At 44.4% G+C, this 144,179-nt stretch overlaps 2 protein-coding genes across 17 annotated transcripts in view; one reads left to right on the top strand and one right to left on the bottom strand.

The window, feature by feature from the left end:
* LOC140895926 (UDP-glucuronosyltransferase 1A6-like) overlaps nucleotides 1–68,915 on the bottom strand; it is an 85,430-nt gene extending 16,515 nt beyond the window's left edge. The window contains exon 1 of one of the 4 annotated variants that reach the window (XM_073306869.1): nucleotides 68,012–68,915. In XM_073306869.1, the coding sequence (XP_073162970.1) occupies nucleotides 68,012–68,872 (861 nt within the window). In that variant the 5' untranslated portion in view covers nucleotides 68,873–68,915. Of the gene's footprint in view, nucleotides 1–5,207; nucleotides 6,116–15,120; nucleotides 16,177–48,015; nucleotides 48,988–68,011 lie in introns of those variants that run through there. The other 3 variants (XM_073306865.1, XM_073306867.1, XM_073306866.1) reach the window with 3 other exon arrangements.
* Nucleotides 68,916–76,929: 8,014 nt separating this feature from the next.
* USP40 (ubiquitin specific peptidase 40) lies at nucleotides 76,930–135,930 on the top strand. 13 transcript variants are annotated; one of them, XR_012154394.1, is made up of 32 exons: nucleotides 76,930–77,030; nucleotides 79,998–80,216; nucleotides 81,290–81,357; nucleotides 81,915–82,028; nucleotides 82,707–82,871; nucleotides 83,623–83,769; nucleotides 89,040–89,183; nucleotides 90,438–90,566; nucleotides 91,617–91,721; nucleotides 92,049–92,156; nucleotides 97,480–97,801; nucleotides 98,322–98,403; nucleotides 100,233–100,404; nucleotides 101,284–101,368; nucleotides 103,868–103,938; nucleotides 105,278–105,597; nucleotides 108,583–108,709; nucleotides 109,979–110,036; nucleotides 110,818–110,871; nucleotides 112,196–112,284; nucleotides 112,855–112,941; nucleotides 114,228–114,264; nucleotides 117,811–117,875; nucleotides 118,485–118,559; nucleotides 119,382–119,508; nucleotides 123,661–123,755; nucleotides 124,977–125,095; nucleotides 125,545–125,610; nucleotides 125,880–126,090; nucleotides 128,332–128,427; nucleotides 128,579–128,758; nucleotides 128,870–128,913. XR_012154394.1 is itself a non-coding variant. In XM_073306857.1 (32 exons), exons 2-32 carry the CDS (start codon nucleotides 80,018–80,020, stop codon nucleotides 134,694–134,696), a joined length of 3,552 nt encoding a protein of 1,183 aa, XP_073162958.1. In that variant the 5' UTR covers nucleotides 76,930–77,030; nucleotides 79,998–80,017; the 3' UTR covers nucleotides 134,697–135,930. The 13 variants fall into 13 exon arrangements, 11 of the variants coding, with proteins under 11 accessions (XP_073162958.1, XP_073162960.1, XP_073162962.1 ...); XM_073306857.1 differs by lacking the exon at nucleotides 128,579–128,758 and adding an exon at nucleotides 134,588–135,930 and having other exon boundaries at nucleotides 89,040–89,052; nucleotides 90,496–90,566; nucleotides 128,870–128,964; XM_073306854.1 differs by lacking the exon at nucleotides 128,579–128,758 and adding an exon at nucleotides 134,588–135,930 and having other exon boundaries at nucleotides 76,931–77,030; nucleotides 89,040–89,175; nucleotides 90,496–90,566; nucleotides 128,870–128,964.
* Nucleotides 135,931–144,179: the final 8,249 nt, after the last annotated feature.

Raw genomic sequence — 144,179 nt, 5'->3', positions numbered from 1 at the left:
TCCCTTAGGTTCTCAGTCAGCAAGGCCTGGGCTAAAGAAGCCTTCTCCCAGAAGGAGCCAAGCAGGACTGCATCTCTTGTGGTTCCAGGAGAGAGATGCTGAAGGACCAGAAAGGCCCTGTAACTTTATGGAGGAGCAGAAAGCAGTTGTGTTTTCAATCAGAAATCACTAAGGCCCAGACCCCCAAAGGGAAATAAGCACCTAAAGACCTTTGAGGATCTGGGTCTAGGACTCTGGTTGTCTCTCTTTGAACTCTAAGCCCTATTGACATTCAAGTTAAGTTTTTATTTAGAGAGACAATGTGGGTGAGGTAACATCTATTATTAAACCAACGTCTGCGGGTGAGAGAGACAAGCTTTCAAGCTACGCAGAGCGCTCCAATATCCTGGTACCAAACACGGCTCCAACACTGCAAACATACTTAGAAAGATTCATATAGTTAATATATAACGTTATAAACTAGGGAAAATCAAGAACGGTAAGCAATGGTTAACTGATAACAGAAGTGTCCGTGGAGTGTAAGTGATATATTAACAAACCACCTCCCGTCATGTCAGTGAGGTACAATGATTCAGCACAACTAGCCCAATCTTTACACCCCCGAGGCTGCTGAAGTTCGTAGCAGGGGTACAGTGGGTCAGGGTTGTTTGAAGAAGCTCACACAGCAATTGACTGCATTACACCTTGCTCAAGCCCAAACTACTTCAGTGTATGGAGGAAGCCATTTCCCTCGTTTCTACATAGAAATTTCATTTACTCTCTGTAATACGATTCCAGGAATGTCTCCCTGAAGCCTCAGCTGTCTGCTGACTCAGTGGTTGAGAGCTCTTTTTCGGTTGAGAATATCACCAGGTGGAATCATCACGGGGTTCTGTGGTGTTACCATCAAATTTTTAGTTCTCAGCCATTTTGGGCTATTTTTACACACAGGACTTTGGAAGTGACACAAGTGCGCCGGCAGGGGCTTTCAGCTACTTGTAGTTGCAATCTGACATCCCCTGTATGGCACTTCCAGATACCCTTCTAAGCGCAACATTGACATGCATTCTCCACTGTCCTCTACCCAGGGAACAGGTGGGATGGGGGCCCCCCATAGCAGCATGGCTCATGAGAAAACCATGCTGCCAGGATGAAGCGCTACAGAGCAGCATGAAGGGGACTCATCTATTTAACATCTCAACACAGGAAATATTTGTAATTAGTCTCAGTCTAATAGATAGAGCCTGGTGGTTTTTGCCAAAGCGAATAATACTAAATACAACAACAAACAACTTATACTACGAAATAAAACTAAAAACTCCCCCTGCAATGGGGACTCCTGCAGCTCTTTTGCCACAGGGGGTGGGCCTACTCCCTGCTCCAGGAGCTGAGACCTGTCACGCAGGGTTGCCAAGCCATGTACTCATCATGACAGAAGGGTGACCGGGCCGAGTGGCACTGTGACCCCAGGCATCAGGCTGGCGTGCCCAGGGCAGGGAATGAGTCCCCATGGGACAGATGCCACCACTGTGGGGTGAAGGTAGGACGGGCTCACTCTCATACCTCCACCCAGAGGCTTTCCACTCCCACCCGCCCTGTACGTCCCACCTGGGCCCAACCACCCCAACAGGGCCTGCCACGATAACACAAAATAAAATGAAATGCCCAAAAAGCACAATGACAAATGATAAATAAAAATAATTTCCTGGCTCTCTGATACTAGCTGCATGGATTTCATTTTGAAAAATGGCTTGTGATTTGGGTGCCTTAATTTTGAAGCAGCTACCTTGAGCTCTCTTACAAAGGCCTGGTTGTCAGAGGGTGGCTGATCAGCACTTTCTGAAAATCAGGCCTCTTTGAGGTGTCACAAATTGGGCATCCAAAAATGGAGGTCCCCAAAGTAAGTTGCTTTTCAAAAATGCAGGCCATGTGTTTTTCTCTAAACCGCATAAAACGTACATTAATAGATGTAATGCAGAAAACATACCTGAGTAATTTGTAATGATTCCAGCAACATTATGATCTAAAAAGAAATTACCTGAGATATTTTTTTCTTCTGACCACAATTGATGCCTCCAGTGAAGACCATGTTGGGCATCACTGGCCTGGGATACTCAAACACAAAATCCTATCTCATCAGCCAAACAGAGGACTGACTTAAAAGCTCTAGGACAGTCAAATTTCTTTGAAGAAACTCAGATGCTAGACTGTCAAACTGAGAATATGCAAACTTGCAAATCAAGAACTCCAGTGACGCAAATAATAAGTTTATCACACTCTGGGTAAGTGACATGGTCTGTGTAGGAAGTAAAAAAAATTGGGGATATAGGAAGGAGGGTCTGGACACTGAGTAGCCTTATCCCAACTACAGGGCATTCCACGCAAAAAGTTGACAGAAGGGATGGAAAGATATTCAGCAACTATTGATCCACAAGGTAACACAGGATCTGTAAAGACGGCATCAAACTGAACCTCTTCAACGTAGTTCACCAATTCTTTGCTCAGCAAAAAGTGCTTAGAGATGGCAAACATCATAGTACTAAAGTTGGTGAGCGTTTCGTGTGCTGTGAAAACTCTCTTCAGAATAGGTCCATCAAAAATATGATAACCGAAGGACTGGAAGTAGACATCCAAATCTTCCTGTGTGGGGGGCACTGGGTGTGTTTTCACTGTGTAATATGCTGACGTTCTCATGAGTAACTTCTGGCCCAAGAGCTACTATTTCATGTCCCTTCAGGCTGAGTTTCTCTAGCACCTGACTCATGCTGAGCCTGTGACTTCTGTCCACAGGCATCACCAATAGCTTTCTACCTTCAGCGAGACTGCAGAAAGCCAGACAAAGAAGTAACCTAGAAACAACTGAACACCATGACTGGGAGGAAGGAGCCATGTTCTTAGTAGTAGGGAGGGAAAAAGCTTCCACCACAAGGTGCTGAACACTGACTTATACAAGAGAACAATGGTCACCAAAGCTTACTCCTTACAAAGTAAATGTTTACCTAGGTTCAGACAAAGATCAGATTAACTAGGAGTTTGTCATCATACAAATTAAGCAATGCCAACGCTATGCAAAGGTAGGACTACTATGTTATTTTGATGGAATGCTAGCGCAGGACTTGCTCTTTGGTTCCTAAGAATTAAATTTAAAATAAGTGTTCGCACGAAGTAGAAAAAGAGGATTGGAACATTACTGGTGGCAGGGTGGGGAGGGAAGAGGGGAAGATTTATAGAACAGAGAACATAGAAGTTGCAGAGGATTCTTCTTGTAGTTTCTTTCCTTGACACTCAGACACCTGTGAGTAGGATCCTCTTCATTCCAGCAGCAAGTAAGGGCTTTATGCTTATGAAACTTATACTAGCAAACAGCAGATGTGAAAGAGGGAGCTGCCAGAGTCCATGGACAACATGCTAACGGAAATCCCAGCACCTTTCCCCAGCATGAGGGTGCCGCCCCAGGCAGGGGCGGCGAGTTATATTCCCTTGTGGTGCTCGGGCTCCAGCAATATTCAGGGCTGGGGGCCCTGCTCCACCAATGTTTGGAGCTGTGTCTCTCCCCCAGCCCTGCCTGGAGCGGCCTCCGCCCCGGAGCGTCCGCCCCCCCCCCCAGCCCCCGCCTGCCCCCCCGACCCTCGGAGCACCCCTGCCTGAGGGAAAGCGGCGCACAAGAGCAACCCGCCAGCAGGCTGAGGCAGGTGCTGCGGCTACTGCCCCCCCGGAGGGGGAGGGGGAGAGCGAGGGGGCACACACGTGGGCACACGCTGCCCTCCCCTCCCCTCTACCGGCACCAGGCGCCGAGGGGGCTTCCGGCAGGAGACCTCTGGAGCGGACCCCCTTGACTCACCTGAGCAGCTGCTGGGGCTTCGGTGAGCGTTTGGCCCTGTAATCCACCCCCCCACAGCCACCACTCCTGCAATCACTGGGCAAGGGGCAGCCCCAGCCCCAGTGAAGCTATGGCAGGGGAGCAGGGGAGGAAGGAAGCCACATGTGATGGCAGTCCCCTCCCCTCCAGCACCCACCATCCCCTCCCAGAGCCCACACCCCCTCTCCAGCCCCCAAACTCCCTCCCAGAGCCTGCACCCCTCACCCCCTCCTGCACCCCCAGCCCCTGCCCAGAGCCTGCACCCAGCTCTCTGCACTCCCTCCCGGAGCCTGCACCCCTCCACCCATCCTGCACCCCAGCCCGGAGCCTGCACCCAGCACCCAAACTCCGTGCCACAGCCTGCACCCCCACCCCCTTCCCACACACCCCTGCCTGCACCCAAACTCTGTCCCAGAGCCTGCATCCTTCACCCCCTCCTGCACCCCCAAACTCCATCCCACAGCCTGCACCCCAACCCCTTCCTGCACCCCCCTTCTGCACCCAAACTCCCTCCTACACCCCCACCCCTTACCCCAGCCCAGAGCCTATAACCGAACTCCGTTCCACAGTTCCAGAGCCTACATCCCCTCCCTCCGCAGCCCCTCCCATCCCCAAAAGCCCTCCCAGAGCCTGCACCCAGCACCCAAACTCCATCCCAGAGCCTGCACCCCAGACTCCATCCCAGAGCCCAACCTCTCAACCGTCCTACACCGCAATTCTCTGCCCCAACCCAGGGCCTGCACCCCAGACCTCCTCCCCCAACCCAAACTCCCTCACAGAGCCTTAGGCAGGTGGTGGGCGGAGTTCGGGGGGAGGGGGGCCCGTTGAGCGTTCTGGGAACCACCAAAATTTCTACAACCCTGCCGCCCCTGAAGGGGACCAGTCTCTGTCATCTTTTGTGTCTACCTCTAGCTAGTAGATTTAGTCTTTTTTTGCCAGTAACTGGTGTCCTCCTGGACGTTTTCAAAGTGAAGTTATTGGACCAGATCCTCTCCAGGTGTAAACTGACTTCAGCAGAGCTAGACTGATTTATGGCAGCTCAGGATCTCGCCCTTGTCTGTGATGCCAGTTAATATTAAGGAGTCTTAGCTGAAATGAGAACCAGCAGCACTTAGTGCTTAAAAGGAAAGGTGGTTTGAATTGCTCTATAATCGCTTAATTAAAAGTACATTTAAGAAGAAAGAAAAACAGCTGCTGAAAAGCTACAGAAGTGTATAATGAAGTGAAAGCAAAATCATTTTCTTCTCAACAAGATGCTTAATCCTTGCCAAACTGAAAACATTGGTATAATAATCCTATCTAGGATACAAAATTTCTAGTGAATTCAGGATCCTATTATGAGTATAACAAAAATAAAAGCTTTACTAACCTGAGATAATTCCTTCTGAACACAGTTGATGCCTCCGATTATAACAATGTTAGGCATCAGTGGTCTGGGATAGTCCATCACAAAGTCAAATCTCATCAGCCAAACAGATCCATGACTTAAAAGCTCAGTCACTGTTATCTCTCTCTGAAGAAATTCAGAGGCCAGTTTTGCATATGGCCCATAAACAAAATCACAAAGGACAATCTCCAATAAGCTAAATAGCATATTCTTCACACGCTGTGGAAATGTCATGTGGTCTGTATTGGTTGTCAATAGCCTTGGGACATAAGAAGGTGGGTTTGGACACTGAATAGCCTTATAGTCTAAACCACATGGAATTCCACGCAAGAAAAACACAGAGGGGATAGAAAGATACTCAGCTACGATCTGCCCACAGGGCATTATGGCATCTGTAAAGACAACATCAAATTTGCTCTCTTCTAGATATTGGATCAACTCTTTGTTGTACACTAAGTGTGTACAAGTGGATAAAATCAGATCGGAGGCGTTCTTCAGCCTTTCACGTAGTCGAACAAATCTTTCCAGAAGAGGTCGTTCCTCAAAAACCTCTTGAGTAAAAGCCAGAAAATGTCCCTCCAGCTCTGCCTTTGTGAAAGGTACCGGATACGTTTTCATGACATAATTCTCGGATGTTTTTATGTATAGATTTATTTCAGGGGCAACAATGACTATCTCATGCCCTTTGTGTCTCAGCTCATCCAGCACGGCACGCATGCTGAGCCAGTGACTTCCATCCATCGGCACCACAAGCAGCCTCCCACCATCAGCAAAGCTCAACAAGGCCAGGAAAACAAGCAGCGCTTCACTGATCTGGGGGCTAGAGTGAAACCCAGGAGCCATCTCTGCCCCCATGCAGTGGGTACTATAGAGACTAGCAAATTGCCAGTCAGATCCCGACAACTCTATCTTCTGACCTTTATCCCTACGTGCTACTCAAGTCAATGTTTAATTGCATAATGTATGTACATAAGATGAAAAACAAAGGTCTGAAACCTGAGCTGCACTTTGGCAGTAACGGCATCATGATAAACCTGATTAGCTGAGGCCTTTTTCAAGGTAAGTTACTCTCTGACTCTAATCACTGAGTCAAATCACTCTATCATTAACCACGGAGTCAAATCACGACCTTGGAATGCATAACCTCTACACAGTTGCACAAACCATCTCTGCACTGGCCAGATAAATGGGTGCATAGTTAGGTAGATAAGGGGGGTGGCGCAGAAGAGAGGGATGAAGGAACCAGCTGTTCCTTTGGATAGGATTTTCAAAAGCAGTCAGCATGGGCTGACAATGGTAAAACTCCCCCCAGGCTTCACTGGAGATGGATTTAGGCCAGTGCTGAGTGGCTGGGAAAATCTCCCCCTTTATAGTCAAGAGCTGTGGCACTCATTCACAGGAGTTCCTCAGGCCTGCAAGCAGCTCCCCCTAGAACTTAGCCTTCTCTCTCCCCAAGGAGGGGCCTCCCGAAGGCCTCAGTAACAACCTGCCCCGCTGCTCCTGAGAGGTGGAGAGAAAAGGTGGGAAAGGAGTGAGTTCCCCTCTGTCCATGGGAGCAGTTGCAGGGTATGGGTGTCTGATACTTTGCACTTGGCCTCTGATCCCCAGAGGGAGGGGTTCTTAATGGACCTGGTTGCTGCACCGCGGCTTAGGGCTCTGTTTCAGAGCTCTCAATTAGGGACACTGCTTTGGACTGTGTGGGCTGTTCCATCCCCCTGGCTAGAGGCTCAAACTCAGCCTAGACTTTGTACAAATGTGTACAAACATGGGGCTGGGAATGAAAATGATCTCTTCCTTATGGCAAGGAAGCGAACTAAACACTGAACACGGCCTGGTCACCTCTTCTGACACACAAGATGAATGCAGCTGTTTAAAACAAGAATTTGCACTTACTCTTATGCAACCAAGCAGGGAGACCTCTGTGGTTATTCGCCACTGCCAGCACTACAATGCAGATCTCTAGCGTTCCTTCCCAAAGCTGCAGAATCAGACGCAAAGCTGTTGTAGTGACGAGTAATAAGACTCTCAGAATCTGAGTGTAAGGCATTTTTCATTTCCATTTTTCTTGACTGAGGTTAGTTCCTTAGATAGTCAGGTCAAATACTGGAGATTATTGAAATCTATTGTTTTAAAAATAACAGATGCAGTAAGTGTGTTTTTGCGATACAAGGAGACTTAGAGCTGCGTGAAACCAGCATGTCGATGACACCATAATGCACGCCACCCCACTATTTCCCCAAGCAGCCTCACATATTGAACTGCAAGGCTGATGGAAAGGACCACTGCAGTGTCACCTAGGAGAGGGCCTCTGGGACAGATGAACCCAACGCTACACTCTGGTCCTCTCATAGGAAGAAGAATGATGCCACTCAACTGGAATTCCATACACCACAACCTTGTCAACGGTATCTCATGGTCAAAAGTATCAAAGGCAGATGGCAGATCCGAAAGAATTGGCATAAATACTGGGGCTTTGTCCATCTCCGAGAGGAAATGATTGGTCAATGAAGCCTGTGCAATACATGCGCCTATTCCAGTCTAAAACCAGAATGAAAGGAGCTCCGAAAAGCTGAGCACTCCAGACAATACTTGAGCTGCTGCAAAATGACTTTCTCAGTACTATCCCCTCCGCTCCACCCCCACCTAAAAAAAAGTGTGTATAAGTGGGTAAAACCAGAGTGGAGAAAAGAAAAACTCAGACTGGATGGCAAGATAGTCAGCTATTACCTGTCCACAGCATACACAGGGGAACCATCAAGAGAGCATAAAATTTACTCCTGCAAAGGTATTTGATCCTGTCTGTTGTGCACTAATATGTACAAGTGGATGAAAGCAGAGCAGACGAGTTCTCCAGTCTTTCATATGTTCTCACAAAGCTTTCTAAAAAAGGTTGTTTGTCAAAAACCCGAGTCAGGGAGTGATATTGTCCAACCAGCTCTTCCTTTATGAAAGGTGCTAGAAACATTGTCATGGCAACGTTCTCTGCTGCTTTTATGTGCGTATCTATGCCAGGTGCAACAATGACTACGGCATGCTCTTTCTGCCCGCGTGCATGTTGAGTCAGCACAACCCTGCAAGGCGGCCAGGAAATGAAGCAGCACGTCAGTAGCTGTGCAACAAGATTGAAATGTTTCAGAGTAACAGCTGTGTTAGTCTGTATCTGCAAAAAGAAAAGGAGGACTTGTGGCACCTTAGAGACTAACCAATTTATTTGAGCATAAGCTTTCGTGAGCTCATGCTCAAATAAATTGGTTAGTCTCTAAGATTGAAATGTTTCTCCATAAATATCCCCCATGTACAACAAAGTCAAGTGTTATGCCTAACCCCATGGCCTTCGGTACAACTCCTGCCTGCTCACTGTATATCTTGTTACAATTTCCAGTCAATGTGTAAGTTTATAACATGCCCACATTTAACAATAAACCAAAGTTAGAGGGACATGTGATCAGGTAGCTGGCCCCTGTGGCCAGGCACCTAGCCTACCTGTGACAGGCTCTGCTAAGGAGAATGAGCCAACCAAGATCCACCTGTGAGTTATTTACCTATGTGACTGGATGGCCATTCATAAGTTAAGGAACACCTGGGTCAATAAAGGCTATGAGGGCTCCATCAGAAAGCCCCAGAACAGAGGAAGCTCCTGGTGGGGAGAGACATCTCAGGGGAGCTCGTGAGGAAGCTACTCGCAGTGGTGTCTCCCTGAAAAGCACAGGCCCACAGAGAGAAGGAAGAGGCCCAGAGAAAGTGTGTGCCCAGGCAAGGGACCAGCACAGCCCAGGAAACAAACCAGGAGTGGGACTTTGTGAGGAGCTACTAGAGGCTCAGCAAAGAGACACACACCCTCAGGGAAAGAGTGGCATCTGGCCAAAGGCCCAGCAGAGGCCTAAGTTCCAGGCCATCACCTTCAGCCCCCAACTAAAACCTCTCCAATGCATCATCAAGGATCTACAACCTATCCTGAAGGACGACTCATCACTCTCACAGATCTTGGGAGACAGGCCAGTCCTTGCCTACAGACAGCCCCCCAACCTGAAACAAATACTCACCAGCAACCACACAACAGAACCACTAACCCAGGAACCTCTCCTTGCAACAAAGCCCGTTGCCAACTGTGTCCACATATCTATTCAGGGGACACCATCATAGGACCTAATAACATCAGCCACACTATCAGAGGCTCGTTCACCTGCACATCTACCAATGTGATATGAGCCAGCAATGCCCCTCTGCTATGTACATTGGTCAAACTGGACAGTCTCTACGTAAAAGAATAAATGGACACAAATCGGACGTCAAGAATTAGAACATTCAAAAACCAGTTGGAGAACACTTCAATCTCTTTGGTCACTCAATTACAGACCTAAAAGTTGCAATTCTTCAACAAAAAAACTTCAAAAACAGACTCCAACGAGAGACTGCTGAATTGGAATTAATTTGCAAACTGGATACAATTAACTTAGGCTTGAATAGAGACTGGACGTGGATGGATCATTACACAAAGTAAAACTATTTCCTCATGTTTATTCCCCCCCTCTAACCCCCACTGTTCCTCAGACGTTCTTGTCAACTGCTGGAAATGGCCCACCTTGATTATCACTACAAAAGTTCCCCCGTCCTCCCCGCCCACTCTCCTGCTGGTAATAGCTCACCTTACCTGATCATTCTCATTACAGTGTGTATGGTAACACCCATTATTTCATGTTCTCTGTGTATATAAACCTCCCCACTGTATTTTCTACTGAATGCATCCAATGAAGTGAGCTGTAGCTCACGAAAGCTTATGCTCAAATAAATGTGTTAGTCTCTAAGGTGCCACAAGTCCTCCTGTTCTTTTTGCAGATACAGACTAACACGGCTGCTACTCTGAAACCTGATTTATACCAGTGGCCGAATCTCTCATTCCCACTTAGTGACGTAGGTTTTCAAGTGGCCCATTCACGGGATCATCAAAAACTTGCTCCTTAACCAAGGTGGTAATTTTAAAAGGGTGAAGCGGAATTGTACTCAGTACATTTGGGACAGGTGACAGTCTAATAGGATGTTCTCCTGTACAGGTTTCACTATGCTCATTGGATTCAAAATAAAACTAGGGTTTGCAAAAGCCTTGAGCTTGTGAACTGTGCTGGATCTTGAAATTCCATTAGCTTGCTGAAATAAGATACTTAAACATATAGCATGTCTGGTGCAATTTATGAACCCATGCTCCCATACAAACAGTAATTCAAACATTGGGCAAAATCTTGTTTCCATTCAATCGAAAAGCTCCGATTGAGTTCAAGGTAGACCAGGATTTGACCATTATTTTCAAAGGTAGCTTTTATAATGTGTGCTATTTTGGTGATAACAGGACACAATTGTTCCCACTCAACATGTCAGTTGCAGTGAAGTTGGAGTCATCAGCAGGGCCAGATTAACCCATCACTGGGACAAAGGCAAACATACACTCTTGGGCCCCTACTTTCTAATATGAATAACAACAAACAGCTAATAAATGAAAAGAAGAGGAAAAGTACATCTTGATGATGATCCCTCCCATTCAGGTCACTGCAGTAATTCCTGTCTCAGCCTGGTCACTTTCTGCTGTTAGAGAAGAAAGTGGTTTCTTTTACTCACAGCCCTTCTCTCTCTTTGGCTCTGCTGGGAATGGCAGTGAGTCGCACTTGTGTGTGAGAACTATCTTTGCTCCCCCATTCACTGGTGTGCATTTGCATGCAGATTGAAAGTACTTCACTCACTTGACTGATTTCAGAGTAACAGCCGTGTTAGTCTGTATCTGCAAAAAGAAAAGGAGGACTTGTGGCACCTTAGAGACTAACAAATTTATTTGAGCAAAAGCTTTCGTGAGCTACAGCTCACTTCGTTGGATGCATTCAGTGGAAAATACCTATATAAATCTCCCCACTGTATTTTCCATTGGATGCATCCGATGAAGTGAGCTGTAGCTCACAAAAGCTTATGCTCAAGTAAATTGGTTAGTCACTAAGGTGCCTCTAGAACTCCTTTTCTTTTCATTTGACTGAGTGGCTTTGCAACCTAGTGCATGGTGGGGGTTGCAACATCACTGACATTTGGCCCAGCTGCCCTTCTGTCATGTAAAAAAACAAAAATCAAAAACATTTCCCCCACACACACAGCCATGAAACTGAGCCCCAGGCATATGCCTAGTTTGCCTTTGCATTAATCCAGCCCTGGTCACCACATGGCCCAGTATTCACTCTTCAAAGAATTTGTGTATTATTTCTAGTTTTGTTATGTAGATTCATTTTGGAGAAGCTGTTGCAAACAGCAAGAAACTTTGCACTCTGCCTTTATGTCTCTAAGTAGAGCCTGTTCTTGAGGTAAGAGTTGTTCCCTGGGAACCAGGCATTAGTGTTTTGGTGGAGATTACTAAAAGAGGGATTTGTTTGCTGGATGTTTATGAAAACTTCGGTTCCAGGACTGGTGAATATACTATGAATGAACCAATTATACTAAGAAAATGCCCAGACTCAACATCACTGATTTCTCATCCGATGAGAAATCAACATGCAAGACCTCAACATCTGATACCACTTAGCAGAGGGTGACAATATAAAATATAGTGTGCTTGCCTTGGTAAAGTCGTAGAAGAGGTTTCCTCTCTATTTTTTTTGGTATGAAGTCATCTAGAGTAATAATGCTGTTGACAATGCTGCTGCTCTACTGCCTACTGGTTTCACAGTTTTGAAATAATCTTTGTTGTATGTTGAAACTAGTTATAAAATGTGCCATTCGCAGGGAGAGGAGGGGACAGTTGTATAAAATGTATTTTTCTTTACACTGTGAAGTTTCTGGATTTGACAAAAACTGATAAACAATGGGCAGATAGCTCTATATATGAGGGACTCCTATGTAGCTATAATTGTTGGACAAACGCTTAAGACCGGACTCTGTGATTTCCGCACAGCATTGGGGTCTGGTGAAGTTCTGGGAGGGATTGAATTTCAAGCAGCATAACCCCAACTGGAGCTCCCAGGCACTAGGGAAAGTATAGACTGCTCCTGAATTCTAAAAAACTACATACTAGAGGTGATGAAGCAAATCCATTTGTTGTTTGAAATCTGCTCACAGCAAGGAGATTAGTTACATGCTCAACAACGCCAGGAGAGGGGTATCAAAAAGCCACACTGATCTGGGGTCCTGCTTCCAACTGCTTTTTATTTGGCAGAAAAATTGCTGGAATAATGTTAGCTGTAGCTGGATTTGTAACAAAAGCTATTAAGTGACCTCTCTTAGGGCTACCTCATCTGGGGTATTGGGTTGAGCGTCTGGGTGTCTGTGAGTACTCTGCTGATTCTGTGATACTCTTAGTGCACAGCCATTAAATTTACTTCAAAACTAAGTCCCCTGAGCAGAGATTTTTAGCCACAATGCTCATCTCACCATGACTCTAAGTAATGCCTTAAGACTAAATAAATAACATTTTTCCCTTTTATCTTTGGTACTTTCAAAGAGCCTATCCACATGGTGTATGAGGCTGTATTTGCAGTTGTGGGATAAGCCAACCTTGCTAGTCTAGTACTTCAAAACCCCCAAAGGTAGCAGGAGGAAAGTGGGGAGAGCTGTCAAAAGGAGCAAAAGGTAATGGTGGGACACTGGGCCAGTTGGCACATGGGGATGCTAGGCGTAAGGAGGGCGGGTCATGGATTGTGCTGGCAACCCCAACCCAAGGGATACTTGGCAGTTTCTGTTGCATTTGCTTTGAAAGTGGGGTGCATGAGCCCGGACCCACTGAAATTGAAGATGTGTGTATGAACTCTTACGACCCAAAACTTGTAGGTTTTGCAAAGCTTTATGGGCAGTCCCAGGAGAAAACAGATGGAAGAGGGAGCAGACCTAATTTGTTAATTATGTCCCTTATCTTTTAAAATTACATGAACCATCATGACTCTTTCAGCCAAGTCTACTTTAGATATACAGTTCTATATCGCAGAGAGTCTTGTGGCACCTTATAGACTAACAGACGTGTTGGAGCATGAGCTTTCATGGGTGAATACCCACTTCGTCGGATGCATGTTGTATGTGGTACAGAGCACATAATAAAGTGATTGCCAACAGCATTTCCCTTGCACCTTCAGTATGTCCTACCAACAAATCACTAACCTGAGACCATGGCTTCTTCTGTCCACAATTGATCCCTCCAATAAAGACCATATTGGGCATCACAGGCATGGGATACTCAAACACAAAATCAACTCTCTTCAGCCAAATGGATCCATGAATGCCAGCACTGGCCCCAGGTGGCTCAGCCCCGGGAGGTGGCGGGCCGAGCAAGACGAGCTGGAGCTGGAGCTGCGCTGGGGAGCGGGGCAGGCAGACCCCTGTGGGACGTGACCCCCGAGAGCCCCCCAGCCCGCAGAGGAGCAAGTGGGCAGAGGAGACTGGAGGGGCAGGGACACCTGGGGTGGCCAGACAGCCGACAGGAGCACGGGGGAGGGGCTGGAGAGGAGAGGAGCCAGCCTGCGGTGGCCCCTGGGCTGGCAGTGCAAGTGAAGGGCAGCGCCCGGCTGGCTGACAGGCCCCTGTTGAGTGTGGGCCCGGCGCCAGGGTGGCTCTGGCGCCATTGTAAACCCGGTACTGGCTGTAGTGTGTCCAGTGAAGACGCTCCACGCTGACGGGGGAAGAGTTCTCCTGTCTGTGTAATAAACCCACCTCCGTGAGAGGCAGTAGCTATGTCGGGGGGAGAAGCTCTTAGGTTGGTGTAACTTACGTCGCGTGGGGGGGGGCTTTTTCACACCCCAGAGCAACATAAGTTCTGCCGAGATAACCTGGAGTGTAGACAAGCCCTATACGATGACGCCATACAGAGTAATACCGCTGATGTCGTTGCTGCTCAAGTGCCTACAGATACAGTAACTCCTCGCTTAACGTTGTACTTCTGTGCCTGAAAAACGCGACTTTAAGCGAAACGATGTTAAGCGAATCCAATTTCCCCAAAAGAGTGAATGTAAATGGGGGGGTTAGGTTCTAGGGATTTTTTTTTTTTTGCCAGACAAAAGGCATTATATACATTTTAAACAATTTTTAAAAATCAATTTAACACAGGTATTAAACAGGCTGGCAGCCCCCCATCAGCTCCCCTACACTCCCCCCTCCCCACTGCCTGCCGCCGGACTCCATGGATCAGCACCTTCTCCCTGCCCCCAGCAATCCGCTGCCTTGCGGTGTTCAGGAGGGAGGGGGGAGGCTGCACGCCACGTCCTCGCTCCTCCCCCCCCCGCCTCCTGAGCACCGCAAGACAGCGGATTGCCACAGGCGGGGAGCAGGGGGAAGGTGCTGATCCGCAGGGTCCACCGGCGGGCGGGAGGCACTGGGGGGAGGGATGTCGGGGGGCTGCCAGCTGAGGGCAAAGCAGGCGGCCAAACGACATTATAGTGGAGCATTGCACAACTTTAAATGAGCATGTTCTGTAATGGAGCAGGGACGTAAGATCAAAACAACATTAAGCAAGAGGACGTTAAGTGGGGAGTTACTGTATTTTTTTTCCAGCTGCATTGGAATAATCAATGAGGCCCCAGGGCCTTCACAGCCTGCTCCATAGTTCTCATAACAATGTTAAATCACCTACATTTCACTCGCTGTCTATGCATCGCTTCACAGAAGCATCTATTTTAAGAACAGAAGGAACGATTAGATCTTAGTCTGACCTGCTGTATAACCCAGGCCATAGAATTTCACCCCTTTACTCAGCCCAGTAACTTGTAGTTGACTACAGCATATCATAAAATATGTCTACTATATATACACACTATGGCGTGTATCTAAGATGGTACATACTGTACACTATGTGGAAAAGTTAATGTTGGTGCCTTATCTTGTCTATGCTTTCTTCCTGAGCATATACGTGTTCTTATATAATATGTGAATCTCAGCCACGTACCTGAGGTAGGTTGTTCCCCTCCTCACAGTTTATGCCTCCGATGAAGACCATGTTGGGCATCACTGGTCTGGGATACTCAAACACAAAGTCGTATCTCAGGAGCCAAATGGAGCCATTTTGGTAAAGTGTTGGTATGTGCACATCTCTCTGGAGAAACTTTGAAGCAATGTCTTGGTATTTGGTGTACAAATCCTTAAACAGTGATGTCTCTAAAGAGCTAACAAAGAGGTTCAGCACTCGCTGGGTAAATGTCATGTGGTCTGTGTAGCTGGTATAGCATCTTGGGACGTAGGAAACAGGGTTTGGAGATTTACAGATTGCATGCTCTAAACTGCATGGAAATCCACGAAAGAAGTACACGGAAGGGATGGACAGATACTCTGCCAGGATCACCCCACATGGCAAAGCTGGGTCTGTGAAGAGCACATCAAATTTACTCTCTTCCAAGTACCGTATGATTTCTCTGTTCTGCAGGAGGCTGTCACAGTTATAGAATAACAAGTCCAGTACAAACATGGCACTGCTGTATGCTTCTGTGATCATAGTAGGGAAGGAGACTTCATCAAAGGGCTGGTTAGCAAAGAAACGAAGACGACGGCCTAGCTCTTCCTGGGCGTAAGGCACAGCGTACGTTTTCCTTGCGTAATGCTCTGATTCTTTCAAGCACAAATTAACTTCTGGAGCAAGCACTACTATTTCATGCCCTTTCTCACTGAGCTTCTTCACCACTGCACGCATGCTGAGCCAGTGACTTCCATCCTGAGGGATCACCAGCAGCCGCTCACCTTCCACAAACCCCGAAGATGCTAAGAAAAGAAAAAACCCTGCAGCAAACTGGTAAAGTCTGGCAATGACTGGAGCCATCTGCAAGCTGGAAGCAGATGCTTTGACTCTGCAGGTGTTAGTTCAGCTATAACAAATGGTTTCTAACACCACCCAGACTTTAGCGCTGCTTGCAACCTTTTTGAACTTACTGTCTCATTTATTTTTAAACTCTGTGGAGCTGGCAAAAGAAAACACTTCTAACGGACAAATTCTACTGATGGATTTGCCGGCATCATTTTCAGTCAAGAAGAATGTCTTTGATTTACTCATTAACTTAAAGTCCATTTCTCTACACTTAATTGCATAGGCCCCTTCTCACCCCTGGTGCCAGCCCGTGAGAGTCAGCACATTTCATCACCCAGAGGTGTCTTTGTGGTTGTCAATCATTCATAGACTAGATCAGCAAAAGTAGTGATCTGGGTTTGTGCCAGTGCGATGCAAAAAAACCCCCTAATGACCCCACGTTTGCAGCAGTTGCTGTCTTCAAACAGTAGAGATTTTGGATTGCTAGGTTCTTCTGTCCTTCATAAAGAATTGCCCGTTTTGTAACAGGAATTGAATAGGCCATCAGCATACTATATTGTGTCACTAAACTCTTTTTCTGATTGTCTGTTAGTGGGTGGCCAGGGCAAATACTAATATAGCCACAAGGCTGCACACACAACACAATTGCATTCAGCTTGGACTTTGCCTCCAGGCTAGTCCAGTCTTCATGCCCTTTCATTCCTTGGCATCTCTGCTGAGAGTGACAGAGTACCAGTTCTATTCATAGGGTGACCAGATAGGAAGGGTGAAAAATCGGGAAGGGGGTCGGGGGTAACTGGCACATCTGGTCACCCTATCTATTCAGGATGTGGACACGGTAAGAATTGTGTGAGCCACACAGGACATTTAATAGCCACAGGAAAGTGAAAACTTCCTGCTCAGGCTGTGATCTCATCTGCTCACACAAGCTGATCAGATTGTCCCATGTCAACATTAGGAAAGGGAAGCTCCAAAGGACGTCCAGGTTACTGAAGATGTTGGTAATTCAGTATGTGCCCCTGTGACGGAGTACACAGACCCCACGCTGATGGAGAGGGGATTAACGAGATTCTGTGGCCTTTGGACTACAACCGAGAGCAGAGGGCAGGCCTGTCTTCCCCTACTGGCGGGGATGTGAAGACCCCAGAGCCGAGGGCTGGTAGGCCCACAAAGCCTGAAGTTGGGCTGAAGCTGTGATGTGATTCTGCCACTCTAGTGCCATGCTGGACTCAAATTCCCGTGGATGGGGAAGGACTAAAAGTGGCCTGGCCGAAGGGCAAAGTCACAGGAAAAGGCAGAGCAGGGCAGGGCCAGGGCTGCTGTCGGGAAGGGGTGCCAGAGGAGGAGGAGAGCAGCGACAGCATGCCCTGCCACAGGGGGGTGCACCTGTGCTGAGGAGACTCTTCCACAGCCACTTATCCTCGTGAGCCTGCACCAGTGTCCTACCATGGGACCACTGTGCTTCTGTTAGTGCCATGGTTTTGCTGTGATGGATAGCCACGGTCCTGGCCAGCCCCAGCCACTAAAGTCTGTGTTTTTGCAAACCTATTCAAATCCCAGGGGAGCTTATTATGTTCTGCTCACTTTGTGGTAGCAATTAGTCTAACAATAGTCCTGTTTCATTTTCTGCCCCAAACTGTTTTGTTATGTTCTTGTATGCTGTTAAATCGCTTCCATGCTCCATCACAGAGGTGGCTGCCCTGAACTGGTGGCAAAGTGAATCTTGCCCATATATTGCTATGGAGTTTGCAAAGCACTTAAAGATCCTTTTGTATGAAAGGCCTTATTATGTAAACTACTGTATTATTCATGTCTGGAATTTCCATCACTGTCACACATGAACTGGTGACATGAGGCGGTAAAATGAGGTAATTTACAGGAACTCCTCACTTAAAGTCATCCCGTTTAACCTTGTTTCATTGTTATGTTGCTGATCAATTAGGGAACATGCTCATTTAAAGTTTTGCAATGCTCCCTTCTAGCCGTTTGGCAGCCACCTGCTTTGTCCACTGCTTGCAGGAAGAGCAGCCCGTTGGAGCTGGCTGGTGGGGGCTTGGAACCAGGGTGGGCTGGCAGCCCCCTATCAGCTCCCCGCTCCCCTAAGTTCCCTGTGCAGCAGCGGCTCAGCAGGCTACCAATTGCCGGCAGTTCAGCTGTCCCTCCCCCGACTGCCATGTGCTGCTCCTGCTCTCTGCCTTGGAGCTGCTCCCCAAGAATCCTGCTTGCTGTGGGGGGGGAGGGGAAGAAGAGGGGGCTAATGTCAGGGTGTCCCCCTCCCCCCTGCACCCCGCTTACCCCATCTTCCATAGAGCAGGGGGGAGCCGCTGCCAGCGGCAGCTGAGGTCAGGTCTCAACTTGCTGATCTAATTAATAAGGCAGTGTACTTCTGACCCCACTCTTCATACTTAAAGGGGAAATCATAGAATCATAGAATATCAGGGTTGGAAGGGACCTCAGGAGGTCATCTAGTCCAACCCCCTGATCAAAGCAGGACCAGTCCCCAACTAAATCATCCCAGCCAGGGCTTTGTCAAGCCTGACCTTAAAAACTTCTAAGGAAGGAGATTCCACCACCTCCCTAGGTAACGCATTCCAGTGTTTCACCACCCTCCTAGTGAAAAAGTTGTTCCTAATATCCAACCTAAACCTCCCGCACTGCAACTTGAGACCATGACTCCTTGTTTTGTCATCTGTTACCACTGAGAACAGTCTAGATCCATCCTCTTTGGAACCCCCTTTCAGGTAGTTGAAAGCAGCTATCAAATCCCCCTTCATTCTTCTCTTCTGCAGACTAAACAATCCCAGTTCCCTCAGCCTCTCCTCATAAGTCCTGTGTTCCAGTCCCCTAATCATTTTTGTTGCCCTCCGCTGGACTCTCTCCAATTTTTCCACATCCTTCTTGTAGTGTGGGGCCCAAAACTGGACACAGTACTCCAGATGAGGCCTCACCAATCTCGAATAGAGGGGAACGATCACGTCCCCTAATCTGCTGGCAGTGCCCCTCCCTATACATACCAAAATGCCATTGGTCTTCTTGGCAACAAGGGCACACTGTTGACTCATATCCAGCTTCTCATCCACTGAAACCCCTCGGTCCTTTTCTGCAGAACTGCTGCCGAGCCATTCGGTCCCTAGTCTGCAGCGGTGCATGGGATTCTTTCGTCCGAAGTGCAGGACTCTGCACTTGTCCTTGTTGAACCTCATCAGATTTCTTTTGGCCCAATCCTCTCATTTGTCTAGGCCCTCTGTATCCTATCCCTACCCTGAATGGGCCTCTTACTGAATGAGGGAGGCAACCCAGTGACACGGGATGTGGAAAAAGCTAATGTGCTCAATGCTTTTTTTGCCTCTGTCTTCACGAACAAGGTCAGCTCCCAGACTACTGCACTGGGCAGCACAGCATGGAGAGGAGGTGACCAGCCCTCTGTGGAGCAAGAAGTGGTTCGGGACTATTTAGAAAAGCTGGAGGAGCCAAGTCATAGAATCATAGAATATCAGGGTTGGAAGGGACCCCTGAAGGTCATCTAGTCCAACCCCCTGCTCGAAGCAGGACCAATTCCCAGTTAAATCATCCCAGCCAGGGCTTTGTCAAGCCTGACCTTAAAAACCTCTAAGGAAGGAGATTCTACCACCTCCCTAGGTAGAATCTCCATGGGGATAGAAAGTCCATGGGGCCGGATGCGCTGCATCCGAGAGTGCTAAAGGAGTTGGCGGATGTGATTGCAGAGCCATTGGCCATTATCTTTGAAAACTCATGGTGATCAGGGGAAGTCCCTGACGACTGGAAAAAAGCTAATGTAGTGCCCATCTTTAAAAAAGGGAAGGAGGAGGATCCTGGGAACTCCAGACCAGTCAGCCTCACCTCAGTCCCTGGAAAAATCATGGAGCAGGTCCTCAAGGAATCAATTCTGAAGCACTTAGAGGAGAGGAAAGTGATCAGGAACAGTCAGCATGGATTCACCAAGGGAAAGTCATGCCTGACTAATCTAATTGCCTTCTATGACGATATAACTGGCTCTGTGGATGAAGGGAAAGTAGTGGACATGTTGTTCCTTGACTTTAGCAAAGCTTTTGACTCGGTCTCCCACAGTATTCTTGCGAGCAAGTTGAAGTATGGGCTGGATGAATGGACTATAAGGTGGAAAGAAAGTTGGCTAGATTGTCAGGCTCAACAGGAGTGATCAATGGCTCCATGTCTAGTTGGCAGCCGATATCAAATGGAGTGCCCCAAAGGTCGGTCCTGGGGCTGGTTTTGTTCAATATCTTCATAAATGTTCTGGAGGCTGGTGTGGATTGCACCCTCAGCAAGTTCGCAGATGACACTAAACTGGGAGGAGAGATAGATACGCTGGAGGGTAGGGATAGGATACAGAGGGCCCTAGACAAATTAGAGGATTGGGCGAAAAGAAATCTGATGAGGTTCAACAAGGACAAGTGCAGAGTCCTGCACTTAGGATGGAAGAATCCCATGCACCGCTACAGACTAGGGACCGAATGGCTAGGCAGCAGTTCTGCAGAAAAGGACCGAGGGGTTTCAGTGGATGAGAAGCTGGATATGAGTCAACAATGTGCCCTTGTTGCCAAGAAGGCCAATGGCATTTTGGGATGTATAAGTAGGAGCATTGCCTGCAGATCGAGGGACATGATCGTTCCCCTCTATTCGAGATTGGTGAGGCCTCATCTGGAGTACTGTGTCCAGTTTTGGGCCCCACACTACAAGAAGGATGTGGAAAAATTGGAGAGAGTCCAGCGGAGGGCAACAAAAACGATTAGGGGACTGGAACACAGGACTTATGAGGAGAGGCTGAGGGAACTGGGATTGTTTAGTCTGCGGAAGAGAAGAATGAAGGGGGATTTGATAGCTGCTTTCAACTACCTGAAAGGGGGTTCCAAAGAGGATGGATCTAGACTGTTCTCAGTGGTAGCTGATGACAGAACAAGGAGTAATGGTCTCAGGTTAAAGTGCGGGAGGTTTAGGTTGGGTATTAGGAACAACTTTTTCACTAGGAGGGTGGTGAAACACTGGAATGCGTTACCTAGGGAGGTGGTGGAATCTCCTTCCTTAGAAGTTTTTAAGGTCAGGCTTGACAAAGCCCTGGCTGGGATGATTTAGTTGGGGATTGGTCCTGCTTTGATCAGGGGGTTGGACTAGATGACCTCCTGAGGTCCCTTCCAATCCTGATATTCTATGATTCTATGACACTCAGGTTTCTCTGTAGTTTCATACCGGAGCTCTGAGCAGTCATACTGCTCTCCTACATACAATGCAACTCCCCCACATTTTCTGCCCTGCCTGTCCTTCCTGAACAGTTTATATTCATCCATGACTGTACTCCAATCATGTGAGTTATCCCACCAAGTCTCTGTTATTCCAATCACATCATAATTCCTTGACTGTGCCAGGGCTTCCAGTTCCCCCTGCTTGTTGTTTCCCAGGCTTCTTGCATTTGCAAGGTGTATAGGCACTTGAGATAATTTGCTGTTTGTGCTGCTTTCTTAGTATGAGGCAGGAGCCCTCCCCTTTCATGCTCTCCTGCTCGTTCTTCCTCCTGGTATCCCACGTCCCCACTTACCTCAGGGCTTTGGTCTCCTTTCCCCAGTGAACCTAGTTTAAAGCCCTCCTCACTAGGTTAGCCAGCCTGCTTGTGAAGATGCTCTTCCCTCTCTTCGTTAGGTGGAGCCCGTCTCTGCCTAGCACTCCTCCTTCTTGGAACACCATCCCATGCTCAAAGAATCCAAAGCCTTCTCTCCGACACCACCTGTGTAGCCATTCGTTGACTTCCACGATTCGATGGTCTCTACCCGGGCCTTTTCCTTCCACAGGGAGGATGGATGAGAATACCACTTGCGCCTCAAACTCCTTTATCCTTCTTTCCAGAGCCACGTAGTCTACAGTGATCCGCTCAAGGTCATTCTCTATCTCTCAAACACACACAGGGTGTGTGTATCTGTCTCTGTCTGCCCTCCCTCCTTTCCTGCTGCCTTGTAGAGTCTGAGAGTTAACCTTTGAGGGCTCAGCCAGTTGCTAGTTCATCATTTAGCAGTAAGGCATTCCCTGGGAAATATCCCACTCTCTGATTCCTCCACCTTAACCAAGCTTCACAATCATCATTACTGTGTACCAGTATTAAATTGTTTGTTTAAAACGTATACTGTGTGTGTCTTTTGTCTGGTGAAAAAAATTTCCCTAGAACCTGACCCCCACATTTACATTAAGTCTTATGGCGAAATTGGATTCCCTTAACATTGTTTCGCTTAAAGTCGCATTTTTCAGGAACAGAACTACAATGTTAAGTGACAGGTTTCAGAGTAACAGCCGTGTTAGTCTGTATTCGCAAAAAGAAAAGGAGTACTTGTGGCACCTTAGAGACTAACCAATTTATTTGAGCATAAGCTTTCGTGAGCTACAGCTCGCTTCATCAGATGCATATCGTGGAAACTGCAGCAGACTTTATATATATACAAGTCTGCTGCAGTTTCCACGATATGCATCTGATGAAGCGAGCTGTAGCTCACGAAAGCTTATGCTCTAATAAATTGGTTAGTCTCTAAGGTGCCACTAGTCCTCCTTTTCTTTTTGCTAATACAGACGAACATGGCTGCTACTCTGAAACCTGTAATTTATTTCAGAGTATCTCAAAGATGATTTTGCCTTACCTGTTTATAAGACTCAAGGTTTTTGTTTTTAAAGACATTTATATTTTAGTATGGATTTAAAGATCCTCAACTGAATATTTATATCAAGTTGTAGATGCCATCATTGACTTTAGAGAAAATGCATAATAAAGAAGATTTTGAACGATAACAGGGACCAGAGTGAGCAATTACCATACATAGTTCATACTTACAGTACCATTAACAGGGAGACCAATGTCACTGTGTAACAGACTAACTACCAATGAGTATGTGCTTAGCTGAAGTCTGTGGCGAGATACTGCAGATCAAGGCTATGATAGAATAATTCTGGTCTCTTGAGCCCCAGAACTGCAATGGAATCTGCTAGTGTAGACCATTGTACCCTTGAAACAGGCCACTGATTTAATGGGACTTTCCACAAGTTGACGGGCCTCTGTTCGCATAGGCACCGACTTCCTCTCTACACAGGGGAGGTGGGGGATGCTCGACACTCCCCCCCCGTCTCTGGCCCACCCGCACTCCACCCCTTCCTCCAAGCCCCCACCTCTGCTCTGCCTCTTCTCGTTTCGCCCCCACCCTCACTCCATCCCTTCCCCAACCCTCCACTTCCACGCCTCTGCCTCCCAGCGCCTCCTGCATGCCATGGAACAAGGAGGGGGAGGAGTTGATTAGCAGGGCCAGCAGCAGGTGAGAGGTGGGGGGAGGGAGCTAAGCTGCCGGTGGGTGCTAAGCACCAGCTAATTTTTTTCCCTGGGTGCTTCAGCCCTGGAGTTGGCACCTATGTCTGACTGCTCATAATTCCAATTACTGTGCCTTGCTCAGTACAGTTTACTAGACATCGATCCAACTCTTACAAACTTGTAAGGAATTTGTAAAGCCATTTAATGTGCGTGATCCATGGTGCTTGCACATTAAATACGTTTTAAACTGAAGGGACACACTTGTTTGAGTCCATGTTTTCATGCAAGACCCAGATTCATTCCTCTCCCTGTGATGTCAATCATATTCCATGCTCTGTATTAGAAAGAGTGCCTGGGCTATAACCCTTTTGCACTGGCAGAGCAGTACGTTAGGGCTGTGAAGGTGTCCTCGCTGTGCAGCAGAGGATTTCCCTTACACAGGTATAAAATACAATAGGAAAGTGAGGGGAGGAAGGTAGTTTTGATAGCCTGTTTATTATGGGAGCAAAATCCTGTGTGATATAATACCCGTGTAGCAGGCTCATGTCACACCGTTGCTGGGGCATGGCCTTTGCCCCGACCCCTCTCCAAAAGAGCTCTAGCAAAGCTGAGTCCCTGGCCCACTGCTGTGTTTTGAGGAGCACTCAATGGAGAAGAGGGGATGCTCTTTGTCCCATAAAAAAAAAACCCCCAGCATTTTAAATTTACCAGCACAAACCTGAAACAGATCAGACCAGAGGGAAAGCCTAATGAACACTTCTGAATCTCTTCAGACAGTAGACAAGCGTTAGAACCTTTCAAGGCTGGATGATGACACGTTTCATCGGCCAGTAGAGAAATGCAGTGCTCAACACACACAAAGTGACCCTACACAATTGACCTTTCCATCAGTAAATAGAGTGCATCAGTTGTTTCCTGGATATGGAATACAAGGAAGAGTGACTTTGCAATTCAAAGTAAGCCAGGCATATGCTTCATATGTATTTCCCCCTTAACACTTAGGCTTGGTTGGTTTTCTAGTGCAAAGCTTATAAGGCCATCTCCTGACATTTGCTTTTAGATACTGCAGTTTTAAATTAGGAGTTTGGTACATGAAATGGTGACAAGATATGATGCAAAGGTAAATATCTTTTTATATACTGTTCAGAGGTCTGTCTTTTAAAAGAGATTTCCCAGCACATACAGATTTTCAGTGCAAAAATTTCCAGGACAGACAAGAGAACACAACAGGAGTTAACTCAGCCCTGGTCTACACTAGGACTTTAGGTCGAATTTAGCAGCGTTAAATTGATGTAAACCTGCACCCGTCCACACAATGAAGCCCTTTTTTCGACTTAAAGGGCTCTTAAAATCGATTTCCTTACTCCACCCCTGACAAGTGGATTAGCGCTTAAATCGGCCTTGCCTGGTCGAATTTGGGGTACTGTGGACACAATTCAACGGTATTGGCCTCCGGGATCTATCCCAGAGTACTCCATTGTGACCGCTCTGAACAGCACTCTCAACTCAGATGCACTGGCCAGGTAGACAGGAAAAGAATCGCGAACTTTTGAATCTCATTTCCTGTTTGGCCAGCGTGGCAAGCTGCAGGTGACCATGCAGAGCTCATCAGCCGAGGTGACCATAATGGAGTCCCAGAATTGCAAAAGAGCTCCAGCATGGACTGAACAGGAGGTATGGGATCTGATGACTGTATGGGGAGAGGAATCCGTGCTATCAGAACTCCGTTCCAGTTTTCGAAATGCCAAAACTTTTGTCAAAATCTCCCAGGGCATGAAGGACAGAGGCCATAACAGGGACCCGAAGCAGTGCCGCGTGAAACTTAAGGAGATGAGGCAAGCCTGCCAGAAAACCAGAGAGGCGAACGGCCACTCCGGGTCAGAGTCCCAGACATGCTGCTTCTATGATGAGCTGCATGCCATTTTAGGGGGTTCAGCCACAACTATCCCAGCCGTGTTGTTTGACTCCTTCAATGGAGTTGGAGGCAACATGGAAGCAGGTTTTGGGGACGAAGATGATGATGATGATGATGAGGTTGTAGATAGCTCACAGCAAGCAGGCAGAGAAACCGGTTTTCCCAACAGCCAGGAACTGTTTCTCACCCTAGACCTGGAGCCTGTACCCCCCGAACCCACCCAAGGCTGCCTCCTGGACCCAGCAGGTGGAGAAGGCACCTCCGATGAGTGTACCTTTTTAAAATACTATACATGGTTTAAAAGCAAGCATGTGAAAGGATTAATTTGCCCTGGCATTTGCGGCTCTCTTGGGTGTACTCCCAAAGCCTTTGCAAAAGGTTTCTGGGGAGGGCAGCCTTATTGCATCCACCATGGTAGGACACTTTACCACTCCAAGCCAGTAGCACGTACTCAGGAATCATTGTACAACAAAGCATTGCAGTGTATGTTTGCTGGCGTTCAAACAACATCCGTTCTTTATCTCTCTGTTATCCTCAGGAGTGAGATATAATTCATGGTCACCTGGTTGAAATAGGGTGCTTTTCTTCCGGGGACACTCAGAGGTGCCCGTTCCTGCTGGGCTGTTTGCCTGTGGCTAAACAGAAATGTTCCCCGCTGTTAGCCATGGGGAGGGTTGAGGGGGTAGCCACGCGGTGGGTGGAGGCAAAATGCGACCTTGTAACAAAAGCACATGTGCTATGTATGTAATGTTAACAGCAAGGTTTACCCTAAAAGAGTGTAGCCACTGTTTTATAAAATGTGTCTTTTTAAATACCGCTGTCCCTTTTTTTTTCCTCCACCAGCTGCATGTGTTTCAATGATCACAGGATCTTCTCCTTCCCAGAGGCTAGTGAAGCTTAGAAAGAAAAAAAAATGCACTCGTGATGAAATGTTCTCTGAGCTCATGCTGTCCTCCCACACTGACAGAGCACAGACGAATGCGTGGAGGCAAATAATGTCAGAGTGCAGGAAAGCACAAAATGACCGGGAGGAGAGGTGGCGGGCTGAAGAGAGTAAGTGGCGGGCTGAAGACAGGGCTGAAGCTCAAATGTGGCGGCAGTGTGATGAGAGGAGGCAGGATTCAATGCTGAGGCTGCTGGAGGATCAAACCAATATGCTCCAGCTGTGAGGGCTGCTCTCATCCTGGTATTCATGCGTTTCAGGGCAGGGGAAAGCAAGTCACAGTTCCATGAAAGTGCCCTTACGCATGCGAAAGTTTTGCAGCCACTGGGAATCATCCCATACCTGCAACACTATGTGGCCCCACCAGTCTGTGCTTGTTTCCCGAGCCCAGAATCGGCGTTCCACCACATGAACCTGCCCCATTAGCACCATGATGCATGCATTGCCAGGGCCCATTGCCAGGGCCCTTTCGGAGAAATCTGTGTCCATGTCCTGATCACTCACGTGACCACACTGACATCGCCTCCTCGCCCGGTATCGCTCTGTCAGGTTCTGGTGCTGCATATGCTGCTGGATAATGCGTGTGGTGTTTAATGTGCTCCTAATTGCCAAAGTGAGCTGAGCGGCCTCCATGCTTGCCTTGGTATGGCGTCCACACAGAAAAAAGGCGCGAAACGATTGTCTGCCATTGCTCTGATGGAGGGAGGGGCGACTGACGACATGACTCACAGGGTTGGCTTACAGGGAAATAAATTAACAAAGGGGGTGGCTTTACATCAAGGAGTATTTCAGGCAGGACTTCACGGAGGGTTCCAATAAGAAATGGTGCACTTAAGTAATTGTTCTTATTGGAACAAGCAGGTTGGTCTGGCCTCTGATTGATACATGGCTAGATTTACCTCGCTGCGCCTTCTCTGTGAGTGACTGCAGTGTGACCTCGAGGAATGAGTCCCCTAGATGGGGGGAGGTGGGGAAGCAAATGAGTACAAAACAAATCTGGTCTATTTCTTGTTTTAATCCACTCCATCTATCTTTTACATCTTTGGCTGGCAGCAGACGGTGCAGAAGGACTGCATGCCATCCACTTCTCATGGCTGCTCAGCAGAAGATGGTACAATAGGACTGCTAGCCATCCTCATCTCTTGCCTGCTCAGCAGAAGATGGTACAATAGGACTGCTAGCCATCCTCATCTCTTGCCTGCCCGGCAGAAGATGGTACAATAGGACTGTTAACAATCCGTATCGCCTGCCTGCTCACCATAAGATGGTTCAATAGGACTGACTGCAGGACTAAAGAGAATGACCGGATCAAGTCACTCCAAATTTAGTCCCTGCGCCCATGTCTGCCCAGGCGCTCCTGGCCGACGTGGCCAGGAGCACCTCGGACATGACAATGATGGCTACCAGTCCTATTGTACCGTCTGCTGCCACAAGGCAAGGGGTTGCTGCTGCTGTATAGCAATGCAGTACCACGTCTGCCAGCACCCAGGAGACATACAGTGACGGTTACCTGAGCAGGCTCCATGCTTGCCGTGGTATGGCATCTGCACAGGTAACTCAAGAAAAAAGGCACAAAATGATTGTCTGCTGCTGCTTTCATGGAGGGAGGGAGGGAGGGAACGGGGGCCTGACGATATGTACCCAGAACCACCCACGACAATGTTTTAGCCCCATCAGGCATTGGGATCTCAACCCAGAATTCCAATGGGCAGCGGAGACTGCAGGAACTGTGGGATAGCTACCCACAGTGCAACTCTCCGGAAGTCGACGCTTGTCTCGGTACTGTGGAAGCACTCCGCCGAGTTAATGCACTTAATGCACTTGGAGCATTTTCTGTGGGGACACACACACTGGAATATATAAAAACGATTTCTAAAAAACCGACTTCTATAAATTCGACCTAATTTCGTAGTGTAGACATACCCTTAGATTAAAAAGGTGCAGTAAAGAGATTACCAAAAACAGAGAAATGAAGTTGGGTGGGAAGAGGACTCCAGAAAGAACAGAGCAATGAAGAGATGGCCCCAAATTTGAACGCTGCTCTCCCAGAACCCTGAGAAAGTTGTGATTCAATGCAAGTCCACCCTGTAAACTCGTAGCCACCTCTGGAAAAAATATCACCTATTTATGCAGAAAATGTTCAAGAGGGACAGAAAAGGAGCTATTTGGAATTATGGGCAATTATTCAGCAGTCCTAATAAAGAGGAGACAGAACTCAGTGAACTGGGAAGAGGCTGCTTTTCCCCTCTTTTGATGGAAATGGATCTATATTTTTAGATTGGATAAGAAATAGGGGATCTTTGCTCTGTCCCTTGAGTCAAAAGGCTAAAGGATGAAATACTCATTGTGGCGCTGCACCCCCTATTCTTCACGTGATATTATGATATGATATAGCATAATTACGATGCATTTTATGCAAGATAAATCGTGTGAGGTGTCATTGGAAAAATTATGATTTGCTGAATATGATTATCCTATTTGTATGCATGTATCATTTTTGTATATGAAGTTATGAATATTGCCTACGAATCTGTATTTCAAATGTAGTTACACCTGGGTAATGCCCACTAGACAAGATGCTTTTAGTCTAGATAGCTGGGTGGAAAGGGCCTATTCAGAGCAATGGGCCATTAGGAAAAAGCAGTAGGCCTTAGAAGAAGCTTGTCTCCCACCTGGGGAGCCTTCCTGAGAACACTACAGACAGCCTCCGAGTAATGGCTGCTTTGACTCTACAAGGACATGTGATCAGACCACATGGTGCTGGACTCCATCTTGGGATGTCAATATATTTCCACAGATTGGTCTGGGAACCAAGCTTTGAAACAAAGAGTTCCTACCATATGCAAAAGCTATATAAGGTGGGAAGTGGCATCAGGTGGTGTACTTTGCTCCCCACACAAGAAGTCTTCTGGAAACTCCTGCGGAACAAAGACAGAACTGGGGGAAGTGCTGGACCCAGGCTAAAGGGATTTCTAGCCTGTAAATGAAAAACCTGGGGATTCCAAGCTGTAAGGCAAGTGCAGCTTGCCCCTTAAGAATCTGCAGCTTGCTTGTATCTTTTCTTAGGGTGAGAATCTGCTAATTCATAACCAATCTCTTTAGTACATTAAGCTTAGTTTGTGGTTTTGTTTATTTGCTAGGTAATCTGCTTTGATCTGTTTCCCATCGCTGATAATCACTTAAAATCTATCATTTGTAGTTAATAAACTTGTTCTTGCTTTATCTAAACCAGTGAGTTGGAGTGAAGCGTGTGGGAATCATAACTCAGGGGCAAAGGCTGTTGCATATTCCTCTCCACATTGAGGGAGGGGGCGAATTTTATGAGTTTACGCTGTACAGTTCCCTGTGCAGCACAAGACAGTACACTTTTTTGGTTTATATTTGAGAGAGGGTGCGTGTCTGGAAAGCTGGGAAATTGGCTGCTGTCTGCTGCATGTATTTGAGTAGTTTGGGTGAAGCTGCTCTCTCAGGTAGCTCAATTTAGGTATGTGGGCCACCTGCTGTCGTGTGGAGTGATAACAGGGGCTGGGTTAGGCTGGCTGTGTCCCCAAGCAGCATGAGCAGGGCCAACCCAACTGAGTGGTTAGAGGGGCCCAGCGGTTCCCACAGCTCCCAGACTGCATCACGGGGTGACAACCCGTCCCACTCATGTCAACACTTTATAGAATGAAAAGAATAAACAGGCTACCAAACGCAGATTATCCTTTTAACTTTCCTATCGAATTTGAAATGCCACAGTTGGCCTGAGACTCTCAAACGCAAAGTGATATCTCCACAACCACTCAAAGCAGAGTCATGCAGCTCCACCTTGTTTAAATCACTTCAGAAAGAGCCATTTGTTCAAACTTTATCTAAGTCCTTAAAAAGGAACTGTTCTTTGGCGCGGACTAATACGTTCAGCACATAGTTCAATAGGTAGATACCATGTTGGATGTACGGCTAGTTGATACCTCAGCACGTTAGAGGCAAACAGGGTTTCTGTTTAGTGCAAGAGAGAGAGGAGGGCTGTCAGGGACACTGGTTAAGACCCTAGCGTAGGCTAAATGAGTCTAGATGCTGAAAGGCAAAAGAGGCCCAGGAGGACTGTATATGCACTGCCTATGCTGTAGATCGAGGGGAAATCTAGAAATGGAGTGCGCTGAAGAAGGGAGACACTGCAAAAATCACCCTACAGAGCAATGCTACAGCTATGTGAAGCCCTTCAAAGTTACTCTCTGCAAAGTGAGGAGCAATTTCTGTGTTCTGCAATTTCTGTTACAGTGGTCGAAAATAACAATGGGCAAGATCCTCTCCTGCAGACAAGCTGTGCTGGGTGCCAGCTGAGGAGCTACTGTGAGGGTATGACTGGGTGACTGCTGCTCGAGCTGTCAGACCTGAGCTAGCTTAAATCTAGCCAGCTTGGGATCCGGAGAAGTGCAGCTCCAGACACAGTAATGCCAGGGTACAAAATATAGGGGAATAACAGAGTAGGTCATGCTGGTGGGGAAGAGGCACTGCATATTTTAAAAAAACCCAAAACATTGTCAGATAAGGTGAAAAATCTTAAATGAATCAAACTGTACCACAGAATCTCTCTGTCTAGAAATTCCAGGCGTGAAACAAGAATATAGCAACAGTAGGAATATACAACCAACCACTTGACCAGGATAGTGACCGTGTTTGTGAAGTACAAAGGGAAGTTAGAAGAGCTACAAAATCAGCAAATGCAATAGTAATGGATCATTTCAACTACACTCATGTTGACTGGATAAATGTCACCTCAGGGTGTGAGGCAGGGATAAAATTTCTACCATTAATAACTACTTCTGGGAGCATCTAGTCCAGGAACCCACAAGGTGATATAACTAAACCAACTAAACTCCCAGTATAGATGCAGTTTGCCAACACAGGAGTTCTTTTATCAGCATGAGCCTGGTCTACGCTATAAAGTTAGGTCGGTTTACGTTGACTTGAGTCAACCTAGTTGCGCATGGGTCTATCCTAAACTTTGTCTCCCTCCGATGTAAATACCCCGTTACAGAGACACAGTAACACAACCTCCCTGAATGATGCAGAGCCACAGCTGACCTACTTCAGTCAACGCAGTGTGAGTGCAGTCACTGCATTAGTTGTGTCAACCCTAACAGTCTGCCTGCAGCTGACTCACAGAGCCGCAGTGACTGCTCTGGTCACAGCGTTGAACTCCACTGTGCAGGGGCCATAGAGACTGGTGGCCCCTCCTGTGCCCTTTAAAACACCTACGTGTTTTTGAAATTCCTTTCTCCTCACGCCTAGCAGCTCACCTTTGTTGTGTGCAATTGGCCATGCCAGCCTCACACACAGAGCGCTAATAGAGTTGCTTCTGCCTGTAACGGGCAAGAAATACGGGAGTTCCTCGGCTTGTGGGAAAAAGAGGTGCAAGCACAGCTGTGGAACAGCTAAAGAAATATTGACGTCTATGAGCAGATTGGACGGGGAATATTGGCAAAAAATCGCCGCAGGGATGAGCAGCAGCTCCGTGGTAAAGCAAAGGAACTTCACAAGGCATACCATGAGGTGAGGAGGGGCAACAAGAAATCTGGCACTGGTATGCAGACCTGCCACTTTTACAATGAACCGTGTGCCACACTTGTCGATGACAGCAGCAGCAGCAGCGGGAGAGACAACTGAATTCCTTGGAGGTGCCCAAGACAGAGGAATGGGGTTTTTTTCTCAATATCTTCATTAACGATCTAGAGGATGGTTTTCACCCTCAGCAAGTTTGCAGATGACACTAAACTGAGAGGAGTGGTAGATACGCTGGAGGGCAGGGTTAGGATACAGAGGGACCTAGACAAGTTAGAGGATTGGGCCAAAAGAAATGTGACAAGGTTCAACAAGGACAAATGCAGAGTCCTGTACTTAGGACAGAGGAATCCCATGCACTGCTATGGACTAGGGACCAAATGGCTCGGCAGCAGTTCTGCAGAAAAGGACCGAGGGGTTTCAGTGGACGAGAGGCCGGATATGAGTCAGCAGTGTGCCCTTGTTGCCAAGAAGCCTAACGGCATTTTGGGATGTATAGATAGGGGCATTGCCAGCAGATCAAGGAACGTGATCATTCCCCCCATTCGACATTGGTGAGGCCTCATCTGGAGTACTGTGTCCAGTTTTGGGCCCCACACTACAAGAAGGATGTGGAAAAATTCGGAAACATCCAGCGGAGGGCAACAAAAATTATTAGGGGACTGGAACACAGGACTTATGAGGAGAGGCTGAGGGAAGTGGGATTGTTTAGTCTGCGGAAGAGAAGAATGAGGGGGGATTTGATAGCTGCTTTCAACTACTTGAAAGGGGGGTTCCAGAGAGGATGGATCTAGACTGTTCTCAGTGGTAGCAGATGACAGAACAAGGAGTAATGGCCTCAAGTTGCAGTGAGGGAGGTTTAGGTTGGATATTAGGAACAACTTTTTCACTAGGAGGGTGGTGAAGCACTGGAATGGGTTACCTAGGGAGGTGGTGGAATCTTCTTCCTTAGAGGTTTTTAAGGTTAGGCTTGACATAGCCCTGGCTGGGATGATTTAGTTGGGGACTGGTCCTGCTTTGAGCAGGGGGTTGGACTAGATGACCTCCTGAGGTCCCTTCCAACCCTGATATTCTATGATTCTAAGGGGAGAAGCCATTCGTGAGTTAGTCATAGGCGACGTGCAGGATCTGCTCTAAGAGGCAACTATAGCTGCATTGCTTGAAAATAGTGACCCTAATGCAACTAAATTTAATATCTTTGTAGTGGGGAAAATATCAAAAAGCCCCACCAGAGTACCACTTAATTTTAAAAAGGGGAACCACATGCGAATGAGGATGCTAGTTAGGTGGACATTAAAAAGTGCAGTCCCCAGGGTAAAATACCTGCAAGCAATAGGGAGACAATTTAAAAAACACCAAAATAGAGGCTCTGACTAAATGTAGACCCCAAATCAAAAAGGAGAGTCGGAGGACCAAGAGAGTGCCACCGTGGCTAAACAGGAGAATAATGGAGGCCATTAAAGGAAAAAAGGCATCCTTTAAATTTTGGAAGTTGAATCCTAATAAGGAAAATAGGAAAGGGGCATCCATTCTGGCAAGTCCAATGTAAAAGTATATGCAGGCAGGCCTTCTGAACTTCTTTCTTGGAACTTGCAAAAGATCCAAAAACTAACAGTAAAAATATCTTTGAAGACTGTCAGAGTTAGGAAACCCTGCCAAACAGGTAGGGGGGCCACTGGAGGGCAAAGGTATTAAAGGCGCACTCAAGAAAAACGAGGCCATTGTGGAATAGCTAAATTAATTCTTTGCATCAATCTTTACTGCAGATGATGTGGAGGAGATACTCATGTCAGAGCTATTCTTTCTGGATGACAGATCTGCCGTACTGCCCTCAACTGATGTGTCAGTAGAGGAGGTTTTAGAATAAACATGTCAACTAACATATGGATAAGGGTGATCCAGTTGATACTGCGTTGATACAGAGAGCCTTTGACAATGTCCCTCACCAAGGGCCCTGAAGGAAACTAAGTAGACATAGGATCAAGAGAAGGTCCTCTCAGGAATCAGTGACTGGTTGAAAGATAGAAAACAAAGCATAGGAATAAATGGTCAGTTTTAACAATGGAGAGATGTGAAGAGGGGGATCCCTTAAGGACCTGTACTGGGTCCTGTGCTGTTCAACATATTCATTAATGATGTGGAACAAGGGGTGAACAGTGATGTGCCAAAATTTGCAGGAGACACAAAATTATTCAAGATAGTTAAGTCCAAAGCAGACTGGGGAAGCAGAGTGAGTGATGCTGGCAGACCACATGCCAGCTCATACAAAGGCCCCTAGGCCTCACTGAACACTTTCAAATGCGTAGCTGGAAACCAGTCTTACTCATCTCTGTGTTAGTACTATTAAAATAGATGTTAGAATTATAAGAATGTGTTTAGTGTTTGAACTTTATGAACTGCTAGTGAATTGCTGCCTGCATTAATCTCACTTATAATATCTGTATTCCATGTTATACGTTTCAGAGTAGCAGCCGTGTTAGTCTGTAGTCGCAAAAAGAAAAGGAGGACTTGTGGCACCTTAGAAACTAACCAATTTATTTGAGCCTAAGCTTTCATGAACTACAGCTCACTTCATTGGATGCATTCAGTGGAAAATACAGTGAGGAGATTTATATACATACAGAACATGAAACAATGGGTGTTGTCATGCACACTGTAAGGAGAGTGATCACTTAAGATGAGTCACAATATTACTACAAAAAGACTTCAAAAACAGACTCCAATGAAAGACAGCTGAATTGGAATTAATTTGCAAACTGGATACGATTAACTTAGGCTTGAATAGAGACTGGGAGTGGATGGGTCATTACACAAAGTAAAACTATTTCCCCATGTTTATTCCCCCCCTTCACCCCCCACTGTTCCTCAGATGTTCCTGTCAACTGCTGGAAATGGCCCACCTTGATTATCACTACAAAAGGTTTTCTTCCCCCCGCCCCACTCTCCTGCTGGTATTAGCTCATCTTAAGTGATCACTCTCCTTACCGTGTGTATGATAACACCCATTTGTCATGTTCTGTGTGTATATAAATCTCCTCACTGTATTTTCCACTGAATGCATCCGATGAAGTGAGCTGTAGCTCACGAAAGCTTATGCTCAAATAAATTGGTTAGTCTCTAAGGTGACACTAGTACTCCATGTTATAAGGTAATAGTTAAGTATTTTGCTCTGTAACTATTGTAACCCTTCTGCCCATCAGAGTTGGCAGCAACAAGGGCCGGGTTCAGGATCTAGGGGTTCCGTTCCAGTAACACAATGTAAAACCGGCTCATGCCCCCACCCAGTGACCTGGGACAAATATACACCACCCCCCTCAGGCGCCTCTAAGAGGCAATACTTCCCCTCTTGCAAGCACAGAGTCTGAATGTAGCAAAAGCCTTTTAATAACAAAGAGAAAAAATGTGGCATTATGTTAGGGAAACATTACCAACAGGATTCATCACACAACCCACGAGCAAAAACCCATCCCAAGCAAATTGGGTTGTGTCCTTTCCCTTTGGTTCTCGAGTCCAGTAACCCAAAAGTCTCTGTCTCTGTCCTTGGTGAGTCCAGAGTTCAAAAGTTCATTTAAAGAGTTTTAACCCCCCCCCCCCCACACACACACACAGTCTATGTGGAAATGGTCGGGGAGCATGGGGAGTAAAGGGTCACCGTACATGCGCCAATGGCTGACTGCCCTGCCTCTCCATGGGTTTCTGCTGCAGCCTTCACTGCCAGCCACGCATCTCCATCAGCTCCTCCTCCTCCCCAGTAGCCATCCTGCAAGCCGCTCCACCAGTTGCTCCTCCCAGGTAGCTGTCCTGTGAGCCACTCACCAGTATATCATCAGGCTCCCTAGTACTTAACACAGTGCTCAGTGATTTTAGGTCACAGGAGGGGAACCCCAGTGTGGGTGCACCATTGGCCCAAAGTGAAATCAGCGCTGCAATCTGTAACCAGACACCTAATAGAATTAAAATTAGCTCTGCTATTACACAGTGGAGAGAGGCAGTGGAGCAGTTGGCATTTAAGACCCTCAAAAAGACCCCAAAGTACAAATGCCTATCCACAGCCCCTCTTTCTATTCATTGAGTTTTGGAACCCATGTCCGTTGCCTAGTGAGTGCTACTTAGTTGATGGCGAGTCCCTCCATCATAACAAAAAGCCGAGTACAGGTCCACTGTCCTTGATTCACATAATCAGGATAATAACACTTTATTCTTCCTGCCCCAATAACAGAGAAACTGGGGATCCCACAGCAGCCAAAGTGACCATCTAGGCAGGGTGTGTGTGCCTATGCAAATGGGATCAGCCCCTGAAGTTCTTTTCCACAACCTGCCACAACTCACCACCAGATGTCAGGGTAAAGCTCATCCTGACTCTGCTTACACTATGAAAGTGTTTGCTGTGAAACTGTAAACCCACCCTGACAGGAGAGCAGCATTACTGAGTGTGGCATACTAGTTTACCACAAGAGGTGTCATCTCCTGCCCAACAAAAGAAGGCTTATAGACACCAGACAAACCATTGTGGAACATCAATGAACAAAATACTTTGTTGATTGCTTCCCCCACACCCATAAAGAGGGGACATGCACAAATTCTCATCCCATCACAGCTTAAACTCTGGGGGAAGGGGGACTGAATATTGTGACTTTTGGTGTACGGGCCCATCTATGACAAAGGCAGGTTTGGCTGGGTGGCAAGATAGACTGGAGTGCCCAAGGGGACTGTGACTCCATGGTTAGACTGTCCTAGCACTTGAGTAGTTCACACTTGATACTTGGTTGGTGAAACCTAAGTACAGAACTCACAATCAGTTTGGGGTTTATGTCCTGGTGTGTAACAAACTGTGGTTGGTACTCGTGGTTGTGAGCCACAGTCTAGACAGCCTGAGAGAGACCTCACAAAACTGGGTGACTGGGCAAAAAAAAAAGGCAAATGAAAGTCAACACAGATAATTGCAAAGAAGTGCACATTGGGGGGAAAAAATCTAAATTATACATATTCAATTATGGTTTGTAAACTAGCTGTTAACACCCAAGAAAGAGATCTTGGGGTCTCTATAGACAGCTCTCTGAAAATTTCCACTCAATGCACAGCAGCGGTCAAAAAGGCTAATAGGGTGCTAGAAACTATTAGGAAAGGGTTAGAAAATAAGACAGAAAATATCTTAATGCCTCTATATAAATCCATGGTGCGTCCAAGCCTTGCATACTGCGTGCAGTTCTGGTCGCCCCATCGCAAAAAGAATTTAGTGGAACTGGAAAAGTTTCAGAGAGGGGCAACAAAGATGATCAAGGGTATGGAACGGCTTCCGTTAAAGAAGATGTTAAAAAGATTAGGGTTGTTCAGCGGAGGAAAGGGATGACTAAGGGGGGATCATGACTGGTGTAGAAAACGTGAATAGAGAAATGTTATTTAACCATTTTCCACAATACAAAAACCAGGGGGTCGTACAATCAAAATAGGTATCAGGTTTAATGCAAAGAGGAGGAGACACTTTTCGACACAACACATAAGTAAGCTGTGGCGCACATTGCCATGGAACGTTGTGAAGGCCAAAAGTATAATTGGGTTCACAAAGGAACTGGATAAGTTCATGGAGAACAGGTCCATCAATGGCTTTTAGCCAAGATGCACAGATGCAACCCCATGCTAAGGGCAACCCTAGTCCTCTGACTACCAGAAGCCGAGGGTGGAAGACTCGACAATTGCTTTATTCTGTTCACTCCCCCTGAAGCTCACGTTTGGCCCAATGTCAGAGACAGGATACTGGGCAAGGTGGACCGTTGGGCTGATGCTGTATGGTAGCTCTTATGCACTTATATGTGTTCTTTAGGTAGAAAATGCATAAGGATGCAGAAGAACCTCTTCCTGTGTTCAAGGCATTGTATACATTTCCCTACTATGCTGCTTAGATTTCTCCAAGAGAAAACCAGTACCTAGTAATAACAAGAAGTGTTTCCAGTTGAGTTCATTGTGTTCGTGCTGAGCTGCGACATCCATTCTGAAGTGTCAACAGTACACAGAATGGAGAAAGGAGAAATCCTGTCCCACACAGGTAAATAGGCTAAAACCCCGAGACTATCCATTTATCTTTCTAAATATTTATCCTGTGTCGCTTACCTTTCTGCCAAAGAGATGTTTTAAACCAACATTTGATTGCCAAAACCTGAAACACAACTGGCTTTTCATGTGTGAGATTTAAAGCTTTTTCAGTCCTCTGACTTGTGCCCAAAATAAAGCTGGCAAATGTTTCTCCACTCTGCAGTGTTATCTGTATTTTCCCTCTGCTTGTTTTTTTGTCCCTATCCACAATGTTTTGACTGAATTGCATGACCCCACTGACCTTTCCCCTGCTCTGACTTTATCTGGGTCATTCCAAATTAACATATGTACCATCACCTGTCTGGGTGATTCCTCCACCAGGTCGCTGCCTCTACTATTTGTATTTGCTTCATCACTTTTGCCCTTGCTGCCCCTCACGGCTGCAACATCAAAGCAGGAACGTGCTTGTGAAAGAAGCACACAAATGCATGATGGCGACTGGCACTGTTGGTGGAAAGAAGACACAGTAAATACAAATGCTGAGACCTAGGAAGAGGCTAAGTTGTGAAGGCCCTTAAAGGTGAAGGCAAGGTGCTTGTATCTGATATGGTGAAGAGGGAACCAATGAAAGGACTCCTTGAGTGGGGTGACCTGGTCAAAAATGATGGGCAGCAGCTTTTCTTGTGGACCTGCATTGGGTGACTTAGGTTTCAGGAAAAGCAGAAGAGGAGAATCCAGTAGCTAGATGGGAGGTAACGAGGCCCCGGATGTGATTTTTAGTGGTGTGGGTAGTGAGAAAGGGCTGAATCGCAGAGATGCTGTGGAAGAAGCAGCAGCAAGATTTAGCATGACCTGGATGTGTGGTTCTAGAGAGGGGACTAATTTGAGATGGCACCAGGTTATAGGCCTGAGTAATGGAGAGGATGCTGATGTTGCTACCAGTGAGAGAGGAAGAGGGGAATGCTTCAAGGGGTGGAACAGAGCAGTTTGGTTTTAACCATGCTAAGGTTAAGCTGGGAACTACAGAGAGACAGGCCGAGCTGTGGAGTTGGATGGAGGGGAACAGGTCAGGAGTAGACAAACAGATTTTTAATCAGCAATGTATAATTGGTAATTAAAGCCAAGTGAGTTGATACGGTCACGTAAAGAAAGGGTGTAGAGCAGGGGTGGGTAAACTATAGCCTGTGGGCTGGATCCGGCCCACCAGCCATTTTAATCCAGCCCTTGAGCTCCCGCTGGGGAGTGGGAACTGGGGCTTGCCCTGCTCCGGCGCTTCAGCCGGGGAGCAAGGTCGCGGCTCCCAGAAGCAGCAGCATGGCCCTCTCTGGCTCCTATGCATAGGGGCAGCCAGGGCACTCTGCTCTGCACGCTCCCAGCACCGCCCCCAAAGCTCCCATTGGCCGGGAAGCACACCCAGTGGGAGCTTCAGGGGCAATGCCTGCATTTGGGGCAGTGTGCAGAGGCACCTGGCTGCTCCTCTGCATAGGAGCCAGAGAAGGGACATGCCGTTGCTTCTGGGAGCTGCTTGAGGTAAGCACTGCCCAGAACCTGCACCCCTGAGCCTCCCCCGGTGCCCCAACCCCCTGCCCCAGCCCTGATCCCCCTCCTGCCCTCCAAATCCCTCAGCCCCACTCCAGAGCCCACACCCCCAGCCAGAACCTGCACCTCTTCCTGCACCCCAACCCCCTGCCCCAGCCCAGAGCCCCCTCCCTCACCCTGAACTCCTAATTTCTGGCACCACCCTGGATCCCACACCCCCAACCATAGCCCTCACCCCTTCCCATACCCCAAATCCAATTTTGTGAGCATTCATGGCCCGCCATACAATTTCTATTCCCAGTTGTGGCACTGGGGCCAAAAAGTTTGCCTACCCCTGGTGTAGAGGAGAAGAGGCGGTGGCCAGTGATTGAGCTCATTGGGACTCACAGGTGACTGATATGCAGTATCCCTTCAGGAGGGTGGAACTAGGGTGACCAGATGTCCCGATTTTATAGGGACAGTCCCGATATTTAGGGCTTTGTCTTATATAGGTGGCTATTACACCCCTCCGCCCCGTCCCGATTTTTCACCCTTGCTATCTGGTCACCCTAGGTGGAACTGAGGCATTTCAACTGCATCAGTTGAACAGGGCAAAAATTGGGGATTGGCCCTGCTTTGAGCAGGGGGTTAGACTAGATGGCCTCCTGAGGCCACTTCCAACCCTGATATTCTGTGATTCTATGAACAGTGATTGTAGTACTGCTCTCCTGAGCTTGGCGTCTGACCTAGCAGCTAAGTCTGAGGCACAGTGCTTGACAAAGGCCCATGGGTTACTCCATGTTGCTGCCTTGCAGGTCTCTGACCTTAGCACACTTCTGAAGCAGGCAGAGGATGGCGCTTGTGCTCTGGTGGAAGGAGCCTCAGCAGAAGAGGTATGCCAGGCAGCTGATACTGCAGCGAGACACACTGTGTTCTCCGGGAGGAGATGGCCTGACCATGGATGGCCTGGCTGTAGCTATATACAGACAGGGTCACACTGTGAATATCTTTGTCTTGTTAATATAATAAAGCAAAGTCCTGGAAACTTTCAGTGGGTGCAACTCCTTTTCTCCCAGTGTTGAGTGTGACTCTGAGAAGAAGACAGTCAGGTGGCTTGATTGTGTTAGATGAAATTCTGAGACCACCGTGTCCCTGTGAATGACTTATGTGGGGTACAGCCCTAAGTGCCAAGTGCTCACTCGCTCTTCAGGATGACATCACAGCCAGTAGGCGGACCAGGGAGGTGATGTAAGCAGCATTCTGAAAGAGGTTCTAAGAGGTTCTGTTCTCTGGCTCTCTGTCTTGGCACTCAGATGGTGTCCTCCTCCTTTGGTGAGACAGTAGTGTACCATTGTCTGTTGGGGCCTGGTGTGTAAATTGCCAGGGACTGTAGTGTGGAAGGTCCTGAGGAAGGCAGTCTGAAGAAGGCCACAGGGCTAGAATTAATCCCAGTGGTAAGCCCTGGAGAGGGGTGAAGCACAGGGAGGCAGTCCTCAGTGGTCACCGTTCCCACTGAGAAAGGAGGAGCTGGGACGACCTTGGGAGAAGCCAGAGGCCTGGGAACCAGAGGAGAGGCTGTGTTAAGCACAGGCTAGAGGGAAGCAGCACAAGGGGCTCGGCAGTAGGAAGTGGCTGAGGGAAACAGTAGCGTGTCTGAAGGAGCAGACCTAGCTGTTAAACATATGGTCTCTGGGTTGGAGCCCAGAGCAGATGGTGGGCCTGGTTTCCCCTATCAGGAAGGGGTGTACAAGCCTGGTGTAAGCACTACTCAGTCCAGGGTGAGCCTGGACACTGAGCCCAACAGACAGGCTGAGGAATAACAAGAGAGGAGGCTGAAGGATCTTTTGTTTTGGGACATTTTTAGACATTTAGTTGTACTACTGCCACTCCAGATGGGGCATGGTTTAGATGGGACTTAGCTAGAAGGCTGAGTCATGGAGATTCAGGACATTGTAGGGCTAAAGAGGTGACCAAGAGGGACTCTAGAGGTGAAGATCCCTGCAATACCCTGAACTGATGCCAGGATACTGGGCAAAGGTGCTCGCTTTATTGTGTGGGGCACTGGTGTCAGGAAAACTGGTACAGGCCTGAGGCAGGGGCGCTGGAACCGGGGCAGGGTAGGGGGGCCATGTCCCCCTTCACTTTTCCAAGTGGGAGGGCCAAGCCCACTGACTTTTTAACATGGGTGTAGTAGCCTTGGGCAGCTGCGAAGTGATGGCAGAAGGGGCTGCACTTTGTGGTGGGGGAGCTGGTGAAGTGCGGCACCAGCCTCTTCCTGGTCGGGGGCTGAGGTGGGCCTCAGCCCCCCCCACGAGGGGCCCCCACCCCGTACTCCTCTTTTTCCCCCAAGGCCTTGTCCCCTGGCCTGGTGGACGGTCCGAGGCTCCCTACAGCGGCCCAGACTCCCTCAGCAGTTCTTACTCCAGCTTCCAGCCTGGCCAGAGGGTGGAGGGAAGAGGAGGAGCAGGGGATGGGGCCACTGTTCCAGCACCAGTGGCCCCCCCTCACTTTTACACAGGTTCCAGAGCTTCTGCCCGGGGATTTAGATGCTGAGATCTTGTGCACCACAGACTTCATGACTGTTGAGGTGGTCAGAGTCAAAGTCCCCAGTCACAATTCTGACGTGTCCTTTGCCTCTTTCTTTGCCTGATCCTTTGGTGGGATGTGTTGGCCGATGCTGATCTCTCCAACTTTGCTCTGGTCATAATGGTCACCTCTGGGTCTGAAGTGAACTGCATGGATTACTGTAGAGGATGCAGCTTGAGCCAGGCATCCCTGGACTTGCAGATGCTGGAAGAAAAGGCTTAGGCACAGAGCACTTAGCCAGGATGTGGCTCTCCACTAGGCAGAGAAAAAAGTGTCTTTGTATGTTCCTGATGGGGATCGGTCTGTCACAAGACAGGCAGTGTTTGAATCCTGAGGGTTTGGATTCTGCCATGAGGCTTGGTTGTTGGCGTGATGCACCTCACCCCTAGAAGAGGAAGCTGATCAGATTTCGGAAGAAAGCAGCGGGTCAGACACTGCCTGGATTCCATCTCGCTGCCCTGGCAGTAAGGGGGAACTCAGGGAGGGACAGGACTGTCCCTTATGTCTCTGTTTGGGAGCATGAGCAGACACAGGGAGCCTGGTCAGCTCCAACAGACCCTGATGTTCAAAAACCCTCCAATCTCACACTGAGATACACATGGACACAGTCTCACACAAGAACAGGAGACAGAGTTGCGGAGAAAAAAGCTTCAAGAAAGAAAGTGTGATCAACAGAGACAGAAAGCAGATGAGAGCTCAAGGAGGATAAGGATCAAGTGAAAGCCCAGGGATCTGGCTAGGAAGAGGCCACTAGAAACTTGGAGAGAGCAGTTTCAGTGGAGTGGTTGGAGAGTGTTTAAGTTAAACTGGAAGAAAGGAACTGGACCCTGTGAAAGGAAGAGGCGGTGGAGTGACAGCTGAGGAGGGAGATGGATTCAAGGGGAGTTTCTTATGATGGGGTGGACCAAAGCAGACCCGCTCTGTGAGGGAAAGGAAGAGAGGTTGAGGAGGAGGAGAAGGGATGACAAAGGAACGAGTTTGATCAGGAGGTGGAGGAAATGGTCTCACTGGGGGAGGCGGAAGGGCTGACCCACCACTCCTGCTGACACAACAGTCCAGGCAGCTGTGGACTTTCGCTTTCTTTGAGCACATTCCTTTTTGAAAGTTACAAACATCAGTTACAAAGTCTGGTTTAATTTATAACAGAGAAAGTCTCTGGCCAGTTAATGTCAATGGCCTGTCTCCAGATTTACACTGCTGCCCAACAGTGGACTTTGGCTCACCTACTTTTTAATAAAGCCTGAATTATGGTTCTTTGTTTGGCAATACTGCTTAGACTTTTAATTTATGTTAGGGCAATAGAGTTTGTCACTAGCAAGAGAAAACCATTTGAAGTCTGATTCACATTGGGTGCAGGCCGCACCCTATTTTGTAGTTTGTGTGGAGAGCCACACAAGGGAGGAGGGTGTGTACATTAGGCACATTACAATGAGCTACAATGCTCATTGCTCATCTACAGGCTTTTTCCACAGAAAAAATATCAAAATAATAGTGAAACACAAAACAGAATCACTGGACATACCTGAGGTAGGTTCTTCCCCTCCTCACAGTTTATGCCTCCGACGAAGACCACGTTGGTCTGGGATACTCAAACACAAAGTCGTATCTCAGGAGCCATATGGAGCCATTTTGGTAAAGTGTTGGTAAGTGCACATCTCTCTGGAGAAACTTTGAAGCAATGTCTTGGTATTTTGTGTACAAATCCTTAAATCAGTGGTTCCCAAACTTGTTCCGTCGCTTGTGCAGGGAAAGCCCCTGGTGGCCCGGGCCGGTTTCTTTACCTGCCACGTCTGCAGGTTCATAGAATCATAGAATATCAGGGTTGGAAGGGACCTCAGGAGGTCATCTAGTCCAACCCCCTGCTCAAAGCAGGACCGATCCCTGACTAAATCGCTGTTGGAAGCGGCGCGGGCCGAGGGATGTACTGGCCGCCGCTTCCAACCGCTCCCATTGGCCTGGAGCAGGGAACCGTGGCCACTGGGAGCCGCGATCGGCCAAACGTGAGGATGCGGCAGGTTAGTGACTGGCTGCACCAAACATCCTACCATGTTTTGTTCATTTTGGCTTCATATTGAGACAATTGTTACCCCTTCAGTTATGAAATCTTCACGGTCTTTACATCTCGTTGATAACTGTTGGATAGCTTGCCATGAGCTGGCAGCCTAAGCTCTTAGTAAAGCGGAAAGAATGTACCTGAGTTTAGCGCTAAAAGCTATACTATCCAACTTCCCCTCCTCAAGGGAATATTAATTGCTGTAATTGTGAGAGTCAATAAACACTGAAAATTGAGAAATCTTTAGTTTTCTAAAGATAAAATGACCCTGGAATGAAACGAGAAACAGCTTTAAGAGGAAGAAGAAAAAATAATTTGGAAGCTGTGAGGAGACTATGAAAGCAATAGAGGTGGATGCCCTAACTTTTCTCCCAACAGTGGGAACATCCACAGTTACATTTGACTAGAACAATAGGGATACAAAACTTTATTCAGTTACTGCTTGCACAAGACAAGCATTAACTGAGGGTTAGGAAGAAATTTCCACTGGGAGTATGTTATTCCACAGAGCTGGTAGTAAAATCTTTGATGGAACCATTTACCATCAGAGCCTGCAGATCTGCTGAGATTAAAACCTTTCATGAATTTCACAGAAATTTTGTTTTGGAGAAAAAAAGGGAAAATAAAGCTTCCATCATGTCAAAACATCCTGTTTTGACATTTTTGGAATTAAATGTTTTGATTATTTTCTTTTGGAACAGATTTTGGTTTCACATTTGTTTAAATTTTGTATTACATTGGATGTTATAAACTAAAAAGTCAAAATGGAAATAAAACATTTCAATCCATCTGAATTTCTTTTTTCAGAATTGTCTTCCATGGAGAATTAACACGTTTGGTTTTGTTCCTGACTGGAATAAAAACAAATTTCAAAATATCAAATTCTTCCACAAAACAGAATTTCCATTCCCAGCACAGCTCTGTTAGTCCATCATTGTCCACTACTAGGTTTCTTGCAGTATCCTCTGAAGTAGGGTGACCAGATAGCAAGTGTGAAAAATCGGGACAGAGGGTGGGGGCTAATAGGCACCTATGTAAGAAAAAGTCCCAAATATTGAGACTGTCCCTATAAAATTGGGACATCTGTTCATCCTATTCTGAAGCATCTTGCACCAAGAGATGTGATACTGGTGTAAGCAGAGTCAGGATGAGCTCCACCCTGACATCTGGTGGTGAGGTGTGGCAAGTTGTGGAAAAGAACTTCAGGGGCTGATCTCATTTGCATAGGCACACCCACCCCGCCTAGAATGAGACCATAGCTGCCCAAATGGTCACTTTGGCTGCTGTGGGATCCCCAGTGTCTCTGTTATTGGGGCAGGAAGAATAAATTGTTATTACCCTGATTATGGGAACTGTGCTTGGAACTGTACGTGGCCTTTTGTTATGATGGAGGGATTCACCATCAACTAAGTAGCACTCGCTAGGCAAGGGTCATGGGTTCCAAAACTGTGTGAATGGAGAGAGGCTGGGGACAAGTAGTAGTACTTGGTGGCATGGGCCCCTTGGTGAGGGCCTTACATGCTAATTGCACTTCCTCCTCTCTCCACTGTAGAATATCAGAGCTAATTTTGATTTCATTAGAAGTCTAGTTATAGGCTGCTGAGCTCACTTTGGGCTGACAGTGCCCCAGCACTGGGGCTCCCCTACTATAAGCTGAATTCACCTAAGAGCTGAAATCACTGAGTGTTGTGTTAAGTAGTGGGGGAGCCTGAAGATATATTGTGGAGCAGTTTGCGGGACGGCTGGTGAAGCAGTTTGACGCGGAGCAGTGTGTGGATGGCAGGAGCTGCTTGTGGGCCGTGGAGCTGAGTGAAGGAGTTCGTGGGGCGGCTGGTGGAGCGGAGCGGAGCGGAGCGCAGCTGAGCGAAGGAGTTCGTGGGGTGGCTGGCGGAGCGGAGCGCAGCTGAGCGAAGGAGTTTGTGGGGCGGCTGGCGGAGTGGAGCGCCGCTATGGAGCTGTGGGGCGGTCAGCTTCAGATCACGTAAGGTGCCTCTTACCCCCGTCCCATTTCCATCCAGGTTGGGAGGTAAAGCTCCGCAGATAAACTTTCGAACTCTGGGGCTGCCCTGACCAGGGACAGAGACTTTTGGGGCATTGGACTTTGGGTGATTTGGGGTTGCTGGACTCAAGAACCAAAGGGAAAAGGGCATGCCCCAATTTGCCTGGGGTGGGGTTGTTTTTGCTCATGGGTTGTGTTATGAATCCTGTTGGTGGTGTTTCCCCAACATAATGCCACATTGTTTCTCTCTGTTATTAAAAGACTTTTGCTACACTCAGACTATGTGCTTGCGAGAGGGGAAGTATTGCCTCTTGGAGGCGCCCAGCGGGGGTGGTATATATTTGTCCCAGGTCACTGGGTGGGGGCTCGAGCCGGTTTGCATTGTGTTATTGGAATGGATCCCCTAGATACTGAACCCGGCCCTTGTTGCTGCCAACTCTGACGGGCAGAAGGGTTACACTGGATTAGAAGGAGTGGTGATCTGATTCAGTGTGGCAATTCCCAGGGCTTATGTGCAAGAAATGGGAGGATGTTAAATTGCATTCCTTTTGACTATACAGCTTACCCTGGATTTAGCCCAGGGTCTATGCTGTTAGCTCCTCTTGGAGATTCTGCTGGCAGAAAGTCTGCCACTACAGGCAGACAGCCAGCAGCAGCAGCAGCTGCAGCTTCCCCTTTATTGACCCTCTCACAAAATGGGTGGGGCTAGCTACAGAAAGCTATGGCCAGGGAGACTGGGGCCCGTGCAGATTCAGTCCATCCTCTGAGCAGTGTCACGTGGCAGGACTACTTCTTAAGCCCTAACTACCACTTAGAAGTGTTCCACTTCAGCAGAAGCTTTTTAGTATGTGGCTGGTGGCACCACTGTCTGTCCTCCCTCAAGGCAAATCTCCCCTGGAGCCCAGGAAGGTGTAATTTATACCTTGATTCAGCTTGTGCTAACGAAGCTGTCCCATGTCTGCTTTAATTCCTGCAGGCATGAAAAAGACTTTGAAAACCATGGTAACTTCCCCCACAAATAACACATAAGTCTGTAGTTCCCCTTGCCTCCATCCACTTTTCAATGTAAAAAATTCTTTGCATTCTTATAGTGGCTTTCATCAGAATATTTCAGACAATGAGAGAATCTCACACAACTGTTTTACAGACACACGTTCCAGTCTAATGCCAGTCCTGTGAGGTGGGTACTGATACCTATTTTACAGATGGCAAAACCAAGGGACGGTGACAGATCATTGATACATTCAATAATACAATTCTTTCTTTGAGGATGCTTTGTGTGTAGCCTACTGTGCCTCTCCCTCTCATCCTACAACTGCTTCCAGTGCTGAAAAGGCCATTCAAATAATCATTTGTCCTAACTGTCCCAATTTGGACAGAACGGTCCTGGCTCTCGAACCTGTGACCAGGAGAAACACTTTTCTTTTAACTTGCAGTTCTCCACTGTGGACCATAGAGACTATTGCTATCAAACAATTACCTTTTAATACAATTAACATCTAATATAGTAAAGGTTGGCTGGCCTTAGTGCAAAACATGTTCCTCTACCATCTTTGGCTTTGCACTGGTTCTCCGTGTGTTTATGATCACACCTACCACACTAAATGCACAATATATTGCAAAAAGAATGGAACACTTTCATATTTGGGCCTGTCATGTGAGAGGCAGGGACAAGGAACACACAAAGCCATGAGTGTGTTTCTAATGGCATCCTGCAGGAATCTGTTCTTGGCCCTATGCTATTTTTATTAATGACCTGGAAGAAAACATAAAAATCATCACTCATAAAGTTTGCAGATGACACACAATTCAAGGAGGATGTTGAAAAATTGGCGGGGGATCAGAGAAGAGCCTCAAGAATGATTAAAAGATTAGAAAACATGCCTTATAGTGATAGACTCATGGAGCTCAATCTATTTAATTTAACAAAGAGAAAGGTAAGGAGTGACTTGATTACAATCTATAGGTGTCTACCTATGGAACAAAAATTTAATAATGGACTCTTCAATCTATAACACAATCCAATAGCTGGAAATTGAAGCTAGACAAATTCAGACTGTAAATAAGGCTGGACTTCACACTTCTGAGTGCCCATGTCATGATTTGGCCCAGTCTTGATAAAGGGCAAACAGAGTGTACATACCTGAGATAGGTGCTTTTTCTCAGCACAGTTTAATCCACCAACAAAGACCATATTGGGCATCACTGGCCTGGGATACTCGAATACAAAGTCTAGTCTCATTAGCCAAACAGAGCCTTGATCTAAGAGATTATGCACAGTCACTTCTCTCTGAAGAAACTCAGAAGCCAGCTGTTCAAACGGCGAATAGAGAGTAATGCAAGCTCTCAGTGCCAGTGTGCCGTGTAGCAGGTTCTGCACACGCTGGGTAAAGGTCATGTGGTCTGTGCTGCTAGTAAACATTCCTGGGACATAAGAATGTGGACTTGGACACTGAGTTGCCTTGGATCCTAAGTCACATGGGAATCCACGTAAGAAAAACACAGAAGGGAGAGACAGATACTCAGCAACTATTGTCCCGCATATGCCAACTGGATCTGTGAGGATGGCATCGAATTGACTTTCTTCGAGGTACCGAATCAGTTCTTTGTTGCTCAACAAACTTTCACAGCTTTGGAAAAGCACCTGGAATGCTCGTGCTAGACTTTTATATAGTGAAATAACAACATTTAGAAAAGGTTGTTTAACAAAGCGATCTTTACCAAAAGTCTCCATTAGTGCATCCATGTGTTCGTCTTTGTAAGGCACTGGATAGGTCTTAATGGTGAAATTCTTGGCTGATGTCAAAAACAGATTAGTTTCTGGTGCCACAAGGACTATCTCGTGCCCATTTTGATGGAGCTTCTCCACGATAAGACGCGTACTCAGCCACGCACTTCCGTCCATAGGCATCACCAACAGCTTCTCCCCTTCAGCAAAGCCCACAAATATTAACAGAGGAAGAAACTTTATCATGGGTGGATAAAGAGGTCTAATCCCAGGAATCATCTCGGTGTAAGAAAAGCAAAACATTCTCCTGAGAAAGATTTGAAAGCAGAACCCAAAACGAAGAGCTGCAAGGTCCCTGACTGCTACGTTGATTTGCTTGCATTGCTGTGAAATGGCGTTAGCTTCTCTGGTCAATGTTTACTGTTTCACAATTAACAGTTTCCAGAAGCAGTTTATAAGCAATAGCCATTTCAAATGGGAGATTATTGGCCTCAAGGTGGCAGCTTCACCTTATATGGATCTGCGTAAATGTAGTGAATAACTCTCTTCTCTCTTTTCCACATGAGCTGTTAGCTATGCCACAGTTAGGTAGTTTCAAGATCCCTGCAGTTAACGTTCTTTTCCCCATAGTCCTTCTAGACATTCTCTTTTTACAAAGCTAGACAAGGGGAAACACACTGTGAACCTATAGTATGATAACCCAATTTCAATTTGATTTTTTCTGCATCTTGAACATTATGGGCCAGAGTTTCAGCAGCTATAAATTGCCATCATTTCACTGAAGTCAGTTTACACCAGCTGAGTATTGGCTTTTTTTAAAATTTGGGTAGCTGAGACAGAAGAGCTATCAAATTAACTGCAGAGCAATAACTGTCCAAGTGGAGGACAGAAGGTTTAATCCCCCAAATAAGCAGTTAAAGCAACTGATTTCATACCAGAGACGACTCGTACCAGCTGATACTGGGGGGGGCACACTGAGAGGAACTGAGGAGGAATCTTCCAGCCCCACCTCCCTTGGCCAGGGCAGCCAATCCCACTAGCTCCTGGGGGGATGAGGCCACAGGAGCGGGGAGCACGTGCCTTTGGGTCTGGCCAGGCTGGCCCCGGCCTGGGGAGACTCACACCTCCACAATGTCTCCTGGAGCTCCGGCACCCTCACGGACACTTCAGCAGGGGAGGCTCGGGCAATACCCCTAACTCAGGCTCAGCGTGGAGGAAGCAGGACAGAGCTGCTTCTCATGCCAGCTCAGGGTGGCCGCTCAGGGTTGTTGCCTCTGTACAGTGCAGAGGCTGCCTGTGGCCCACTCCCTCCACTCCGTGCCTGGGCCCGGCTGCCAGGGACAGGGGCCAAGTGAGCCGGAGCTCCCTCATCCTCAGCACACCCCGGTCTCTGTTTTTCATTTGTTACCTCCCACCCCCATAACCATTTGATGCCTGAGTCTGGTGGCTCTCCAGCTGCCCATCCCTAGTTCTACAATAGGTACACCTCACAGCAGTCAAGTGAGGAGGGGCATCTCCCAAGCCAGGTGTTTACATGAAAACAGCTTCAAGTAACTATCACTTGTCCAGCCCAGGAAAAGACAATGATGGACCATTAGAGTTAATGGAAAGATACTGAGACAACTGGAAATTGAAAAGAACATTCCAATTCCCAAGCCAAGAGGGAATTTCCTCACTCTGAATAACCATGAGTAACCATGGACTGAGAGGAAAAAAGAGAAACTTTTAAAAGCAAGCTTGGAATTGAAGTTTTTTTTATCCAGAGCCTGTGGGGGAGGCTGTCCATGAATGCTGGATCCCCCAATAGCTCGGAGTTATGCCAGGAAACTGTTTGAAGGCAATAGGTAACTTTTATTAGAAAAGGGATTTTATCTAATATATAAGTGTGCAAACCGTTTGGAGTGCGTGTGCCAAAGCAAGCTGATATCTGGGCAGCTGGTTTCACGCCTTCAGGGGTAATGAACTAGAGTGGAGCAGTGCAAATAGCTGGTCATTCAGAACTGAGGCAAGATGGATTTGGAGAGACTCCCGGATGGAAGGATTGTTGGTATCACCCTGTGAAGAGTAACTGGACTGGTGAGAGGCAGGCAAGATCTTATGCTTGTGGACTGGCTCCTGGCATCAGGAATCTGAACCATAGTTGCATGGCACAGAGGCCCCCAAGGTTTCAGGGCAGGCAGTGACAGAACCCCTTACTGGTCTGTGGTCCCCAGAACATCACAGTCCGCCAAGTAGGGAAAGTCTGGTGGGGGCAAAAGAATGACTCATTCCTCCACTGGACTCAGAATTCTGCCTCAGTTGTGGTTCTTGCCGTCCTGTGCATACGGTTACCATATGTCTGGGTTTCCCCAGACACAGCTTCTTTTTAGAGCATCCCTCTTCCGTCCGGGGAGATTTTTCAAACAGGCAATGTCCAGGGTTTTTGCAGAGCAGAGGCTGCATCTCAGAAAGAGCCCCGATTGGTCCGCTTCCTGATTGGTCCCTCCCCAGCATCTGTGGCTGACTGGGCCATTCTTCTGCAGCTGCATTTGCTGGATCTCATCCCGGCCACCCAGGCCCCAGCTCGCAGCCCTGGGGAGGGGGTCCCACAGGGAGGCGCTGACCGATAGCTGTCTCCGCATCTTGGGCTTGCGCCAGCCAACCTACCACTGTGACAGGGAATGACACTGCCCCCCACCTCCAGTGAGTAACCCTGCTGCAGGTACCCCATCCAGCTCCTGCAACTCTACCCTGCCCTCCAGCACCCCTCCCCCCCACTCCCCCAGGTCCTCTTTTTGGGAACCTGAAATACGTTAACCCTACCTATGTGTTGCCGGCACCCAGTGCCGAGAGGCAAAACAACAGCAGGGGTTCGTTACCTGGTGTGCGTCACCCAATAATCACAACGGGGTGGAGAAGCAGAAAAGTTTATTTGCAGCTGCAAACAAGGTACAGGGAGAATAGAATCTCAAATCCTGTACACAGAGCAGGAAGTTACACAGGCTTTTATACATCCTTTTTCCCAGCATACTTATCCAATAGCAAGCTGCCCTGAGTATCCATATAGCCAGCCAATCCAGTTACCAGCTAGTTCCCTTGTTTTTTGTATTATTTGTTAAACTATACGTAAAGCTGCTGTTATTCAGCATTGTTCTTCCATATCTGCCCTGCTTGGCCTTGTTTAGTTTCAGGCAGTCTGACTCTGCAGCATATTGTTGCAGATCCTCAGCATAACTGCTGCGAGTGCCTCCAGGCGGGGGGCCAAGGACACTTGGGCCTAGTGCAAGGGGGCTTCATTGACACTCATGGTCTTCCATCCCCTCAAGTTACCTAGTGGCCATGCCCCAGTGTCCCCAACATATGCAACAATTTCTGCATACTGATGCCCCACTTGTTTGAACTTGGGACTATAGCTAGACCGAGAAGTGGTGGCTTTATTGTGTTCACAGGTATCAAGTTGGTGTATCACCTGAGTCAACCTCACATTAATGTCCTATGACACAAGGTCAATGTAATGGGGGTTTTCAAACAGATCATGTTCCTCATGCCTGTGGTAAGAAGGAGGTTCAGAGGAGCTGGCCTTCTGAGAAATGCTGGAAAAGTTGCCAAATGAATTACAAAGGAAGATGTCTTAAATATTACTCATTTAAACAAAGAGGTTGTGACCTTTAATAATAAAAATGTACAGCAGTATCTTCAGTTGGTTCCATCTTAGAAAAAAATACAGAACGAATCAAACAGACAGCAAAAATATTACTTTGTGAAGGAATTACCTTTCCCATGTTACAAAGTGCATCAATTCAAACTTTCCTGCTCCATGAAGTAAGAAAAGGGATCATTTTACTAAGATGTGCCAATGAGTTAGTTTAATGGTTTATTTGAAACATTTTTGTATACAAAAAAAATCCATGAAATAGCGAAGCCCCCATCCAGAATCTTTTTGATAACTGTGGGAGATGGAAGCGAAAGCCTTATGAAGCAATGAGTCTGTTCTCAACAGCACTGCAAGCAATGTTAAGAGGTGGCAAGGAAAGCAGCAGACGTTTCCCTCATTCTTATTTGCTTTTAAGGTTTTGGGTGGTGGCATGGGGTGTGTCCTAGTCCAGCCTGCACTGTCACTAATTGAAGTTTTTGTTTGTGTTAATTTATCTTCAGGGTAAGTCGACTGAGGTCAATGGAATTGCACCAGAGAGAAACTTTACTCATTCGGTTTTGAGTAAACTTCTTAGGAAAGCTTTCCTATTGGCTTATTTTCTGTATCTATTAAATATCTAAACATATTACATGGATATAAGCAGAAAAGAAGATGATACAAAGGCCAAAAAACAACTGGAAAAGCAGCAGTGAAAAGAATTTATACTATTTGTTATACAGGGAAGAGATGAAACCACTGCAGGATTCCAGGTTTATAATATTCTCCATCCTATTGGTAGTGTAGGATATCGAGACTGAACTTGAATTCCAATCAATCTATTCCAAGATAGAAGTAAAAGGCATATAGATACACACATCAGGAGCTTCTGGTATTTATCTGTTACTTATTTCTTATAATTTAACCAGATAAAAGTGGCTGTGCACTTTGCTGGCCTAGTTAATGCATGATGTTATTGCTGGGTCTCTCATCCTCTCTCCCTACATTCCTTCCGACTGTTTGGTGTTGTGTCTTCTCTTATTATTTAGCAGTTCAATTGCAATGGGACTCAGCCCTAACATGCTAGGAACTCTACAAACATAATAAATTCCCAGATAAAAACTACATTAAACTGAAGTTAAAGTTGAATATATCTAAGTAACTCTGGGAATACAATACAAGCATTGCAAACTTTCCTCCACTAAAGGCAGCTTCGCTTTACTCCGATTGGAAAGAATGGGAGGCGGTGGCCATTTTGGAAGAGGCCAGTGGAATTCTTTGTATTAGAACATTATTCTTTGACCTCAGGAGGGCCAAATCGCACCTGGAGCTGCAGCTAGCCAGAGATGTCAAGAGTAACAAGAAGGGTTTCTTCAGGTATGTTGGCAACAAGAAGAAAGCCAAGGAATGTGTGGGCCCCTTACTGAATGAGGGAGGCAACCTAGTGACAGAGGATGTGGAAAAAGCTAATGTACTCAATGCTTTTTTTGCCTCTGTTTTCACTAACAAGGTCAGCTCCCAGACTGCTGCGCTGGGCATCACAAAATGGGGAAGAGATGGCCAGCCCTCTGTGGAGATAGAGGTGGTTAAGGACTATTTAGAAAAGCTGGACGTGCACAAGTCCATGGGGCCGGACGAGTTGCATCCGAGAGTGCTGAAGGAATTGGCAGCTGTGATTGCAGAGCCATTGGCCATTATCTTTGAAAACTCGTGGCGAACCGGGGAAGTCCCGGATGACTGGAAAAAGGCTAATGTAGTGCCAATCTTTCAAAAAGGGAAGAAGGAGGATCCTGGGAACTACAGGCCAGTCAGCCTCACTTCAGTCCCTGGAAAAATCATGAAGCAGGTCCTCAAAGAATCAATCCTGAAGCACTTGCATGAGAGGAAAGTGATCAGGAACAGCCAGCATGGATTCACCAAGGGAAGGTCATGCCTGACTAATCTAATTGCCTTTTATGATGAGATTACTGGTTCTGTGGATGAAGGGAAAGCAGTGGATGTATTGTTTCTTGACTTTAGCAAAGCTTTTGACACGGTCTCCCACAGTATTCTTGTCAGCAAGTTAAGGAAGTATGGGCTGGATGAATGCACTACAAGGTGGGTAGAAAGCTGGCTAGATTGTCGGGCTCAACGGGTAGTGATCAATGGCTCCATATCTAGTTGGCAGCCGGTATCAAGTGGAGTACCCCAAGGGTCGGTCCTGGGGCCGGTTTTGTTCAATATCTTCATAAATGATCTGGAGGATGGTGTGGATTGCACTCTCAGCAAATTTGCGGATGATACTAAACTGGGAGGAGTGGTAGATACGCTGGAGGGGAGGGATAGGATACAGAAAGACCTAGACAAATTGGAGGATTGGGCCAAAAGAAATCTGATGAGGTTCAATAAGGATAAGTGCAGGGTCCTGCACTTAGGACGGAAGAACCCAATGCACAGCTACAGACTAGGGACCGAATGGCTAGGCAGCAGTTCTGCGGAAAAGGACCTAGGGGTGACAGTGGACGAGAAGCTGGATATGAGTCAGCAGTGTGCCCTTGTTGCCAAGAAGGCCAATGGCATTTTGGGATGTATAAGTAGGGGCATAGCGAGCAGATCGAGGGACGTGATCGTTCCCCTCTATTCGACATTGGTGAGGCCTCATCTAGAGTACTGTGTCCAGTTTTGGGCCCCACACTTCAAGAAGGATGTGGATAAATTGGAGAGAGTCCAGCGAAGGGCAACAAAAATGATTAGGGGACTGGAACACATGAGTTATGAGGAGAGGCTGAGGGAGCTGGGATTGTTTAGCCTGCAGAAGAGAAGAATGAGGGGGGATTTGATAGCTGCTTTCAACTACCTGAAAGGGGGTTCCAAAGAGGATGGCTCTAGACTGTTCTCAATGGTAGAAGATGACAGAACGAGGAGTAATGGTCTCAAGTTGCAGTGGGGAAGGTTTAGATTGGATATTAGGAAAAACTTTTTCACTAAGAGGGTGGTGAAACACTGGAATGCGTTACCTAGGGAGGTGGTAGAATCTCCTTCCTTAGAGGTTTTTAAGGTCAGGCTTGACAAAGCCCTGGCTGGGATGATTTAACTGGGAATTGGTCCTGCTTTGAGCAGGGGGTTGGACTAGATGACCTTCTGGGGTCCCTTCCAACCCTGATATTCTATGATTCTATGACCTTTCTTGAAGTGGAAACTGGGGTCAGACCATCCTTCCATTCTGTGTTTATACAGCAATTAAAACAGTAGGGCCCTGATTATGATTGTACCCCCTTAGGCGGTACTGTATTACAAATAAATGATAATATCAAAAACCTTCCGACAAGCCTAAGCCAAAGCCTGTTGAAGTCTTTGTATGGTAAGCAAAATTAAAGCCAACACAGAATGAGGCAAACCAAGGAAGAGGCCGACATGTGCATGCAGAAACTTTGACTGTGTGAGTATGTTGGCTCCCATTAGAAACAGTGGCAAAACTCCCATTGTCTTCAGTGGTCAGGATTATGCCCTTAAGGTCTTGCACAGCTGGGTCCTGATTCTGCAAACACCCTGGCTGCCCAACACTTTGCAGCAACAGGCTTCCATGCGGCAGAAGTGCCCTTAATGTAACAGAGTTTGAAGATATAGGGCCCAATTCTGCAAGGAGCTGAGGACTTTTTAAGAAGTGCTGAGCACCCTTCTCCCCTTATTTAATTCTGTGAGGTTTGTCAGTGTATCTGAGACTTTCTGAGTGGATCCATTCAAACATATCATGAGGTTTTTCAAAATAAAATCAACATCTCTTAGTTTGGAGAGGCAGACACATCACAGCGTGCCTGAACACAAGGCCCATAGGCTGGGCAGAGGCTATGATTCTGGTGAAATGCCTGGGACTTTGAGATAAGGAGTAAATTACAAGAGCAGTGAGAGGAATTGACAAAATCCATTTGATCTTCCTACTCTGATGTATTTTTCCTGCTGTTAGTTATGATTTTCAATGGATAGAACTGGCATTTGTACCAGTGAAAGAAAGATGGCTATAGACAGCAAACAGATATCAGGCGCTTCTGATATTTATCTGTTACTTAGCTCTTATAATTTAACCATCTGATTACAAACTGGTTCTTTGCAGTCTTCTGCCAGAAAGAGGTATATTTATTTATGGAGTTGGTGGAGATGGGTAGCTATCTGTACCAGAACAAAGGGGCAAAAGTGCTAAACTTTGGAAAAGCATGAGTGGTGATTGAAAGAACATCATGAAAAATCGAGATTAGAGCACTGCAGTCTTTTAATGGGAACGCTTATCATGCAAAGTTTTACAAATATGGAAAACAGCTCATTAAATAACATGTATTTGCAAATAATGTGCATATGACTGCAAACTTCAACTGCAGGTCAATACACCCTGCCCCAAGCAGTGGCAGGGGTAGAAAGTAGAGCTGCACAAAAGTTGTGGGGTGGGTGATGAAGCATGTTTGTGGAGGCGGTAGGTGCAGCTGGGTTTATGGATGTCTGAGTGCAAGATGAGGTAGCTGAGGACTATGGGGGGGTGAAACAGGTTTGTGGCTCTGTCTTTAGGAGGAAGCTAGAGGAATGAAATCTAGGGGAAGAAGCTGGGGACAGCTGATTTTGCGGCAGTGTTCCAGAGGAAGATGGGGGCAGCTGAACCTGTGGATGAGTGCTGGGTTAGGAAGCACAAAGCCAGTACGGGGCCTGCTTCGCCTTCTGTCCCCATCACCTCCATTTGCTGCCCCTGCTTCTTCCCCACGCAGGTTCAACAAGGGGAGCAGTGAGACAGAGGCTACTCGACTGCCTGCTCAACCATTGTGATATTGAAGGTCTTGAACCGATGTCTGAGAGTCCCCAGAGAGCTGCCACATCCTGGCCTCCACCCAATGGCTACTGAAACTGGGTGTGCAGAGAAGCGACTAGGGCTATAGTCCCAGCCAAGCACCATCCACACGGGAGCTCTGATTGGAGGATCGCCCGGCTCTATCGATTGGTTCAACGACGCTATTTGATCCAGGAGGAGGAACAGGAAGTTTGTCTGAGCAACAATGCAGCTGTTGTGGCTGCATTGGATCCTGCTTGTGCCTGCCTCCTGCACCCTGCCCTGTTCCTGCCTTTGCTCCTCTCCCACCATGCTTGATCCTTGCATCTCCTCCTGCCTGTACACCTCGCCTCCCATCCCCAGGGACTTCCAAGCAGGAGGCTCCTGGGAGAAGCTCCAAGGCAGAGAGCAGGAGCAGTGCACGGCAGTGGCAGGGGAGGGAAACCTGAACTGCCTGGCACTTGACAGCCTGCTGGGTGGCTGCTGCACAGGGAACTTAGGGGAGCTGATGGGTGGGCTGCTGGCCCAGCCTGGTTCCAAGCCCCCCCAGCTTGCTCCAACGGGCTGCTCTTCCTGCAAGCAGTGGCCAAAGCAGGCGGCTGCCAAACAACGTCATAAGGGAGCATTGCACAACTTTAAACAAGCATGTTCTCTACTAGATCAGTGACGTCTAACAACTCACTGCAGGGAGGGATAGCTCAGTGGCTTGAGCATTGGCCTGCTAAACCCAGGGTTGTGAGTTTAATCCTTGAGGGGGCCATTTAAGGATCAAGGCAATTGGGGATTGGTCCTGCTTTGAGCAGGAGTTTGGACTAGATGACCTCCTGAGGTCCCTTCCAACCCTGATATTCTATGATAATAACATTAACAGGGGTGATGTTAAGTGAAGAGTTACTGTACTCCTCAGTCACATGCACCCAATTATTAGCTGCCAGGAATTGTCTTTCCTAGTTTTATGCCAATTGTACTTGACGTTAGTGATCTCTCTTTCTAAAAACAAGCCTACTGAATCACTGCCATTTACACATCTTATTAAAAGACACCACTGTTCTAGGCATTTTATAAACCGGCAGTAAGAAATGGCCACTGTCCTGACTTTACAGTCTATAAATCCTGCTGTGACTATGCTACTGGGACTGTTTCTTGCAGGGCCAGCCTTAGTGAAAATGGTGCCCTGGGCAAACTTGTATTTTGGCGCTCCCCCCCTCCCCTTCATCCCTGGCTCCTACAGGCTCCCTGGGCTCTACCTGCCCCCATCACCTCTGGGCCATTACCTATACTTCATATGGAATGTCCACAGGGAAGTCCATTCAGTGTAGATGGGCGTCTCCCATGGTCCACTGTGAGTTACAAGTCCTTTGATGAGCCACGTACTTTAACTCATCCCTTCAAGATGTGCTGGCTAACTATCTTGTGGGCATTACCCCAGGAGCAAACATTTGAAATCCAGGTATAGAGCCAATACTCATAACTTCAAATACAAAAATGATACATGCTTACAAATAGCTTGAACATATTCAGCAAATCATAACCTTTTCATAGACATCTTACATGCTACATTTTGTACAAGATTAGTAGCAAATATATAACAGTGGTTGCAACAATGATCTACAGGGTCATGTTTTAATCAGATAATGTCACAATGAGTAACGACGACAACTAGCAAATTCCTAGGCCACTGTCAGCAGAAGCGCAGAAGCAAGAGTGGCATGGTATATGGTGTATTGCCACACATACTTCTGTGCTGCTGCAGTGGCTTGTGGTGCCTGGCACTTGGCCTGCAGCTCAAGGCAGGCTTTGCGCTGTCATATGGGAGCTGCATCTTGCCAGAGCCCACGGCCCTCCTGCAGCCCCTAGCCACTCCTGGCTCACCACGAGCATTTTGACAGGAAGTACCAAGCACTGCAGTAATAACAACAACAACAATAATATGTGTGTGTGTGAAAGCGAGAGAGCCTGTGTGTGTGTGTATGTGTGTGTGTTGGGGGATGGTGTAACAGAGTGTGTGTTGGAGAGTGTGAGACTCTATGTGTGTGTGAGACAATCTGTGTTGGGGGACTGTGAGAGCCAGTCTGTGTGTGAGAGAAACAGCGTGTGTGTGTGAGACTGTGTGTTGGGGGACTGTGTGAGAGATGGTGTGTGTGTTGGGGAGTGTGAGACTGTGTGTGTGAGAGAGACAATCTGTGGGGGACTGTGAGAGACAGAGTGTGTGGGTGGGTGTTAGGGAAGTTTGAGCCTGTGTGTGTGTGTTAGGGAAGTTTGAGAGACAGTGAGCACACTGTCACTTTAAGTCCTGCCCCCGCTCCACTCATGTGAAAGTTTTGCTCCTCCTGGCCCCAGCCTGGTGGTGTCGTGTCCCGTCCCCCCACTCCCCGAGACTGCACCGTGCAGGGCTGTGGGCAGGGAGGGACTCGGCTCCGCTCCGGGCAGCGAGTAGTGGGCTGCACCACCCGTGACTGGCCACGGCCACGCCACTCTGGGCTCCCCAGGGCTGGGGCAGAGCTGGAGCCCTTGACTGGCCGGCTGTGGAGCGAGCGGAGGAGGGGCCAGGGGCTTGGGGTTGGGGAGAAGCCTGCCGGCCCAGCGCAGGGGAGGGACCGGAGAACAGAGTCTGGCCACAGCCAGCCAGGGGAAGCCCGAGCCCCTTGTGGTGCCCTCTGGCTACTGCGCCCTGGCCATGGGCCCCGTTTGCTCAGCCCTAAGGCCAGCCCTGGGTGTGCACATGGGGGTCAGGGGCCACAGGGTGCTTTTGAAACTGTCACAAGAGAACCTAACACCCTAAATTGGCCCTGCCCTGCCCTCAGGGCCTGTGCAGCACCCACAGCACTTGGGAATGGAGACTTAAACACTGGGCCAGAATCCTCAGCTGGTGTAAGATAGCATGGCTCCCAAGGAACTATGACAATTTACCACAGATGAGGATCTGGCCACCTGTTAGAAACTCCTCTGCATACCCAAAGGGGATACAAATCTTTTGTCGTCATCCCAAATGCCACTTTTGGCTACGCAGGCCGTGGGAAAGTTTTGCCATGGTGTGTACTCCTGACCTAAACAATCTACCTGGAAGCTGAACTATCCAGTGTTATATGAATTCAATTTTAATTGTATTCAAATAAAGTCAGAAATTCTTATCATTTTTTCCAAATGTCCCAGATTATTCTTTGCTACTGATAAGTGTTTAATATTATAAAAAGGATGTATTAGCCAAATCCTTTTATTAGAGAGCCAAACCCTGAGGCCTTTGTTCCATTTTTACTAGGGCAAACTCCACCAGAAGTTTCATCTGGTGAAGGACCCTGGGATTTCTATGATGTTCACTACAGAAATTCTACAGATGTTTAAAAACCAAGTTCAGTTAGCTAGCTTGAAGAGTTGAAGGGTCTTCTTAGTTCAACTTCATGATCTTTGCCTTGAGAAAATCATGTTAACTTTGTTCAGGGACTTCCTAGAAAAATCAATATTGTTTTAATGTTCAGCTAATGATAAACATTCATCAAAGTTGAACTGACCTTGCCTTATGGGGAATTATGTGCCATAGCCCTGGTGAAGTCTGTAGGTGTTTGGTTAGCAGAAGACAAGATCTGGCATAAAGGACCTGATCGAAAGCCTACTGAGATCACTAAAACAACACCCATTGGCTTCAGTGGGCTTTGGCTCAGAACCTAAATCTCCAAACACACTGAATGGAGTCTACTCATAGAATGTGCTCCCCTGGGCATAGTCCTGCACCGGGGTGCTGGAACTAAGGTTGCTGGGGGTGTACCAGCACTCCCTGGCTTGATGTGGTTTCCACCATATCCAGGGTTTACAGTTTGGTTCAATGACTCTCAGCATTCCCCACTATACAAATTGTTCCAGCGTCCCTGCCTGCAGCTGTTTGCACACTGGGTACAGGATGTCTTATGTAGGTCCCCATTCCCACCTGGATAAGTGCCCTCCGGAATGCTCTTGACAGTGCTAGTGGCTCAGAGGGAGACATTCGAAACAGGGCTAAAGTAGAGTGTAGGCCAGGAGACAACTGTTCAGTTCCCCACTCTTTCTTGGATTCTGTATGTGACTTTGGTCAAGTCACTTACTCTCTCTGTGCCTTACTTCCCTCCTTTGCAATGGGGACTGGAAGGATATATTCATATAAGAAAATAAGATTCTCAGATAGATAGCTGCTCCCTCACTGTACTATGTACCTAGACAGATAACTTTTTTCCAGGCAATATTCTTCACATATTTGCACCATTTTGTACTGCTCTTACAACATGGCCTTAATTGCTAAGGATTTTTTTTTTTTTTAAACTAAGACCTGTGCTTAATGGTAGCACTTAAGGTTAGCTGTTAGGTTTTCACAGTTCATGATGGATGGCACATTGTTATGAGTAAGCCCAGAGATGTCCCCAGTAGAAGGCCATAAAATTGCAAAAGGATAATGAGAGAAAACAATATGCTGACATAATTAAAATTGGGAGGGCCAAGTTTTCATGTGCGATAGAAGGCACCAAGTCATAGATGCATGCCTACAATTAGAACTGCTTAGTTTTTTCCTGTAAAAAAATTCAAACAAATTTTCATTTGAAATTTTCCTTTTCTTTGAAAATTTTATTTTGAATTGGGATTTTCATTTGGATTCAGTTTTCAAAAACCAAAACTGTTTTGACAATTTTTTCCTTCCCCCTGCCTTTTCCCAAACAATGAAATAGAATGACTGATGTCTAATTTAGTTTTGCTTTTTGAGGGGATTGGAGATGGGAGTTTCTCACTTACTTTTTTTCATACTAAACCCTTCAAAATGTTTCCAGCTTTGGAAAAGTTATTGAGTAATACAATTTCATTTTTATCAATAACTTTTCCTAAGTTAAAAGAAAAGGAGTACTTGAGGCACCTTAGAGACTAACAAATTTATTAGAGCATAAGCTTTTGTGAGCTACAGCTCACTTCATCGGATGCATGCAGTGGAAAATACAGTAGGGGGATTTTATATACACAGAGAACATGAAAAAATGGGCGTTACCATACACACTGTAACAAAGTGATCAGGTAAGGTCAGCTATTACCAGCAGGAGGGGCAGGGGCGGGGGAAACCCCAAAAAACCTTTTGTAGTGATAATCAAGGTGGGCCATTTCCAGCAGATGACAAGAATGTGTGAGGAACAGTGGGGCGGGTAGAGGGGGGGAAAATAAACATGGGGAAATAGTTTTACTTTGTGTAATGACCCATCCGCTTCCAGTCTTTATTCAAGCCTAATATAATGGTGTCCAGTTTGCAAATTAATTCCAATTCAGCAGTCTCTCGTTGGAGTCTGTTTTTGAAGTTTTTTGTTGTAATATTGCCACTTTTAGGTCTGAAATTGAGTGACCAGAGAGATTGAAGTGTTCTCCGACTGGTTTTTGAATGTTATAATTCTTGACATCTGATTTGTGTATATTTATTTTTTACATAGAGACTGTCCAGTTTGCCCAATGTACATGGCAGAGGGGCATTGCTGGCACATGATGGCATATATCACATTGGTAGATGTGCAGGTGAACGAGCCTCTGATAGTGTGGCTGATGTGATTAGGCCTTATGATGGTGTCCCCTGAATAGATATGTGGACACAGTTGGCAACGGGCTTTGTTGCAAGGATAGGTTCCTGGGTTAGTGTTTTTGGTGTGTGGTTACTGGTGAGTATTTGCTTCAGGTTGGGGGGCTGTCTGTAGGCAAGGACTGGCCTGTCTCCCAAGATCTGTGAGAGTGATGGGTCATCCTTCAGGATAGATTGTAGATCCTTGATGATGCATTGGAGAGGTTTTAGTTGGGGGCTGAAGGTGATCGCTAGTGGCGTTCTGTTATTTTCTTTGTTGGGCCTGTCCTGTAGTAGGTAACTTCTGGGTACTCTTCTGGTTCTGTCATTCTGTTTCTTCACTTCAGCAGGTGGGTATTGTAGTTGTAAGAATGCTTGACAGAGATCTTGTAGGTGTTTGTCTCTGTCTGAGAGGTTGGAGCAAATGTGGTTGTATCGTAGAGCTTGGCTGTAGACAATGGATGGTGTGGTGTGGTCTGGATGAAAGCTGGAGGCATGTAGGTAAGTATAGCGGTCAGTAGGTTTCCAGTATAGGGTGGTGTTTATGTGACCATCGCTTATTAGCACTGTAGTGCCCAGGAAGTGGATCTCTTGTTTGGACTGGTCCAGGCTGAGGTTGATGGTGGGATGGAAATTGTTGAAATCATGGTGGAATTCCTCAAGGGCTTCTTTTCCATGGGTCCAGATGATGAAGATGTCATCAATGTAGGGCAAGTAGAGTAGTGACATTAGGGGACGAGAGCTGAGGAAGCGTTGTTCTAAGTCAGCCATAAAAATGTTGGCAAACTGTGGGGCCATGCAGGTACCCATAGCAGTGCCGCTGATTTGAAGGTATACATTGTCCCCAAATGTGAAATAGTTATGGGTGAGGACAAAGTCACAAAGTGCAGCCACCAGGTTAGCCGTGACATTATCGGGGATACTGTTCCTGATGGCTTGTAGTCCATCTTTGTGTGGAATGTTGGTGTAGAAGGGCCAGGATGGTGTTTTCAGGAAGATCACCGGTGGACTGCAGTTTCCTCAGGAAGTCAGTGGTGTCTTGAAGATAGCTAAGAGTGCTGGTAGCATAGGGCCTGAGGAGGGAGTCTACATAGCCAGACAATCCTGCTGTCAAGGTGCCAATGCCTGAGATGATGGGGCATCCAGGATTTCCAGGTTTACGGATCTTGAGTAGCAGATAGAATACCCCTGCTCAGGGTTCTAGGGGTGTGTCTGTGCAGATTTGCGCTTGTGCTTTTTCAGGGAGTTTCTTGAGCAGATGGTGTAGTTTCTTTTGGTAAGTTTTGGAAAGTTCCAAGAGTGGAAATCGGAAATAAAGTAAGAGGGATAAAAACTGAAAAAGAGGGGAAAAAATCCTGGACATTTATTTTATTGCACTCGGTGGGGAAGTGGTAGGAGGAGGAAACAAACATTTCAAATATTTTTTGGTTTCCAAAATTAAAACAAAAATTTCAAATTCAAAATTTCCCATTGAAAAATTGAATAGTTTAGTCAAATAACATTTTCCTATAGGAAAAAACTGGGTTTGATAAAACCCCATTTTTGTGTGGGAAAAAAACCTCACCAGCTTTACCTACAAGTAAAGACACAATGCAAAGGTGAAGGTCGTGCTCTCTTTTCAGCAATGGAGTTTTAGGGGCCAAATGGAGCCAAATTTTGCCATATCTGGATGAATCTGTTTCACAGCTTTCATAACTCCATGTTGAGTGAGGTTCATCTGTTTCTGAACTTTTAGTAGTTCAATAGGAACATTAAAAGGTGGATAAGGAATTGGTTAAAGGGGAGACTACAACGGGTCCTACTGAAAGGTGAACTGTCAGGATGGAGGGAAGTTTCCAGTGGAGTTCCTCAAGGATCGGTTTTGGGACCAATCTTATTTAATCTTTTTATTACTGACCTCGGCAGAAAAAGTGGGAGTGTGCTAATAAAGTTTGCAGATGATAGAAAGCTGGGAGGTATTGCCAATTTAGAGAAGGACAGGGATATCCTACAGGAGGATCTGGATGACCTTGTAAACTGGAGTAATAGTAATAGGATGAAATTTAATAGTGAGAAGTGTAAGGTCATGCATTTAGGGATTAATAACAAGAATTTTAGTTATAAGCTGGGGACGCATCAATTAGAAGTAACGGAGGAGGAGAAGGACCTTGGAGTATTGGTTGATCATAGAATGACTATGAGCCGCCAGTGTGATGTGGCCATGAAAAAAGCTAATGCAGTCTTGGGATGCATCAGGAGAGGTATTTCCAGTAGGGATAAGGAGGTTTTAGTACCGTTATACAAGGCACTGGTGACACTTCACCTGGAATACTGTGTGCAGTTCTGGTCTCCCATGTTTAAGAAGGATGAATTCAAACAGGAACAGGTACAGAGAAGGGCTACTAGGATGATCCGAGGAATGGAAAACTTGTCTTATGAAAGGAGACTCAAGGAGGCTTGGCTTGTTTAGCCTAACTAAAAGAAGGTTGAGGGGAAATATGATTGCTCTCTATAAATATATCAGAGGGATAAATACCGGAGAAGGAGAGGAATTATTTAAGCTAAGTACCAGTGTGGACACAAGAACAAATGGATATAAATTGGCCACCAGGAAATTTAGACTAGAAATTAGACGAAAGTTTCTAACCATCAGAGAAGTGAAGTTTTGGAACAGCTTTCCAAGGGAAGCAGTGGGGGCAAACGATCTATCTGGCTTTAAGATTAAACTCGATAAGTTTATGGAGGAGATGGTATGATGGGATAACATGGTATCATGGTAACATGAGTAATTAAATATTCATGGTAAATAGGCCCAATGGCCTGTGATAGGATATTAGATGGGGTGGGATCTGAGTTACCCAGGAAAGAATTTTCTGTAGTATCTGGCTGGTGAATCTTGCCCATATGCTCAGGGTTTAGCTGATCGCCATATTTGGGGTTGGAAAGGAATTTTCCTCCAGGGCAGATTGGAAGAGGCCCTGGAGGTTTTTCGCCTTCCTCTGTAGCATGGGGCATGGGTCACTTGCTGGAGGATTCTCTGCTCCTTGAAGTCTTTAAACCACGATTTGAGGACTTCAATAGCACAGACATAGGTGAGAGGTTTTTTGCAGGAGTGGTGGGTGAAATTCTGTGGCCTGCATTGTGCAGGAGGTCAGACTAGATGATCATAATGGTCCCTTCTGACCTAAATATCTATGAATCTATGAACTTCCACCAGAGTTTATCTTTAATCACCAGGTAAGTTAATGAATGTGAGACGACCTGTGCAAAAGTCCATGTAGATGCAGAATATTGGTCATCCCGTCCCCTAAACTCAAATGTCCTAGACAAAAATGCACTTAGAACTTTGAACTATGGTAAACTAGCTGAAAGCAGAACCTGTGAAACCTTTCCTTTTGGTTTTATAATATTACTTTTGGAAACCAGGCAATAAAGAAAGAACATGCTGTATGGTTTCAGAGTAACAGCCATGTTAGTCTGTATTTTCAAAAAGAAAAGGAGTACTTGTCTCTAAGGTGCCACAAGTACTCCTTTTCTTTTTGTGAACATACTGTATGTAAATTAATGAATAATAATCCTCAGCTGGAAGGAGGAATTGGACCAGTGTGGACCTGTTATTAATTTCCCAAGTTCACTCAACAGCTCAATAATTGCATTTTGAGTTTCCTCTTTCTCAAGTTGCCAAAACACAAGCTTTCCTGTTTTATTGCCTAGTCCTTTGTTCTTGCTGTAAGACATTTTAATGTTTTTTCTGCCTTTTCAAGAGACATCGACTATATTTGTGTCTACTATGATTTAAAGTAATGATCACTCTTCTCTCCAGCATATATATATATAAATTGGTGAAGAGAATACAATAAACTAATGAAGTTTACAATCTGTTTCTCCTCCTTTTTATATATGATTTTTATGTGACTATCTTATAATGTGACTGCTTAGGATTGATTTAAGTGGCTCCCAGTAAACTTGTAGTGACCCTACCATATTACCTTTTGTCTTGTCACATTTTAATTTTCCCTTTTATTATATGTGCACTTTGACTGTATTAATCTCTGTGGGTCTTATTCATAAAAATAAATAAATACAAATAAAATTTTGAAAGGCATTTAAAAAAAAGCTGAAGGCTTTCTAAGGTCAGGACAGGGGTCATTCAATAAAAAAGAATTATATCCATTCTAAATATGCAAACCCCAAGTTCAAAAATCCCCATACTCTGCCCTAAGAAGGTGAAATCCCAGAAGTCTAGTAATATGCATCTCTTATGGGTCTGATACAAAGGCCATTAAAGTCAATGGAAAGAGTCTCAATGACTTCAGTGGGCTTTTGCATCAAATCCTAAATGACTAAATATTGCATGTGAAACAAGAAAAGGGTTAGAAAAGTTTAAAGAAACACATTGGCTGCAAAGAGATTCTAATGCAAGGTAACAAATCAGATCACTATTATAAAGTATTTCATGTATGCAGTGTTCTTGTAGCTGTGTTGGTCGCAGAATATTAGAGACACAAGGTAGGTGAAGTGATATATTTTATTGGCCCAACTTCTGTTGGTGAGAGAGACAAGCTTCTGAGAGCTCTTCTTCAGGTCCCAGACCTCAAGAAGAGCTCTGTGTAAGCTTGATAGCTTGTCTCTCTCACCAACAGAAGTTGGGCCAATTAAAAATATTATCTCCCCAACGCTATCTCTGTAAAGTATTTCAGTAACTTTACCAGACACTAAAGGGCATCTGGCAATGCAATAAATTTGCTGTTGCTTTGTGACAGAGAACAGATGTTCAACTCCACCTACTGTTCTACAAGTTACATAGTAGCGTGTAAAAATTATTCAAGGTTTTAAAAAATACCTCAGAACAAACATCAGACAAATTGTCTGACAAAGGAAACACAAAGGATAAAAATGTATTCTTAACTGAACTTTGTTCATCTGTACATCTCTAAAAATCCACTCTTCCAGGCTAATTAGCTTCCAACTCAAATTGACATTTGGCTCTCATCGTGATCTACAAAGTAACCTGGATATTCTATGATGGGAAACATATGATGCATGCATGTGACCAAAACACTTTTATAGTGTTTGAGAACAGAATAAAAACCAGAAGAGATTCTAAGATTTTCTAAAAAAACTCTTGTTAAATTGAAGAATTTTAAGCCTGAAATGATACAAATGAAGCCAGAACTATATTTCAGGACTGTACCGAGGACTATAGTTCCATTTTAGAGCTTGCAGAAAGACAGTGTCCTTTTTCCTCCTTGATATGCTTGGAGAAATCTTAGCAATTTAAACGGAAGTTATGTGCCTATGCCAAGAGAAGTATGAATTCCATATCAATCTGTGGAAAGATTCTGCCAAAAAGTAGTTAAATAATTCCCCCAAAGCAGTCAGTAAATGTTCATATACTATTTACTCACATTTCATTCATGTCACTTAAAAGCACTGCATTTGTCAATGTTTGATGTGAAGAGAAAAAAGAACACCATACCTCATGCAGAGCTTTTCTCGCACCGCAGTTTATGCCTCCAATAAAGACCATGTTGGGCATCACTGGTCTGGGATACTCAAACACAAAGTCATATCTCATCAGCCAAATCGATGTAGAACTCAGAAGGTCCAACAATGTCACATCTCTTTGCAGAACCTCAGAGGCGAAGCTTAGACCTTGTGCATAGAAACTATTGCAATATAAGAATTCTACAGAGTCAACTAAAACGTTTTTCAATCGTTGGGCAAATGTCATGTAGTCTGAGTTCATTGTAAAAATTCTTGGGACATAAGAAAGAGGATCTGGACATTGATTCGCTTTGTAATGTAAATTGCATGGTAATCCTCGCATGAAGAACACAGATGGGAGTGAAAAATAATTAGCAATTAGTGCTCCACAAAGAGAAATGGGATCTGTGAGGAGAGCATCAAAGTCACTTTGTTTCAGATATTGCATCAGTTCCTTGTTGTTAAATAAATTCTTACAATTACTAAATATCATATTGAAAATTGCTACTGAAGAGTTATGTATTGATAGAACATTAAATGGAAATGGTTGTCCCTTTAGGTGAGCATCAACATATGTCTGTAAGCTTACATCCATATCTTCCTTTGTATAAGATACTGGATATGTTTTCAAGGTATAGTTCCCTGTTATTCCCAGCTGCCAATTTACTTGAGGTACAACAACCACCACTTCATGTCCTCTCTGACTGAGGTTTTCCACTACCTGACGCATGCTGAGCCAGTGGCTTCCATCCATGGGCACAACCACCAGCTTCCCACCTTCTGAAAAGCCAGCAATCATCAGGAGAAGCATCCATGCAGCAAGCTGATAGCGAAGGAAAAGGGCAGTCAACATCTTTCTGTTGGAACTCAAAACCCAAATAAACCTTCCTTCTTCAAGAGAAAACAAATTTCAGGAGCAAACACAAAGATTTATAACTGTTGGCTTCTGCTGCATTCTCCATGTGATCTAGTAAATGATTATTAGATTATTATACTAGTTTGTTTCCAGATAATGATGGTCAGAGGAATTTTTAAAGCTGTTGAGGGAGGGCCAAAATGATCTTATGAATGATCACAGAAGTTCACCCTTGAAAAGATTTCTTGTATTTGCATCAGTGTGCCCAGGGTGGTGTTTACAGATAGATACTGAGATCAGTGGAGTTCAGCCAGGGAGAAATTTGACCCCTAGTGTTTAAGGCAGTGGTTCTCAGACATTTTACAACAAACACCCACTTTCAGTAACGCAAACCATTTCAGGACCCACCTTCAAGTGTGCTAAAGACACTATTCATACATGGCCAGTACTAATGAAATGTACAATTATAATAGATTTTGCTTTGAATCATTTCAAGAGATGAATTAACATGTTGCTAGCTTATGCAGTTCTGGAAAGACTGATCCAAACTGAAATTAGAGTGACCTGAGAATCACCCCCGCAGGGGGACAGGGTCTGGAGGTAGGCATTTCAAGTGCAGGGATGGGGTACCAACTACCAAGTGAAGCTCCCAGCCCGTTCCCCTTGAAACCACATTTCCATAGCCTGTATAAGCAAAGCCCTCAGAACAGCCAATAGCTGCTGCCGTCTCCTCATGAGCAGCTCTATGCTGGGCTGGGCACCGTAGGGAGATAGGAGCAAAGGAGGAGAGAGTCTCTCTACCCTCAGTACTGCTAGCACCATTGCAACCTGCTGGATCTCGTGAGGAATCACTGCAGCCATGATGTATGCATGAGGGAGATGGTTGTCGTAGCTGCAGCAAGCTGACAGAAAATCTAATGGAAAATCCCAGGCAGCCATTTGCATTTTTAAGATTGTAAATAAGATGAGAGTTTCAGGCCCCACTTAGACACTCTGCAGGACCTGAACTTAATGCCTGCTGGGTGAAAATTAAATTCTGGTAGACTGTCAGTCAGCATAGTTCACGCAGCCAGAAACCCAGATAATTTCCCCAAGGCAATAAGAAGACGTTCTATAAATACATTGTGAACAAGAGAAAGACAAGGGAAAGCTTAGATCTTCTACTTAGCAGGGAAGGAGAGATAATAACTGATGACATCAAGAAGGTCTAGGTGTTTAATGCCTATTTTGCTTCAATCTTCACGAAAAGGTTAATTGTGACCAGATGCTTAACATAATTAATATTAACAAGGGGGAACAAACACAAGCCAGAATAAGGAGAGAACTGGTTAAAAATGTCTAGATAAGTTAAATGTATTTATGTTAGCAGGGCCTGATAAAATTCACTCTTGAGTAATTTAGGGACTAGCTGAAGCTATCCCAGAACTATTAGGATTATCTGCAGGAACTCATGGGGGACAGCTGAGATTCTGCAGGACTGGAGAAGGGCAGACATGGTACCTATCTTTAAAACAGGGAACAAAGAGGACCTGGGAAATTACAGACCAGTCAGCCTTACTTTGATACCTAGAAAGATACTGGAAGAAATTATTAAACAATCAGTTTGTAAGCACCTGAAGAATAATAGGGTGATACGTAATAGCCAACATGGAATTGTCAAGAACAAATCATGCAAAACAAACTAATTTCCTTCTTTGACAGGATTACTGGCCTAGTGGCTGGGGGGAAGCTGTAGATGTAATATATCTTGACTTTAGTGAGGCTTTTGACACAGCCCCTATGACAGTCTCATAAGGAAACAAACGTGATCTAAATTAAATTACTACAAGGTAAGTGCAGAACTAGTTGAAAAAACATACTCAAAGAGTAATTATCAATGGTTTGCTGTCAAACTTGGACAGTGTATCTAACAGTGTCCTGTAAGGGTCTGTTCTGGGTTTGGTATTATTCAATATTTTCTTTAATGACTTGAATAATGGAGTAAAGAGTATGCTTATAAAATTTGCAGATGACACCAAGCTGGGAGAGGTTGCAACAATTTGGGGGAACAGGATTAGAATTCAAAACACCTTGACAAATTGGAGAATTGGCCTTTAATCAACAAAATGAAATTTAATAAAGTCAAATGCAAAGTACTACACTTAGGAAGGCTAAATCAAATGCACACATACAAAATGGAAAATAAGTGGTTAGTCAGTAATACTGCTGAAAAAGATCTAGGGGTCATAGTGGATTTCAAACTAAATATGAACCAACAATGTGATACAGTTGTGAAAAAGACTAATATTCTAGGGCAGGGGTGGGCAAACTACGGCCTGTGGGCCAGATTTAGCCCACCAGCCATTTTAAGCAGGCCCCCAAGCTTCCGCTGGGGAGTGGGGTCTGGGGCTTGCCCATCTCCGGCACTCCAGCCAGGGAGCAGGGTCGGGGGCTGCTCCAAGCGGCTCCCGGAAGCAGTGGCATGGCCTCCCTTCAGCTCCTACGCACTCCAATGGCCCCCTCCGGCGCTCCAATGAGAACTGCAGTGGACGGGGCAGCATGCAGAGTCACTTGGCCATGCGTCTGCACAGGACCTGGAAAAGGAACATGCCACTGCTTCCGGGAGCAGCTTGAGGAAAGCGCCACCCAGAGCCTGCACCCCTGAGCCTCTCTCCATGCTCCAACCTCCTGCCCCTGCCCTGATCCTCCTCCCGCCCTCCAAACCCCTTGATCACAGCCCAGAGCACCCTCCAGCACCCCAAACTCCTCATCCCCAACCCCACCCCTGAGCCTGCACCCCGAGCCGGAGCCCTCACCCCTTTTCCCCCCTCCCCAACCCCAGCCCAGAGCCCCCTTCTGCAGCCTGAACTCCTCATTTTGGGCCCCACCCCAGAGCCCGCACCCCCAACCAGAACCCTCACTCCCTCTCGCACCTCAACCCCAATTTTGTGAGCATTCATGGCCTGCCATACTATTTGTATTCCCAGATGTGGCCCTCGGGCCAAAAGGTTTATCCACCCCTGTTCTAGGGTATATTAACACAACTGTTGTATGTAAGACATGAGAGGTAATTGTCCCAATGTACTTGGTGCTGGTGAGGTCTCTGCTGGAGAATTGTATCTAGTTTTGGGCACCACACTTTAAGAAAGATGTGGACAAACTGGAGAAAGTCCAGAGGTAAACAGCAAAAATTATGAAAAATTAAAAAAGCAGATAAATTTGAAAGGTTAAGAAAATTTGGTATTTTAGTCCTGAGAAAGGAAGACTGAGGGAGGACCGGATAACAATCTTCAATTATGGTAAGGGCTGTTATAAAGAAGATGGTGATCAATTATTCTCCATGCCCATTAATGGTAGGACAAGAAGTAATGGATTTAATCTGCAGGTAGATTTAGGTTAGATATTAGAAAAAGCTTTGTATCTATACAGATAATTAAACTCTGAAATAGGCTTCCAAGGGAGGTTGTGGAATCTCTGTCATTGGAGGTTTTTAAGAACACACTGGACAAGCACCTGTCAGGGATGGTCTAGGTCCTGCCTCTGCATGGGAGAATGGATTAGATGATTTCTCGAGGTCCTTTCCAGCCCTACATTTCTATGAACTTTTGGGCAGTCCGGTCAGAAAATGGAGTTTGTTTCTGTGGAAAATTTACACTTTTTTATGAAAAAAAATCTAAAACTCAAGTATTTTGGCCCAGAACAGAAGTATTCCAATTAGGGGGTACTGCCTCAGTGCCTCCATAGAAGTTTTAATTTTGGTTTATCATGCACCCATTCTCCTCTGTAGGCCAGACTCTCTAGTCAGACTACATCTCCCATAATGCATCAGGGTTCCCTCTTGGAGAGGAGAAGCGAGTGCGTCTTGAGAGATGTAGTCTGGCTGGAGAGCCCTACCCATAGAGGAAAATGGGCTAGTTGCCCTGCTAGCCCCCCCCTTAACATAGCTCTCAGTGATTTCAGCTGTTAAGGGTAGGAGCCTTACTACTGGGGCACATAAGGCAGTTTCTTGCAATAGAGACACTATCTCAAAGTAAGTCTAACATTTTAACCTAGGTATCAGTGATTTCAGCTCTAGACCATAAAATAAAATTCCCCATTAAGTCTAAACTAGCTCTTTTATTGTACTATAAACAGATAACAGTTCAAAGAAAACCTACACCACCAGATACTACTGCTCATCCCCACCTTCTCTTAACTCGCTGTGCTCTGGAACCCATGTCCCCTGCCGAGCGAGTGCCATTTAGTTGAGGGTGAGTTCCTTCATCAGGGTATGCCAGGTACAGTTCTGCTGCCCTTGGTTCACACAACAAGGATAACAACCCTTTACTACTCCTGCCCCAATAACAAGGAGACTGGTGATCCAACATCAGCCACAAGTGATCATTTGGGGAAGGAATCCCATCATGCTAAGCATCTACACAGGGTGGGTGTGTCTATGCAAACAAGATCAGCTCCTGAAGTCTTTTCCACAGCTCACCACTAGATGTCAGAGGAGAGCTCATTCAGACTGCTTACATCTGGAAGTTTCACTTGAACCCTGCAATGTCTAGTCATCTCTTCCCCTTGGGCAGTGCTGAGTAGAGGAGTCCAGAGACAACAGTTCCTGCAACACAACAGGAGAGGTGGAACAGCTTTGGGACCTGGCAGACTTTCAGCAGGCAAAGGAGTAGAGTGGCTACTTTAAGGGTAGGGTAGGACACGCAGGGGCCAAGGAATGGGTGGAGAAGCTGGGAGACCAAGGGCCCACTCTGCTAGCAGGAGAGGTACAAATAGGTAGGGGCAGCATGGTTGATAGGAAGAGTAAGCATGATTTTAAGGGAAGGAGAATTGTTTCACTGTGAGATATTGTTTAAAGCAGGGGTGGCCAACCTGTGGCTCCGGAGTCAAATGTGGCTCTTCATAAATTAATATGTGGCTCCTTGTATAGGCATCGACTCCGGGCCTGGAGCTACAGGCGCCAACTTTCCAGTGTGCTGGGGGATGCTCACTGCTCAACCCCTGGCTCTGCCACAGGCATTGCCCCCACTCCACTCCACCCCTTCCCACCCCCTCCCCTGAACTTGCAGTGCCCTAGCTCCTCCCCCTCCCATCCCAGGGCCTCCTGCATGTCAAGAAACAGCTGATTGGGAGGTGCGGGAAGGGAGGGCGAGGTACTGATTGGCAGGGCTGCCGGTGGGTGGGAGGCGCTGGGAGCGGGGTGGGGGAGCTGCTGATGTATTACTGTGGCTCTTTGGCAATGTACACCATTAAATTCTGGCTCCTTCTCAAGCTCAGGTTGGCCATCCCTGGTTTAAGGGGATGGAGTCTAATAATGGGAGCAGCATTGCTTGAGAGGAGGTGTTTTCATGTTGGGAGGAGAGTGGGTTTGGCAGCAGACAATCTTTTTTGCCTCAGTTGATCATCGTAAAAAATAACACAGGCTCACCAAACTTCTTATCTAGTTATAGCTCATTGAGATCTCATGTATTGGCTGCAGTTGAAGATTTTTTAAAAAGGTTAATAGTAATTTTTGCTGTTATCCTTCGTAATTGAAATTTGTCCTTCAGTGGAGGTTGACAAATAATGTTTTTCTACAGAGACTTCCATATGCCTGTCTTGTCCTATTGTTCCCAATCAAATGGGGCTGAAAGTGTCCTTAACTAAACCCTCTTTGAGAATGAGCACTGCCTCCCATTGTTCCTAAGAGGAGGCTTGCTTTTTTAAATTATCTGCCGTTAAATGGTGCAGTGCTCCATTAATGATCTCCAGTTTATTTCACTTCCTCAATAGTAAATTAGTCTCTGGGAAGGATGAGGTAATTTTAGATAGGTTTTCCCTAATCCCTTTAGCAATGAGAGTGTCTTGCATATCACAGTCTTGTAATAGGGCCTTCTGCTGGCTCAGTTGCAGCGAGCCTGGGTAAGGGAGACTGATCCAATGCAATATAATTTTAAAGAGGCCACTGGACCATTTTCAAGGCACAGGCTCAGAGTTTCTGCCACAGACGCTTGAAGGCTTGCAGGAATAACTTCGCAATCCACACTCAAAAAGGTATGAAAGTGACAGAGGGAGAGCCCCATTTTGGTTCAACAAAAGTATTTTCCATGCACTGTGGATTGTTTTGGAATAGCCCTTGCTAGTAAATCGAAGATTCTACACTGCAAACTCCTTCCGCATTATAACCTCTTTGGAGCAGGGACCACCTTTATTCCTGCATTTTGTACAGCACAGAGCACACACATTGTCAGCAATTGATTATTGCCAACCCCATGCACTGAAAAATTACAAGACAGGCATCCCAAAATCATGAGATTGGATTAAAAAACATGATTTAAAAATAAACAAACATTGGGTCTTTTTATTTGCCTTCTGGTATATTTACTTCTCGCTTTCAAGTTCTGCCTCCAACCTCCAGTGCTAGAAAACTCTCGCAGTGGCTTTTTTGGGATTGTGGGGGGATGGGGAGATGAGATTCTACTGCAACCTCCCGACTTCAGGAGCTGAGTCATTAAGAAAATCACTAAATATCACAAGACTCACGATAACACTGCAGGACTTGGCAACACTTGTGTTTGATACATACTAGTTTCAACAACTGGGAGAGGCAGACCCAGAGCCTGTGAGAATTTGTTTAGGGAATGTTTGGTAAGGGCTTTGTGTGTGGTGTATGCAGATAGCATGTGCCTGCCCTCCACTGTGATGAGAAGAACAGGACTTGAAGAAGAACTTATGGCACCTTAGAGACTAACAAATGTATTTGAGCATAAGCTTTCGTGAGTTACAGCCCACTTCATCGGATGCATGCAGTGGAAAATACAGTAGGACGATATTATATACACAGAGAACATGAAACGATGGGTGTTACCACGCACACTATAATGAGAGTGACCAGTTAAGGTGAAGGAGTACTTGTGGCACCTTAGAGACTAACCAATTTATTTGAACATAAGCTTTCGTGAGCTACAGCTCACTTCATCGGATGCATACTGTGGAAAATACATAAGATGTTTTTATACACACAGACCATGAAAAAATGGGTGTTTATCAGTACAAAAGGTTTTCTCTCCCCCCACCCACTCTCCTGCTGGTAATAGCTTATCTAAAGTGATCACTCTCCTTACAATGTGTATGATAATCAAGGTGGGCCATTTCCAGCACAAATCCAGGTTTTCTCCCCCTGTGGGGAGTGGGGTGGGGGGAGAGAAAACCTTTTGTAGTGATAAACACCCATTTTTTCATGGTCTGTGTGTAAAAAAATATCTTCTGTATTTTCCACAGTATGCATCCGATGAAGTGAGCTGTAGCTCAGGAAAGCTTATGCTCAAATAAATTGGTTAGTCTCTAAGGTGCCACAAGTCCTCCTTTTCTTTTTGTGAATACAGACTAACACGGCCGTTACTCTGAAACCAGTTAAGGTGAGCTATTACCAGCAGGAGAGAAAAAAAACCTTTTGTAGGGATAATCAAGATGGGCCATTTCCAGCAGTTGACAAGAATGTGTGAGGAACAGTGTGTGTGTGTGTGTGTGTGTGTGGGGAGGGGGGGATTAAACATTGTCAACCAAGTGTTCCTTGATGAACCACTTAATTTGAACAAAAAGAAAAGGAGTACAAGTGAGTTGTAGGTCACGAAAGCTTATGCTCAAATAAATTTGTTAGTCTCTAAGGTGCCACAAGGTACTCCTGTTCTTTTTGCGGATACAGACGAACATGGCTGCTACTCTGAAACCTGCGATGACAAGGGATGGGTGGCATTTTATGAGTCTTTATACCACATTTTCTGAAATTTTCTCCCCATTAGATTAAGTCTCACAGAGAAGCCACCTTTCGCCAGAGAGACTACATCTCCCAGCAGGTATTGCGGTAACTACTCCCAGGCAACTACACCTCCCAGCGGGCTTTGCGGCAACCACTCCGAGTCAACTACACCCCCCAGAGAGCCTTGCGCCCGCCGCTTCCGGTCATATGCCTCTACAGAGGGTGCTGCGGGCCCACTCGCCGGGTTCCCTAGCGGAGGCCGCTGACTCCAGCTGGCGCGTGGCCTGTGGGACTTGTAGTCCGGGCTGCGGGAGGCGGCGATGCAGGTGCCGAGGGAAAGACTCCAACTCCCATCGCGCCCCGCGGGAGCCGGCTGATAACGGAGCCAAAACAACCATGGCGGCGGCGAGCTGGCCGCGGTGCTGGTCCCGGCTGTGAGCGGTGAGCGAGCCCGGAGACTCCCCCTCGGGCCTCCCTGCCGTGCGGGGACCTCCCACGCTCGGGCGGGGAAGCCGCAGCTCAGGGTGGGGGAGGGGCGGAGACGCATCCCCGTCGCGGCGCGGCGCGGGGGCGGCTGTGGGGCGCTGAGGCACCGGGACCCCGCCGGGCCGCTCCGCTGGCTCCTCCGCGGCGCGGGGACGAGACCCCCTCAGCGGGGCGTTTGCGTCCCACCGTCGCGGCGCGGGGACGGGGGCGGAGCTGGGGCGGGGTTTGCGGGGAAAGGTGGATGTCCCCGCCGTGGAGAGGCCCGGCAGGGAGCGAGGCGCTGCGCGAGACCTCGCTGGCCTCAGCGCCTGAGGGCGGTTGGCTGCGGCGCGCGCGGGGCGGTTGGTGTTCTAAGGGGCGCCCGGCGAGGATCTCCCCGGCCACTCGCCCACTGCGGTCAGGCCTCCCTCCCCCTGCGGCCGTGAAGGAGCACCTCGCCGCGCGGGGAAGTGCTTGTTCGAACCCATGGTTGTCACAAAACCAGAAATCGGATTCTGCCGAGCCTCATTCCGCTGGCGTGGCGTTGGCGAAGCCCCCCCTTTGAAGCGCCAGGCGCGCTCCTGCGGCCAAGTAACGCGCTTGGTGTTGGGTGATCCCGTTTGTTGTTCGGTCACAAGCAGCGATGAGCTGCCCAAATCTTAACAACCAACCGGTTCCCTGTGAAAAGTTCTGATGTAAGGGATGTGCCCCAGTATGTATTTTTTGTGCTTTCCATACGTCTGTATTTTCCTGGGAGGAATTTTTAAAATTTAAAAATTCCTCCCGGACGGCGATTTAAGAACCAAAACGCCTGACCTGTCCGGGAAAATACAGGTGTGTGTTAACCCTGCCTAAAGTTCTTTTTTAAAAAGATGGGACTGAACTAGAAATGAGCTCTGTTTCACATGGGTGGGTCCCTGTCACTCCCGGGGGTGTGCTAGGGTGACCAGATGTCCCAGTTTTATAGCGACAGTCCCGATTTTGGGGTCTTTTTTTATATAGGCTCCTATTACCCCCCACCCCCTGTCCTGATTTTTCACACTTGCTGTCTGGTCACCCGAGGGTGTGCACATGTGTGGGTCCCAGCTGCTCCCTGCCCCCCTCATTGAAGCAGGTGTGCAGGGTAACTGCCTTGGGAACTGCAGGGCACCAGTGGACGTGGGGCCAACTGCAGACAGGGGTGTGGGGCAGGGCTAGCTGGAGGAAGGGGGTGCAGGGCTGTCTGCGGGCAGGGCAGGGGGTGTGGAGCTGGCTGGAGGCAAGCGGGTGTGGGGCTGGCTGGAGACAGTGCAGGGGCTGACTGGAGGTAGGGGCTGTCTGCAGGCAGGGCAGGGGGATGCAGGGCTGGCTGGAGATGGGCTGGCTGAGGGCAGGGCAGGGGGTGTGGCAGGGGCTGGTGCGGGTAGGGCAGGGGGTGTGGCAGTGGCTGGCTGCGGGTAGGGGGTGCGGGGGTGGCTGGAGATGGGCTGGCTGCCGGCAGGGCAGGGGGTGCGGCAGGGGCTGGCTGCCGGCAGGGCAGGGGGTGCGGCAGAGGCTGGCTGCCGGCAGGGCAGGGGGTGCGGCAGAGGCTGGCTGCCGGCAGGGCAGGGGGTGCGGCAGAGGCTGGCTGCCGGCAGGGCAGGGGGTGCGGCAGAGGCTGGCTGCCGGCAGGGCAGGGGGTGCGGCAGGGGCTGGCTGCCGGCAGGGCAGGGGGTGCGGCAGGGGCTGGCTGCCGGCAGGGCAGGGGGTGCGGCAGGGGCTGGCTGCCGGCAGGGCAGGGGGTGCGGCAGGGGCTGGCTGCCGGCAGGGCAGGGGGTGCGGCAGGGGCTGGCTGCCGGCAGGGCAGGGGGTGCGGCAGGGGCTGGCTGCCGGCAGGGCAGGGGCTGGCTGCCGGCAGGGCAGGGGGTGCGGCAGGGGCTGGCTGCCGGCAGGGGCTGGGTGGCTGTGGGCAGGGGGTGCGGGGATGTCTGGAGATGGGTTGGCTGCGGGCAGGGCAGGGGGTACGGCACGGGCTGGTGCGGGCAGGGCAGGGGGTGGCTGGAGACAGGGGCTGGTGGCAGGCAGGGCAGGGGGTGTGGCAGGGGCTGGCTGCGGGCAAGGGGTGCGGGGGTGGCTGGAGGCAGGGCAGGGGATGGCTGGAGACAGGGGCTGGCTGCAGGCAGGGAGTGCGGGGGTGGCTGGAGACGGGGGCTGGCTGCGGGCAGGGTGGTGGGTACTCACGGGGAGAGCAGCAGCACACAGCAGGAGCTCCAGGGCCAGGGGAGCAGCAGCAGCAGCAACAGGGCTTGTGTCCAGGGCCAGGCGGCAGCCCACATGGCTCCTGCAGCGCAGCGCCCCCGGCAGCCGGAGGAGGAATTACATCACTTCCCGGCCGGAGCCCATCAAAGCCTCAGCGCCCCCTGCAGGGAAGTGGGTTAACAACCGGTTCTAAAAACTGCTTCAAAATTTAGCAACTGGTTTGCGCGAACCGGTGCAAACCGACTCCAGCTCACCACTGGTTACAAGTCTGTGCATGTTTTGGAAGAAGTGCCCTGTTTTTACCAAAATCAGAATAGGGTGTTTTTTATTCCAAAAGAAGTATCCACCTAAAGACTTGAAACTAAACCGCAAAGGTATCAATAAAAGCTGATATTTTGGTGCAAGTTTGTGTATAGACAAGGCTTTGGTCACTAAGATTGGAATAAAATTATGAAATGTCCAGGAACTGAAATCTGTGGATGTTAAAAAGTACAAAAACAATAACTTTTAAATTATCTTGATTTATAGCTAAAAGTTGATATCTTTGTGATTTATAGTAGATGACTAGATAGAATGGATGCATCAGTGATTTCAGTGTTGACATAGTTAGGCCAAGGCTGAGAACTTCTGAAAACACTATGTTCAAGATTCAATTAGCATGTACTGCATAACCAATTAATATTGCAGTTTTTGTGCTAAATGGTGATTTTTGTTGGATTTCTGAAGGACTATAGTGTGGCTTCACAATGTTTGGAGACTTATTTGAAGAGGACTTTTCCTTTGTGTCAAATAATCAATGTGGAAAAGGGAAGAAACCAAAGTCCAAAGATACTGAGCCTCCTGCTCCAAGGGAGTTCACCAAATTAAGTGGTATCAAAAATCAGGGCGGGACCTGCTACCTCAATTCCCTTCTCCAGACTTTGCATTTCACACCAGAATTTAGAGGTATGGTATCTTAAAATTTAACTTTCTAAAGTAACTTTAAAATTAACCATGTTTATTACAGTAGTGCCTAAGGGCCAACCAAGAGTGGGGCCCCATTGTGCTGGCCACTGTACAAACACACAGAAGAAGACAGTCCTTGCCCCCAAACAGCTGTCAAGCTAAATAGACCAGACAGACCCAGGGTGGAAGGAGGAGTAGAACACGCCAGCAGAGTGAAAGATGTGATGGCAGTAAACACTGTGTTCCACGCTTTCCCCCCCTTCTTTGGGGTGGGGGTTCATTGAGGATATGCTGAATAAAAGAAAAGGGAAGGACAGGAGAGAAGAGGGGCAAGTATGGAGTGAAGCTGAGGTGGAGATACTGTGGAGGGAGGGGAGGGTTGGAGTAAAAAACCAAGAGAACAGAGAAAGTCCAGTCAAATCTGTAGAAAGCTCTCTGAATGTCCAAAAGAGCAAAAGTCCCTGCTTTTGCCCCTACCAGCAACATGTCATATTAACACTGTTTTACTAGAAATTCTGCATTGACGGTTGTCAGTTATTTATAAAATGTTACCAATGGAAAGCCAATTTCAAAAGCACTTTAGTACTGTTCACTCCAGATAAGCTGTAGCAGCCAAGATGAAAACAAAGAGCAGGTGGTCCATAAAGTTAATATCTCTCTCCTCTGCAAAAAGGCAAATAGCATGTCTTGATATTTTATGTATAATTCACATCATAGAGACACAAATGTGCTTATAACTTCTTTAAAATAGGGTGCCATTTCACTTTGGCTATTGCCGCTCATTCACTTTTCACGTAACCATTAACTTATGAAGAAGCAGTGTTTGAAGACATCTAACCATTTGTATGTTTCTTAATATTGATATTTAATATGGGCGGGGTGAAAATAAATTGGTACAAAAAAGTACAAATGTCATTCAGGAATAAACTTCTTAAGGTATTTAAGGGCTTCCTGGGATGTTTTTGATTGCTAACTGTACAGCATGTTAACTTTTCATAGAAATAAACTAAAATATGATGCATATGAATGTAAAGCTTCTTTATTTTAAAGTCATGTTTCCTTTTCCATTACAGAAGCACTGTTTTCCCTGGGCCCTGAAGAACTTGGTTCTCTGGAAGATATCAGTAAACCTGATGTAAAGGTGTTAAAATCTACTCTTATTATCCTCTGCTGTAGGTTGATTCAGAAAAGTGTGGGGTTGAATCAAGAGGGAATACAATTTCTGACCATACTGGGAATATAAATTGCTGGTGAAGTGAGTTTTCTTTGTAAATCAAAGCTACAATAGCTGTCCTAGCTATGATTTAATTAAATCTAAAACAATGTTCTTTTGGGGTTTTTTTGAGGTACTAAAATGGGAAAAATACAAAAGAAAGTTACTTGTTTATAATATGATAAAATCATTAACCTAAATTTAATCTTCTTTCTGTATATTAGTTTACCACCATTGAAATAATAAATTTGAATTTCTCAAGAGATACTTAACTGAGAAGGATGAACTATTATGTAGATTTTGGAAAGATTTATCCATATTTATAGAATTGTGAAGTAGGCCAAGTTATAATTAGAACATAAGTGCTACTGGGTTGACGGTGGCTTATTCTCACTTCTGTGCTAAATCCTAATTCATTTTATTTAAAGTACTGGTTTTGAAGTTGCTTCCTGAACCTTTTTTTTTTTTTTTCTTCAAACGTTTAGGTTCGAATAATTCCATTACAGTTACAACGCTTATTTGCTCAGCTTTTGCTTTTAGATCAGCAGGCTGCATCTACAACAGACCTCACTGAGAGCTTTGGATGGAACAGCAATGAGGTACAGTATGGTATCTGTAAGGACCCAGCTTGTAAGAGTTTCTTCCAAAAGAGAGAGAGGATGACTCTTGGACACTTGAAATATTTTGATATGTGAGAAAGTTTCTTAGAATTTTTCAAGCTGGGGAAATATATTTTTAATTTGGTAAATATTCTTTTTTTGTCTGTATCCCCACTGACAGCACATACTGTTTCCTGTGGAGAACAAGAACATGGGTCTCTGCAGATATAAAATATATTTTAAAAATATTTTTGTAGTTTTTCATTTTTTGCAGGATACTGTTTGCCTGATGACTTAAGGCTCAAAGTCCTTTAAATAATTAGGCATATACTTTATGAAAGGGAATAGTCCCACTGAGTTCAGTGGGAGTAGAGTGTATGACCTGGACTATGTTATGCAGAACTATGTTATGCTATGTTATGTAGCAGAAATAATGGAAGTAAATTAAGGCTGGAAAGAAGTAGGGAAAAAAACAAACTTTTAAGTCAGCACAGTATTTCTCTCTTGGTAGTGGGCATCTCTCACATTGTATCTTGCTTCCTTTTAAGGCCTTTGTTATGTGTCCAATGTAACTTTTGATTATTGCTTTTAGAAAATGCTTTAGTCATCATAATATAAAAAGCCACAGACTGCACTAATAAACTCTTTCTTAAAAATGTGTCCTATGTTGTCTTGCAGGAGATGAGACAACATGATGTACAGGAGTTAAATCGGATTCTGTTCAGTGCTTTGGAAACTTCCCTTGTGGGGACTTCTGGCCATGACCTTATTAATCGGTTGTACCATGGGACTGTTGTTAACCAGATTGTTTGTAAGGAGTGCAAGAATGTCAGTGAGAGACAGGTAAATTCGTAGGCATGTTCCAGGATAGCTTTGTGTGTGTTTAATAGCATAGCTTGTTGGGAACTTGTTAAGCAGGTTACGGTTTATTGAAGATGTTAAATTTTCTGTACGTGTAAATGCTTGCTTAACCTCACAACGTGTTCCAAGCTAATTAAATATTTTGACCATTCTAATAATCAATTTATTGGAACCATGCAGCTTTTATGGGTTAGGACTCTGTAGACTTCTAAACACATGGAAAATACTCAAGGCGTATTTGTTCATACTGAGCCTTGACTGGTATTTTCTAAGCTCTTCCTAAGGTGAGGGCATAAGTCATCAGAAGAAAACAGTAGCACTGTGGCAGTTTCTAGCTGAGTTACTGTGTATCGCATATGGTAGATATGGTTAGAGATGTAAGTAATGATGTTACTACAGTGAAACTCCATTTTTCATTCACATTTTACAATCTATTTTTACTTTTTCTAATCTGATATGTTTTTTACAACTAGGATTTCTTACGAAGCTAAATTATGACAGAGGAATTAAACAGTTTTTTTAAAAAAAAAAAATCCTAAAAAATACTAGTATTGCTGAAATAAAGTGATGAGAGAGATTCCCTTAATCCAGAAGCATGACTTGTGTTAATGTGTTTCTTTATATGTAGCAAATCTGCTATTGTGCCTGCATGCAAATGTGCTGTAGTATACCAAATATCAAAATCTGTTTACACAACTTATTGGCTTTGGTTCTCTGCTGTACTATTGTATAGGAGGATTTTTTAGATCTAACGGTAGCAGTGAAGGATGTATCTGGCTTGGAGGAGGCCCTGTGGAACATGTATGTGGAAGAGGAATATTTCGAAAATGATAACTTGTACCGATGTGGAGCGTGCAACAAATTGGTTGAAGCAGCAAAGGTAATGGGTTAGCTGGTCCATAGTATCCAGTTTGACAGCAGTTCAGGAATTTGGATAAGATTGGCATTGGTACTTTACATTAGGGAGGGCTTTGGCATTCTTTGCCAAATTGATTAATATATAAACTCTTAGCAGTCACCTTAAGCAGAGAACATGTGAAAAGACCTCTCATTTTCCCCCCCCCCTGGTATGAGGAATGGTTATAGAAAATTTTTAAAATATTTTATGTCTTGTGTTAACATATACATTATTGCAGTTTCTTACTAGGTCCTGGATGGATGGGGTAAGGTTTGGGCGGTATGAAATATCAATTCATCATCCAGTAATAATTTTCCAGTGATTTACAGCACCACTGCAACACATAATAGTTTAGCCTGAGTTAGTATCCAAGTGTTCATTCAGGCTTAGCAAATTGTAAGATTTTTTTTTTCTGAATGAGTCTGTCAGTGTAGAAGAGCAGATCTCTTCACTTACCTCAAAATAATGCCCATTGTGGCTGGAGGCAAGAGGGGCTAGGACAAGCTGCGGCTAAACAACTTGGAGTAGATCAGAAGACCACAACTGGCTGGTGCAAACAATTTTGTTAAAAGTAGATTATGAACGAATCCTACTTTCTAGCTAAGACTGATGGCTCTGCGCAGGGTTTGACAAATCCTCTCCTCAAAGGCTACTAAAATTTCCCTGGCAAATGGGAGTGTTTCCTAGCACTTTTTACAGAATTAGATTAAACCAGTTGTTGAATGCCTGTGCCTGCTGTACATTAGCACTTCCACTCTTGCTGGTGGTGGATCTGCACCAATGCAGAAATATACTTCCAAGTTGTCTCAGTGTAGATATACCTTCTGAACCATGAAGCTGCTTTTTGACCAATACTCTGATCTTGGAGCTGGAGTAGACTCTGCTCTTTTCATGCTTCTTCTGGTCCTGTCTGCACCTCCATGTGGGTAAAACAGATGTAAATGCATTGGCTGAACCTCTTTGAGCCTCCAACATTTCTATCCTTTGATGTGGGGGAATTCTGCGTCACTGCACAGTGCAGAATTTTGCAGAAATTAATGTGCACATAGAGTTTCCTTTTCCATTCCCACAGAAATGGGCTGCAAAGATGCTGACTGGCCCTAGGGGCCGCTGGACCTGTCAGAGCCTAGTTCGCATCTAGAAGATAAGGCTGGCGGGAGGGGAGGGAACTGGAGGTTTCCCAGCAGCTGCAGTTCACAGCACACCCTAAAGGGTGGAGGTGGTGGTGCACAGGAGACTCTGTGCAAGCCCAGGACCCAGCATCAGGCTTTCTCCCTCTGGATCCCTGGGCTCTAGGAGGTGTGAGTGTCTGGGCCGGCATGGGGAGGCAGAGAAGCAGGAACTGGGTTGTCATAAGGGTTTTTTTAACTCTCTACTCCTGGGGGAATTTTTGTGTGTGTGTGTCTGTATTGTTACGGATATGCTTGCTCACAGGTATTTTGAAATAATTACCAAAATTGAAACTGGCATGATTATGTAATGCTATTTTGTCAAATAAAATTTGCAGAATTTTAAAATATTTATGCAGAATTTTTTATTTATTGGCACAGAATTCCCCCAGGAGTAGGAAATGCACTGATCAGCAAAAGGGAAAACAATCTCAAGTTTCCCTGTGTTGAGCAGGCAGGTTAACTACTATAAAAGCTGACTTGCTACCCTTATAGGGCGAGAGCCATACATGTTTAATGCATCTTGTACACTATATGAAAGCTTCTTTTAACTTTTAAAACAAAGAACATATGAAATGGGTTAATTTTGTATTTGAAATATATATCAGTAGATGTGATTTGCAAAATACGTCTAACTTACAAGTTAAGTATTAATTGAATTTGTTAACAGATATCGTTGTGTTCAGATACTAAAAATATAAAGTGCATGTTGCATATGGTGTATATGTACAATGATCAATATTGACCTAGATTCATATCTGCATTAATATATTTAGGAATAGTTTCAAATATTTTCTGTATGGGAAAGCCGCTTTTTTTTTTTTTTTTTGCGCAACGGAAGTACACCTCTACCCCAATATAACACGCGGTAAAGCAGCGCTGTGTGGGGCGGGTCTGTGTGTTCCGGTGGATCAGTGCGTCACCGTGTCTGGCTCTGACACGCTGCTCTGAGTGGCATGTTAAGGACGCCGGAAGGGGTTGGATAAGGGGCAGAGGGTCTCGGGGGGTGGTCAGGGGACAGGGAGCAGGGGGGGTTGGATGGTTCAGAGATTCTGGGGGCGGGGCAGTCAGGGGACGGGGAATGGGGGCGTTGGATAGGGTGAGGGAGTCCCAGGGGGCCTGTCAGGGGGTGGGGTTGTGGATAAAAGAGGGAAGGAGGAGGATCCTGGGAATTCCACGCCAGTCCGCCTCACCTCAGTCCCTGGAAAAATCATGGAGCAGGTCCTCAAGGAATCAATTCTGAAGCACTTAGAGGAGAGGAAGGTGATCAAGAACAGTCAGCATGGATTCCCCAAGGGCAAGTCATGCCTGACTAATCTAATTGCCTTCTATGACAAGATAACTGGCTGTGTGGATGAGGGGAAAGCGGTGGACATGTTGTTCCTTGACTTTAGCAAAGCTTTTGACACGGTCTCCCACAGTATTCTTGCCAGCAAGTTAAAGTAGTATGGGCTGGATGAATGGACTGTAAGGTGGATAGAAAGTTGGCTAGATCGTCAGGCTCAACGGGTAGTGATCAATGGCTCCATGTCTAGTTGGCAGCCGGTATCAAGCGGAGTGCCCCAAGGGTCGGTCCTGGGGCCGGTTTTGTTCAATATCTTCATAAATGATCTGGAGGATGGCGTGGATTGCACCCTCAGCAAGTTTGCGGATGACACTAAACTGGGAGGAGAGGTAGATACGCTGGAGGGTAGGGATAGGATACAGAGGGCCCTAGAGAAATGAGAGGATTGGGCCAAAAGAAATCTGATGAGATTCAACAAGGACAAGTGCAGAGTCCTGCAGTTAGGACGGAAGAATCCCATGGACTGCTACAGACTAGGGACCGAATGGCTTGGCAGCAGTGGACGAGAAGCTGGATATGCGTCAACAGTGTGCCCTTGTTGCCAAGAAGGCCAATGGCGTTTTGGGATGTATATGTAGGGGCATTGCCAGCAGATTGAGTGAAGTGATCGTTTCCCTCTATTCGACATTGGTGAGGCCTCATCTGGAGTACTGTGTCCAGTTTTGGGCCCCACAGTACAAGAAGGATGTGGAAAAATTGGAAAGAGTCCAGCGGAGGGCAACAAAAATGGTTAGGGGACTGGAACACAGGACTTATGAGGAGAGGCTGAGGGAACTGGGATTGTTTAGTCTGCGGAAGAGAAGAATGAGGGGGGATTTGATAGCTGCTTTCAACTACCTGAAAGGGGGTTCCAAAGAGGATGGATCTAGACTGTTCTCAGTGGTAGCTGATGACAGAACAAGGAGTAATGGTCTCAGGTTAAAGTGGGGGAGGTTTAGGTTGGGTATTAGGAAAAACTTTTTCACGAGGAAGGTGGTGAAAAACTGGAATGCGTTACCTAGGGAGGTGGTGGAATCTCCTTCCTTAGATATTTTTAAGGTCAGGCTTGACAAAGCCCTGGCTGGGATGATTTAGTTGGGGATTGGTCCTGCTTTGAGCAGGGGATTGGACTATATGACCTCCTGAGGTCCCTTCCAACCCTGATATTGTATGATTCTGTGATAATGGTCGGGTCAGTCAGGGAACAGGGAACAGTGGGGTTGGGTAGGGGCTGGGGTGCTGGGGGTGATTAGGGACGAGGCGGTCTCTGGAGGCGGTGGTCAGGGGACAAGGAGCTGGGGGGGTTGGATGGATCGGGCGTTCTGAGGGGTCAGTCAGGGGGCGGGAAGTGACTATTAATAACCGAAATGCTCAAGGCCAAAGCAAGTTCGGTATAACGCAGTTTCACCTATAACACGGAAGATTTTTTGGCTCCCGAGGACCGCGTTATATCAGCATAGAGATGTAATTACGTTTTCACAGACATTTAGAGGTGTCTGAGAGCTGCTCTGTAAGCAGCAAGCTCAAACCACAATCTTGTCGAAACATTAATACCAAAAATTATGGTGTCTTTATTTTTGTCAGATATGCTGAATTTGCAAATCAGTGCAACTCCACTTGTACAAGAGCTAGACAAGCGGAGAATCACTGCACTCTTGAATCTTCGAGTCAGATCATGGTTGGTGGCATTTTACACCATCATCACCTGACTGTAAATGTCTGTGAAGGGCACAAGATGGGAAATGGCAAGTGGATCCATAGAATCATAGAATATCAGGATTGGAAGGGACCTCAGGAGATCATCTTGTCCAACCCCCTGCTCAAAGCAGGATCAATCCTCAATTTTTGCCCCAGATCCCTAAATGGCCCCCTCAAGGATTGAACTTAAATCCCTGGGTTTAGCAGGCCAATGCTGAAACCACTGAGCTATCCCTCCCCTCCATGTAGCAGTGGATCAGTCACCCATGACCCTGAATCACCACTGCCCAGCATACTGTGCAGGGGAGCCCTTAAAGGACTGTCCTGTGCTGTCCAGGAGGTGTGCTTCCCCAGCTCAAGCTCCTTAAACCATTCCTCACACCCTGTGCAGTTAATTGTATCCGCAACTCCTGCATGCACTTCTTCCTCTGTGGGGAAGAGGGCAGGATTATTCATCTCTAAAAGACTGTAAACCGCTTTCATTCATCTCAGCGGACTGTAAACTCTAGGCTGTCTGTGTGCTCTGTCCTTCAAAACTGGTATGTCTGAAGTTTTTCTGATGGGCCTCATAACCTGTCAGAGGGAAGGAGAAACATTTAGACTAGTGCAGTACTGGATGACCTGTCAAGGAGTGGATCTGAATAAAAGGTGATATAACATCTACTACTTATTACTTGGGTCTCCCTTGAAAGTGTCAAAGAATTGACTAGTGATTGTGTTGGCACTTACTAGAACTAGTCACTATATGTTCATCTGTTCTATGACAAGTAACCGTTTCACATAATATGTAATGTGGTGAAAAACATCTTTCGATGTGCTATTCAGAATTCTCCTTTACATAGTTTGCTTTAATTTTTACTTTCCACTGTCATTACCTTTGGGATCTTCTTTTTAATGGATGATATCCTCTTACAAAATCCATAATGGCTGATTGCTTTCTATTGAAACCTTCTGGGAAACTTTTCTCCTGACAGCCTGAGAGAGTTGTGTTTAGAATGGAGGACATTCTGCTTCTTTCCAGTAATAAACTCATACTTAAAACTTTTTTATTCATTTTACAGTCTGCTAAACTACGTAAGTTGCCGCCCTTTCTTACTATCTCGCTCCTGAGGTTTAACTTTGACTTTGAGAAGTGTGAACGATACAAGGAAACAAGCTGCTATACGTTCCCTATCAGGATTAACCTCAGACCTTTTTGTGAGCAGGTTTGAACAATTTTGTCTTAATTTGTTCTCTGGCTGAATATGTAGGAAATTTATCTCCAGGATGAGCCATATTTTATTTTACCTTTTTGGTCAGGTCACAGACTATTTACAGAAGAAACTGTATGGCTTTCCCTCTGTCTGCAATCTATCCTTCCAAAAGAGATCTCTTTTAATAGTGTTTGTGGTGCGAAAATGTGTAGTACTGACAAATGGGAAAAATCAGTAATAGATAAAATTTAATTGAACATTCCCAGGCAAAAACCTCATTACCTGAAAGTTAGTTGTTGCATTACATTAATTTTTATGTTGGTATTATCTAATAGCATTATATAGAAACTCAGTTGTATATTGCCACACCATGATAGTTTATGCACTCTTAGAAATCTATACAGATGAATAGTCATATTAGACATTCATATAACCAAAACATAGTTATTAACAAAACAAAGCCTTTACGTAATTATCTTTAGTCCTTAAACTATGTAAATAATATACTTACTGCAGACACACTTTTTTAAAATCTGCTTTCCTAAAATCTTAATCACCATGGTTTTGGTCTTTAAAGTTCTGCAAACTGGCAGTTGAGGAAGAATTTTTCAACATTCTTTGGTGGAGGAGCTTATTATTTGCTTTAATTTAATTTTTGTAAAGGTTAGGCTACATGTGAGTTTTTTTTGTTAAGCTCCGCAACGTTTCAAGAGTTAACAAAGCCTTTTAGAGGGGTCAGTGAAATTAGACATTCCCCCTTTCCCCCCCCACCAGCATTTCTCAAGAAGTCACTTTTAACTTAGAACTTCTAAACTATTTACTTGTAACTTTCCAGAAAATTGCAACTATGACTTGAAGTGGTGTAAACTTGTTTCTGATAAACATTTTTGTTTCCAAAGAAAAGTATTTCAACAGCATTCAATTGAAATATTCAACACAATATTAGCTAATGGAGCTGCTAACTATACTTCAATAAATATGAATAGTAATTTCAGGGAGAGCCGAGTTGGCATGTTTCAGCAGTTGAATAAAACGTACTTTTATGTTGACCACTGTTACTGAAAATATTTTACTTCTAATGTAGTTAAATGCATCTTTGGCTTGGTTCAAATGTATCTTTAACTCTGGAATAATGGTGGTTAACGGAGAACTGCATTGATTGATCCTTTTCCCCACTAAAACACCTGAAGTTTTGTCCACAGTGTAAAATCCTCCTTGTAGTTGTGTAAAAGTCTTACAGGCTTTATTAATTTCCTCTTGTTTTAGACTCAGTTGGATGATTTGGAGTATATGTATGAGCTCTTCTCTGTTATTATACACAAAGGTGGCTGCTATGGAGGACACTACCATGTTTATATCAAAGATGTTGATGCATTAGGAAATTGGCAATTGAAAGTAAGTCTAGAACACTCATTTTGTATGGCTTTTCTCCTGGTTGTCGAAAACATTGTATTGTACTAACATTGACTGTACTAAAGCATTAAGTACACTTTGTATCAACAAAAATAGTCTAGTGAGGCATTTACTCAAGCTGTCCTTCATGGCCTTTGTCATGCGCTCAGCTGATGTGAAGAGACCCTTTATTCAGTCAAGGAATGATTTCTTCTAATTGGAGACTGGAAACGGTATCAAACCTTGTGACTAGATTTGGTTGTCTATTCGCTATCCTGCTGAGTTAGATCACATCATATGATTTAGAGAGGGATTTAAGCTCCAAGGGGCCTATCAAATTTACAAAGCTAAGCCTTTTAGAGGGGTCAGTGAGCTAAGCCTTTTAGAGGGGTCAGCTTCATCTGTGAGGCTGACCAGCCCATATCAAAAATTGCCAGTGACCTCAGCATCTATAAAAGTCAATGTCCTATACAGTATGAGGTTTGATAGTCCTCTTCAAAAATTATTTTGTTACACTGTAAAAGCTCATGGAATTTCCGTTCACTGAACCTTGTCTGCACTGGCAGTCTTTGAATCTAACATTTGACATCTCATCTGACAGGCTGCATCATGAGGTTTGGGGAAGGATGTGGAAATTAGGAGGGGCAGTAACTGAGTGATCAGGAGCCTTCTATAGACAAAAGTAATAGGGCCAGCCTTGCATGCCAAAGTGTTTTGCCACCCAGTGTGGAAATTGTATTTCGCTCCTCTGAGCATCCAAGTTCATTTAAAAAAAAGGAGGTGGGGGGAGTGGAGCAGCCAAGCAGTATGATGCCTGCTCCTATGGCAACCCTGTTGGTGAGTAAGTGTGTGTGTGGTCTGATACGACCTCTTTAATGACATTTTCTCCACCTTTAACTGCTACAGTTATGCATGGGTACCCATAATTCTGAAAGAGAAAAGAATCTGTTAGAAAGCCAAAGGAAAATACAGGTCTCTGTTTGAAATAATAGTATTTACTAATCTTTATTTCCATAGCCTTGTAGTAAGGACCCCATCAATGATCTTTTTCAGGAGGAGGAAAGCAAACTGATGACTGAAGAGAAGGTTCAAAAAGATACTGAAAATTCCAAAGAAATGGAGAATCCACTGACAATCCTGAAAGGGATTTTATCAGAGGTATGGTATGTAAACAGATCTTTACTGCTCCCTGTTAATTAATGATCTGGAAGGGTGGGTAAGTGAAAAGAATCTAAACTTGTCCTAGTAATTCAGCAAGGAGCATGAGACTGAAAGTGTGAAGTTGATTTTTAATATAAAAGTAGCCATCCACTGGATTTCTCTGAATACTTGTTTGGCCACTCCATTAGTAGCCTTAAGTAGTTTACCCAAGCTGTTGCAAAGGTTAGCAAAACCCATTAGTTTATTGCATACTTCTTGGTTGGTGTGTTTGAGGTTTTTCCCACCACTTCTTCATCTCAAAGTCTGTTAACTGTGTTCCTTTAGGAAGAATCTAAACAAATTCCTGTGGATCAGTTAGGGCAGAAACTACTGGAGAAAAAAGGAATGTCCTGGAACAAAAAATACAGGAAACAATATGGACCAATACGAAAGGTAAGAAAAACAGTAAAACTCTAACAGGTGCATTTAGTTAAATTTTCGTTAAACCTATTACTAACAAATCACTTCACATTTTTCAGTTTAAGAAAAATTTTTAAACTTGTGTTCTTATAAAATTTCAAATGTTAAGAACAATAAGAGAAACAGTGGCTCTCCTTTCCCAGCAGGCAATCTGTAATGTAAGTCTAATATATGAATGAAAATGCATATAGCAATGTATTTAGAAATGTCAGTACATATGGAAATATTAATGGTGATTTAAAAAATACAGTACACTTGAATTAGCAACTCAGTAGTCATGATTGTAATGAGACTCTTATTCTGAATCCTACTCATTGGTAGTTTAGAACCCATCCAAAAAATTACCACTTGTAGTAAATTCTCAGGCTTGCCAGCTCAAGAATTGCATTGCAATAGTAAAGGAAACTGCTGCATTTGAATTTTGAGTTTGAACTTAATTTTAACCTTTTGAATGATTCCTCTTAAGAGTTGTGACACACAGGCCCATTGGTGGGTCATCAGTCTGTGTAACTCTTGTCAGGCCAGACAAATTCATGACACCTACCACTTTGCTGTCATAGTATTTATCTATAAAGGATGTTGTGTGAGGTATCAAATGAAAGCTTATATTATGCTGGTCATAAGTATTGCCAGATATATGTATGCATGTTATTTAAGAAGGCGTATGCATGTATTGAAAATATGTTTAGAATCTGTGTTCCAGACAGGGTTGATGATCCATCTATCTATCCATGCCCTGTCACCCAATCCCAGCTTCTGGAAAACAGAGGCTAGGGACACCATTCCTGCCCATCCTGGCTAATAGCCATTGGTGGACCTATCTCCCTTTTGAACCCCATTATAGTATAGGCCTTCACAACACCCTTTGGCAAGGAGTTCCAGAGGTTGACTGTGCGTTGCATGAAAAAATACTTTCTTGTGTTTGTTTTAAACCTGCTATCTATTAATTTCATTTGGTGGCCCCTGGTTCTTGTATTATGAGAAGGAGTAAATAACACTTCCTTATTTACTTTCTCTATACACTCATGATTTTATAGACCTCTATCATATCCCCACATAGTCACCTCTTTTCCAAGCTGAAAAGTCCCAGTTTTATTAATTTCTCCTCATACAGAAGCCGTTCTATACCCCTAATCATTTTTGTTGCCCTATTCTGAACCTTTTCCAATTCCAGTATATCTTTTTTGAGATGGTGTAACCACATCTGCATGCAGTTCTCAAGGTGTGGGTGTACCATGGATTTATATAGAGGCAATATGATATTTTCTGTTTTATTATCTATCCCTTTCTTGATGATTCCCAACATTCTGTTCGCTTTTTTGACTGCCATTGCACATTGAGTGGATGATTTCAGAGAACTATCCACAATGACTCCAAGATCTCTTTCTTGAGTGGTAACAGCTAATTTAGACCCCATCATTGTATATGTAGAGTTAGGATTATGTTTTCCAATGCACATTACTTTGCATTTATCAACTTTAAATTTCATCTGCCATTTTGTTGCCCAGTCACCCAGTTTTGTGAGATCCTTTCGTTGCTCTTCACAGTCTGCCTGGGACTTAACTATCTTGAGTAGTTTTGTATCATCTGCAAATTTTGACACCTCACTGTTTACCCCCTTTTCAGATAGTTCATGAATATGTTAAATAGGACTGGGCCCAGTACAGATCCCGGGGGGACACCACTGTTTACCTCTCTCAATTCTGAAAACTGACTATTTATTCCTACCCTTTGGTAACTGGTTAAAAGACAGGAAACAATCTATGAGAGAACCTTCCCTCTTATCCCATGACTGCTTATTTTGCTTAAGAGCCTTTGGTGAGGGAACTTGTTAAAGGCTTTCTGAAAATCTAAATACACTATATCCACTGGATCTCCTTTGTCCGCATGCTTGTTGACCCCCTCATCGGATTATCTAAAGAGATGAATAAGGCTAAAATCAGGCTCTTAGTACTGTACTTTGAAAGAATCCGCCTATTAAATATTACTACTAACCATGGTCCTGTGCTAATACCCACCTCCTTCCCCCACCCAGCCTACAACAAATAAGGTTTTACATATAGGCAGCTCAAAAAGCAATGTCTCTTTAGGCAATAGAACTGTATTTCCTAAAGTATGTGTCAGGCAATTGACTGTACATAGTCTATGTCGTCTTCCTTTCTCACTCCTGTTTTTATATTATCTTTCTGTCTATTCCCTTAAACTTACAGCCAGAAGCTGGGATTGGGTGACAGGGCATGGATGAGCAGCTTTTTGCCAGACAAGGGGGTGTGAAATCACCTATCCACGCTGTCTCTATTGTAAATTAAACACTGGGAAACCAACACAAAGGAAGCTGCATTTGAGAAAGTCCAACAGGAAATGTCAGGTTGGGGGATGTGAAATCAACATGGAAAGACACCAGAAACTAAAACCATAGGGAAGTTGTCTTGTTTCTGGCATCAAAACAATTAATTTTGGGGAAATATAAGGAGAAGCAAAAAATACATGTTGTTATCCATTTCACTGAGCAACACCCTTGGCAGAGGGGGGGTGGTTCATGAAAAATCTGGATCCAGGTTAAGCCTGAAAACTAGCAAGTTCTGTAAGGCCTGGTCTACACTGTGGGGGGATCGATCTAAGATACGCAACTTCAGCTACGAGAAAAGTGTAGCTGAAGTCGACTTATCTTAGATCGACTTAGAATCACTTACTTCGCGTCCTCATGGCGCAGGATCAATGGCCGCCGCTCCCCCGTCGACTCCGCTTCCGCCTCTCGCCATGGTGGAGTTCCGGAGTCGACAGCAGCGCGATTGGGGATCGATTTATCGTGTCTACAGTAGACGGGATAAATCGATCCCCGATAGATCGATCACTACTCGCTGATCCATGGCCTAGAAAAGGTTTCAGGTGAGAAACTGCTTTAGATAAGATTAACTTGCTAGAGCTAAGTTCTGGTCTTGTAGAAGCAGGTTCTTTTTGTGTTTATTATTCTTACTGAACCATCACTTGAATTCGTGACTCTCTGTTCATTGTTAATACACTTATTTTTTTCAGAGTAACAGCCGTGTTAGTCTGTATTCGCAAAAAGAAAAGGAGTACTTGTGGCACCTTAGAGACTAACCACTTATTTTTGGTTTTATTATAAACAGATTGTGACTCCTTAGCTGAACCAGACAGGCTGGTATGTCCACTGTCTGTATGGAGACAGCGAACTTGGTAATTTCTGTGAGTGTCCGGTGTCAGGAGCTGGATACTACAGGGGAATGCTGTTCAAGGGGGCTCAGGGATTGGGGTGCACCTAAAGTTAATCTGCAGGGCAAAGTAAAGGCTGACACAGCTTCTGATGAGATTGTTTTGGTGGCCAACAGACTAGAGTGACAGGGAGCTGACACCCAGTTTAGCACTAGCAAGTCTCTCTCTAGCTGAGCAATCAGGTAAGAAGATGACTTACAGTCCTGAGCACTCCCAAGAAAGCTTCACTGAACTGCAAAACTATTTTCACATTTTGAATAATTCAAAAATAGTTTAAATTGTGAAATTCAAACCGCTCTCTTAGAGGAGTAGCTTCTTTGCTGCAATTGAAAGTAAACTGAGAAATAACTTATGAGCTAAAAAGCATTCTGAACATACACAATGATTTCTGTCATGATTGAATGTCTGTTAACAATTATAATGTGCATGTACATATGTGTGGGTTTTCATGATGTCAGTTCATCTAGTGTACAGATCTGTCTTACATGTTCTGATTAATGCATGTGTGCTTATTTGAATGAGACTGTATGAACATACACTGAAATCAACTCATTTGATACTTCAAGAATGTGCTTTTGTTAGTGATCAGAAATTACACTTGTCTGAGGTTTGGATTTACTATATAAAGTGCTTATATTGTAAGCTGACTGGGGCAGGGAGTGTCTTTCTGTGTATTTGTACTTCACTTGGTACAATCAAGGTTGGGACCTCTGGATGCTCCTGAAATATAAAGGCCAAAAAACACTAGTCCTATGGATGAATGACAAATTTAAAGTCCACAAACTCTGATTTGGTATGATGCAGTGGTATAAAGTATTAATTTTCATCCATGAAAAATCTTGTTCTGGTTTATCATCTTTCCTCTCCCTGTTGCTGCCCTATTCCCCACCCAACATTCCACTTCAATTTGTCTGTTTGCTGGGCTTGATATCAGTGCTGTTTTTCAACACTCTGCCATGTTACTTATCTATCCTGTTTGTCTCCAGAGGTAGGCCACTGTAACAGAGGATCCTCTCTTAAATTGAGGAACGATATTAGTTCAACAACAAAAACCTTGCAACATGGGTTTTATTCTGGAGACTTGCTGAGAAACACATACAAGAAGAAAACAAAATGACATACAATAAATAAAAACTAAATAGGGAAAACTCTGGGAGTTAGGAAACAACCCCGTCCTTTGGTCATTTTATGTGCAGTTCTACTTTAACAAAGGTTTCAGAGTAGCAGCCGTGTTAGTCTGTATCCGCAAAAAGAAAAGGAGGACTTGTGGCACCTTAGAGACTAACCAATTTGTTAGTCCCTAAGGTGCCACAAGTACTCCTTTTCTTTTAACAAAGGTGTTTACTATGTCTGTTTGCCAAGTAGCTGTTCTTAGTTTTCTGTATTCACTTCGGGATCCTGTTTGGGCTGTCAGTCCCTAACCTATCTTTATTATTTCATACTTTAATTTACTGAAGGTTTTTTTTCCTGTAGTTCTCACTGTAGACTTTTTTAGGAGGTGTCAGGTAAGCAGGACTATGGCAAAAGCTGAGAGAGACCAGGGTTCAAGTTCTGTGAAAGCTACAGTGTGCTAATGAACCAAGCTGTATTCTGTTTACACTTTCTGCATTCTTCTTCAGAAGGCAGGAGCAAAGCACTTTTGAAAAACTGGGGTCCTTATATGGTGTCAAGTTGAGTACCAAATGATTTGAGGCCAGTAACTTTAAAATTCCTGACTTTAGTCTGATCTCACTCTTGATGCTGTATTTTTTTCTTTGTTTGTGGTAGTGCTTATAGTGTGGCTGGCCCTTTCCAGACAAGAAGGGAAGTTCCTGCCCTAAGAAGCTTGCAGCCTAAGGATTGACACATGAGGGGGTGGGGAGCAACAAAAGGGGTTTTCTATACAAATCAAGATGACACACTATAGGAAGCATGGTAGAAGCAGGTTTTTCAGAGATGCCTAAAAGTGGGTGTTATTTCAGGGAGGTCAAGCCATGCAAAGGCTTGCAGGTGACAGATGCAGCTTTGCACAAGTAATAGACGTTTCCGTCGTTATGACAGTACTGTTTTTCTTTCTTTTCAGTATTTGCAGAATCATTCTCAGATATTTCGACTTAGTCCTGATAATAAGGTTAGTCTAAAGGAGATGTACCATAAGCTCCAATTTGGGTCAGATTCCCAAGGACAAGGTCTGCAAAGCTCTTCTCAGAACAATGATGTCCAGTGGACTTCAGAAAGTCTATGTACAGTACTAAAGGACAGCGCTTCTGGTTCCCATTGGTTTGACTTGAATGATTCAAAAGTCCAGCCCATTAAGGAGAAGGATATTGAGAAACAATTTCAGGGTAAAGAGAGTGCCTACATGTTGTTTTATCGAAAATCCCAGTTGAAAAGACCATCTGAAGGTATGAAAAATACTAACCATGACAGATTCTTCTTCCCTCCACAAAATTACTTTTACTTCAGACAAACAAACCGAACAACCCAGCAGTGGAGTTCTTGTATATATTTTCTGTTCAGAAGGAATAGAAAAATCCTCTCACTACATAATGGAGGAAAGGGTTAGCAGGAGATTTAATGGGGTGGTGTGAATGGTAGTGATAAATTAGGCAGCTAATGGTCTCCAGATGCCAAGATTTTCCAGCATCTTCCACAAACTGGCAAATTACCTCACTATTGTAATGAAAATACAAGCAACAATTTTTATAACAGTTACATCTAGTATTTCATTAAGTAAGACTTAATAGAAACAGAAATAAAATGTGCATATTGTATCTACATGTAATTTAAGAGAACCCACCACTTTCTTCATTAAAGACTTTAAAAGATTACCATATTTGGTGGCCTGGCCTTGAGCATCTTCTAACCCTGTCAGTGTGGCTTTATACAACTAAATCCAAACTAACCAGCTTGCTTTGGTCACAGCACAAGCAAATCCAAGATATCGGGTTCCTGGCCCTCTCGTGAATGAAATGGATGCTGCCAACATCGAACTGCGGAAGAGAAGGTATGTAGTATCTTCATCATCACTTTTTCATTTGTAGATCTCAAAGTGCTTTACAAAGGAAGGAAAATATCATTATCCTAATTTAGCAGATGAGAAACACTGAGGGTACGTCTACAATACGAAATTATTTCAAAATTATTCTATTCGAATTTTCGGAAGCTATTTTGTACATTCGGTCTTCTGTGTCCCCACTAAAGCGCGTGAATTCAGTGGAGTGCATCCACAGTACCAAGGCTAGCATTGAGTGTCAGAGTGGTGCACTGTAGGTAGCTATCCCACAGTTTCCACAGTCCCCACCGCCCATTGGCATGTTGGGTTAAGCTCCCAGTGCATGATGGGGCAAAAACATTCTTGTGGGTGTTTCTGGGTGTGTCGTCAGTTGCTCCTCCCTTTGTGAAAGCTGCCAACAGTCCTTCAGGTGAATTGTAAATTTTTTGTTTCCAACTCCCCTGCTGGTGAATCTTGGATTAAGCATGTAATGGCCTTTTAGCACCTCGCTGGCAAGCCAGGGTGCCTTTGTCTTTGAGAAAATGGTCTGACAGTGTTTCCCAGAATTACAGCATATTTCAGTAACAAGCATATAGTAAACTCATAATTTAATGTGCAGTGTTACACATGTTTGAACAGGATAATAATATTCAGCAGATTGAGTTTTCAAATGATACTTCAGAAGCAGTGTTCTCTCTAATTTTTCTAATTTTTCATGTGCGGAATGAATTTTGTTCTGTGCACTAGTATGGAGGTGAGGTGTGACACATCACCTCCATATTGATGCACAGAACAAAATTCATGTGGTGGGGGTGGGGCCGAGGGGTTAGGAGTGTGGGAGGGGGGCTCAGGACTGGGGCAGAGGATTGTGGGTGGAGGGGTGAGGGCTCCTGCTGGGCGTATGGGCTCAGTGGTGCGGCCGGGGAATGAGGGGTTTGGGGTGCAGGCTACCCGGGGGCTATGGTGGGGAGAGAGGACTCCCCCCAGCTCTCTCTCTCTCCCAGTAGCAGCACTTGAGCTGGGGGGGGAAGAGGCGCCTCTCCCCACGCCGCAGCAGGTTCGGGTTGGCGAAGGGGTGCCTCTCCCCTGGCTGCAGCAAGTCCAGGACAGGTCTATGCTGGGGCCGGCAGGGAAAGGTGCCTCTCCCCGTCGCAGCCCTGAGCCCCTGCGGGGCTGTGCACCTTCAAGGAAACTTAGCTTATAAGGAATATTTTGTACACAGCATACCATAATCATATAACGGGATGAACATGGGGTTCAGCATGTCATATGGGGTATAGAGTGTAGTCTCTGTCCCCTTTTGAAATTAAGGGCTCATCTTTCTCCACTTGCTCTCCTGGGGGCTTTGTTTACCTTGCATGTAAATGTGCTTTTCTTTGAGTGATGCCTGGCTTAATTTACATCAGAGACATCTTCAAACAGGCAGAACCTCATTCCTTTCTCTGGAACAGGCATGGTTTAGGCCCTGCCTGCCAAATACTTTTAAAGAGCATATTTGCAGCACATATCTTTGAGGTCCTTTGTGGGTTTATTGTATATACATCATGCAAAAATTTTAATCAGTGAGTTACTAGTTTTCCAAATATCTATTACATGTCACCTTTTGGGTGTATATCATGACAACAGTGTGCTGTCTGACACTGGATGGTCTTAGGGTCACTGGGCCTGTGCACATTCCCACCTGTGGCTCTGGTGCTGATATAAAGCTAATCTGAGAGCTCAACACCATAGTGTGCCAATCCCGTAAGAGTGAATGCAACTCTAGAACAGTCAGCAGTAAATCACCTTTCATTTTAGCCTGTTGGTATTGATATGTTTTGTTGATGTGTTTTTTTAAAAAGGATGGACTGTGACTCTGCAGACAGTAATATTGATTTGCACCTCCATTTGGGCTCTCACTATAAACTTTACCATGGGGCCCTACACCCATCGCTTTCTCAGAAGGAAAGTATGCTGGATCTGACTATTGATAAAAGAAAAACCCTAGGAGATCTGCGACAATCGATATTTCAGGTATTTACTTTTTTAAGAGTGTTAATCCAAACATTTTATCTTTACCTGAGTTACAAAGACAACTTTAAAATTGTGGATGCGACTGTGCTTTGTATGCCAAGAAGAAATTTTCTATAGTATTTGACGTTTTGCTATCTGAAGCCATGGAAATGATGAAACAAGCCCTTTACCATCGTAATGAAAATAAACGTTAAAGTTGACTTACAGACTTGTACACTGTGGATGGGGATTGAAGTCTTGAAAACCACCTGACTAATTCTTGACGTTTTGTGTCTGCAATCTGGGTATTGCTGTTTCCAACTGCATATTAGGAGGGAGCTTGCTGACCTGGACTGGAAAAAGAGTTAAGAAAATACTCAGCAATTAGAGTTAGCATATGCTGAAAAGAAGTCCTAGAATTTTTTTGAAACTATCAAACTGGGAAATCTAACTCTTTTTTTTCCCCCCAGTAAACCAAAGAAACATCACAATTCCCAGAGAGTGGTCAGGTTCAGTTTCACAAATAGCACAGGAGTTAAAAATGGCTTTGTTTTAGAACTCAAGTCACTTTTTATTTTCATTGTAGAGTGCAGACAAAATATTTTCAAACTTTGGCACAAATGCCTGATCTGAACTTTGTTGGCTAGGTAATCATTGGTGACAGTTGGCTAAAAATATTTGAGTGCAAGACTAAAAAGTGCTCTAGCATACTGCTTATCTGCTTTGCAGAGAGAATGTAAATATAATGCATGAAACTCTGTCCTCATTGAATTCATTAGTAAAACTCGGTTCAACTTCATTTTGGGGGCCAGGATTTCACCCTTTACAACCAGTTTGAAACTTTGAGGGGTTAAACTTTTGCTTTTTTTCACAATTGGTTGTTTTATTTTTACCCATTAGCTGTTGGAATTTTGGGAAGGAGACATCATTCTCAGTACTGCAAAGTCTCTACCAGCAGGACTTCATCTTTACCAAACACTTGATGGTAAGACCTGCATAAAACAAGGCTTCATTGTCTATTTACATGCACTGTACCTCGTTTAGGGAATTTTGAAGATGTTTCATTTATTAATTTATTGGAGAAATAGATTATTACATTTTATTAACTGCAGTGTTCAGTTTGACCTATTTGCAAATCCACTGCAGTCTCTTCAGTCTTGATCTTATTTATGGCAAACTTAACTTAGGTTGTAAGCTGTGTGGGACGGGCTGTTTTTCATCTGTGTTCAGTGCCTACGATGGGGGGGACCTGGTCCATGACTCAGACTCCTAGGAACTACGATAATACAAATAATAAATAACATAATATTAAAACATAATACAGTTTTATGATCCTTACAGTGGCTCTTCTGTGAAGCCTTGAGTGGGAAGCAGGATGAAAGTGTAGGTCTCTGTGATTTACAGACATGTAAGATTTTACTGTGATATCCGTTTGAATGTTTGTCTTATTAGCATTTATCTATTAGTTAAAAAGGTACAGGATCTGAGAGGCAGGATAGTAGCTAACAAGTGGACTGGACATTTTAAATTGAATGTCTTCATGGAAGTGTTTCAGAGTAACAGCCGTGTTAGTCTGTATTCACAAAAAGAAAAGGAGTACTTGTGGCACCTTAGAGACTAACCAGTTTATTTGAGCATGAGCTTTCGTGAGCTACAGCTCACTTCATCGGATGCATACCGTGGATACTGCAGCAGACTTTATATACACACAGAGATCATGAAACAATACCTCCTCCCACCCCACTGTCCTGCTGGTAATAGCTTATCTAAAGTGAAAAAACCTGGATTTGTGCTGGAAATGGCCCAACTTGATGATCACTTTAGATAAGCTATTACCAGCAGGACAGTGGGGTGGGAGGAGGTATTGTTTCATGATCTCTGTGTGTATATAAAGTCTGCTGCAGTATCCGCGGTATGCATCCGATGAAGTGAGCTGTAGCTCACGAAAGCTCATGCTCAAATAAATTGGTTAGTCTCTAAGGTGCCACAAGTACTCCTTTTCTTCATGGAAGTGAAAACTTGAAGAGGAAAGGTTTTTTTTATGTATATAAATACCACAATACACAGTTCAGTTAAGATGTAATCAGTTTGGCTTTCATTAGTCTTGACACTTACAACTTTATATGGCTTTGCCATTCTAGATATTGGAACAGATTTTTTTTTAAAAATCTGACTTGTTACGTGAAATACAATATCTATTGCTTCAGGTTTTAATTGGATATAAACCCATGGTATGCCCACATCTTAAATACTGCGTGCAGATGTGGTCACCCCATCTCAAAAAAGATATATTGGAAAAGGTACAGAGAAGGGCAACAAAAATGAGTAGGAGTATGGAACAGCTTCCATATGAGGAGAGATTAATAAGACTGGGACTTCTCAGCTTGGAAAAGAGATTACTAAAAGGAGATATGATAGAGGCCTATAAAATCATGACTGGTATGGAGAAAATAAATAAGGAAGTGTTATTTATTCCTCATAACAGAAGAACTAGAGGTCACCCAATGAAATTAATAGGCAGCAGGTTAAAAACAAACGAAAGGAAGTATTGCTTCACACAATGCACAATCAACCTATGGAACTCTTTGCCAGAGGATGATGTGAGGGCCAAGACTATAATAGGATTCAAGAAAATGAAATAAATTCTTGGAGCATAGGTCCATCAGTTGCTCTTAGCCAGGATGGGCAGGGGTGGTGTCTCCAGCCTCTGTTTGCCAGAAACTGGGAATGGGCGACAGGGGATTGATCACTTGATGATGACCTGTTCTGTTCATTCCCTCTGGGGCACCTGGCATTGGCCACAGTTGGAAGACAGGATACTAGGTTAAATAGACATTTGGTGTGACCCAGTATGGCCATTCTTATGTTCTTATGATAGGCCTTGGTCTGTCTGCCTCAGAAAATTAGGTTTTTGCCAAAAATACTCAAGTAATTTTTATAGCATAAATGTCAGAAAACAGAAGCTAAACAAAAAACTGTTCTTGCAAATTTTAATGTAATCCTTGTAGATTTAAAGTAATTGTCATTTAATCTGTATTATGGTAAGAAAGTAAAACTAGTTACGTGCAAAAATTAAGCACATCTATGTCAAATACTGGCTGTAAGGATACAGTACATGACTACTTCAGCATTTAGCATTATTACTTAAATTTAAAAATGTACTTTTAAATCTCATGTGGGAAGTTATTGACCATACAGATTGGTCAAATAGAGTTTAATGTCATAGTCCTGCAAAAGGATTTGCCTAGGTGTACCCTTATGTCTATCAGTAGTTCTGTTGACTTAGCGGGACTCCTCAGAGGCATATGGGCCTGGATCACTTTACACAACTGGGCCCTGAACTTAGCCTTCTGCATCTGTTCTTCATAGCAACTTTACATCTAGATAGAACATCCAAATATGAATGAAGTCTATTCTGTGTCCAGTTTGCCAGCTGACTTGGGTGTTACCTATTGGGAAAATCTTGATGGTTTGATCTTTTCAGGAGATGAGATGACACTGGGTGGCATTGGACTTGCCGATGGAGCACATGTCTTCGTGTGGAATGGCAAGGAGGTAAGACAACAGGAAAATAAATCATATTCTACAGATCCTGAGAATCTGATTTTTAATCTTCAGAAAGGTTTCTGGTCATTTTAAATCCCTTTTAATACTTTCTTGAGGAGTGCTGGTGATATTTGGCATCAGTGATGCCGCTCCAGCCTCATTCACAGATGGCTCTCTCTATGCTGCTTGTGACTATACCCTTCATTTACCTCAAGGTACATTTATTTTCCTGGTAGGATATGGATGTGTAAACAGACTGTACCACCTACAGTGTGTGATAGTCAATGAGATTCCCAGGTGATTACTGTATAGATTTTTGGAGGAAAAAAAATTCCATACCAATTAAGCTAAAGCAGATTTTTAAATTTGCTGTGTGCTAGGTCAGTTTATGATGCAGTAACAAATGTTTGCTCAGCTGCGCAACATCCAGCAGACAGCTAAATTTGCATCAGTGATTGATACCATATATAAAAGAATAATTCATTGAACACAGCACACTCTCCATGGATTGTTCTCTTCTTTTGAACATAAAGGCCTCTGCTTTGTTTCAGCACCTAAAATGCAACAGTTATGTAGTAGTAGGAGATGGCTTGCCCTCAAAAGTATTAATTTCTGTAATCTCAATACTTTATTTTTCTATAATAGAGTAAGATACTAGGGAATCTTTTAAACCTTGTTGCAAAATATGTCTCCATTTCCAATTAAAATTTCACGTTTTAAAAAATTGTATATTAAGGATGTATCCAATAACTAATGAAAACAAATTTAATGTTAACAGTCTCAGCTTTTGTTCTTGACATGCACATTTATTTTTGTTCCCTTGCTAAACTTAAAAATAGCCCAACTTTAATTTTTTGGGCTGCCTTGGTCTTATTCTTATATATTTTTGTATTGAATAAAAGTGTGTAGTTCATAAATATCTTGAAGGGGTAAATCAGTGAGGATTGACAATGATTATTCATCTGACTGAAGCTTAGATTCAGTATGTTAGTGTTCAGATCCAGGTAATATAGCTGCAGGTATTCTCTAGATTTCTGTGCTAAAAGATTAAATGGGTCCATTATCGTCCCAATTTTTTTTCCTTTACCACCAGTATTTTCAGGATGGATGCAGAGTTACAGCAATCCCTGGCCTCCTAGCATTATATCCCCTTCTTGACACCTCTGATATTCTTTAGCAAGCTGTTCAGGTGGAATTCAGTCAGGGGGAGGCTTAATTCTAATGAGGTGGGGGAAAAAGCAAGACTTCTTTGTCCTGAATGACTGAGCAACTAGAATCATCCGTACTTTGTAGGCCTCTTGCTATTGTTGATTACCCTTCATCTGCAGATATTGCACGCTTCCTACAGGTTGGTGGTATGGAGGTGTTATCAGGTCTTGACCATGAACCCGTGCTCCTAAATGTTCTTCGGTTGGCGGGCTATAATGAAGGAGGAAAAGGTCAGCATTTCATCGAATCCCAGCATGCCGTTCCATGCAGTGCAGAACTGAGCACCCTGTGGAAAGCCTTACCATTGCCAGGAGGGATCATCTTAATGAACAGTTCGGGATCTGACAAAGAGGTGGAGAATTGGAAGGTCGTTCCTGAGGAGGATATGAAGAAGACAGTCAGAAGTGTTGGCCTGACAGATGGAAGCTCAATATTAGTTTTAGATAGCCATGACCAAAGGTAAATTTCATAATTGTGTTTCTTTCCTGTGAAGGACTTGTTTCAAAGTTAGGAGGCAGTTAACAAAGCAGAATTCCTTTGACTAGAATTACATTGTTACATGTTCTTGTTGCTATTCTTGTTAGTCATTTTTGCCACCACCATTAATGTGATGATCTCAGGGTTGTGTAATGGGGGTGCTTAGAAGTTGGGGGAATTCCAAAAAGTTATGATTGCTACAGCAACATTAACTTTGCCATGCTGAACATCCTTTGTGCATTTAGGGTGTATGTGAAGAAGAGAGGTTTACATTTTAACATGGAAAAGAGCAATAAGAAGCTCTTTATGTATGCAGCTTGGCTGAGGTAACGCTTCTGGAATTTCATGGGTGTTTAAGTACTTAATGCAACATCAGGAATGGGAAATTAATTGGCATTTGACTTCATAGGATATCTTTAAGGAGCTTGTATGTGGTGGTGGGAGAGGAGAATTGTAACAATTGTCCTGGGCAGCATACAGCTGCGTTGGACTTGCCAGTAGACATTTTCAGTTCTCTGAAACAGCCAAATGTGCACTTATATGGAAGGCTCTGTGCATGAAAATGCAATTAGTTAAGTGCACTCCTGCAGATATGGAAATTTTCAGCTGCAAGTGCCCATGGTGTAAATTTTGATTTATTGGTTACAGTAAAGTTTTTAAACATTTTAAATATAAAAAGTGAAACAACAGGTTCTCCATTGGGGACTATATTAATACCAAGACTTAAATTTCAAGTGGTTTATGGTACTCAGAATGATTAGAATATTTTTACAATGCAGAAAAGTATATTTCCCCACAAAATACATCACTTAAACCCTACGGAGTTTTGTCAAGCAAACAGATTTCACATTTTGGTCAAAGACCAGATGTACAAACATCAGCCAAACTAGTGTCGGTTATGGAGATGTGAGAACAAGGTTGCAATGGAAACTATAACTAGAACAGTTATGAGTAGTGACACCCGGTGCTTTGCTGTAAAACACTACTACTTAACTAGCACTTATTAAAGGGCAAAAAGTAAAAGTTCAGTTTTAAGCACAAAATGGTTTTCCTCTTAGGAGGGAAGTGCAATTAATACTAATGCATATGTCCAAACTTACATTTGGTGTATACATAGTAATATATGCCTCAGTTTCAAACATTTATTGGGTTAATTACAAAGACACTTTTTTTTTAATTTTGGTCATACTGGCTGTATTTTACTCATTATTGTCATTGTTATGGTAGTGCACGGGGGGCCTGCCCTTTTGTTCTGGATACTCTATATGGACAGAGTAAGAGACAGTCCTTGCCTTGAAGAATGTAAATCTTAATAGACACGGCTGGTAAAGGGTTGGAAAAAGGAATATTGTCCTCTTCAGACAGACGAGGAGCTGAACTGAATAGTGACTTTGCCCATGGTCATACAGGAAGTCTTTGGAGAGACCCAGGAATTGAACCCAGATATCCTGAGTCCTACACCAGTGCCTTAAACCACAAGGACAAAAACAATTGGCAAATGGCAAGATCTGTCAGGAGTTGAGTAAATTTACACAAGCAGATTGGCTCATTAATCATCCCTCTTAGATGGAATGCTACTGATATTCCACCACTTGCCATTTTGCTGAGCAAGAAGTTCTGATCGTGGAAAAATTGTATGGTTGCTATCTAGTAAGATCATGTTGGCTTAAGCCCACCAAATTAATTTCCTTTGTGTATAAAAACAAATAGAAACCTGGGCCTCTGGAGGTCAATGTAGCTCTTTTAGTACAGGGGCTGTGGGTAAAATTTGTCAGAATGACTGACGTAGGGTATATGTGCACTAGACACGTTGCTGTTGCTGTTGTAGCATAAACTCGTACTACAGAGATGGAAAGTGTTCTTCCTAGCACTGTCTACACTGTAGATTACATTGGCTTACCTACATCTCTCAGGCATGTAAACTTTTCATACCTATGGCATAGCTAGGTTGACTTAACTTTCTAGTGTAGACCAGCCCAGAAACTCCTACGTCCCATTTTTAAAAATAACTTAAAAATAACATTGGCTTTTAATGAGACTTAGCCGTGGTCTACACTACAGAGTTAGGTCGACGTATGGCAGCTTACATGGACCTAACTCTGTAAGCAACTACACTAAAATGTCTCACCTGTCAATGTAACTTGCCCACTATGCCAACTTAATAACTCCACCCCCATGGGAGGTGTAGAATCAATGTTGATTTAGTTAGGTTGATGCAGTGTCAGTGTAGACACTGTGTTGCTTTACTTCGACTGTTGCTGCCTTTCAGAAGCCATCCCACAGTGCTTGTGTCAATGACACACTCCTTGTGTCAGCAGGGCACGTCCTCACCAGGAGTGGTGCAAGCGCTCCTGGTGAGGACGTGCCCCACTGACACAAGGAGTGTGGTATAGACTCCTAGAATATCAGGGTTGGAAGGGACCTCGGGAGATCAACTAGTCCAACCCCCTGCTCAAAACAGGACCAGCCCCCAATTTTTGCCCCAGATCCCTAAATGGCCCCCTCAAGGATTGAACTCACAACCTTGAGTTTAGCAGGCCAATGCTCAAACCACTGAGCGACCCCTTCCCCCCATGGACATGCAAAAGCGATTTAATTACTGCGGTGGCTGTACATCGCTGTAACTTAGGTCAACATAATTTTGTAGTGTAGACATACCCTTAGACTCCCTACTGCCTACATCCCTTTTGAAAATTGAAATTAGGTTCCTTAAGTTCTTAAGGCATTTTTGAAAAATTTACCATATAACTATTTCTGTTTGTCCAATACCTACCACAGAAGGATACTGACTGGGACCTTTGGGTGTCACCATGTTATAAGCGTAGTAATAAGACTTAGTTCATATATAAACAATAAGACACTGTGGCATTTAGCAGTCTTCCTCAGTATAAGTAATGTACATTTTCCTTGTATTCTTCACTTACATATAGTACATAAATCTGCGCTCTAAATATATCTTGTTTGCAGCTTGGTGAACATGGCAAGTGGCAATTTGACTGCTTTTACACATGATATCAGCTGGCTACAAGTTAAAAATTTCTGCCGGTTGGAAGCTGAAGAGAAGCAAGTTAAAATTACTGCAACCATTGAAACAGTGAGTAAAGGAGTTACAACTGTTCAGGGATATAACAGAATTCTTCCCTTACTCCGCACAGCTTCTTCAGTTCAGTTGGGTTAATCACAGGGGGTAAAATCCTGGCCCTATTGAAATCAGTGGCAAAATTCCCATTGACTTCAGTGAGACCAGGATTTCATCTTGGGAATTTTCAGTTAAGTACACTGGCTTATGTTGGAAAAACAGCAAGGGTGGCAAGCTTGGCATTGTCACCCACAAGAGCCAGAATAACATTGTGTAATTGTGACAGGCACATGCATGTCTGCTTTGAAGAAACTTTTTTAATTTCTTTAGGTTGTGATGCATTATGTAGACTTACTACAGTCTACCTCAGTGAATTTTAAAGTCCACAACAGCTTTTCTAGGGGCCATCATGAAAACAATGTGTTGCATGAGACTGTGCTGGAGAACAAAACTTTTAAATATCTCTTTATGAAGAAAATAGTTCTTGTTACAAGGGTACGATGGAAAAAAATGGTGGACTGTGTGTTTTAGTGTGTTTTAGCACGATCTTAACAGTAAAGAACAGAAGGAATTTGTGCATTTAATCTAAAGCTATTTTAATTATTCAACTTAGATTTTGGTTTCTGTGTAATTCCTCTCTTTTTTAACATATTTACGTCTGCATCCTTTATTGCTTCTTTTATGAGTATTTTACATGTTAATTACTTTCTGTACACCATCTCAAACTCCCCTATCTTCTGAATCTTATTCCCATCTCCTCAAACCATTTTCTCTGATTTCATCACCCACGTTATTTATACACCTGAGTTGTCTTCTTAATCTCCTACTACATTAACTACAACTTCACTTTCCTAAACTTGTCATAAGATATAAATCCTCTGAGACTTCTCTTGCTCTTTCTCCCATTATTGTTGAATGCTATAGAAAGAATATTAAACATTATGTGCAGCATAGTGCATCAGTTTCTAGTTCTTTGTTTGGTGCATTTTCTTTTGCGCTGTAGTCTGATATTATATTCACTTTTGGGGGTGGGGGGGGTGGGAAGGGCTGCAGCTGATGGTTTTAAAAATCCCAAAATGTGACTATGTAAATCGGAGAAAATATCTCCTTAATATATTACCAATTTGCAAAATGCTACAGCAAAATCAAAGAGAAATTAATGCACTTTAAATGAAGAGTAATGTCTTTCTTAGTGCTTGAATTCCATACACACACACACACAGCTTGCATTCTGTTTTTTGCATAGTCTATTATATTACATAGTCACTAATAATTCTCTCTTAGGTGATGTCAGATATCAAAATTAAAGCAATACAGGAGCTGCAATTAGGGGAAGATCTAGGTAAATAACTGTTCAATAATTATTTTGTTGGTAATATGGTTATTTCAGTTTGCTGGATGGCTTTTATAGTTTACAAAAGGGAGATTACTTGAGATATGGGAGTTAGTCTTTAGTATTAAGACTTTTTAATAATTTTTCTCTGCTGCAGGATGTAAAGGATTTGAGACTCCTTTAGTTGTGAATAAAATGACAAATCTTCCTGGCTAAAAATACTACAATGTACCAAACTAACTGCTGTTGAAAACATACGTATGTTAGGAGTACCTTATTTATATCCACCAACTACTTTTCCTAGAAGCCATTTTTTTGCAGGTCCAAGAACTTTGTCATCTTGTTTAAAAAAGCAAAACAAACACATCACAAATGAAAGCAATTCTGAGACTGGTAAATTGCCTTCCTGTAAGACTTATACTTTCTGTCCCTCCCTATAAGATTTATTTCAAGGCATTTTTAAAAATGTGTATCCAAAGTTGGAAACTTTGGCCAATCACAATATTCAAGCCATTATTGCTAAGGTAGCTGACTTTTTAAAAAGGGAAAGTAATGTCCAGCCAGGAGGCTAGGCTAGCAGTGTTTTCTTGACCTCTGGGAAGTGCTATCAAGTTGTGATATTAGTGCTGTACCTTAGGGACAAAAAATTTTCTACTATGAGATGCCTCTACTTAGCTAAACCGGTTAGTCTGTTAATTTTCAGTCCTCTATCACTCCAAACAGCTGAGCCAAATTCAATTTGATTTTAATCTATTTAGTCCATCTTGTCCTCCTTTTTCCTCCATTGTAGTGAACGATAGCTGTCTCAGACCTATTAACAGAAATGGGAAGCTTCTCTCTCCAGGTAAGCCTCTTTAGTAATCTGTCAGATAAAATTAAGGAGAAGATGCATAGCTGCTATATTTTTCATTTAATAGAACATACAAATATAGCTGGGTGAATAATAGATTCACTGTCATTCATAGTGGAAGTTCATAGTCATTCATAATTATAATGAATAGTCATTGTGCCAGGGAGAAAGTGAGAGTTGTTCTGTAGCGTGGTGGCTAGGCCGCTCTCTTAAGACATTGGAGACCCAAGTTCCAGGTTCTTCTCTTACTGTTGATACAAAGTGGAGCAGCTTGAGAGAAGAGATGGACAGAGACCCACCCCAAAATACCCCATCAGCCGATGACTAGGACATACGCCTGCAGTATGGGACACGAATGTTCAAATCACTTCTCCCTGTCAGGAAGAGAGTGAATTGGACCCTTGTCACTGGACTAAACGTTAAAAGGAGGGCTGTGGGGTTGCCACCGCTGCTGCTTCAGGCTGCTTTGTGACTCCAGCCCAAAAACTCGAAATGTTTTGCTAATGTTGAAATGAAACTGTTTGGTTCTTATATTACCGAAATATTTCAGTTTTTCAGTAATGTCGAATCTATTCATGAATTCTTATTGTGTTTGCCAAATGGTTTCAGGTTGGCCAAATAAACTATTCATTGTAACAATTTCACCCAGCTCCTATATACAAGTCTAATATCACATTAAAGTGATGAGTAGCATTTCATGGTGTTCCCATACTTAATTAAAACAGGAGCCTTTTTTCCAATAGTAATATTTGTCTGTTAGCATTTCCGCTATCAGATAAATAAACCATTTGTCTTTTTTTATTACTTGCATCTAAATTCACTAATATTAAATACTGTACTACCAATCATGTATTCATTAGGAACTGGATGCTGGATCACTGCAGAAATGCACAAAAGGTGAACAGCTACCCAATACAATATACTATATGTAGATGAAAATAACTATTAGTTTTCACTAAGTAAGCCATGTAAATAAATTTATAAAGAAAATAGAGTAATTTGAATCTTGCTAAAAATGAGTCCATAGCTCCTTTCATTTTTAAGGCTGCTTGCTAACTGTTTCAGGAAAAGTAGAGTCCCTCTTTATGGATTTACAACATATATTCCTATAAACATTACAAACTAAATGTTTATATTGTTAAATAATTAAAGTTGATACACAATAGGAGGATTTTAGAATGGATTGGATAACTAAGCATGAATAAATATATTAACAGTTAAGTGTTTGCATCATCACTTTCATGACCATGCTGGCAACACTAGTATTTTTTGGAAACAAACTTTTATTGTGTTTTCCATATTTTTCTCCTCTCTAAAGTGCCTGAGGATTATACTGTCAAAGAAGCAGAACTAAAGATGGGAAGTCTTTTGGGACTGTGTCATGGAAAAGCTCCAACTTCCACTCAGGTAAAAGAGTAGGGATACACAGAAAGAGGACTTGGCGCAAAAGAGCTTTGATCATGTTTACATTTTCCAATATTCATCATTTGTATTTTCTCATCATAACACTTCGTAGAGTTAATGGCAGTATAGGAGAAATGCTCATTCCTTTTACGAAATATGCTAATTGGCTTACTCACTTTAGAGACTTAGGGGTAGTAGGAACATTGTCATTTACTCGGCTCAGCACCTTCCCTGCCTTATTTCATTTTTAACTGTAAGATGTACCTGGTCTGCCTATTGTATGTTTTGCCACAAGAGGATTTCAGTGCTGTTTGTTTTGTTAGAGAGACAACCCTGCTGTAATTAACCAACATGCACGTGCAGTGAATACAAAGAAAACTTAACCCTGTTTTCATTCTTAACTATATCTTCTGAGAGTTTAGATAAGTAATTATGATAGACTACCCCATATTTGTAAGTAGTCTGTCTTAACCTTATTCTGGAATTAAAAATCATGTAAATCTATTATATGTGTATATAAAATCATGCTGCATGATCTCTGAGCTTTAACTTGACATGCTATCCTTTTCTTAGCTCTTCTTGTATTTTGTTGTTGGGAGTGATCTGCAGGGAGGCCCGGAGATGGAGATAATAGTGGAAGAGACTGCATCTGTGAGAGAGGTAAGTATTGGAGTCTTTCCTTTTGCATGGATACTTTAGCACTCCAATGCCAGCTCCTCTGCACCTGGATACTTCTCACTTGCTACTGTGTATTGCTTCAAAATAGCACCCATATTACAGCAGGTGCCCCCGGGAAAATTGATTTATTGGGGAAAATTTCAAAAGTAGGAAAGGGGAGAGAAATGTCTTGAGTTCCTTAAAGATGGTGCGGAGAGGATACTGCCCATGGACTGATCAGAATCCAGCTGGCTTAGACATGGTCATGTGATCATCTTTACAAGTAGTGTCACTTTATTAGTCATGTGGGACCATGTAATACTATGACAGGGTTGATCACGATTAAGTGGGGTGTAAGCAGCTGGATCTGCAATTTTATTGTAGAATTAGTCATTTTAAAAACTGAAGCAAGGTCTGTGAGCAGAGCCTATTGTGGAGGAATAAGGTAGCTTTTGGTAGTGGCTGACTCTTTTTGCTAGAGTTGGCTTCAGAGCAGCACCTTGCTCCAAACTAGGAAGTGGATACGGGTCTTGATATCAAACAGTGCTTTAAAATATGTTTTAAATTGTTGTGGTTATGAAGCTCTAATGTTTAATATCTTTAACTTTTGTGTTTTGGAGTTACCATGTCTTTAAAATATGTACATGCTGCTCCTCTGGACTTTTAAAGCAAAGTGTTGGTGCTGAACATAAGGACACACACAATGTGGGTTCAAAATCTTTTGGAAGACACTTAAAAAAAAAAAAACAACTCTCTCTCTCTCTATCGCCAGCCCACCCCCATAGCAGGTGCCCTGCTGCTGCCACAGCAGTTCTCATTGTGACTAGCATAAACTCTTAGTATCTACCATGCACATAGTTAGACTAAAAGTAATCAGAGGGAGTTGGGCTTTTTAAGATTCTGGCTTTATTTTAGTAAAGGAAACCTGTGGGAGGAAGTTGTCGTGTCAAACTCCTACACAACAGAAGTTCTTTCATAGAAGTGATAAATTGATAGCACAAGTCTATTTTCTGACAGGCTGTGAAAGCTGCTTCTTATAGAATATTAAAATTTTGTATGTATACATTTATACATGAAAACAATTGTACATTCTAAGGGCCCAGATATGGCTTTCCAACAAGCATCAAGTAATGGTTTGAGTGCAGTTGTTCTATCCATTAAGATAGTAACAGATCAGGAACCAGACTGTGACTTGGTCACATGTTGGAAAATCTAGTTTTGTAAATGAAATTATTTTTCAATTTATGTACTGGAGTTAAATATCACCATCTATTTTTCTTTTCTTTCAGTGTCTAAACTTAATGCTGGAGAAATCTGGGTTACCAGGTTAGTTGTACCAGGTAGTTTGTCTAATATGTTCAGTGTTTTCCAGATTTCTTTTGCACACCCTACAAGCTTAAAAAGTAATTGTTTAAATTAAGCTCATTTGCATCATTGTGAGATGCAATGAAAGAGAGAGAGGATTTATAGAGGCTGGAGAAAATGAATGAAGGTCTGGAAATAAAGTTCATGCCAGTCTAAATTGGGCAAAAACTCACCCTTGACTTCAGTGATCACAATAAATAAAAAGAGATCTTTAAATCACTTTGCCAAAGCAAACTGTAAAAGTGAAATTAATGGTAAAATTGCATCTGTGAACATGTGCTTTGGACCATTCCATTATTAAAGGTGCTAAATGAAATGAGCATGCAGAAGCTATTTAGTGATTGACTGTCTATATTGGTGGTTTTGTCAGTACAGCATTTTTCATTGCTGCTGGTTGAAAAAAAGGAAAGAAAAAGGAGCGTACCATCATTTCCTCTATCTTGAGCACTGAAATTAATATGTATTAAATGCAACATTCTATGTTAGTGTAAAGTGAAGGTTGAAAATTTAAACACAAGTCAGATAATAGGAAAGTTCATGTTCAAAAAACATTTTCATCTACATTCATTTACTTGTATTAGGATACACATTAAGCAGCCAAACTAAAACTTCTCTGTGTGTGTGTACGCACCACCCAGTAGGTAAATTCATGTTTGAAAAATGTTAGCCTCATTAATTTCTGTAAGTATAGATTTCCCTGCCATGAAAGCAATGGTACTGTGTTCTTGTGTGTTACTTTATATCACCAACCCTGAAAAGCTGAAATAGGCCTTAATTTGAACTTCATGTATAGGTGCTCTCTTTCTAATAAAATGTGTGTTTCAGATCACTTGGATTCTTTTTTTCCTCACTTAAAAAGACTGTTGGACATGCTTTTTTTCTTGAACTTTATTAAAATAATTCTGTTTGGATTTAGGGGTTTTAGTTAGGTCAAATTTTAGACCTTAAAATGCATACATATATAAATATTTTTATAATACTTTCCTCAGAGGAAAAATTCAAGAACAAACATAATTGCTCTTCCGTAATGCTTTGTGCTCACTCTGCTCTCTCTCTCTCTCTCTCTCTCTATCTATAACGTATTATAATCCCAGAACTAGTGCAAATCAGCCCTGAATTTTTGCAGGTAGTAAAAATACCCTTTTCTTACAGCAACAGTTGTATTCATTTTTAAGAGGCCATCATCAACTTTAATTGTACATCTGTTTGAAAATATACCTACAAGTAACGCTTAACATCTTTGTAACTGAAAACTAATTTTTATCAATTTTTAAAATTTTGTTTTCTTTGTATTTGACAGCATTTTTTTAAGCGGACAATTCACTTCTCTTCTATATCTTATTCAGAGAATCCTATAATAGCAGGGTTGGAAGGGACTTCAGGAGGTCACCTAGTCCAACCCCCTGCTCAAAGCAGGACCAATACCCAACAAAATCATACCAGCCAGGGCTTTGTCAAGCCTGACCTTAAAAACCTCTAAGGAAGGAGATTCCACCACTTCTCCAGGTAACCCATTCCAGTGCTTCACCCAGTGAAAAAGTTTTTCCTAATATCCAATTTAAACCTTCCCCACTGCAACTTGAGACCATTACTCCTTGTTCTGTCATCAGCTCCCACTGAGAACAGTCTAGAGCCATCCTCTTTGGAACCCCCTTTCAGGTAGTTGAAAGCAGCTATCAGATCCCCCCTCATTCTTCTCTTCTGCAGACTAAAAATCCCAATTCCCTCAGCCTCTTCTCATAAGTCATGTGCGCCAGCCCCCTAATCATTTTTGTTGCCCTCCGCTGGACTCTCTCCAATTTTTGCACATCCTTCTTGTAGTGTGGGGCCCAAAACTGGACACAGTACTCCAGATGAGGCCTCTCTAATGCTGAATAGAGGGGAATGATCACATCCCTCGATCTGCTGGCAATGCTACTATTTATACAGCCCAAAATGCCATTAGCCTTCTTGGCAACAAGGGCACACTGTTGACTCATATCCAGCTTCTCGTCCACTGAAACCCCTAGGTCATTTTCTGAAGAACTGCTGCCTAGCCATTCGGTCCCTAATCTGTAGCAGTGCCTGGGATTCTTCCATGCTAAGTGCAGGACTCTGCACTTGTCCTTGTTGAACCTCATCAGATTTCTTTTGGCCCAATCCTCCAATTTGTCTAAATCCCTCTGTATCCTATCCCTACCCTCCAGCGTATCTACCTCTTCTCCCAGTTTAGTGTCATCTGCAAACTTGCTGAGGGTGCAATCCACACCATCCTCCAGATCATTAATGAAGATATTGAACAAAACTGGCCCCAGGACCGATCCTTGCGGCACTCCGCTTGATACCGGCTGCCAACTAGACATGGAGCCATTGATCACTACCCGTTGAGCCCGACGATCTAGCCAGCTTTCTATCCACCTTATAGTCCATTCATCCAGCCCATACTTCTTTAACTTGCTGACAAGAATACTGTGGGAGACAGTGTCAAAAGCTTTACTAAAGTCAAGGAATAACATGTCCACTGCTTTCTCCTCATCCAAAGAGCCAGTTATCTTGTCATAGAAGGCAATTAGATTAGTCAGGCATGACTTGCCCTTGGTGAATCCATGCTGACTTTTCCTGATCACTTTCCTCTCCTCTAAGTGCTTCGGAATTGATTCCTTGAGGACCTGCTCCATGATTCTTCCAGGGATTGAGGTGAGGCTGACTGGCCTGTAGTTCCCTGGATCCTCCTCCTTCCCTTTTTTAAAGATGGGCACTACATTAGCCTTTTTCCAGTCAACCAGGACCTCCCCCGATTGCCATGAGTTTGCAGAACCATTGGCCATTATCTTTGAAATCACATCTGCCAAGTCCTGTAGCACCCCCGGATGCAGTGCATCCAGCCCCATGAACCTGTGCTCATCCAGTTTTTCTAAATAGTCCTTAACCTTTTCTTTCACCACTGAGGACTGCTCATCTCCTCTCCATACTGTGCTGCCCAGTGCAATAGTCTGGGAGATGACCTTGTTCGTGAAAATAGAAGCAAAAAAAGTATTGAGTACATTAGCTTTTTCCACATCCTCTGTCACTAGGTTGCCTCTGCCATTCAGTAAAGGGCCCACACTTTCCTTGACCTTCTTCTCGTTGCTAACGTACCTGAAGAAACCCTTCTTGTTACTCTTAACATCCCTTGCTAGCTGCAACTCGAAGTGTGATTTGGCCTTCCTGATTTCACTCCTGTATGCCTGAGCAATAATTTTATACTCCTTCCTGGTCATTATTATTAGTTTCCTCTGGTTAGGGGAAGAGAGAGAAACATTTATAAAATGGGAAAATGTGGTTGCAAAACAACAAATTGTTTTAGGGAGTTGAGCATGTATGGTATCTGTAACTAGTTTTAATTTAAATTTGGCATCCATTTAATCTCTAACATTTTGTCAAAGTTGAGAAATGTATGAATTACTTACCCTTGGGAAGAGTGTGTTTACATATTATTTTGTAATAGTGATATTTTGCTGCATGTTTTCAGTGTTCTGCTTTTTGCAGGTGACAACTGGCATTTGAGAAGAATTGATTGGTGCTATGAAGCTGGAGAGGCATTAAGTGAGGAAGTAAGAGAACCCTATGTTTTACATTAAAAAGCAAATATGTTAAGGGCTCCTAGGTCTGTGGTATATTGGAGATCACATCCTATTTTATGTTGTTGGTGATTAGGCAAGAGTGAGAATGTGTGCAGAATATGTAACACACAAAGTATTTGCCCTGTAGTGATTTGCTGTGGCTATTGTTAAAGATTTTCCATACAATTGTTTCTTGAAGCCTAGGATTTGGTGTGTTAGGAGGTTTGAGATCTACTGATAACTGCTAGGTATTATTATGTATTGATAACTTAGGGAGCTTCAGAGGAAATGGGAACCAGAGAGCAATAGGACACCTGTTATACTTGCAACACAGACCCATATAAAGGGATGACTTGTACGTTGGTGTGGATATTTGGTCAGGTGGTGGCACAACACGGTACTCCAAATTCCTGCTCCGTCTAGTGCATCTGAATAGTTGTTGAGTCTCCATCAAGTAATCAGCAGCCAGATGAAGTTTAAAGTGCTCTTGTATGGAAAAACAAGCCCCTGTGGCTTTAAGGCCTGCACACCCAGCACGCTTTTTACAAGTGAAAAAACTCATTCACTTAACAAAATACAGTATGCTTTCTGCTCCCTCAGAGTGCCAGACTGAAGGAGCTTAATGTCTGCAGTGGAGATACTTTGGTCATAACTGAAGGGAAACTGCCACCCAAGGTAAAATTTTCACTTTGTGTCATGCTACAGTTTGGCAGATCCTAAGCCATTTAGAATTGTATAAATCAAAAACAAAGCCTGAAACTTCACTCGGTAACCAACAGGCAGCCAGTCCAGATCTCTGCACAGTAAAGTGCACATGATGAGAGACACTACTTAGATCACCACATTTTGTATCCGGTTTTTCACAAATGGTTTTAAAATGTGTGGAGCGCATTGCAATAGGCTTGAAGTGAAGTGACCAAGAAGTGTGTGATGATAGGTCTGCCCCAGAAAGATATGGTTGCAACCTTCTGGTCAGATGTGGACAGAGAGCGTCATCCTAGTCATTTCCACTTCCTGATCAACTAAGGGCAGTTAGGAGTCTAACCAGAGCCCCATAATGTGAAGCAATGTCACCAAAGATGGACAAACACCCCTGTCAGAGGGGCAGATGTCATCTTTGAAATACAGTCTGATGCTTTTCCCCAAACTAGCAATGTCACTTAGGTCTTATATTAATTAAGCCTCAGTCAGCTAGTTCTTACCATGTCTCAGTCTCTACAAGCCTCTGAGCAAGGGGTTCATTGCACTTATTGGAGACAAAACTGGGTGACATCATTATGCTGTTACCAGTTTTGTCACTAACCGTTTCCCTGGGCTCTATACAGGTAGAACAAGCTAGAATCCGAGGCCCATGCAGGAGTCCTTTACACAAAACAAGATTAGAAAAACAATGAAAATGGAAAATTAACATTGCAGATTAATACTCTTCTTCTCTGTTGATGCAAAAATCAAACTTCTGTACTATTACAAGTAAGTTATTTTTCATTCACTGTACAGGGATTCTTGAAAGTGCCTATCTGGTGGTACAAGCCTTTGATGCACTTCGGACACCAGGAGAGCATGCAGGATCAAATGAACTGCATGACCTGCATGATGGGGGCATTGCGAGTATCTCCAGCAGGAGGTGAGTTCTTGGTGTTCAGAAATAAAGGTTTCCATGAACTTCTTGAGTAGAGAAAGTTGCCTTTTGCAAAACCAAATGGCCATCCCATATTTACCAAGTAGGCAACAATATTTGTAGAATATTTTCTTGAAGGGCCTGATGTTTTATGGGTTATAACAGTCTTCTTCTGATCCTTGTAGTAGGAAGAGAGCCTAAGACATAAGCCCTTGTATTAGAGGCTTGGTATTATGTAGGACCTGCTCACAGAATCTGGCAAGAACAGGGCTAGTAATGCAAAAATACACATTCCTAAGAGGTGCTAAGCACAAAGTACTTACGCAAACACATCCTGATATCAAGTTGTACCAGAACATTCCAATATTAAGGATGGTACATAAACATTTCCCAAGAATAACAGGAACACACTGATCCCTCCTAAAAGATAGCACGTAATAAAAATGTTTTAATTGAACCAACGTGTACAAGGTGATGGGTAATAACTAGCCACCTTGGGGCAGTAACTAACTGTGTCAGAGCCAGTACTAACTTGTTTGTATTAGGGTATAAAAATGTATTTCAGAGGGAGTATCTTTGTCCAGCTGAGGGGGGAATGGAAAGTCCTGCCAGTTACTGAGTTGCGTCCATTGTCATGGGCATACATGTCTTAGTATTCTCATAGAGTCTGCCAGGTGCTATTACCGCACTTTGCTGACAATAAATCTGGCAGGGTGCCTTCTTACCTTAACGGATCTTGTGGTTATTGGGCGGTTCACTCCAGTTCTGCTGTGCTGGCTGTTTGTGCAGAGCTGGGGCAGCATACAAAAAACCCACACAGATGCAGCCGAACATCTAACCACAATCCTTAAACTCTGTACACTGCCCCACAGTTTGGATTATGGGGGTGTGAATATCAGTGTGCAGCAACGTACAGCTCTGTAACTCCTCCCATGTGAAAACTACATTACATTAACTTAGTCCTATTTGAAGAGGATTACATTAATGCGAACTAGGAACCTTCTAGTTTGCACCCACAGCACTTCAGTGCTGGTTGCTGTTCACACCCCTGTAATCTGAACTGTGCGGTAGTGTAGATGAGCCCAAAGTATTGCTGACAAATGTAACTTTTCATAAGCTGCAAAATGATGGGTGAGTAAATAGGGCATAGCTACTAAGGGTGATGCATACATTGCTTTCTTCTAGAAATGTTTGCTCATTTAAAATTGATAAAATCAAACAATACCAGTTAAGGTAGGAAGATTAAATGAAGTGGGGAAGGAATAAAATAAGGTGGAGAAATAATGCAAACTGGAAAAAACCAAAGCTACTTTCCACCTCTTCCTGCTGCCAAACGAAGGAAAAAACCCTCCTCTTCAGTACAGAGTTCTGTTGCATTACAGAAGAACTCAGTATTCTCTGTCTTTTCTTGTTACTCTCCTCCCTGCTTCAAAATTAGCATAACTGGTCACTAAATAATATATCCCACTCTTGCTATGTAAGATGTGGAGCTGTACCAATCTTCTTGGAATGCTGTTCAGATAATAGCTTTCATTGGGGCTTCCTTGTCCTAATACCTGTGTTGTTGAACACCGTTTTAACATCTATTGGCAGAGGGGAAAATCATGTTATTTTACACTCTGTCTTGGTTTCTGATCTACTTAGTAAGCACATACTTTCTTTCTAATTAAGAAGTTATAAGGAGGCAAATCTTACACACCACTCATTTTGAGGTAATTGGTTCAACGTTGCCTTTGAGGTTTTAAGAATTTTTTCATTTGTGGTTGACAGTAATCAGTCATAAGCTGAAATTTGCAGTATTAAGACAGGCTGAATTCTTTCCAGTTTTGCATCCTACTAAAGGTATTAGAGGTTTTATGAAATTATATAATAATGTTAGAGAGAGGATGGTTAATTAAACAAATGAAAGTGAAATCTCACATTTATTGAACACTGAATTGACCATTCATTAACTGTTATGATTTTTAGCAAGGTATTGTATTAGCTGGCTGTATTGTATTTAGCAAGGTATTGTATTAGCTGGCTGTATTTCAAGGAATCCCTGTTGAGGTTACAGGGACAAACCATCCCGATGTGTCGAAAGAATAGTAAATATGGCAGGTGACCAGCTTGGCTTAACGGTGAAATCCTAGCGGATCTTAAGCATAAAAAAGAAGCTTACAAGAAGTGGAAGGTTGGACATATGACCAGGGAAGAGTATAAAAATATTGCTCGGGCATGTAGGAGTGAAATCAGGAGGGCCAAATCGCACCTGGAGCTGCAGCTAGCAAGAGATGTTAAGAGTAACAAGAAGGGTTTCTTCAGGTATGTTGGCAACAAGAAGAAAGCCAAGGAAAGTGTGGGCCCCTTAATGAATGAGGGAGGCAACCTAGTGACAGAGGATGTGGAAAAAGCTAATGTACTCAATGCTTTTTTTGCCTCTGTCTTCACTAACAAGGTCAGCTCCCAGACTGCTGCGCTGGGCATCACAACATGGGGAATAGATGGCCAGCCCTCTGTGGAGAAAGAGGTGATTAGGGACTATTTAGAAAAGCTGGACGTGCACAAGTCCATGGGGCCGGACGAGTTGCATCCGAGAGTGCTGAAGGAATTGGCGGCTGTGATTGCAGAGCCATTGGCCATTATCTTTGAAAACTCGTGGCGAACGGGGGAAGTCCCAGATGACTGGAAAAAGGCTAATGTAGTGCCAATCTTTAAAAAAGGGGAGAAGGAGGATCCTGGGAACTACAGGCCAGTCAGCCTCACCTCAGTCCCTGGAAAAATCATGGAGCAGGTCCTCAAAGAATCAATCCTGAAGCACTTGCATGAGAGGAAAGTGATCAGGAACAGTCAGCATGGATTCCCCAAGGGAAGGTCATGCCTGACTAATCTAATCACCTTCTATGATGAGATTACTGGTTCTGTGGATGAAGGGAAAGCAGTAGATGTATTGTTTCTTGACTTTAGCAAAGCTTTTGACACAGTCTCCCACAATATTCTTGTCAGCAAGTTAAAGAAGTATGGGCTGGATGAATGCACTATAAGGTGGGTAGAAAGTTGGCTAGATTGTCGGGCTCAACAGGTAGTGATCAATGGCTCCATGTCTAGTTGGCAGCCGGTGTCCAGTGGAGTGCCCCAGGGGTCGGTCCTGGGGCCAGTTTTGTTCAATATCTTCATAAATGATCTGGAGGATGGTGTGGTTTGCACTCTCAGCAAATTTGCGGATGATACTAAACTGGGAGGAGTGGTAGATACGCTGAAGGGCAGGGATAGGATACAGAGGGACCTAGACAAATTGGAGGATTGGGCCAAAAGAAATCTGATGAGGTTCAATAAGGATAAGTGCAGGGTCCTGCACTTAGGACGGAAGAACCCAATGCACAGCTACAGACTAGGGACCGAATGGCTAGGCAGCAGCTCTGCGGAAAAGGACCTAGGGGTGACAGTGGACGAGAAGCTGGATATGAGTCAGCAGTGTGCCCTTGTTGCCAAGAAGGCCAATGGCATTTTGGGATGTATAAGTAGGGGCATAGCCAGCAGATCGAGGGACGTGATCGTCCCCCTCTATTCGACATTGGTGAGGCCTCATCTGGAGTACTGTGTCCAGTTTTGGGCCCAACGCTACAAGAAGGATATGGATAAATTGGAAAGAGTCCAGCGAAGGGCAACAAAACTGATTAGGGGTCTGGAACACATGACTTATGAGGAGAGGCTGAGGGAACTGGGATTGTTTAGTCTGCGGAAGAGAAGAATGAGGGGGGATTTGATAGCTGCTTTCAACTACCTGAGAGGTGGTTCCAGAGAGGATGGTTCTAGACTATTCTCAGTGGTAGAAGAGGACTGGACAAGGAGTAATGGTCTCAAGTTGCAGTGGGGGAGGTTTAGGTTGGATATTAGGAAAAACTTTTTCACTTGCAGGGTGGTGAAACACTGGAATGCGTTGCCTAGGGAGGTGGTGGAATCTCCTTCCTTAGAAGTTTTTAAGGTCAGGCTTGACAAAGCCCTGGCTGGGATGATTTAATTGGGGATTGGTCCTGCTTTTGAGCAGAGGGTTGGACTAGATGACCTCCTAAGGTCCCTTCCAACCCTGATATTCTATGATTCTATGATTGTATAGAACAATACATGTGGTTATATAATGTCATTTTTCTTTGACTGTATCTACTGATCTCTTTAAAGATTCCCCAACATATGTCCAGTCAGACATCGGGCTTTGCTATGCAGGCAATGTGGAAATCTCTGGAGAAGCTTTTCTGGAGGATCTGAAAATTCAGGTTAGATACTATTCTTTGTATATCACCATGCTACTGTGATTCTATGAGTGAGCTATATTAATATATATTTTTTATTTCCTTTTCCCCTCATCTCCAGTATGTTCTGATATGGCATTTGCTTATATGCCATGTTCAGTGGTAAGTACCAACAGGCAATATGAGCATGTAGCTCAGACATTTTCCTAGTATCTGTTTCCTGCAGTTGCCATTCTACCTTTTACATGTTCCCAGCTGCTAGCGTCATGCTGCACTTCATCTGAACTTTACCTCTTATGGTTTGCAGGCCTACTTTTATCTTGTTATTGTAAAAGTGATAAATAAGAGAAACACACACCTCTACAAACACTATCAAAAGAACCACTTTCCATTTCTACATTGTTCCTGTATTAGTTTTTTGTTTCATATGTTGAATTTAATGATTCAATAAATGCTTTTGGTGCTAAGAAGGCCTGGTTATGTCATTTTGGAAGATGTGGATTTGGCCCTGTTGAGTGGAATCTAAGATGCATTTTAGTAATTATTCCTGATGCCTTAACAATTGTAGCAAGCTTTTGGACAAGAAAACATAACTAACTGAATAGATTTTTATAAATTCCACTGCAAAGGGCACATTATTCACCCAACTGGTTGTTCCATTTTCACTGCATGGGGAAGGGTGACTATCATCTTAACTGTGCTCCATATTACATGTCACTTTTAGGTTAGACTGGAACAGCTTGGTTTCAGCCAAACGCTTTTCGTATGGCCGACGAATATGAAAGGCCATGCTGAACATTTACATCCTTTATGCACATCAAAGAAACCAACTCAGAATGGAAACAGCGGTGTGCATTTGATATACCTTTTGCAGAAGAGTAGGGAAAGCTTACTCTGCATCTGGCTGGAGTGATCATGTCTCATCTCATTCACTTTTAAAACCAAAATATAAACGAGTCTGTAAGTGTTTTCAAAGAATCTCAGAAACTATATGTTAAACTGAGGAATGTTGGGGAGGGAGTTCACTCAGATTTGTTTTGGGGCTGAAAAGGAAATCCGCCCCTTGTAGTCCACACCAGACAGTAGTTAAGTGGACAATAGAGTAGAAGTAGATCTGTGTAAATTCATTCTCTATATTTCTGATTGCTTAAATACTGCACAGAGGATCAGTCAAATGGGTTACATTGTGTGGCATTACTACATCTTGGCAACTAAAATTATTGAAGAGATGTTTGGTTTTTTCAGGCCATGACCTTGCCATTCTTCCAGGAGCTCAGTGTCCCATCACCCGAGTTTCTCAGAGCCTGGACATTGGAAAGTAAGCGCCCAGGCAAGCTTTTACGAAACAACCAGCAACAACTCAAGTAGGTTTCTAATTGAACACTTAACCTTCAGTCTGTTGCAACGCTACATGACTGGATTGTGAGATGGATTGGTGGAGAAATATACCAGTTCAGTCAGTATTAACAGAAAACCCATTCCTGGTAATTTCAGTGTTGTGAGTTGAGTAACTGTTATAAATTAGATGTTTTTCATCTGGAATATCATGTTGTTTTTTTTTTATCAGGTTATGTTTATTGGTTATGCTGACTTTTTCTTTAGAATTTTTGAAATGCAGTATGCACCTGATTGGATTTTTTTTTCCTCGTGTTGCTTTCAAACAGGCTATGACTTTAGTTTCCAACTCAACATAAGATAGTTTTGCCATCCCTTTAAACTGTAACTTGTCAAATTATAACACATGATTTTTAAATATTAAAAAAACAAAACCAAGGTGTAATCTTAATAAAACTCATTTGTCTTTCTTTATTAGTGAATATAAACTGGGAGGCAGAACAGAAATCTGTATTGAGCCTTTACAGAAGGAAGAGAATCTGGGGTAAGTACTACAAATTCCTATTAGTATTTTATTGATGTACCTTACTAGATGAGACTTAATCTAGCAGTTCTTAACTTAAAACTTTCAGTCAGGGTTCCAGCCAGTGCTTTGTTCTAGGATATTTATTTCACAAACAGATTATTTTACTTCTTATTTCCCAGCAGAACTATTCCTTAGAAGGAAAAGAATTGATCAGGAATGTGCATGGCTCCTGGAAGCTTGATTCGCAAGAACTTTGTTACCCCTTATTTTATTTTTTCTGATCACAGCCCCAGTGACTTGCTGCTTCGGGTGCAGATGGGCATACCTGGGGAGAGGGATTACTACCACTCTGTGGATTTGGTGTGGGATATCTCCAAAGAATGCACAGCATGGGCACTGAGGCATAGACTTGCTGCTCACTATTCTCTCCCTGTGGAGAAAATCGAAATTGCAAAATACTTCCCTGAGAAGTTTGAGTGGATGACAGTCTCCAGCTGGGTAAGATCTGAAATGACAGAGGAACTAATTTGGGACTGGAATGACAGATGCCAACAATTTTACTTTGTGCAGAGACTGTTAATATAAAAGTAAAGTAGGAAAGTTTAAATACTTTTGAACACACATTTCATTCAGTATTACCCATCAGGTGGATTTGGAAGTGAATGGGGTTGGTTATTCTTTAAGGGCTTGATCCAACTCTTCCTGATTTCAGTGGAAGGACAATGAGTTCAGTTACATCCTATGCCAGTAGAACCGGGGTGCCATTTATGAGCCCCCACGCCATTTCATACCTGAGGTCTGCTCACATCGCTCACCCTAACCCCAGACAGAGCTCTTAACTGCAACACAACTTGAGTGTGATATGTGATGAATTCTGTGCTGCTCACAGCTTCCACTTTTGTGGCAAGGAGTTTGTCTATGAACAGAGGCAGGGTGATTAAGATAACAAACAAAAGACTTGTCGTTAAGTTAAATTAAGGATCATTAGATGATCCTGAAAGCATTGCCAGGTACTCTAGTTAAAAGATAGGAAACAAAGGGTAGGAATAAATTATGAGAATGGAGAGAAGTAAACAGTGGTGTCTTCCAGGGGTCTCTACTGGGACCAGTACTGTTCGACATATTCATAAATGATCTGGAAAAAGGGATAAACAGTGAGGTGGCAAAATTTGCAGGTGATACAAAGTTACTCAAGATAGTTAAGTCCAAAGCTGACTGCAAAGAGTTACAAAGGGATCTCACAAAACTGGGTGACTGGGCAACACAATGGCAGATGAAATTCAGTGGTGACAAATGCAAAGTAATGCACATTGCAAAGTATAATCCCAACTACATATACAAGATGATGGAATCTAAATTAGCTGTTACCCGTCAAGAAAGAGATCTTGGAGTCATTGTGGATAGTTCTCCTGAAAACATCTGCTCAATGTGCAATGGTAATAAAAAAAAGTTAACAGAGTGTAGGGAATCATTAGGAAAGGGATAGATAAGAAGACAGAAAATATCATATTACTTCTATATAAATCCATAGTACGCCCACATCTTGAAGACTGCAGGCAGATTTGGTCACTCCATCTCAAAAAAGATATATTGGATTTGGAAAAGGTACTGAAACTGGCAACAGAAACGATTAGGGGTACGGAATGGCTTCCTTATTAGGAGAGATCAATAAGACTGGTTTCAGAGTAGCAGCTGTGTTAGTCTGTATCAGCAAAAAGAACAGGAGTACTTGCGGCTCCTTAGAGACTAACAAATTTATTAGTGCATAAGCTTTCGTGGGCTACAGCCCGTTTCATTGGCTGCATAGAATGGAACATATAATAAGAATATATATATATATATATATATATATATACATACACACACAGAGAAGGTGGAAGTTGCCATACAAATTGTAAGATGCTAATTAATTAAGATGAGCTATTATCAACAGGAGAAAAAAACTTTTGTAGTGATAATCAAGATGGCCCATTTAGACAGTTGACAAGAAGGTGTGAGGATACTTAACATGGGGAAATAGATTCAATATACTGAACTTCCACCTTCTCTGTATGTGTATATGTATATCTTCTTACTATATGTTCCATTCTATGCATCCGATGAAGTGCGCTGTAGCCCACGAAAGCTTATGCTCTAATAAATTTGTTAGTCTCTACGGTGCCACAAGTACTCCTGTTTTTTTTTGTAGTTAACTGATTATAAATGCAGTATAATCTAGACCTCCTTTGTTGGAGGGATGTGGGAAATTTAAAGTATGTGTATGGAGAAGAGGAAGGATAAGTGGGAAACCTCATGGTGAATGAGGGTACGGGGACCTCTGGAGGAAAACTTGTTGACATAGGTACATATGCAATTCTAAGAATAAATAAGACTCTTCAGTTGCTGAAGAGCAGCTGCCCCCAGGAGTTTTATACCTTAGAAGGTTCAGAGGGGTAGCCATGTTAGTCTGGATCTGTAAAAGCAGCAAAGAGTCCTGTGGCACCTTATAGACTAACAGACGTATTGAAGCATGAGCTTTCGTGGGTGAATACCAACTTCGTCGGATGACATGCATCCGACGAAGTGGGTTTTCACCCACGAAAGCTCATGCTCCAATACATCTGTTAGTCTATAAGGTGCCACAGGACTCTTTGCCGCTCATACCTTAGAAGGTGAAACCAACAAAAATCAGTTTAAGAATCTCTGAAATCTCTAGGCTTAGGACATGTGAACACTTTTTGATACTTTGGCTTTATTCAGACCCAGCAAATTTCAAAGAGGAAACGGAAGAAAAAACAGGAGAGTTTGCAGTCAGCACCCTTTCACCTGAAAGATGGAGACATTATCGGTGTAAAGGTAAACTTAAGAATTAACACAGTTGTGAAAATAGCTGGGATTTAACAGCCAGTTGTATTAATGAACAAGCACGTAGCTTCAACAGTGATAATATCCACTGTGTCCTGATTTCTGCCTCATTCTTCTGTATTCCTTTGCATGGGTATGACAGAGACTGCATATAAACATCTGTCACAACTTTGTGTGAGACTGGGGACAGGGCACTGTTCCTGTTGCTGCCTCTCCTAATGCTCGTTACCAGCCTAATGGAAGAGTGCGTAGGGTACTGTGGGGATCCCACCACCCTGTATTATTTCAGATTCAGTAACCCAAGTGGTTTGGTGCAAAGATTGTAAGTTTTAAAAAAAATGTTCAATCAAATGAACTATATTAAACTACTAAGAGGCTGATATAATATGAGAACTAAAAATAAACTAATGCACTCAATACCTTCTGGCAACAGAATCTCCTACTTGAGGATGGTAAGGACTTCAGTACTGTGAGAGATGATATTGGAAAGGAGACGCAGAGGCAGCTTGCAATGGAAAAAAAGAAAAGGTATTTATTACAGTATTTTTGTGTTCTCAGATATGTAAAGGGGTTTACCAGCTTTCACAGATTTTTAGTGCTGTGATATTTTGTCTGAGGCAGAAGATGTAACTAAGGATAGTCAACGCCTAGTAACAGTCGTCAGTCCTGACAGGACCAAAGGAGGTGCATTGAATAAAAGTAATTCAAAAACTTCTTGTTTTTAATACTATGTCTGCACCATGAACCCATTCAACATGTGGGGCTTCAGTTCTTCTTCGAGTGATGGTCCCTGTTGTATTCCACTGAGGGTAATGTGCATGTGCCCAGAGCTTTTCAAAGTAGTAGTGTCTGCTGGTCCGTGCATGTGCCCCTGCATTGCCCCGTGGATTCACCTGAGGTGATAAAGGGCAGGGTGAACCGACTGCATCTTTAGTTCCTTTTCACTACCGCATGGTCCAAGTTGGAGCTTCAGCTGTCCTCTCATCCTTGGTGATGCATTTTCCAAACTTTTCTCAAAAAAATGTTTCTATTCTTTATGTAGTCAGGATTTTGTTGTTTTATGTAGTACTTTTCTTGTTTTTGAAAGTCTTCAAGTCTCCAAACTCAGAACGTTGCCTTGGTGGTTCCCCGCCAAAAAATTCCTTGCCTCCAGCAACCCACCTCTGAGTACTGGAGTATGACAGAGAGGCCAGGATTCCTGCCCTTCTTTGTTCTCCCCCAACGATGAACACCAGCACTGTCTGTAGTGCTTGGGGGAAGCCCACACTATGTTCAGATATAGCATCTGTCTCTCCTTCCCTGCCCATACACGGGAAGGCAGAGCCCTCCACTTTAAGAAGTACCTCCTGGAGGTCACCATCAGGCCATAGTCAGACCCTGGCCGGGGAATCCTCCCTCCCCTCCATACATCACTCTGAACACTCCAAGAGTACACCTCCTGCCACGGAACCCCAGACTGGCTCCACCAGTACCAGTGCTATGCACCCATGCCAGAGTCGAGCCATGAGTCACTGACGCACACACATAAACATGGCAGTAGCTCTTCCTCCAGGTCTAAGAAAGGTGCTCTGCTGTCCATGAGCTCTGGCCAAGAAGGGGCACCATGCTCCAAGACCCACAAGAGTGACAAAAGCCTGCATTGCTCGCCAGATCCACCAGTCCTGGTTATGGATCAGCACACCCGGGCACCAGCTCCACCGGCATCCAGTGAATGCCGGTCTTGGAACCAGTGAATCTTACTGGCCCTGGTTCTGTCCATCGATCGGGTGCGGTTGACTCCAAGGAGACTTGCAACCACTCCCGGGCCTCATGAACTGTTGACAATGGGAAACATGCACTCTCTGCGTGCCCCAGTATTCTCTCCTCCTAAGAGGGGCCCATCTCCGTACACAATATTCCACCTTTTGGCTGTGTTCATACGACACTCTTGGGTCCGTCCGCACCACCACTGATGCAGGACTCCAATTCCTCCATGGAGTCTGATGGCCCAGACATTACATATGGCCCGCCACTTCCGTAACGAAGACATGACTATCAGAAGGTCCCATGGCAATACCCTCCCTTACCTTAACCCAGGAGCCTCTGGTATCTCTGGACTACACAGCTGTAACAGTATGGCCAGAATCAACCAGGCTGGCCATATTGGCGCTCGTGGCCCTAATATTTGCCTTCAGAACTGTCCCGTTCAATACAGGAGGACTCTCCCATATCACCAACCTGTTCTTCGCTAAGTAGATGCTCAGAACCAGGATTAGATGATGCCCTGATCACCCGTACTGGCGGATCCAGAGGAAGTCCCTCAACATCCCTGGATGAGACTGTGTTGTCAATCTCCCCCAGCCAGCTACCATCAATTTCAAGAGCCTACTACATAGGATAGCTCATGCCCTTGAAATACCGTGGGAAGAGATGCAGGACAAGCAGTGCCACCTATTAGACATTTTTCATACTTCGATACTGGCCAGAGTGGCCCTACTGAGCAATGAGGACATTCTGCAACCTATACCCACTGTGTGGCAGACCCTGGCCATGTGTGCCTCCAACTGCGAAAGGGGCGGACAAAAGGTACTGTGTCCTACCCAAAGAGTGCAAGTCCCTGTTCTCTCTTCCTCTGCCCAACTCCCTGGTGATTCAGGCTGCTATGCAGCTTGCTATACAACAGCACCCACGCTCCACCCCAACTGACCAAGAGGGCAAGAGACTGGACCTTCTCTTCAGCCAGCCTCCAGTTCTGGATCTCGAACCTTCTGGTGCTAATGGCCATATACGAGTTCTTACACTATGGACAGATGGTAAAATCCACAGATAAGCTACCAGGATCATTTTGAATTCCAAGCTAGTTTAGAGCAGGGGTCTCCAAACTCAATTTACCTTGAGCCAGTGCCAGTCCTCAAATCCTCCCAGCAGGCCAATAATGTCACTCATGCTGCCCAGAACCCACCCCTCAAAATTCCACCCCCCTCCCCCCCACACCTGCCTAAGACTCTGGGGAGGAGAGTCACAGAATCCATGACTTCTGCAATCTCCGTGAAAGAGTCGCGGGCTTAGTCATGAGGAGCGAATCCTGTTTACACTCCTCAGGTGGGCTTCAGCAGGGGAAGTGGGGCAGTGGGGCGGGGCCTCAGGTGGAAGGGACAGGCAAGGCCAGGGACTAGCTTCCCTGAGCCCACGGTTCACCTGGTGCCCGTGCCGTTTTGACTTATAACTGCCCCATGAGTCTTCACAAAGGTTTTTCTCTATGGTAGCGGGTCACCTCCAGCAACAAGGAGTCCTTGTCTTTCTGTACCTAGATGACTGGCTGCTGGTGTCACAGTCCAGAAAAGAAGCTCAGGAATTGACATCCCAACTTGTTTTACTCTTCCCTAAGAATGAGCATCAATGTAGAAAAATTGACTTTGCTCTATATACAATTCCTAGAATTCATAGGAGCGTGTATCAATGCAGCCTCCACACATGCCTATATGCCAAAAGACAGGTTCCAGCGCTTACTGGACCTGATCATCTTTGGTGACTTCAGTCCCTCTGTCTCAGCCAGAACTTGCCTTTCCCTCCTCGCTAACATTGTAGCGTGTATGTAGATCACACACTTTGCTTATCTACAACTCTGGCTACAATCTACTCCCCCATGTGCCCATCCATGGACATCCCTCTCACCATTCCACCGGAAGTCATCTGTTCCCTTTAGTGGTGGACAAACCCACTCCAAGTTTGCTCCAGGATACCTTTCCTCCTGTCTTCACCGAGTGTTTACAATTATAACGGATGCATCATCCGAGGGCTGGGGCACCCACATGAGAGATCGTATGACACAAGGCACTTGGATTGCCCAAGAAGCCAGGATGCACATCAACATTCTCAAACTACGAGCAGTATGCAAGGCATGCCACATATTCTTAACAGCTGTCTGTTCTCATCATGTCCTGGCCATGTCTGACAACACCACTGCAGTTTACTACATAAACAAGCAAGGTGGCACACGGTCCCCAGCACTGTATGCGGAAGTGGTACGCCTCTGGAAATGGTGCATGTCATATCATATACTCCTGGCTGCAGCCTACCTTGCAGGAACCCAGAATGTGATTGCCAATACTCTCAGCAGAAACTTTGCAACCAACCGCAAATGGGTGCTGCACAATGCAGTTCATGGATGTTTTCAGCTTCTGGGGAACTCTGACCAGAGACTCTTCGCATCTCACACCAACACCAGTTGCTCCAGGGGAGGTCTTGGTACCCACTTGTATAGGGAATGCACTGATCGTTGACTAGTTGGACTGGAACAACAGTCTTCCCTCCACTGCCACTCCTACCACTCATTTTTCGCCAACTCAGACGGGAGAGGGCGACAGTCATCCTGCTTGCCCCATATTGGCTTTGTCAGTTCTGGTTCCCTCTTCTTCTCTGCATGTCAAAGCATCCCACGCTCCCACTACTAGTGTTCCCCAAGTTACTTATTCAACACGATGGCAAACTCGGACACCCTGATCCAAGGGCACTCCACCTGACAGCTTGGTTTTTTGGATGGACGCCTCTGCTAGCACAAGGCTGCTTGCCAACAGTCTGTGATATCCTCTCCAATAGCAGAAAGGATCGCCGTGTGGAGTCCTATCAGGCCAAGTGGTCTCATTTCGTTGCCTGGGCCCAATATAGAGGTCATGCCCCCGAAGTTCTGGGCATCCCTGTGCTATTGAACTACCTTCTGTCTCTAAAGGCCTCAGGGCTTGCCCTCAGCACCATCAAAGTGCACGTTGCAATCATTAGTGGCTTCCAGCCTCCTGTGGAAAGGCATTCCATCTTTACCCACCCCTTGTTTGCCAGATCTTGGAAGCCCCGCCCCTCTTTGAACCTCTGGCCTAGCTGTCTTTCTCTTCTCTCTAAGAAAGTAACTTTCCTAGTTGCGATTACTTCTGCAAGGAGGGTTGGTGAACTGGGGCCTATGATGGCAGATCCCCCATTCACCACATTCCATAAGAACAAGGTCTCCTTATGCACCTACATCCCAAGTTTCTACCAAAGATGGTTTCCTGCTTCCACCTCAATCAACCTATACACCTACCCACTTTCTTTCCCAAACCACATACCTCAGATGAGGAATGGCAGCTTCATTCCCTCAATTTCGGTAGGACTCTGGCCTTTTACCTGCGAAGAACCAAACCATTCCAGAAGTCTTCCAGACTGTTTGTTGCTGGAGCAGAGAGAACTAAAGGGCAGGCCATCTCCATCCAGAGAACCTTGAAGTGAGTCTCAGGATTCATTACGCTCTGCTATCAACTATCAGGATAGTCCCCACAAGGTGGATCCGGGCCCGTTACACAATAGCACAGGCATCATCTATGGCCACGCTCCAGGACGTACCCCTTGCGGACCTATGTAAGGCAACCAGGTGGAGTTCGGTACACATCTTTTCATTATGCGCTAGTGCATGATTCTGTGATGGATACCGTGTTCGATGTAGCAGTCCGCCCCTTCATGGTTCCGTCCTCTTCCTGGCACCCTCCTTGAAACTAGGTACTGCTTGTTAATCACCCTCTGTGGAATACAATAGGGGCCATCACTTGAAGAAGAAAGGGAGGTTTCTTACCTGTAACTGGAGGTTCTTCAAGATGTGTGGCCACTAGCTGTATTCCAATCCCAGCCTCCTTCCCCTCTGCTGTGGATATGGTAGGTAGAGAAGGAACTAAAGATGTGGTCGATCTGCCCCATCCTTTATCGCCTCGGGCGAAATCACGAGGTAATGCAGGGGCGCGTGCACAGACCAACAGACATTGCCACTTTGAAAAAATCCAGTTCTAGGTGCATGGTATGTATGCATTACCCTCAGTGGAATACAGATAGGGACCACACATCTTGACGAATCTCGTGTTACACGTAAGTAACCTTCCCTTCTCCCCTAGCTTGCATTTTGTGTGTCCATTCTGATTTTGTAGCATGTTTCACCCACTTTGCACAGGTTGACCTCCCAAGATACAGAGCAATGGAAAAATCAGCCCTTTGTTCATCTGGGGCACACTTAAATACACAATTAGCAAGTGTCAGAGTGCAGTGTCATCTTTGCCAAAGTAGTAATCAGGTTCCAAATTGATTTACAGCTTCCTATAAGTACACTATTAGCACTACAGCTTAATGCTAATATCACCGTGTGATTTTCTTATAGCCGACAAGCACAGCGTTTACAGAACGATGTTTTCTCTGAGGGGAAGGTAGCTACTAAGCATCGTAAACCGGAAGTGGCTCTTTCCATCAATGTGGGAATCTTCAGATAGCATTGGACAGGTGATTTGCTGAGTGACCCTTGCCAATGATGTACTGAATTAGAATGGAGTACCTCAACTGGACCGGCAGAGGGATGCTCTTCTCAGAAGTGTCCTGAGTCTCTGCTGAGACAACTGGCTATAGGATTCAGGACAGCTCTGTATTTCCTGTAATCTATATTGGTGAAATGCTTTAGCATTCCTTTATCAATGTGGAACTTACTCTCAGGCTAGATAAATGCACTTTATCAATGAGAAAATGGATGACTATATTACATAATCTTTCAGTGACTATTTTGTAATAATCATATGTATTTTTCTCTGACATTGCTATCCTATACCATCACTACAAAACTATTTTTTCATGCAGGCATGTAACTTCTAAAAGGAATTGTTTGACTCTTTTGACTTCTGAAATCTTAGGTTCTGTTCACATGCCTGGTTGATAAATCTGAGCTTTGACAGTTTAAATCAAAATTGGGTTCATGCTCCCCCCTCTCTCTCTCTGCAGCCATTTTGTTGATAAATATAATTTCTGCAGCACTAGTAATTCTAGCAGTAGCCCAACAGCAAACTGCTAATAGTTTTCCATCTGAGCCCTGCAGAAGTGACTGATTTAAACAGTGTATGTGACATTTCAGTACTTGCCTTCTCTGTTACATTAAATCTTTCCATTGTGCAGCAAGTCCAAACTCTACTCCTTGCCATATAATGAAGCTCTCTGTTCATCAGGAACATGAGCAGAAACTGATTTCAGCATTTCCTTAATCTCTAGAACAAATACACTAAGCTGGCCAAAGTAAGAAGCAAATGGGTTCAAAATCTATAAAACTCTGGAGAGCTGTGTCTGTAAAATAGAAATATATAGTCACTGTGCTGGTTTTCTTCTCTAGATGCCTCATCCTTTTTCATTATAGACTAAGTTATTAAAAATTTGAGGAGAGAAAGAGAGTATTTGATGGAATACTGAATTTTTTTTACTCAGGAAAAGGTTATTGTGATTATTTTAAATTAAATGGACCTTTGTAATTTTTGCTTGACTGACTTGATAGCCCTCAATAGGTTAAAAGAAAAAAAAAAGGCCAAAAAAGGTTTCCCCTCTGGGTGTTGTACAGCTGGGAATACATCCCCAATAATACAAGGGGTATGTACAACCGAAACAGGATACGTGGTTGCTTCTAATACCAGCTAAACACTGTGCTGTCCAAGGCTGTTGTGGGTTATGGTAAATAAAACATTCACTGCATTATTGTCAGTAGTTCTTGCTCGATGATGAGACTACACTTTTCTACCACTGTGTGGGGTAACTGGGATCATTACAGTTAATTAATTCTCAGTATCTTTATGTCAAATATTTTTCAGTGCTTACAATTACTAAACTCTTTTTTTATAGGTTTCAGAGTAACAGCCGTGTTAGTCTGTATTCGCAAAAAGAAAAGGAGTACTTGTGGCACCTTAGAGACTAACCAATTTATTAGAGCATAAGCTTTCGTGAGCTACAGCTCATTTCATCAGATGCATATCGTGGAAACTGCAGTCATAGAATCATAGAATCATAGAATATCAGGGTTGGAAGGGACCCCAGAAGGTCATCTAGTCCAACCCCCTGCTCAAAGCAGGACCAATTCCCAGTTAAATAATCCCAGCCAGGGCTTTGTCAAGCCTGACCTTAAAAACCTCTAAGGAAGGAGATTCTACCACCTCCCTAGGTAACGCATTCCAGTGTTTCACCACCCTCTTAGTGAAAAAGTTTTTCCTAATATCCAATCTAAACCTCCCCCACTGCAACTTGAGACCATTACTCCTCGTTCTGTCATCTGCTACCATTGAGAACAGTCTAGAGCCATCCTCTTTGGAACCCCCTTTCAGGTAGTTGAAAGCAGCTATCAAATCCCCCCTCATTCTTCTCTTCTGCAGGCTAAACAATCCCAGCTCCCTCAGCCTCTCCTCATAACTCATGTGTTCCAGTCCCCTAATCATTTTTGTTGCCCTTCGCTGGACTCTCTCCAATTTATCCACATCCTTCTTGAAGTGTGGGGCCCAAAACTGGACACAGTACTCCAGATGAGGCCTCACCAATGTCGAATAGGACACAGTACTCCAGATGAGGCCTCACCAATGTCGAATAGAATAGTCCACGATATAGAATAGTCCACGATATGCATCTGATGAAGTGAGCTGTAGCTCACGAAAGCTTATGCTCTAATAAATTGGTTAGTCTCTAAGGTGCCACAAGTACTCCTTTTCTTTTTTTATATGTTCCCTTATAGTACATGCATCATCATTTGATTTGCCGTCAGGTTCAGTGGTTTCTTCATTTGGTGTTGATACACTGAATTAACCAAACACTGGAGCATATATCGTTTGTAATAAACTGTACTTTTTTTTAAACATATCTGTGATGATAGGCTGAGAATAGGATATATAAATTAAAAATAACCACATATCCTTAACTGAGCTACAATGAAGTGTTCATCACGTGCTACAAGTTTGCCTCTCTCTGTTAGAAGGCTGGGAAAATTAATTATCTGATCAGATACACTACAAAACCCTGCACTCATGGCTGGAAAAGCCCCTGTAAACTATTGAAAGGAAGTGTTCAAACAATTTCTGAAAAAGAAAGTTAAATGTTTTCATTATAATTCAACTACTGCTGCCAAAGTGACTGGATACAGTACCTGTATTGATTTAGAGTATGCTACTAAATCTTGTATAGTTTATTTTGTAAGTATAGTAATCTTAGTAGTAGAAGACCTCATTATGGTGACTATTAAAACTTTGGGAGAGAAGTGGGAAAATCCTGCTGTTAAGGTGAGCAGAATTCTTCTGTTTTGGACAGAGTTTGAGTAACTGAGTCCCCTGCCTTCAGGCTCTGATTCAGCCAAACACTTCAGCATATGCTTAACTTTCAGCATGTGAACAGTCCGGACTCACTGTGGCTGCATATGTGCTTTAAATTAAGTAGGTGCTTAAGTCCTTTCTTGAATTGGGGCATTAGTCGGGGGGAGGAAGGGGATATTTTAATCTTAAATAAAGAGTAGAACCAAATAATTAGAGCCAAGTGCAGTTGAATTATGTAATGCTAGATTTATGGAAGGATTCTCTCCTAAGACTTGGCAGAGGTCAGCAAAGTTGTCTCCCTCAAACTGACCTTGTTTTCCAAAGCCTTTTTCATTTTACATACATTTTGTTAAGCCACACATTTTTCAGAAGACACTTCACATAATGAGTACCAAGATTAAAATTTTGATAAATAAGGAAAGAATTTGTGTGCTTGCAAGCTATTTCATTACATTATATTTAATTTGCTGACATTTTTATTACTCTGTTCCTATGTTGGACAGTTCTACTATCCTTTCTCTTTCCACCTTCCTTTAATAAGTGAAGTTTGTACTTTTCAGAAGACATGAAGCTCAGAGAAATTTAGATATAGATTAAGTACTTAAGGGGGTGTTGTAATATGTGCCTTTATTGAAGTGTAGTGTACCAATGACTGCACTGGACCAATACTGGGTTATTGTTTTTAATGCTGGCTTGAAAGACTTTAAGAGAAGTCATTGTGGATCAGCCCACAACAAGGACTTTTGTTAAAGGGGAAAATACCTTTTTAAAATTGAGTTTTCATGATTCCACAGTTTTACAGTTATGCTCCAATGTGAGGAGAAGTGTTGCTCCTTATTTCCCAAGTATGCTTCAGAAACTGAATAAAGAATTGTTTGTTTATTTTTTATATATATATATATATATATATAAACAAACAAATGTTTCACTCATGCTCTTTGTACCATAGCATACATTTTAGATTGGTTACCAAACCACCAGAATAATACTAATGAACATGGAGAAAAAATAAATGAATGACTATCCAAAATGTCTGAAATACTCAGCTATTTTAAAATTTATTTTCAACAATTAAAATAAATAGCTTGGATGAATAGGAGGTGAGATTCTGTGAAAAGAACTATTCATTTTGCTCGTTTTCATAATGCTCCAAGATGTGTATCTAGGCCTGACTATTTTATATTCATCCCAATTTTCAAACAGACTTACTTCCTAGTACAGCAGTCTGATCCACACTGGCAGATCTGGGTGGAGCTCCATTGGCTTCTCTCCATTGAGTTTTCCTAGGCATGTTCCATTGCATGACTGAGGCTTTGTGTATACTGATAACTGAAACCGTTTGAAAACGAGTATTTGTGGCACCTTAGAGACTAACAAATTTATTTGAGCGTAAGCTTTCGTGAGCTACAGCTCACTTCATCGGATGCATTCAGACTGCTGTAGTTCACGAAAGCTTATGCTCAAATAAATTTGTTAGTCTCTAAGGTGCCACAAGTACTCCTTTTCTTTTTGCGAATACAGACTAACACGGCTGCTACTCTGAAACTGTTAGATTTTCCCCATCTTCAAAAAAAGACTGCTAACTTATTGCCCCATAAATTTAACTTCCCTAGTATACTTCTGTTAATCTGTTCATTCTCTCTCTCGAAATATCACAAACCTTCTGGAGATCAGTGAACCCATGAACAATTAAAAAAAAAATTAGGCTTTTTAAAGAATCGGTTTTCATAGAATCATAGATTTTAAGGTCAGAAGGGACCATTATGATCATCTAGTCCGACCTCCTGCACAACGCAGGCCACAGAATCTCACCCCCCCCCCACTCCTGTAACAAACCTCTAACCTATGTCTGAGCTATTGAAGTCCTCAAATCGTGGTTTAAAGACTTAAAGGTGCAGAGAATCCTCCAGCAAGTAACCAGTGCCCCACACTGCTGAGGAAGGCGAAAAACCCCCAGGGCCTCTGCCAATCTGCCCTGGAGGAAAATTCCTTCCTGACCCCAAATATGGCGATCAGCTAAACCCTGAGCATGTGGGCAAGACTCACCAGACAGACAGCCAGGAAAGAATTCTCTGCAGTAACTCTGATCCAACCCATTACAGGCCATTGGGCATATTTACCGCTAATAGTCAAAGATCAATTAATTGCTAAAATTAGGCTGTCCCATCATACCGTCCCCTCCATAAACTTATCAAGCTTAGTCTTGAAGCCAGATATTAATTTTGCCCCCCCGCTTCCCTTGGAAGGCTGTTCCAGAACTTCACTCCTCTGATGGTTAGAAACCTTCGTCTAATTTCAAGTCTAAACTTCCTGATGGCCAGTTTATATCCATTTGTTCTTGTGTCCACATTGGTACTGAGCTTAAATAATTCCTCTCCCTCCCTGATATTTACCCCTCTGATATATTTATAGAGAGCAATCATATCTCCCCTCAGCCTTCTTTTGGTTAGGCTAAACAAGCCAAGCTCTTTGAGTCTCCTTGCATAAAAAAGGTTTTCCATTCCTCGGATCATCCTAGTAGCCCTTCTCTGTACCTGTTCCAGTTTGAATTCATCCTTCTTAAACATGGGAACCAGAACTGCACACAATATTCCAGATGAGGTCTCACCAGTGCCTTGTATAATGGTCCTAACACCTCCTTATTTCCTTTTTCCCTTTCTTAAAAATAGGAACTATGTTAGCAATTCTCCAGTGATACGGTACAACCCCTGAGTTTACAGATTCATTAAAAATTCTTGCTAATGAGCTTGCAATTTCATGTGCCAATTCCTTTAATATTCTTGGATGAAGATTATCTGGGCCCCCCATTTAGTCCCTATAAGCTGTTCGAGTTTGGCTTCTATCTCAGATATGGTAATATCTTCCTCCATATCCTCATTCTCATTTGTCATCCTACCATTGTCCCTAAGCCCCTTGTTAGCCTCATTAAAGACTGAGGCAAAGTATTTGTTTAGATTTTGAGCCATGCGTAGATTATCCTTAACCTCCACTCCATCCTCAGTGTTTAGCAGTTCCACTTCTTTTTGTTTTCTTCTTATTTATGTGGCTATAGAACCTTTTACTATTGCTTTTAATTCCCTTTGCAAGGTCCAACTCTACATGGCTTTTGGCCTTTCTCACTTTTTCCCTACATGTTCTGACCTCAATAAGGTAGCTTTCCTTGCTGATCCCTCCCATCTTCCACTCCTTGTAGAATCATAGAATATCAGGGTTGGAAGGGGCCTCAGGAGGTCATGTAGTCCAACCCCCTGCTCAAAGCAGGACCAATCCCCAACTAAATCATCCCAGCCAGGGCTTTGTCAAGCCTGGCCTTAAAAATATAAAATATCGTCTTTCTGCTTTTTCTTAATCACCTCTCTGAGATGCTTGCTCATCCACCTTGGTCTACAACACCTGCTTATGTATTTTTTCCCCTTTCTTGGGATGCAGGCTTCTGATAGTTTCTGCAATTTTGACGAAGTAATTGCAGGGCTCCTCCGCCTTTAGATCCACAAATTCTTCAGTCCAATCCACTTCCCTAACTAATTTCCTTAATTTTTTTAAGTTAGCCCTTTTGAAATCAGAAACCCTAGTCACAGATCTATTTTTGTTTATCCTTCCATTCAGTTTGAACTGAATTAGCTCATGATCGCTCGAACCAAGGTTGTCCCCTACAACCATTTCTTCTATGAGGTCTTCACTACTCACCAAAACCAAATCTAAAATGGCATCCCCTCGTCAGCTCAGCAACTACTTGGTGAAGGAATCCATCAGCTATTGCATCCAGGAAAATCTGAGCCCTATTATTATTACTAGCACTTGTCCTCCAGTCTATATCTGGTAGTTAAAGTTTCCCATGATCACACAATTCCCTCAGTGTTTACTTAATTAAAAACATTAAAGAGGTGTCTATCCATATCCAGATCGGATCCCGGCGGTCTATAGCACACCCCAAGCACTGTGCCAGGGGAGGCTCTAGTAGCTTTCTTCCCCAATGTGATTTTTGCCCAGACTGACTGTCTTATCCATTCTATCACTTCTTATTTCTTTACAGTCTACCTCATCCTCGATATACAATGCTACTCCACCACCTTTACCTTTATTTCTGTCTTTCCTAAGCAGCACATGCCCTTCAATACCCGTAGTCCAGTCGTGACGACTATTCCACCCTGGTTCTGTTCTCCCTAGAATAGCTGGTTTCACTTCCTGCACCAGTAGCTCTAGTTCCTCCCATTTTGTTACCGAGGCTCCTCGCATTGGTGAACAAACATCTTCATTTTTGCTGTTTGGCCTCACTCACATTCTGTACCCGATTAGGCACGGACATTCTACAGCCAGTATGACCTATTGGACTGTATCCACACTGCCCTTCCTCCTTATGTCCATTCTCCTACCCACGGCTGTATCCTCTCTTACTTCATTTTCTTCCCTCTCAATTTTAAAATCCAGCGTGGAGATTACATGGGCATCTCCGAACCATCTCACCCAAATTCCTAGTTTAAAGCTCTCAATCAGTTGTGCCAGCCTCCATCCTAGAAGTCTATTTCCTTCCCTCCTCAGGTGAAGTCATCCCGAGAGAACAGTCCTCTGTCCATGAATGCTTCGCAGTGGCCATACATCCCAAAGCCCTTCTCATAGCACCACTGCTTGAGCCATCTGTTGATAGTCATAATCTTGTCACAACTTTGTTGCCCTTCTCTAGGAATAGGCAGAATCCCACTGAAGATCACCTGAGTCTCCATTTCCTTAAGCATCTTCCCCAGCCCGGCATAGTCTCCCTCAATACATTCCAGCGAGAATCTAGCCATATCATTTGTTCCCACGTGAAGGACAATCAGTGGATTCTTTCCTTCTCCCACTAGGATCCTCTTCAGCCTCAGGTCCACATCCTGTATCGTAGCGCCCAGCAGACAGCACACCCTTCTGTCCTCTGGATCAGCTCTGGTTACAGGCAGTGATGAGCTGCCAAAATCTTAACAACCGGTTCCCTATAAAAAGTTCTGATTTAAGAGATGTGCCCCAGTATGTATTTTTTTGTACCAGCAGGGTTACCATACGTCCGTATTTTCCCATATTTTAAAATTTAAAAATTCCTCCTGGATGGCGATTTAAGAACCAAAATGCCTGACCTGTCCAGGAAAATACAGGTGTGTGTTAACCCTGCCTAAAGTTTTTTTAAAAAGATGGGCCTGAACTAGAAATGAGCTCTGTTTCACATGTGTGGGTCCCCGCCACTCCCTGGGGGTGTGCTAGGGTGACCAGATATCCCAATTTTATAGGGACAGTCCTGATTTTGGGGCCTTTTTCTTACATAGGCTCTTATTACCCCCCACCCCCGTCCTGATTTTTCACACTTGCTGTCTGGTCACCCTAGGGTGTGTACATGTGTGGGTCCCAGCTGCTCCCTGCCCCCCTCATTGAAGCAGGTGTGCAGGGTTACTGCCCTGGGAACTGCAGGGCACCAGTGGACGTAGGGCCAGCTGCAGACAGGGGCATGGGGCAGGGCTAGCTGGGGGCAGGGCTGTCGGGGGGCAGGGCAGGGGGTGTGGAGCTGGCTGGAGACAGGAGGGTGCGGGGTTGGCTGGAGGCAAGGGGGTGTGGGGCTGGCTGCAGGCAGGGCAGGGGGATGCAGGGCTAGCTGGAGATGGGCTGGCTGCAGGCAGGGCAGGGGGATGCAGGGCTGGCTGGAGACGGGCTGGCTGCGGGCAGGACGTGGTGCGGCAGGGGCAGGCTGCGGGCAGGGGGTGCGGGGGTGGCTGGAGATGCGAGCAGGGGGTGCGAGGGTGGCTGGTTGGAGGCAGGGCAGGGGGTGGCTGGAGGTGGGGGCTGGCTGCAGGCAGGGGGTGGGGGGTGGCTGGAGGCAGGGCAGGGGGTGCGGCAGAGTGGTGGGTACTCACGGGGAAAGCAGCAGGACGCAGCCCAGGCCCAGCAGAGCAGCCGGGGACCCACCAGGCAGCAGCGGAAGCCCCAGGGCCAGGGGAGCAGCAGCAGCAGCACCAGGGCTCATGCTCAGGGCCAGGCGGCAGCCCACATGGCTCCTGCAGCACAGCGCCCCTGGTGGCCGGAGGAGGAATTACATCACTTCCCGGCCGGAGCCCATCGAAGCCTCAGTGCCCCCTGCAGGGAAGCGGGTTAACAACCGGTTCACGTGAACCAGTGTGAACCGGCTCCAGCTCACCACTGGTTACAGGCCTGTCTATCCTTCTCAGTAAGGAGTCCCCAGTCATGTAGACTTGCCTTTTCCTGGTAATGGTGCAATTCTCTTGTCTATCCCCTGTTCCCCCTGGCTGCAAGTCCTCTCGATTCCTATTGTCTCTTGCAATCCTCTGCAATCCATCCCATATCCTCCTGGGTCTCATATTTGGTGGTGGTATCTCCATTAACTCTTCCCCTCTTCCTATAGGACTAGTTGCTTTTCTCTTCTTGCTTGCCCTCTCACCTTTCAGTGACCACCTGCTGAGCCCCTTCTTCATTTTCCAACTCTGCAAACCTGTTCCTGAGCTCTATTTCTCCTTCACTAGCCCGTCTTTTCCTCTGCCTGGTTCTCTTAGTCACATGCTTCCACTGTCCACTTTCCTCACCCAGCAGTCTCCCCTCAGAGTTCTTTGGTCCTGCTTCCATCTAGAAGTCTGAGCTTTTCCCTTCAGCCTCCTCATGTCTTTGCTCCATCATCTG

This window comes from Lepidochelys kempii, chromosome 11 (genome assembly GCF_965140265.1).
Source record: "Lepidochelys kempii isolate rLepKem1 chromosome 11, rLepKem1.hap2, whole genome shotgun sequence".
NCBI classification, from domain to species: Eukaryota; Metazoa; Chordata; order Testudines; family Cheloniidae; genus Lepidochelys; species Lepidochelys kempii.
Note: the sequence above shows the minus strand (reverse complement) of the source record. Positions and strands in the feature narration are given on the sequence as shown.

Excerpts from the sequence above, each read along its gene's own strand:
- USP40 (XM_073306853.1), top strand. The coding sequence starts at position 80,018 with ATGTTTGGAGACTTATTTGAAGAGGACTTTTCCTTTGTGTCAAATAAT. Across the intron at positions 82,872-83,622 it reads AGAATGTCAGTGAGAGACAG|GAGGATTTTTTAGATCTAAC; the intron begins GTAAATTCGTAG and ends ACTATTGTATAG. Across the intron at positions 125,611-125,879 it reads CAGAAGGAAGAGAATCTGGG|CCCCAGTGACTTGCTGCTTC; the intron begins GTAAGTACTACA and ends TTCTGATCACAG.